The 144,179-nt window shown below is 40.4% G+C and overlaps 7 protein-coding genes and 2 long non-coding RNA genes across 13 annotated transcripts in view; 2 read left to right on the top strand and 7 right to left on the bottom strand.

The window, feature by feature from the left end:
* The window catches only part of mindy1 (MINDY lysine 48 deubiquitinase 1), a 16,169-nt gene extending 1,788 nt beyond the window's left edge, over positions 1 to 14,381 (top strand). For both annotated transcript variants that reach the window (XM_056400324.1, XM_056400323.1), the window contains exons 2-12: positions 1,235 to 2,003; positions 3,141 to 3,392; positions 5,282 to 5,502; positions 6,438 to 6,495; positions 7,223 to 7,287; positions 7,705 to 7,863; positions 8,788 to 8,890; positions 9,091 to 9,233; positions 9,413 to 9,601; positions 9,687 to 9,857; positions 10,712 to 14,381. In XM_056400324.1, the coding sequence (XP_056256299.1) occupies positions 1,667 to 2,003; positions 3,141 to 3,392; positions 5,282 to 5,502; positions 6,438 to 6,495; positions 7,223 to 7,287; positions 7,705 to 7,863; positions 8,788 to 8,890; positions 9,091 to 9,233; positions 9,413 to 9,601; positions 9,687 to 9,857; positions 10,712 to 10,777 (1,764 nt within the window). In that variant the 5' untranslated portion in view covers positions 1,235 to 1,666 and the 3' untranslated portion in view covers positions 10,778 to 14,381. The remainder of the gene's footprint in view (positions 1 to 1,234; positions 2,004 to 3,140; positions 3,393 to 5,281; positions 5,503 to 6,437; positions 6,496 to 7,222; positions 7,288 to 7,704; positions 7,864 to 8,787; positions 8,891 to 9,090; positions 9,234 to 9,412; positions 9,602 to 9,686; positions 9,858 to 10,711) is intronic.
* Positions 14,382 to 34,199: 19,818 nt separating this feature from the next.
* On the bottom strand, positions 34,200 to 59,669 carry LOC130184343 (phosphatidylinositol 4-kinase beta-like). 2 transcript variants are annotated; one of them, XM_056400302.1, is made up of 14 exons: positions 57,351 to 59,669; positions 50,797 to 51,296; positions 49,406 to 49,974; positions 48,229 to 48,660; positions 43,039 to 43,266; positions 42,428 to 42,676; positions 42,174 to 42,280; positions 41,649 to 41,753; positions 41,443 to 41,566; positions 41,232 to 41,345; positions 40,927 to 41,078; positions 40,596 to 40,728; positions 40,344 to 40,464; positions 34,200 to 40,036 (listed from the first exon to the last, which is right to left on the bottom strand). In XM_056400302.1, the coding sequence occupies exons 2-14, from the start codon at positions 51,278 to 51,280 to the stop codon at positions 39,855 to 39,857; spliced, it is 3,000 nt and encodes a 999-aa protein (XP_056256277.1). In that variant the 5' UTR covers positions 51,281 to 51,296; positions 57,351 to 59,669; the 3' UTR covers positions 34,200 to 39,854. The 2 variants fall into 2 exon arrangements, with proteins under 2 accessions (XP_056256277.1, XP_056256279.1); XM_056400304.1 differs by lacking the exon at positions 57,351 to 59,669 and adding an exon at positions 51,920 to 52,020.
* Positions 59,670 to 59,802: 133 nt separating this feature from the next.
* Positions 59,803 to 75,003, bottom strand: rfx5 (regulatory factor X, 5). The gene is made up of 11 exons (XM_056400310.1): positions 74,974 to 75,003; positions 72,041 to 72,195; positions 71,730 to 71,763; positions 71,530 to 71,612; positions 71,256 to 71,378; positions 71,053 to 71,169; positions 70,542 to 70,620; positions 70,030 to 70,228; positions 69,397 to 69,479; positions 69,185 to 69,313; positions 59,803 to 69,031 (listed from the first exon to the last, which is right to left on the bottom strand). Exons 2-11 carry the CDS (start codon positions 72,160 to 72,162, stop codon positions 67,874 to 67,876), a joined length of 2,127 nt encoding a protein of 708 aa, XP_056256285.1. The 5' UTR covers positions 72,163 to 72,195; positions 74,974 to 75,003; the 3' UTR covers positions 59,803 to 67,873.
* Positions 75,004 to 75,792: 789 nt separating this feature from the next.
* Positions 75,793 to 81,101, bottom strand: psmb4 (proteasome 20S subunit beta 4). Its single transcript, XM_056399247.1, has 9 exons — positions 81,012 to 81,101; positions 80,654 to 80,862; positions 78,587 to 78,713; positions 78,419 to 78,498; positions 78,084 to 78,230; positions 77,925 to 78,006; positions 77,672 to 77,788; positions 76,934 to 77,022; positions 75,793 to 75,956 (listed from the first exon to the last, which is right to left on the bottom strand). The coding sequence occupies exons 1-9, from the start codon at positions 81,084 to 81,086 to the stop codon at positions 75,944 to 75,946; spliced, it is 939 nt and encodes a 312-aa protein (XP_056255222.1). The 5' UTR covers positions 81,087 to 81,101; the 3' UTR covers positions 75,793 to 75,943.
* Positions 81,102 to 82,059: 958 nt separating this feature from the next.
* LOC130183961 (saxitoxin and tetrodotoxin-binding protein 1-like) lies at positions 82,060 to 95,512 on the bottom strand. The gene is made up of 12 exons (XM_056399667.1): positions 95,320 to 95,512; positions 94,965 to 95,110; positions 94,499 to 94,590; positions 88,842 to 88,967; positions 88,530 to 88,649; positions 88,357 to 88,399; positions 84,639 to 84,822; positions 84,284 to 84,429; positions 83,818 to 83,909; positions 82,683 to 82,814; positions 82,329 to 82,448; positions 82,060 to 82,194 (listed from the first exon to the last, which is right to left on the bottom strand). Exons 1-12 carry the CDS (start codon positions 95,443 to 95,445, stop codon positions 82,145 to 82,147), a joined length of 1,377 nt encoding a protein of 458 aa, XP_056255642.1. The 5' UTR covers positions 95,446 to 95,512; the 3' UTR covers positions 82,060 to 82,144.
* A 2,476-nt stretch (positions 95,513 to 97,988) lies between these two features.
* Positions 97,989 to 108,005, bottom strand: LOC130183648 (uncharacterized). Its single transcript, XM_056399249.1, has 6 exons — positions 107,816 to 108,005; positions 106,269 to 106,411; positions 99,168 to 99,232; positions 98,361 to 98,540; positions 98,176 to 98,280; positions 97,989 to 98,070 (listed from the first exon to the last, which is right to left on the bottom strand). Exons 1-6 carry the CDS (start codon positions 107,933 to 107,935, stop codon positions 98,036 to 98,038), a joined length of 648 nt encoding a protein of 215 aa, XP_056255224.1. The 5' UTR covers positions 107,936 to 108,005; the 3' UTR covers positions 97,989 to 98,035.
* A 133-nt stretch (positions 108,006 to 108,138) lies between these two features.
* LOC130183646 (toll-like receptor 13) lies at positions 108,139 to 118,024 on the bottom strand. Of its 2 annotated transcripts, XM_056399245.1 has the most exons (5): positions 117,970 to 118,024; positions 117,700 to 117,765; positions 114,178 to 116,726; positions 112,166 to 112,283; positions 108,139 to 111,573 (listed from the first exon to the last, which is right to left on the bottom strand). In XM_056399245.1, the coding sequence occupies exons 3-5, from the start codon at positions 116,651 to 116,653 to the stop codon at positions 111,327 to 111,329; spliced, it is 2,841 nt and encodes a 946-aa protein (XP_056255220.1). In that variant the 5' UTR covers positions 116,654 to 116,726; positions 117,700 to 117,765; positions 117,970 to 118,024; the 3' UTR covers positions 108,139 to 111,326. The 2 variants fall into 2 exon arrangements, with proteins under 2 accessions (XP_056255220.1, XP_056255221.1); XM_056399246.1 differs by lacking the exons at positions 114,178 to 116,726; positions 117,700 to 117,765; positions 117,970 to 118,024 and having other exon boundaries at positions 112,166 to 112,561.
* LOC130183650 (uncharacterized) lies at positions 111,329 to 130,631 on the top strand. The gene is made up of 3 exons (XR_008829869.1): positions 111,329 to 111,455; positions 112,128 to 112,206; positions 121,605 to 130,631. It is a non-coding gene; the product is annotated as an uncharacterized LOC130183650 (long non-coding RNA).
* Positions 125,590 to 137,899, bottom strand: LOC130183649 (uncharacterized). Of its 2 annotated transcripts, none has more exons than XR_008829868.1 (2): positions 135,778 to 137,899; positions 125,590 to 135,214 (listed from the first exon to the last, which is right to left on the bottom strand). It is a non-coding gene; the product is annotated as an uncharacterized LOC130183649 (long non-coding RNA). The 2 variants fall into 2 exon arrangements; XR_008829867.1 differs by having other exon boundaries at positions 125,590 to 135,211.
* Positions 137,900 to 144,179: the final 6,280 nt, after the last annotated feature.

Raw genomic sequence — 144,179 nt, 5'->3', positions numbered from 1 at the left:
AAGGTTTGGACCTGAGTATTGATCTGTACTGAAGTTTTATGACCTTCTGCATGAGATCAGTTAATGTGATGGGTTTTTACAGGTGAGTCACAGGGTTTTAGCCAAGGTGGCACAGACAGGTGTTAATCTGGGATCTGTTTAGTTGGTAGATGACAACTGGGTTTACTGTTGTAAACTCTGCCCTGTCTTCTCAGAGTGAAGGTTTTATTACATTAATGATGTTTTTGTTAGCAGAGGTGCTCCTTATCCTATGTGAAGTGAATGTGTAGGTACCACCATGAGGCTCTAACCTGTTTCACCTGTTTTGTCTGACTTGTTGTCAGTGTCAGAAGACATGACATTTCATTTTAACTGTAGCTATGTACAGTTGAACTGTCCGTTGAAATCATATTAATGTCCCAGTGGTGTCATCAGGCTTGGAGACAAACTTTGTAATATGAAGCTGTTCACCAGGCAGGTGATAATGAAAGACATTATTCCAGTGCATTATGGGAAATGTAGAATCAGTGTTTTCGAACTTAAAGTCAGGAGATCTCGGCCTCTGCTGCTCAGGTCTGTATCCCTCAGTTTTACTACTTACAGATAATAATGTTTTTCTCTCCTTCTGTGACAGTGATGGCTCCAACTGTTGGGAGACAGATGTGAGGAGGCTCCTCTCCTCAGAATGTGTTGATTTCAACATAAATTGACAAATTAAGGGTTTATTCTTTCAGTGGTTTGATTTCCTGTCGTTTATCTGAGTCCAGGCATGGGCAGACTGTGAGACAATGAGCCCCTGGGCACAGACAAGTAAAAGGTCCCCTTCACCTCCTATATAGGACCCCCAGACTGAAAGACATAAAAATCACTATAAATGATGCAATGTGGCAACACGATGCGATCTTTGTGTCTCTGTGGTTTTTGACTTTCAGACATGAAAATTTAACAGCCATTAACAGTTATATTACCAAGCTTTCTTGTTGTATCCAACTGGAAAATAAATTCTTGAACTACTTATTTTGTCTTATTGTTTGCTGTCCACAATTCTGTGACTGGTGTGATGGTTAAACAGGTATTTTATTCCATTACGATTAGTTGATTGCCATTTTAATAATCGATCAATAATTTCATTCATTTTTTGAAGCACAAATATCAAACACCGCTGCTCTACATCCTGTGTGGTGTCAGCTGGTGATGAGATTTACTGTCCAGCAGCATCTTTAATGTTTGATCCCTCTTGTCTCCTCCTCCCCAGGTGTGGCAGGACGTCTGGGACTGTTTCGACGACAAACGGAAATAATCCCCACACTTTATCTGACAGTCACGTTTACAGCCACAAACAGGCTCTTTCTCTTCATATTTTCTACCTTCAACATCTGTTTGTTCATAAGGATTTGACCTGTTTGTTTTGTGTAACTCTGAGCTGGTGGTCAGCACATAGGAGTCTCCCGAGGGCCATGTTAAAGCTTCAGCTGCTCACTGTCAGCTCCTCCGTCACACCTTCATCTTAAAACAGCGTCTGTGAAGCCTGTGAACTTGTGACCAGAACAAACGTCCTGACACTGAGGCTGTCTCTGATGAAGGTCTCAGCTCCTACACTTTGTCTTTGTGTACATGAGGACCTGGTGTTTTCTCTGTGAAGCGGCGGACCTTGTTTCTCCAGAGCTAACCAGTCGATCATCTGACGATGGCCGAGTCCAGCTCGGAACCGGCAGCTGCAGAACTGCTGATCGAACCCACTCTAGCCACAGAAACCGTCTCCAAGGAACTGATAGTAACCACGGTGACAGAGGGGTCGGGCCGAACGTTGGGGTCGGACACCAGAGCCAAGGTCCCGAGCAGCAACGGGGATGCCAACAGTCCTCTACCCAGCAAAGAGGAGGCCACGCCCACACCACAGGAGTCCTCATTGGTGTCGTCTGAAAACGGGACTGTAACCACGGTCACCACAGAAGAAGAATCTGTGTCCGCTCTGCTCAGACACATTGGGACTGAGGGAAGACAGAACAGAGCAGGAGACCCAGGTGAGGAGAGACCAGGTCCAGAGTAAACCTGTCTGTCTGACTGTAAACTTGCATGTTTCAGCAGTGGTGATGAGTAGACATACGTGTACATGCAGCTATCGCCCAGAATTCATAGCACCAGAGTTATGATGTAACTGTTGTTTTAATGTCTCACAGCTCAAACTGTCTTTTTATCAAACCTTTAGTTCTGTTTCCACAGATGAAGAAAAGATGTTAAAATGTGGCTGTTGATATGAATTAGTAAAATGGAAAAAAAAAATCTTTTTTTTTTTTTAAACTGGTTAATTCATCCATTCATCAACTTCCTGTTGACTGCTCACTCCAGGTTGAGATCAAGTTTAATGATCAGCTGATTATAATATGAAGAACATGTCTGGAAATACTGACAAAAATGTGAAGAAATGCTGGTTTTCTTCATATCTCTCACAGTTAAGGCAGTGTGATGGTGAATCAGATATTAAATGACATTTATGTGATGTTAAAGAGGTAACCTGGTGAACCTGCTGACACCAGCGATGGTAACAATGACCTCATAACCTGACCAGACTGCAAAACCTGACAGACTTATTTATGTCAGTGATTAAAAACAGCTAACATGACCAAAGTTTACAGGGACTCTGATACAGATGGCAGTTTCTCTTACAGGAGGACCCTGGTGTAGTCACATACTGTGAATCATCACCGGTCATTGAAATGTCTCAGACAATCTAAATTTTGATATGAAATAATTTTATAATCCGATCCATTCTTCAAAGGGAGGGAGGAAGGGGGAGGAATTGAACTGATGGTCTAACACAGTGACTGTACATACAGCTTAAAAAAGGTGTTGGTGTTCAGTTTCTGTTAGAGATGTTGGTTCAGAGGCTTTGCTGTGTCCCAGCTGGTTAACATTCAGGAAGTGGAGACTGGAGCAGGGAAACAGGAGACGCCTTCAATCAGCCTTTGTTGTTGTGGGATGTGATTGGCTGCAGGCCAGAGTGTGAGAGAAGGCAGAGACTCTGCTTATTAACACAGTGTTCAGATATGACCATTGACTGTGATCTTCACTAGTTCATCTGTCAATGAAAGGTTTTACTGGTGTCCTCAGGACATCAGGGAGCTCTGCTCTCTAATCTGTCCCTGGTCCTGTGTCTGTAGGTCTGGAGCTGGACCTGGAGGACAGCTCATCGGTAGCCACGGCAGGCGGTTCAGAGGACCAGCGGGAGTCCACAGACTCGGCGTCCTTCTCCATCCCCAGTCTGGAGCTGTCAGACGGGGTCACGGCCACAGGAAACTCCCTGGACGTGGATGACGGCCTGTCCTCGTCCTACTCTGCTCTGGGCGCTGAAGGCTGCTCTCTGTCCACCGAGGTCCCCAGTCTGAAGGGCGATGAGACGCAAGAAGCTGCAGGTGAGACGTCCACCAATGTTATTTTTAACCAGCTTTGATCTTGTAACGCAGCGTTGTTCATGCTGAGGTGTTGAAGAAGAAAAAAAATTATGACAGAGCTGGTGTCAGGTTTTTATTCCCACAAAAAAACAGCAGGTAAATCAGTAATGGAAACAACTATTTGGTAGATATATATACTTTATTTATCCCCTTGGAGAAATTCATGTGAACTGTTAGTTACACACACACACACACACACTCTGCTGGCTACACACACACACACACACACACACACACTCTGCTGGCTACACACACTCAGGATTTGTGTGTGTGATGCCGGTGTTTTATGTGTTGGTTCAGTTTGTCTTCAGGACGTTTGATGTAAAAGGAGGAAGCAGAACTATAGAGTGATGTGCTGACATGTTGACACACAGAAACACACACTCAGCAGTGATGTCAATGTTACTCACAGATTGTTCACTGCGGCTGCAGCAAAGATGGCCTCACTTGACAAACAAGACTTACTGTAATCTGAGTCCACTGTTACATGAAGTTCACGTACATGGACAGGTGGTTTTTGAGACATAAAGAGAATTTGTCAGTTTCTTTTTTTCATGGAAAAATGACTGAAGTAACAAACTGTTAAATTAATGTCATGTAGATGGTTTTTCTTGATTAACTGAATAGAAGTAACTTCTATTTCAATCTCTAATATCCATAAATATCCACTTCTGATCGTCTCACTGACACATCAGCCTTGTTGATGTTATGAAGAGAAATAAAACAGAAGTTTGTCATCCTCTGCGTAAGATGCATCTTACACATGAAAAACATGTTTGTTTTTTTTTCTTTTTTCAGGCTGAAATAAAATATGTCACTGTAGCGTTTTTTTACACAGAGATCCCAGTATGTTACTGTCAAGACCCTTCATTATGATGCCTTTACTTGTTTACACTGAACCAAACAAAGTCGATATGATGCCGCCCCAGTTTGTGAGTTTAGAGCATGTTGACGTTCAGAAGTCAGAGGTGTAACACAACAGCTGGCATCTGTCCCACAATGCCAGCTCTCACTTTTACACGGATGTTGTAAAAGTGAGAGTGACTTCCCCCCACCAGAACAACAATGGCCTTCTTATTCTGTGTTTGTCTGTTTTATACCAAACTCTGAGGCAGAGTAAAGCCACGACACTCTTCCCTATGTAACAGGAGTTTGTGTGTTGAGTAAAAATAACAGAGCGTCTCCAGCTCTGTCTGTAACTCCGCTGTGACTTGTCCTCATCAGCTCCAGTGACTCATTCCTCATTTACAGGCTTTAGTCTGATTTAGTTCAAGCAGAAAACAGTGACAGGGTGAACAGGGCGAGGTGAGCCTTCACAGAGGTGAATCACAGGAATAGAGTGGTTCAGTGAGATTAGAGGAAATTACAGGATGGAGAAACAGAAAACACTGTGCTGCTCGAGTCAGTGTTTGAAACAGTGAGAACTCATACGGAGGAAGATGAAAAGACTCTGGGCTGAAGAGTTTGTTTTGTTCTTGTTCTGTGGAGTAAATTGATTGCTGAAAAATGCATGTTACAGCAGCACAGAGGCAGGTGAAGAAAAAACAAAGAGCTCTTTTAATAAGAATCTAAAACAAGATAAAATCAAATAGAGTTGAGATTAAGAAATATATATTAATATGCAGGTGAGATTTGAATAATAATTCACATAAACACTGTAATATGAATATGTACAATATATTTAACAATGTACACACTGTACAGTATTATAGAAATATGATGTAAAAGTAAAGTAAAGTAGAAATCATAGTGAACAGGGATTTTAACCATCAACACATCAGAACCGGGAAAAACCAGCCGTGGAAACAGTTGAAGTCTGTGTGTGACTGTAGTCGTCATCTTGTCCACAGGGGGCGCTGTCGCTGCTGCAGCAGCAGTTCTTCCTGCTGCCGCTGCCGCTGCCTCGTCCTCCACAGCTGCTGCAGCTGTGGAGCCCAGGCCGTCCATGCCCGCGTACTACCTGGTGAAGTGGATCACCTGGAAGGAGAAAAAGACCCCCATCATCACTCAGAGCGAGAACGGACCCTGCCCCCTGCTGGCCATCATGAACACACTCTTCCTGCGCTGGAAGGTAAAACACACACACACACACACACACACACTCGTATCTAATCAGGTTTATTTCTCCACTCTCTAAGTATTTTAAGTTTGGCCTCAGATCTGGATGACTCACCAGGAGCTTCATCATCAACACTGAGTCTCTTTAATTACACTGTGATTATTGACTAAAGCCCCATACAGTCAGAATGAACATGAAAAGGAGGGGGTGGGCAGGGGTGGCGCGTGTCTTCACTGTAATTTAACTCATGGTTCTTGACATTTTAACCCTGGTGAAATAACAGGATCTGGTCTGTAACAGGCACAGACATCCAGCAGGACAAAGCCTAAAGCGTCTGCAGGGGGACACATCACCTGCTACCATGACACACAGTTAATATGTAGTTTATATGAGTCTTCATACTGGATCCGTGTCTTTGTGAGGGGGCAGAGACTCTGGTCTGAGTCTGAAGGACGAACTGCAATAGTCAGACCTGCAGAGCCTCTGATCCTCTGTTTACTGTCCACACCTGTGTTACACTGGGAGCTGTTTATGATTCAAAGAAAGAAAAAAAACCTGGTTAAATAAAGTTAATATATAAATAAAGGTAGAAAATCATTTGTATGTGGCTCCCTGTAAAAAACCCATGGTCCTGATCCAGCTCCAGATCCCAACTTTGTTGCTATGACAACAGCTCCAGATAAATGTTTAACCAGCTCTGAAGAACCAAACAGCCCTGCTCTGAGTCTGCAGGTAAACCAAGACTGTGTACACGTCAGTGTGGTCACATGACTGATGACTAATTTAAGTGAGCTGACCCTTTTAATCCTGTTCTTTATTTGTTAAACCTTAGCATCATTTGTACTCATTGTGTGTGTGTGTGTGTGTGCGTGTGTGTGTGTGTGCGTGTGTGTGTGCATGTGCGCGCGTGTGTGTGTGTGTGTGTGTGTGTGTGTGTGTTCGTTCAGGCAAAGCTTCCTGCTCAGACTGAAGTGGTCACCACCGAGGACCTGATGGCTCACCTGGGTAAGATCTCATGCACACAGAGGTGTCAGCCAATCAGCTGCTGAGTTTACCTGTCAGAGGGTTTTTAGGGTGGACTGCTCTGCTCTCAGTGAGTGTGAATAAAGGCTCAGTATTTAAAGCAAAACTCTCACCTGTCTGACTCGCCTCTAGTGACGTCATCATCAGTAATAGCATGATGCAACAAGCCTCTGATAAATTGATATACCAACGATGGTTCCCCCAACACCTGGAGTCAGAGCATCAGTGAGAAATCCTGACTCGGACAGGCCGACAAGCATTTGTAGCTCCATCTCTTTCCCTCTGCAGCTGGTTCAACACGTAGAAACCATGAAATTCAACAAAACGCAATGACATCACTCCTATCTTCACCTTCCTTCATTGACCACCTGTTAATTATAGGATTGTTTTTAACAAGCTCTTCCTCCAAAAAACATTTCTGAACTCTTCAGTTGTTGTTATGTGCCGGATCACAGGTTTTCTGTGTCCTCAGTGTCAACCCTCTCAAAAACACAAACGGACATTTTAATATCCACAGACTACAGTCTGGGCTACCTTTAGTGTCTGTTGCTGCATGTGTTGATTTTATGTTTTATTTATTATGAACTTTATTGTTGTAATTTACCTGCTCGGGTGTTGCTATGGAAAAGGAGCAGTCAGCTGTTACTGTCTGATGTTTATCACATGATAACAACAAAGTGATGCAGTGATGTGTGTGTTTGTTCTGTAGGAGAGTGTGTGTTGTCTGTCACACCCAGAGAGAAAGCTGATGGGATGGAGCTCAACTTCCAACAGGTACACGCACGCACGCACGCACGCACGCACGCACGCACGCACACACACACACACACACACACACACACACACACACACACACACATATCTGCTGAGACAAACGGCAACATGAAAATTTATCTTTGACCTTGTAAGTCGTAGTTTGACAGAATAATCCCTTAAGTCCTTAAGTCCCTTACCTGCTTTTTCCAGAGCTTTCGACTGCATCAGATAGTCTTCATCAGTGAAGTAACTCACTACAGAGGAGCTTGAGTTGAGATTAGTTTGTCGAACATGAACACTGACTGAACAAAAGACTAACTGTGGAGCTATGACTGACGTGTGTGTGTGTGTGTGTGTGTGTGTGTGTGTGTGTGTGTGTGTGTGTGTGTGTGTGTGTGTGTGTGTGTGTGTGTGTCTGTGTGTGTGTGTCTTCAGAACATGAGTGATGCCATGGCGGTCCTCCCTAAGCTCTCCACAGGTCTGGATGTTAACGTACGTTTCACTGGAGTCACAGACTTTGAATACACACCTGAGTGCATCGTGTTCGACCTGCTGGACATCCCACTGTACCACGGCTGGTTGGTCGACCCACAGGTAACACTCAGCTTGTGTGTGTGTTTCCCCTGTTTGTGTATGTATCTATGACGGAGCATGAGATGGAAATATCAAATCTCATGTTCAGACTCAATCCGACAATGTGTGAGTCCGTCTCTCAACACCTTCCCTCCTCTGTCTCTCAGCTCTGAGCTCATTGGTTCCTACTGAAGATGTAGATCTCAAGAAAACTCCTCACAAATATATAGTTTAGTGTACAGCTGCTAACTGTAGTTTTTATCAGACAAACAGGAGGAAACATATAAAGCATTTGTTGGGGACTGTTTTCAGTGGCGGATTAATCCATGTTTGGTGCTGTAGCGAGAATTTGTGGCAGCAGGACTGTGTGTGTGTGTGTGTGTGTGTGTGTGTGTGTGTGTGTGTGTGTGTGTGTGTGTGTGTGTGTGTGTGTGTGTGTGTGTGACTGAGTCAGAATAAACTACAGTGTGTGTGTTCATGGTGATGAGGGAACATGTCGCCCAGGGACACAGTGAGACTCACACAGTGTTTTAATCAGATCGGGTTCAGATATAACATTAACAGCACTTGTTAGTATGAGGCAGTCAGAGCTGTTTGGTTCAGCTCGTGAAGAAAAAGTCAGAATGTGAACAGAATTTGTGAATAACGAGCCTCCATCTGTCTGAAACTTGTTCTGTGGTTGTGTTTATGATTCTACAGCAGTGATCGGGTTGTGTAAGTGAACCTGTGTGAATATGAGAGTAACAGAACAAACACACTGATGTTTACTGTGACTGATGAACACGAACCAGTGAAACCAGTGGAGCTCTGTCAGTCTATAAACATGGATGGAAAATGTACTGTAGGTAATTAGTTGTTAATGATTCATTAGCAGAGATTGTGACCACATTATCCTTCGTGTGTGTGTGTTTGTTTGTGTTTGTTTGTGTGTGCGTGTGTGTGCAGAGTCCAGAGATGGTGGCTGCTGTGGGGAAACTGAGTTACAACCAGCTGGTGGAGAAAATCATCGACTACAAACACTCTGCTGACAGCAGTCGAGTCAGTGAAGGTAACACACACTTGAACACGAACGAACACACTCATAAAAACATGACCACGCACACAGCACACTCTGCAGACACTGACTGTGCACAGAGGTCTGATGAATCACCCTGTTTGTGAACCAACAGCTCTCACTGTGTGTGTACACATATCTGTGTGTATGTGTGTGTGTGGTGTCTCTACATGATGTGTGTGTGTTTTCTCCAGGTCTTGTAGCAGAGCAGTTTCTGGAGTCGACAGCGACTCAGTTGTCGTATCACGGTCTGTGTGAACTCAACACGACGGCCAAAGAGGGAGAGATCTCCGTGTTCTTCAGGAACAACCACTTCAGTACCATGATCAAACACAAGGTGGACACACACACACACACACACACACACACACACACACACACAGAAGGAGGCTAACTGTGGGTCAGGTGAACTGTGTTCCACCTGGTAGCTGAAGGCGTTTAGTGTGGACAGACACAAACTTACTGGCTGCTTGTAATAAATACCTGTTGTTAATAAAGTTTTCTCCTCTCTCTCAGGGTCACCTGTACCTGCTGGTGACAGATCAGGGTTTCCTGCAGGAGGAGGGTCTGGTCTGGGAGTCTCTTCATAACGTCGAGGGCGATGGGAACTTCTGTGACTCTGACTTCAGACTGTGTCATCAGAGAGCTCCGCCCACCTCCACCCTGCCCCCCACGGCCCAGGACCAGCAGAGACAGATTGACCAGGTGAGACAGACAGACGGACGGACCAGGTGGTGCTGTGACAGAGCTAGTTTAACCAGTCACTGACTGATCTTGTGTTTGGTGTTAGGACTACCTGGTGGCGGTGTCCCTGCAGCAGCAGCAGGGCGGGGCCCCGGGGCCCCTCAGTGACCTGGAGTTGGCCCGTCAGCTCCAGCAGGAGGAATACCAGCAACAGCAGCAACTCCAGCAACAACAGCAACAGCAGCAGCAGCAGGGATCAGTGCAGGCAGCACAGCAGGTAACAGAGACTCACAGCTGGAGTCTTGTTTCTTAGGCAGCATGGGCTTCCTGAATTAACCTGAAGTGTTGCCTTAAAACATCTTTACCTAATTTTTAATGCTTGTCGATCTGAATTCATAAAGCATGAAAATGAACTGTGTTCATGATGTAGCTTTTGTACTGTCACTGTCACTTCTTCAAAACATCAAGTTTGAATGAATTGGAAGTGAATCCAGTCACTGTATGAATAAACTGTTAAAGCCGTCGCTGTAACAGAACGGTTCCAGGGTTGAGGTTCGTTCAGATAGATTAACACGTGTGTTTTAAAGGAGACTCCACAGAGAGGAACTTGTTAGTTGAGGATGTGATCATCTGACCTTGCTTCATTATGTCACTGAAAATGTCCTGGAAAATGATCTAAGAGGCAGCAGAACTTCATTCAGAATCCTCCTGTTTCTAAGTTTTCTTCAGTATCGCAGTGATCCAGTGACAGCTGTCTGTACGTCCATGATACAGTGCAAACAGGAGCTGATCACAGCTGATTCAGCTGCTGTTAATGAGACAGTTTGACTACATGGAAACAGATACAGGCTCAGGTTATAGCCAGCAGCTCACTCAGTGACTCACCTCTTGTTTTCCTCCCCTGTTGCATAACTTCACATTCTGCAGTCTTTTTAAAACAATTATTTTATATCTTTTGCTTCTGCTTATGTTTGAAATCTGTGAACCCTGTAGTAAATGTAAACATCGCCATCTTTTAAACATATAATATCTAAAACTGAACAAACCTTGTAGACCTTGGTAACCACTGAGATAAATCAGCGGTCTGTTCCTTTAAACACATGGTGACTCATGTTGGCTTCCTGTTTGCAGGTCAGAGGTCAGGGGTCACAGCAAGCCAGGAGGAGAGACAAGGACTCAGACTGTATCCTCCTATAGACTCTTCATCATCTTCATCATCTGTAACACACACAGACACAGACACACACACACACACACACACACACACACACACACACACACACACACACACACACACACACACACACACACACACACACACACACACACACAGTCAGCTCGATGCCAAACCCCAGTGCTTTGTTCCACAGGTGACAGTTTGGGAACGTTTGTAAATTTGTAAGAAGTGAAGATGAAGTCTGGTAGAACACACAGGTACAACTGTAACAGTCTTTATAAAGGGTTTGTAACACATAACTAATGTCTTTATTAACAGTCAATAAAATCATTTACGGATGTTAAATTGATCAGTTATAAATCATATATAAGATACATTTATGGAGCGTGTGGAGCTGAAACAGTTCAACAAAAAGAAAATCTAAAATATTTTGCTTTTTTCGCAGTTGTTTTAGTGCTCATAGACAACAACATAATGAGATCAGCTCTGGTTTACTCATTTAATTAATTACAAAAATTAAACTTTCTAATTAGCCATCAGTAGAAGCGAACCAGTCATCTGCAGTTACAAAAGTTCAGTCATTAATTAAAGGTCTTTTTAAAAATCCAAGAGGTGTGTGGATTTAAATACCGATCAGTGGTTAAAAAACGGATTTTGTCTCCGATTATCTTTGGCTTTTTGCAGAAGGTCAGAGGTTAAATGATTCATTTGAACGTTTTACCTGAAGAAAAGATGCAGAAAAATTCTTGCTGGAGAACGAACAGCAGCCACAACTGACAACCCAAAGGTTTTTCTTATTGATGGTTTATAGCTGATCTATAAAGCTTAGATAAATGATTTATTAACCGTTAATGAAGTGATAAGTCACAATTGTTGACATTGACAATGGCGCCAAGCGATGATGAAGGAAAATTGGTGAAAACCTGTTTATTTGATCTGTAATCTCTTTTATTGACCAGAATGACATGAGCAGTTTTTTCTGATGAAACCAGTTTCACCAGCTGAAGCCACGTTTCTGCATTAATTTTTCCTGCTTGTTTTCACACCAGTGGAAAATAATAATGGATCAGAGTCATTTTACATGTTTTAGAAGAGTCGGACAGTCTTCTGTAATTCTTCTCTTTTATGAAAACTTGAATTTATGGAGCTTTTTAACCCTGAAAGTGCATTTACAAAAGTAAAAGAAAATCAGGTTTTCTCCAAATTCCACTTCTATATTTCATGATTTTGACTTAAATTTTTCCATCCTCTGTGAATGATCCACCACAATTAACATTAAAAAGTTCCTGTTGTTGTTATGTGACCCCCTCTGAGGAACTTGATAATTTCCCAGTAATCAGCTTCACTGCAGATGAAACTAAACTTTAAACCAGGACGTCAGCAGAGACCAACCATACAAAACTCCCTCCACTGATTTTGTTTCCATTGATGCAGAAAATAAGCTCTGAAGTTCAATAAAGTTTTTCATTTTGATAACTGTTGATATCTGGCTCCAGTTATAGAGGAAGCTCCTTTTTAAACCCATTATTCATTTATTACTGGAAACAGAATCTGTATATATTTCTGGAGTGAGACCGGGAACGTTTCAGCCCCTGTTCATGGTCAGACTCTTACACTTCAGATTTGTAACCGTGGTAACGGGACTGTAAGGCAGCAAATGGCTTTACCTTTATCCACAATTTTTCTAGAGACGGTGTCAAATCCAACATTTCTCAACAACTGATGAGCAGGCTGCAGTGGATCAGAAGGACAGTGTATCGTGTGAACACCTGAGTTTTTTTGTCAAAGCTCAGATGTTGTCACTTTTTTCCTTCTTTAGTTGTAGTTTGAATTTTAGATTTCTCTCCTGCTGACACTTAATTGGAACTTAAGGCTGAACTTTCGCTAAAATTAGAACCAAATTAAATCTTACTTCTTTGAAGTTGTTAATTAGTAATTTACCTGTGAAATAAAAAGTTACGTGAAAATAAATAAACCAAAATCTAATGTGACATTTTGTTGTTTTACTTAAACTGTGTTTCATTAAAACGTGTTTAATTACAGCAGGTAATCTTTTATGTTGGTGCCAACATGAACCTTTTTCATTCTGACATTAGAGCAACACTTTTTTCTAAACCTTGTATAAAAACATTTTTCTACAGAAACAACAATACAATCTAAAACTAAATGTCACAGCTGCTCAAAAACATTTCTAAAATAAAATACAGGGAAAAAAAGATTGAAATGACAAATTTGTGATCACAGCCCGAGTCAGGACAGAAATCTGATGATGTGTTCACTGCCTCCTGTCAGTGCTCGTCTGTTCTCACAGGTTTGACAGCTGGTCACATTTGTTGACTGCAGAGCTTATGACTGAGCAGAACTTTGATCTGTGTGGAAGCTCGAACCTGCCTGGAAAATAAACAGATAAAAGAAATGATACAAGAATAGTTCTTTTGAACTAAATATTTTTTAATAGAAATATAAGTAGAATTTCTATCCTGCTGTAATAACCGAGATTTTCTTATATCTGGACTTTCTGATTAAACATTTTGACTGTAGTTATGATTTAATTTCAGATAAAGTTTTCTCTTATTTCATCCTAATGAGCTCATTTAAATTAGATTTGTGACTTAATTCTTTATTGAAAACACATTTTTATTTATATATTTATGACTCAGAATCAGAGTGTAATTTTGTCTTAAGTCAAAATGTTGATGTATTAATGACTTAAAATTTTGAGTGTTCATCAAGATTTTTAATTTATCTATCTTATTATTCTTTAATACTTAGTCAGAATTTTAACATAATATTAATATATATGCTTAATATAATCTGCACTCAATATACAAGAATTATTTTTGATTTATCTGTATTTATATCTGAAAATTTCATCTTAAGTGAAAATGTTGATTTATTATCCTATATATAACTTATCTGATCATTTCTGACTTAATATCTCAGAATTATATTTATAAGTTAAACAGTTGGTTCATTATCTCATATTTATGACTCGGTGTCTCAAAATTTTGACCCAATAACTTAAAATTTAGATTTATAATATTTATTTCCATCCAAATATTTCATGTATTTTTGTCTTTTCCTGGCAGATTCAAGCCTCTGTACATTTAAATCTGTTGAGGAAACAAACTGGACGAGAAAAAAAAGTTTCTGGATCAACTCAAAAATACCACAGTCGTTACTGAAATAAAACTGTCTTTCGACTGAATCCATGTTAATTCTGCTGCTGATTCACAGTCCTGGTCTTAAGGCATTAACAAAAACCAGGGCCGGCTCTGGTCTCTGAAATGAACCAAAACCAGAACAAAAATTCAGAAACGCACTCGTCCTGATTTAAACAACTTCTTTAAGCCACGTTGAACGGTTAACATCTTAAACTGAGAAATAAAAGTGTTCTCTAATCAGATGTTGGTTTCAGAGAAGTGCATTTAGCACTTACAACTTTCCCATCATGCCTCTGTGAGTGTTTCGGGGCATCGTCGTTACTTTCTGTCTGTCATCTGGTATTTTTTTCTTTGGTGTGATTGTTGAGCTTCAGTCTGACTGTCTGACCGCTGCCATGCTCTGTTCAGCTTTGTATTTAATTTGTCATGATGTCAAATTGTCAATAAAAACAAAACCAAAGTTTGAGGTGTCTTTCACTGATTTGTTGAAAAATACAGATTTAACCCAAAAGAGTCTCAAGTCTTGTGACCCGTTTAACTTTTCAACCATTTTTCTACGTTGAAGTATGACGCAGCAGCTCCAAAGTTGGTTGTTTCGAAGACGTCTCCCCATTCATTCTCTATGGAAAAGTTTTCGCCTTTCATCACTATTTATGTTGCCATGGTTACTCAAATTGCTTAGAAAAGTAGAGAAGGTAAAGAAAAGCAAATCATTCCCGATTGAGCCACACGCATTGATAAATATGTATTTATTGTCTGGGTTTTCTCCACCTAGCATGCTAGTTAGTATGGCGCTGTCCTTGCATGTTTTAAACATGCCTTTGCTAAAAAATCACAACCTCCGTGCTAAATGTTTAAATAAGTATTGGTCAATGGTATCCTGAATACTAATGAGAACCTCAATCCATTTCAGCCTGACTTCACAGCCCTTCACAGGACATGACAAGGTTACAAGTTACTCTCTGTTGACTCTGGGAAAATGCCATCTTGGTTTTAATAGATCCTAGTTCTGCCTTCAACACTCTGGATCATGGCGTCCTTTAACTCATCTCAAACAGTGGGTTGGTATTAAGTCTACAGCACTAAACTGGTTTAAACTATATAAACGGGCATGCCGCTAGTATAAACATTAGTATACATTACTGTCTCTACATTATGTTATATTGTAGCTCATTTTCTTTAAGTCAGAAGCTCATACTCACCTTTTCTGTCCTCAGTAAACAGCAGCTCAAGTGTCAGAGTAGGAGGAGTAGGACAGAGAAAGAAATAATGGTTAGTAAGACAAATAGTCCTTGAACTGCTAAATAAGTGACATTATATTTAAATGAATAAACAGGCATTTAGCTAGTATACCTCTTACTCACCTCTTTCATTCACAGTTTACGGCAGCAGCTCAGGTGGTAAAAATGAAGAACAATAAATAATGGTTAGTGAGAGACAAATTAAATGTTAATGAATTATTACACTGATATTATACGTATAAACAGGTGTAGCACACGCTGTGTAGCTAATATTACTTCCTCTGTTTTTATATTAGTCTATTCTAGATCACTGTTTCCTTCCAGTCAGAAGCTCGTACTCACTTTTTCTGTCCACGGCAGCAGCTCAGGAGGAAGAGGAAAATATATAATGCTTAGTGAGGCTAATTATCAAGTAGATAATAACAATAACAACTAGAAAATTCCAGGGAAATTTTGAGTGCCACGGGGGCTACTGCCGGGATGAGTACATGATTTATTTCCAGTGTTCAAAAGTCAGATCAGATCAGATTCTGGTTTTGAGAAATGTCTTGATATAAAAGACTCTGATATAAAACAATGTCACATCCCTCCACCATGTATTATGTGGGAAATATCTCATATTCTGTGTTGTTTTTTTTAAATAAAACAAGAGGCAACATGTCTTCAAACTGGCATTTAAAGGGTTAAAATCCTGAAAACTAATAAACATTTGGTAGGTTTGAGCAGAACTGAAGTGGTTTAAGAGATTTATGCAAAAAAAGCAGAAAAAAATATTGATATATGAGGATTTTATAGCATTTTCTTTGTGTGTCCTTTTTTGGACGCGAGGAACCCCAGAGGGTACAAAATGTGTTACCAGTGTATAATAGACCTGTAACAGTAACTGACATTAGATTTTAAAAATATGTCAAAAAAAGACACTTTCTTGCAGAAATCCATACCTTCAGCTGTAACACAGCCAAAATGATCAGCAAATCAAAAAAGAAAAGTAAAGAAAATGTCCAAAAAAGGACAGAGGGACCCCTGAGGGTTAATAAATCCCATGAACCGCTATTTAAATTACCACTATTATGTTTTTTTCTGTGCTAAATTTAACATTACTGGGGAGGAGAGCAACGCGACTAGAATTGACAGCGAGAGAGGGCTAGTAGCTTCTCCTCTTCTCTGTCTCAGCGGAGACCGTCACAACTTCATTCACTCTTTTAACAAAACAAAAAAAAAGCAACGAAGGAAGCAGTAAATGGACTTACATATTTAAGACCTAACTAAATGTAATTTAAGACCTAACATGCGGCTAATGTAAAGCTAGCAGAGCTTGGAGAGTTGGTTATCTGGTTGCTAGGCGCACGCAGGCACGCACACAGGTCAGGAGCTGCCGTTGCCATGGCAATGTGAAAATCTGCCCAGAATTTGGCTTCTACATCCCAATGAATCCCAACAACTATGTCTACATTTTCAGAAAGAATTATTTGTCTCCTTTTTACGGTTTGGCCGCGAGCTCGAGTTAAAAATAAAAATAAAGGTTATTTTTTACTGCTTCACGCACTCTAGCCAACTGACGCTTTCACTCTAACTTTGAAGAAAAAGTGATTTGCACTCCTCCTTTGAGTGCTCACAGTTTGAAAAGTTTACATGTTATGTAAAAACAGTTCCTGTCTTTTTGAGAGAGCAGAAGTTTTCCTCCGTTTTATAGTTTGAATCACATTTCTACGTGCAGGTATGAGAGAGCTGGGTGACTCAGAAAAAAGGTGCAATTTTGTAGAAAAAAGGTGGGTTTCTAAAGAAAATTCCAATGCATTTCTAATGCATTATTTATTCCCAGTTTTTTGGGAATAACTTTGGGAAAAATTGGAATTTTAACACAAAAAGTCATAGCACCCCTTTCGGGATCAAGACGCACGTTTTGATGTATATATTACCGGGGTTTTCTCAAAGCTGCGGGACGAGTTACGCGCCGAAATTTGGCGGAAGAATAATAAACCCGAAACAGAATATTAATAGATGCCTCGGGGCTCTGCCCCAAGGCACTCCTCTCAGCTATTCTAGCTGTAGAGGAGTGCCTCGGAGCTGAGCACCCGTGGCACTAACTAGAAATAAAACTCAAGGCCCAAAGGGATATGTTTTGTTGTGGTTTGTGTTTCTAAGTGTTTAAGTCTCCATTATGTACTGGTATAGAATGAAAATGCAGCAAGAACAAGCTCATTGAGGCAGCAGCAGCACATAGGTACAGTATAGATGGTGAAGTGAAACAGCCTTGGTTCCAGATGAATGTCCTCTGCAATCAGGATCAACATAAATGCACAGAGTAGATAAAAAGTTTTCTCTATTCCATCTTTCCATCCACATTGTTTAGAGCTGTTTAGCTACAAGTTTCTTCATGTTTATCTGGCAATGAGAGAATCCTACACATCACTTGCTCTGATCCAAGGATGGCTGGAAAATGCGCTTACAGTGTTGACAAATGACGCTATTGAAAAACTGACATGAAGTCACCAGTTGACATCGTATATGAATCTGAATTTACACATCAGAGCCTTCTCTCCAGTGTCTGCTCTCGGTGGAGGCACAGCTACACAGTGTATGGAAACAGAACAAATCTGCATTAGCTGTACGGTTTTGTCTCCAAATGCACATTCATCAAAACATAAAGGCTTTTCCCCATGGTTTAAAAAAAAAGTCTTCAATTTGTCAATTTGGAGTAATAAAGATGCCAGGATCTCAGCAGTTACCAAATCTAGTTACAAATTTGCTAATATCCCATGAGAATTGGAGGCATCCAGAAGAAGTCATCAATTACAAATCAGCTAGAATTAAAGAAAAAAAAGGGAGAAATTTGGCAATACTGCGTTTTGACCATACATAACTGGTCAAATAAACTGGACAACAAAGAGAAGTATGTAGATTTTACAGCTTTCAGCATGTGTTGTGTTTGTTAATTTAATTTAGTCAATACAGCAAAAAAATCTTCTTTGAGTGATCTTTTCTTTTTTTCCCCATTGCTTAATTTACCAATTATGACACCACATGAGGAGTCAAACTTATTGAGAATTCAAGCAGGGGCTAATTATTTTCTGTAAAAATAAGTGGTATTGTACCTCTTAAAATTGGTAAAATTTGAAGGATGGAGGCACAAATGGCTCAACAAAAATGAACTTATTTGCCAACAGGTTGAAGCACATAGCAAGCAAGGAACCAATCAAGAGACAGGAAGCAGGAGAAGAAAAGAACAGACTACTGTCAGACACATACACAGAAATAATCAGAACGCTATTTTGTTGCCATGTCAATGTTTGAACAGGAAGGGTTTCAAAGGCCAAACGCATGGTGCCGGTGGATGGATGGGTAGTTGGACAATCACATGAGTGACATTACAGCAATTTCTACCTGATTCAATTAAATTAAAAAAATTAAAAAAATTAAAATAACACATGGATCTTCTCGCCACATTGCCAGATTATGTTTCTTCACAATAGAGAAAATATTGTGTTGAAGCCTGAATTTTAGAACTGGTGTTTTTGGCAATGTGCTCAGCTGTACATGAATGGCGCTCTGCGTTCTAAGTAGTTTGGCACATACTCAGCACCAAGGGTGTAGGTTTGCATATGGATGCACATGTCGCATATGGATGCACATGTCGCATATGGATGCACATGTCGCAATTTGGAGTGAAGTCATATTTGATCTTTCCAAATGTGTCCTCCAAGAGGCTACTACTCAATGACAACTTATTTAGGCATGCTAGCATTTGATTTACTGAAAGGGCGGGGGCTATCTTAAGGCTCACATCATGTGGGAATATCACAGTGGTACCTAACTTCACCAGAAAAATGTCAACTGATGTTATTTAACCAAGTTAGCTAACGTAAACTAGCAAGATGGCCTTGGCTTCTGTCTTCTATGGGCTAGCAGTCAAGTCAATTGTCAAAAGTAAACATAAAATGGTGGATATGTCAAACTATGAGTTGAATTTCTGTAGAGAAAAGCCATGAAAATGTCAACATGAATTCTATGACTGTTTTTATGTCTTACTATACTATGACATTTTTATGTCCTACTATACTATGACTTTTTATACCTTACTGTAATATAATGTTTTTATGCTTTATTATACTATGTCATTTTGATGCCATACTATGATATGATGTTTTTTGACGTTTTATGCCTTACTTTACTATGACGTTTTTTGATATTTTTTTCCATGATTCCATTATTACGTTTTTGACGTTTTTATGCCTTGCTATACCATGACGTTTTGTGCCTTACTATATACTATGATGTTTTCATGCTTTGCTATAGTAGGAGCTTGTGATGGGGCAGCATGGTGATACAATGGTTAGGACTGCTCCCCAAAACTGGGACGGTCTTCGGTTCAAACCCTGTTTTGGGGCTTTACTATCCTATTTCGTTTTTTGATATTTTTATGCCATACATTATTGTGCAATTTTTTTTGCATTTTTATGCCTTACTATACTATGATGTTTTCATGACATTTTATCATAAAAGGATGGTTCATAATACACTGCCTGGCCAAAAAAAAAGTCGCCACCTGGATTTAACTAAGCAAATAGGTACGAGCCTCCTATTGGATAATTACTGCATGGGCGATTATCTTTCAGCTGGCAACAAGTTATTTATCCCCAACTGGTGCAATGAGTTGCCTCTCATTGCTTAAACAACCATGTCGAAAGACACATCCCGTGGTCGTGGAAAAGATGTTAGTCTGTTTGAGAAGGGTCAAATCATTGGCATGCATCAAGCAGAGAAAACATCTAAGGAGATTGCAGAAACCACTAAAATTGGATTAAGAACTGTCCAACGCATTATTAAAAACTGGAAGGATAGTGGGGACCCATCGTCTACGAGGAATAAATGTGGCCGGAAAAAAATCCTGAATGATCGTGATCGGCGATCACTTAAACGTTTGGTGAAATCAAATCGAATAAAAACAACAGTAGAACTCAGGGCTATGTTTAATAGTGACAGTAAGAGCATTTCCACACGCACAATGCGAAGGGAACTCAAGGGATTGGGACTGAACAGCTGTGCAGCCTTAAGAAAACCATTAATCAGTGAGGCTAACCGGAAAAAAAGGCTTCAATTTGCTAGGGAGCATTAAGATTGGACTCTGGAGCAATGGAAGAAGGTCATGTGGTCAGATGAGTCCAGATTTACCCTGTTCCAGAGTGATGGGCGCATCAGGGTAAGAAGAGAGGCAGGTGAAGTGATGCACCCATCATGCCTAGTGCCTACTGTACAAGCCTGTGGGGGCAGGGCTATGATCTGGGGTTGCTGCAGTTGGTCAGGTCTAGGTTCAGCAACAGTATGTGCTCAAAGAATGAGGTCAGCTGACTACCTGAATATACTGAATGACCAGGTTATTCCATCAATGGATTTTTTCTTCCCTGATGGCACGGGCATATTCCAAGATGACAATGCCAGGATTCATCGGGCTCAAATTGTGAAAGAGTGGTTCAGGGAACATGAGACATCATTTTCACACATGGATTGGCCACCACAGAGTCCAGACTTTAACCCCATTGAGAATCTTTGGGATGTGCTGGAGAAGGTTCTCGCAGCGGTCAGACTCTACCATCATCAATGCAAGATCTTGGTGAAAAATTAATGCAACACTGGATGGAAATAAATCTTGTGACATTGCAGAAGCTTATCGAAACAATGCCACAGCGAATGCGTGCTGTAATCAAAGCTAAAGGCGGTCCAACGAAATATTAGAGTGTGTGAACTTTTTTTTTTGGTGGCGACTTTTTTTTTGGCCAGGCAGTGTATTTCACTGATAAATATACTATGATATATTTTATGCCTTGCTATACCATGAGTTTGTCATACGGCAGCATGCTCGTACAACGCTTAATACTATTGCCTCACGCTGAGAAGGTCAACGGTTCAAACCCTGGTTTTGGGCTTTACTATCCCGTGACATTTCTATGCCATACAATCTGATGACGTTTTTTTGGCATTTTCATACTTACTATAATATGATGTTTTATGCCTTACCATACGTTTTTATGAACTTCTATGCCTTTATATACTATGATGTTTTTATGAGATTTTATGCCATACTGTAGTATGACATTTTTATGCCTTACTATACTGTGACTTTTTTTTAAATTAAATGCCACTCTTCTCGCCATACTATATGTAGATTTTTTTTGGTATTTTTATGCCTTAGTATACTATGATGTTTTGTGCCTTACAATATTATGACGTCTTTTGACATTTTTATGCCTTGCTATACTGTGACGTTTTTTGAAATTTTCACTCCGTACTATAAGATGGAAATTTTTGGCATTTTTGTGCCTGACTATACCATGACGTTTTAACCCTTACTATACTATATTGACATTTTTGTACCTTAGTATACTATGAATATTTTTAGCATTTTTATGCCTTATTATAGTATGACGTTTTTTGAAATTTTATGCCATACTATACTATGATTTTTTTTACATTTTAACGCCATATTATACAATGAAGTTTTTTGGCATTTTAATGCCTTAATATACTATGACATTTTATTTCTTAATATACCATAATTCTTCTGATATTTTTTTGCCTTGCTATGCTATGGCGTTTTATACCTGACCATACTATGATGTTATTTGACATTTTTATATCTTAGTATGATATGACGTTTCTTTACATTTTCATGCCAGACTATATGATGAGGTTTTTATGAAATATTATGCCATCCTATACTATGAGGTTTCTGAGATTTTCATGCGATATTATACGATGAAGTTTTTTGGCATTTTTATGCCTTACTATACTATGACGTTTTTGGGGAATTTTCACGCAATACTATACAATGACGTTTTTTTGGCATTTTTATGCCTTATTATACTATGATGTTTTTTTGAAATTTTATGCTCTACTAGAATATGACTTTTTTTGGCATTTTTATGCCTTACTATACTGTGACGTTTTGTGCCTGACTATACTATGACGTTTTTGTTGCCATTTTTATGCCTTATTATACTATGACGTTTTTTGAAATTTTATGCCATACTATACTATGACGTTTTTTGCCATTTTTATGCTCTACTAGAATATGACTTTTTTTGGCATTTTTATGCCTTACTATACTGTGACGTTTTGTGCCTGACTATACTATGACGTTTTTTGCCATTTTTATGCTCTAGTATAATATGTATTTTTTTGGCATTTTTATGCTCTACTAGAATATGACTTTTTTTTGTCATTTTTATGCCTTACTATACTGTGACGTTTTGTGCCTGACTATACTATGACGTTTTTTTGTCATTTTTATGCCTTAGTATACTATGACGTTTTTTGAAATTTTATGCCATACAATACTATGACGTTTTTTGACATTTTTATGCTCTACTATACCATGACTTTTTTTGGCATTTTTTTGCCTTACTATACTGTGACGTTTTGTGCCTGACTATACTATGACGTTTTTTTGGCCTTTTTTATGCCTTACTATACTATGATGTGCTATGATATTTCAAGGAGTAGTATACTGATATTTCATATATCTTGCTATACAATGACTTTGCAATGGAGCAGCATCGGGGTGCGATGGTTAGGACTGTTCCCTCACACTGAGAAGGTCAAGGGTTCAAACCCTGGTTTCAGACTTTATAATCCTGTGATGTTTTTTGATAGTTTCACGCTACAGTACGCGATTAAGTTTTTTGGCATTTTTATATGCCTTACTATACTTTGACGTTTTATGCCTTACAATACTATGACGTTTTATGATATTTCACGGAGTAGTATACTGATATTTTATATATCTTGCTATACAATGAATTTGTGATCCAGCAGCATGGTGGTACGATGGTTAGTACTATAGCCTCACACTGAGAAGGGCAAGGGTTCAAACCCTGTTTTTAGGCTTTTATATGCTGTGACATTTTTGTGCCATCCTAAACTATGATGATTTTTGACATTTTTATGCCTTACTATACAATGATGTTTTCATGACATTCTATGCCTAATGGACAATAACCTTTTATGATATATCATGGATTAGTATGCTAAGATATTGTTAATATCTTGCTATACCATTAAATTGTGATGCAGCAGCATCGTGGTACAATGGTTAGGATTGTTGCTTCACAATGAGAAGGTCATGGGTTCAAACCCTGGTTTGGGGCTTTACTCTCTTATGATGCTTTTTGATATTTTCACACCACAGTATACGATGAATTGTTTTTCCATTTTTATGCCTTACTATACTATAATATTTTATGCCTCACAATATTATGATTTTTTATGATATGTCACGGAGTAGTATACTGATATTTTATATACCTTTCTATACAAGGCGTTCATAATGCAGCAGCATGGTGGTAGAATGGTTAGGACTATTCCCTCACACTGAGAAGGGCAAGGGTTCAAACCCTGGTTTCAGGCTTTTATATACTGTGACATTTTTGCGCCATCCTATACTATGATGATTTTTGATATTTATATGTCTTACTATACAATGATGTTTTCATGACATTTTATGCCTAATGGACAATCTTTTGTGATATATCATGGATTAGTATGCTAAAATATCCTTAATATCATGCTATACCATGAGCTTGTGATGCAGAAGTATTGTTGTACAATGGTCAGGACTGCTGCCTCACACTGGCAAGGTCATGGGTTCAATCCCTGCTTTGGGGCTTTACTGTCCTATGGTCCTTTTTGATATATTTTTTGCCTTACTATACTATGATGTTTTTTGCCATTTTTATACCTTATGATACTGTGATGTTTTTTAGCGTTTAATGCCTTACCATACTGTGACGTTTTTATGACCTTTCATGCCTTTATATACTGTTATGTTTTTGTGACATTTTATGCCATACAATACTATGACGTTTTTTGACATTTTTATGCTCTACTATAATATGACTTTTTTTGGCATTTTTTTGCCTTATTATACTGTGACGTTTTGTGCCTGACTATACTATGACGTTTTTTGCCATTTTTATGCCTTATTATACTATGACGTTTTTTGACATTTTTATGCTCTACTATAATATGACTTTTTTTGGCATTTTTATGCTCTACTATAATATGACTTTTTTTGGCATTTTTATGCCTTACTATACTGTGACGTTTTGTGCCTGACTATACTATGACGTTTTTTTGGCATTTTTATGCCTTAGTATACTATGACATTTTTTGAAATTTTATGCCATATTATACTATGACGTTTTTTGCCATTTTTATGCCTTATTATACTATGATGTTTTTTTGAAATTTTATGCCATACAATACTATGACGTTTTTTGCCATTTTTATGCCTTAGTATACTATGACATTTTTTGAAATTTTATGGCATACTATACTATGACGTTTTTTGGCATTTTCACGCAATAGTACACAATGAAGTTTTTTGGCATTTTTATGCCTTACTATACTGTGACGTTTTATGCCTGACTATACTATGATGTTTTTTGCCATTTTTATGACTTAATATACTATGACATTTTTTGAAATTTTATGCCATACTTTACTATGACGTTTTTTGAAATTTTATGCTATACTATACTATGACGTTTTTTGAAATTTTTATGCCTTATTATACTATGATGTTTTTTTGAAATTTTATGCCATACAATACTATGACGTTTTTTGCCATTTTTATGCTCTACTAGAATATGACTTTTTTTGGCATTTTTATGCCTTACTATACTGTGACGTTTTGTGCCTGACTATACTATGACGTTTTTTTGTCATTTTTATGCCTTAGTATACTATGACGTTTTTTGAAATTTTATGCCATACAATACTATGACGTTTTTTGACATTTTTATGCTCTACTATACCATGACTTTTTTTGGCATTTTTTTGCCTTACTATACTGTGACGTTTTGTGCCTGACTATACTATGACGTTTTTTTGGCATTTTTATGCCTTACTATACTATGATGTGCTATGATATTTCAAGGAGTAGTATACTGATATTTCATATATCTTGCTATACAATGACTTTGCAATGCAGCAGCATCGGGGTGCGATGGTTAGGACTGTTCCCTCACACTGAGAAGGTCAAGGGTTCAAACCCTGGTTTCAGACTTTATAATCCTGTGATGTTTTTTGATAGTTTCACGCTACAGTACGCGATTAAGTTTTTTGGCATTTTTATATGCCTTACTATACTTTGACGTTTTATGCCTTACAATACTATGACGTTTTATGATATTTCACGGAGTAGTATACTGATATTTTATATATCTTGCTATACAATGAGTTTGTGATCCAGCACCATGGTGGTACGATGGTTAGTACTATAGCCTCACACTGAAAAGGGCAAGGGTTCAAACCCTGTTTTTAGGCTTTTATATGCTGTGACATTTTTGCGCCATCCTAAACTATGATGATTTTTGACATTTTTATGCCTTACTATACAATGATGTTTTCATGACATTCTATGCCTAATGGACAATAACCTTTTATGATATATCATGGATTAGTATGCTAAGATATTGTTAATATCTTGCTATACCATTAAATTGTGATGCAGCAGCATCGTGGTACAATGGTTAGGATTGTTGCTTCACAATGAGAAGGTCATGGGTTCAAACCCTAGTTTGGGGCTTTACTCTCTTATGATGCTTTTTGATATTTTCACACCACAGTATACGATGAATTGTTTTTCCATTTTTATGCCTTACTATACTATAATATTTTATGCCTCACAATATTATGATTTTTTATGATATGTCACGGAGTAGTATACTGATATTTTATATACCTTTCTATACAAGGCGTTCATAATGCAGCAGCATGGTGGTAGAATGGTTAGGACTATTCCCTCACACTGAGAAGGGCAAGGGTTCAAACCCTGGTTTCAGGCTTTTATATACTGTGACATTTTTGCGCCATCCTATACTATGATGATTTTTGATATTTATATGTCTTACTATACAATGATGTTTTCATGACATTTTATGCCTAATGGACAATCTTTTGTGATATATCATGGATTAGTATGCTAAAATATCCTTAATATCATGCTATACCATGAGCTTGTGATGCAGAAGTATTGTTGTACAATGGTCAGGACTGCTGCCTCACACTGGCAAGGTCATGGGTTCAATCCCTGGTTTGCGGCTTTACTGTCCTATGGTCCTTTTTGATATATTTTTTGCCTTACCATACTATGATGTTTTTTGCCATTTTTATACCTTATGATACTGTGATGTTTTTTAGCGTTTAATGCCTTACCATACTGTGACGTTTTTATGACCTTTCATGCCTTTATATACTGTTATGTTTTTGTGACATTTTATGCCATACAATACTATGACGTTTTTTGACATTTTTATGCTCTACTATTATATGACTTTTTTTGGCATTTTTTTGCCTTATTATACTGTGACGTTTTGTGCCTGACTATACTATGACTTTTTTTGCCATTTTTATGCCTTATTATGCTATGACGTTTTTTGAAATTTTATGCCATACTATACTATGACGTTTTTTGACATTTTTATGCTCTACTATAATATGACTTTTTTTGGCATTTTTATGCCTTACTATACTGTGACGTTTTGTACCTGACTATACTATGACGTTTTTTTGGCATTTTTATGCCTTAGTATACTATGACATTTTTTGAAATTTTATGCCATATTATACTATGACGTTTTTTGAAATTTTATGCCATACTATACTATGACGTTTTTTGCCATTTTTATGCCTTATTATACTATGATGTTTTTTTGAAATTTTATGCCATACAATACTATGAAGTTTTTTGCCATTTTTATGCCTTAGTATACTATGACATTTTTTGGAATTTTATGGCATACTATACTATGACGTTTTTTGGCATTTTCACGCAATAGTACACAATGAAGTTTTTTGGCATTTTTATGCCTTACTATACTGTGACGTTTTATGCCTGACTATACTATGATGTTTTTTGCCATTTTTATGACTTAATATACTATGACATTTTTTGAAATTTTATGCCATACTATACTATGACGTTTTTTGAAATTTTTATGCCTTATTATACTATGATGTTTTTTTGAAATTTTATGCCATACAATACTATGACGTTTTTTGCCATTTTTATGCTCTACTAGAATATGACTTTTTTTGGCATTTTTATGCCTTACTATACTGTGACGTTTTGTGCCTGACTATATTATGACGTTTTTTGCCATTTTTATGCTCTACTAGAATATGACTTTTTTTGGCATTTTTATGCCTTACTACACTGTGACGTTTTGTGCCTGACTATACTATGACGTTTTTTGCCATTTTTATGCTCTAGTATAATATGTATTTTTTTGGCATTTTTATGCTCTACTAGAATATGACTTTTTTTTGTCATTTTTATGCCTTACTATACTGTGACGTTTTGTGCCTGACTATACTATGACGTTTTTTTGTCATTTTTATGCCTTAGTATACTATGACGTTTTTTGAAATTTTATGCCATACAATACTATGACGTTTTTTGACATTTTTATGCTCTACTATACCATGACTTTTTTTGGCATTTTTTTGCCTTACTATACTGTGACGTTTTGTGCCTGACTATACTATGACGTTTTTTTGGCATTTTTATGCCTTACTATACTATGATGTGCTATGATATTTCAAGGAGTAGTATACTGATATTTCATATATCTTGCTAGACAATGACTTTGCAATGCAGCAGCATCGGGGTGCGATGGTTAGGACTGTTCCCTCACACTGAGAAGGTCAAGGGTTCAAACCCTGGTTTCAGACTTTATAATCCTGTGATGTTTTTTGATAGTTTCACGCTACAGTACGCGATTAAGTTTTTTGGCATTTTTATATGCCTTACTATACTTTGACGTTTTATGCCTTACAATACTATGACGTTTTATGATATTTCACGGAGTAGTATACTGATATTTTATATATCTTGCTATACAATGAGTTTTTGATCCAGCAGCATGGTGGTACGATGGTTAGTACTATAGCCTCACACTGAGAAGGGCAAGGGTTCAAACCCTGTTTTTAGGCTTTTATATGCTGTGACATTTTTGCGCCATCCTAAACTATGATGATTTTTGATATTTATATGTCTTACTATACAATGATGTTTTCATGACATTCTATGCCTAATGGACAATAACCTTTTATGATATATCATGGATTAGTATGCTAAGATATTGTTAATATCTTGCTATACCATTAAATTGTGATGCAGCAGCATCGTGGTACAATGGTTAGGATTGTTGCTTCACAATGAGAAGGTCATGGGTTCAAACCCTAGTTTGGGGCTTTACTCTCTTATGATGCTTTTTGATATTTTCACACCACAGTATACGATGAATTGTTTTTCCATTTTTATGCCTTACTATACTATAATATTTTATGCCTCACAATATTATGATTTTTTATGATATGTCACGGAGTAGTATACTGATATTTTATATACCTTTCTATACAAGGCGTTCATAATGCAGCAGCATGGTGGTAGAATGGTTAGGACTGTTCCCTCACACTGAGAAGGGCAAGGGTTCAAACCCTGGTTTCAGGCTTTTATATACTGTGACATTTTTGCGCCATCCTATACTATGATGATTTTTGATATTTATATGTCTTACTATACAATGATGTTTTCATGACATTTTATGCCTAATGGACAATCTTTTGTGATATATCATGGATTAGTATGCTAAAATATCCTTAATATCATGCTATACCATGAGCTTGTGATGCAGAAGTATTGTTGTACAATGGTCAGGACTGCTGCCTCACACTGGCAAGGTCATGGGTTCAATCCCTGGTTTGGGGCTTTACTGTCCTATGGTCCTTTTTGATATATTTTTTGCCTTACTATACTATGATGTTTTTTGCCATTTTTATACCTTATGATACTGTGATGTTTTTTAGCGTTTAATGCCTTACCATACTGTGACGTTTTATGACCTTTCATGCCTTTATATACTATTATGTTTTTGTGACATTTTATGCCATACAATACTATGACGTTTTTTGACATTTTTATGCTCTACTATAATATGACTTTTTTTGGCATTTTTTTGCCTTATTATACTGTGACGTTTTGTGCCTGACTATACTATGACGTTTTTTGCCATTTTTATGCCTTATTATACTATGACGTTTTTTGAAATTTTATGCCATACTATACTATGACGTTTTTTGACATTTTTATGCTCTACTATAATATGACTTTTTTTGGCATTTTTATGCCTTACTATACTGTGACGTTTTGTGCCTGACTATACTATGACGTTTTTTTGGCATTTTTAAGCCTTAGTATACTATGACAGTTTTTGAAATTTTATGCCATATTATACTAAGACGTTTTTTGAAATTTTATGCCGTACTATACTATGACGTTTTTTGCCATTTTTATGCCTTATTATACTATGATGTTTTTTTGAAATTTTATGCCATACAATACTATGAAGTTTTTTGCCATTTTTATGCCTTAGTATACTATGACATTTTTTGGAATTTTATGGCATACTATACTATGACGTTTTTTGGCATTTTCACGCAATAGTACACAATGAAGTTTTTTGGCATTTTTATGCCTTACTATACTGTGACGTTTTATGCCTGACTATACTATGATGTTTTTTGCCATTTTTATGACTTAATATACTATGACATTTTTTGAAATTTTATGCCATACTATACTATGACGTTTTTTGAAATTTTTATGCCTTATTATACTATGATGTTTTTTTGAAATTTTATGCCATACAATACTATGACGTTTTTTGCCATTTTTATGCTCTACTAGAATATGACTTTTTTTGGCATTTTTATGCCTTACTATACTGTGACGTTTTGTGCCTGACTATACTATGACGTTTTTTTGGCATTTTTATGCCTTACTATACTATGATGTGCTATGATATTTCAAGGAGTAGTATACTGATATTTCATATATCTTGCTATACAATGACTTTGCAATGCAGCAGCATCGGGGTGCGATGGTTAGGACTGTTCCCTCACACTGAGAAGGTCAAGGGTTCAAACCCTGGTTTCAGACTTTATAATCCTGTGATGTTTTTTGATAGTTTCACGCTACAGTACGCGATTAAGTTTTTTGGCATTTTTATATGCCTTACTATACTTTGACGTTTTATGCCTTACAATACTATGACGTTTTATGATATTTCACGGAGTAGTATACTGATATTTTATATATCTTGCTATACAATGAGTTTGTGATCCAGCAGCATGGTGGTACGATGGTTAGTACTATAGCCTCACACTGAGAAGGGCAAGGGTTCAAACCCTGTTTTTAGGCTTTTATATGCTGTGACATTTTTGCGCCATCCTAAACTATGATGATTTTTGACATTTTTATGCCTTACTATACTGTGACGTTTTATGCCTGACTATACTATGACGTTTTTTGCCATTTTTATGCCTTAGTATACTATGACATTTTTTGAAATTTTATGGCATACTATACTATGACGTTTTTTGCCATTTTTATGCTCTACTAGAATATGACTTTTTTTGGCATTTTTATGCCTTACTATACTGTGACGTTTTATGCCTGACTATACTATGACGTTTTTTTGGCATTTTTATGCCTTAGTATACTATGACATTTTTTGAAATTTTATGCCATATTATACTATGACGTTTTTTGAAATTTTATGCCATACTATACTATGACGTTTTTTGCCATTTTTATGCCTTATTATACTATGATGTTTTTTTGAAATTTTATGCCATACAATACTATGACGTTTTTTGCCATTTTTATGCCTTAGTATACTATGACATTTTTTGAAATTTTATGGCATACTATACTATGACGTTTTTTGGCATTTTCACGCAATAGTACACAATGAAGTTTTTTGGCATTTTTATGCCTTACTATACTGTCACGTTTTATGCCTGACTATACTATGATGTTTTTTGCCATTTTTATGACTTAATATACTATGACATTTTTTGAAATTTTATGCCATACTATACTATGACGTTTTTTGCCATTTTTATGCTCTACTAGAATATGACTTTTTTTGGCATTTTTATGCCTTACTATACTGTGACGTTTTGTGCCTGACTATACTATGACGTTTTTTTGTCATTTTTATGCCTTAGTATACTATGACGTTTTTTGAAATTTTATGCCATACAATACTATGACGTTTTTTGACATTTTTATGCTCTACTATACCATGACTTTTTTTGGCATTTTTTTGCCTTACTATACTGTGACGTTTTGTGCCTGACTATACTATGACGTTTTTTTGGCATTTTTATGCCTTACTATACTATGATGTGCTATGATATTTCAAGGAGTAGTATACTGATATTTCATATATCTTGCTATACAATGACTTTGCAATGCAGCAGCATCGGGGTGCGATGGTTAGGACTGTTCCCTCACACTGAGAAGGTCAAGGGTTCAAACCCTGGTTTCAGACTTTATAATCCTGTGATGTTTTTTGATAGTTTCACGCTACAGTACGCGATTAAGTTTTTTGGCATTTTTATATGCCTTACTATACTTTGACGTTTTATGCCTTACAATACTATGACGTTTTATGATATTTCACGGAGTAGTATAGATATTTTATATATCTTGCTATACAAGTGATGCAGCAGCATGGTGGTACGATGGTTAGTACTATAACTATAACTATATATTTTACTCCGTGAAATATCATAAAACGTCATTGTGAATTGTTTTTACATTTTTATGCCTTACTATACTATAATATTTTATGCCTCACAATACTATGATTTTGTATGATATGTCACGGAGTAGTATACTGATATTTTATATACCTTTCTATACAAGGCGTTCATAATGCAGCAGCATGGTGGTAGAATGGTTAGGACTATTCCCTCACACTGAGAAGGGCAAGGGTTCAAACCCTGGTTTCAGGCTCTTATATACTGTGACATTTTTGCGCCATCCTATACTATGATGTTTTTTGATATTTATATGTCTTACTATACAATGATGTTTTCATGACATTTTATGCCTAATGGACAATCTTTTGTGATATATCATGGATTAGTATGCTAAAATATCCTTAATATCATGCTATACCATGAGCTTGTGATGCAGAAGTATTGTTTTAGCGTTTAATGCCTTACCATACTGTGACGTTTTTATGACCTTTCATGCCTTTATATACTATTATGTTTTTGTGACATTTTATGCCATACTATACTATGACGTTTTTTGACATTTTTATGCTCTACTATAATATGACTTTTTTTGGCATTTTTTTGCATTACTATACTTTGATTTTTTCATGACATTTTATGCGTAATGGACAATCTTTTGTGATATCTCATGGATTAGTATACTAAAATATCCTTAATACCTTGCTATACTATGAGCTTGTGATGTAGAAGTATTGTGGTACAATGGTCAGGACTACTGCCTAACGCTGACAAGGTCATGCGTTCAATCCCTGTTTTGGGGCTTTACTGTCCTATGATGCTTTTCGGCATTTTTATGCCTTACTATACTATGACGTTTTTTGAAATTTTATGGCATACTATACTATGACGTTTTTTGGCATTTTCACGCAATAGTACACAATGAAGTTTTTTGGCATTTTTATGCCTTACTATACTGTGACGTTTTGTGCCTGACTATACTATGACGTTTTTTTGCCATTTTTATGCCTTATTATACTATGACGTTTTTTGAAATTTTATGCCATTCTATATTATGACGTTTTTTGCCATTTTTATGCTCTACTAGAATATGACTTTTTTTGGCATTTTTATGCCTTACTATACTGTGACGTTTTGTGCCTGACTATACTATGACGTTTTTTTTGTCATTTTTATGCCTTAGTATACTATGATATTTTTTGAAATTTTATGCCATACTATACTATGACGTTTTTTGCCATTTTTATGCCTTATTATACTATGATGTTTTTTTGAAATTTTATGCCATACAATAGTATGACGTTTTTTGACATTTTTATGCTCTACTATAATATGACTTTTTTTGGCATTTTTATGCCTTATTATACTATGACGTTTTTTGAAATTTTATACTATACTATGACGTTTTTCCATCCATACCTTCAGCTGTAACACAGCCAAAATGATCAGCAAATCAAAAAAGAAAAGTAAAGAAAATGTCCAAAAAAGGACAGAGGGACCCCTGAGGGTTAATAAATCCCATGAACCGCTATTTAAATTACCACTATTATGTTTCTTTCTGTGCTAAATTTAACATTACTGGGAAGGAGAGCACGCGACTAGACTTTTTGAGAGAGCAGAAGTTTTCCTCCGTTTTATAGTTTGAATCACATTTCTACGTGCAGGTATGAGAGAGCTGGGTGACTTAGAAAAAAGGTGCAATTTTGTAGAAAAAAGGTGGGTTTCTAAAGAAAATTCCAATGCATTTCTAATGCATTATTTATTCCCAGTTTTTTGGGAATAACTTTGGGAAAAATTGGTTAAAAAAATTGGGAATTTTAACACCAAAAGTCATAGCACCCCTTGCGGGATCAAGACGCACGTTTTGATGTATATATTACCGGGGTTTTCTCAAAGCTGCGGGACGAGTTACGCGCCGAAATTTGGCGGAAGAATAATAAACCCGAAACAGAATATTAATAGATGCCTCGGAGCTGAGCACCCGTGGCACTAATAAATATGCGTAATATAAGGAGAAACAATAAACAGTCAAAAGCTGATACTCACCTTTTTTGCCCTCGGTCAGCTGGGATCGGGTGGAGCTGATCCCAGCTGACTTTGGGTTACACCCTGGACAGGCCGGCAGTCTATCACAGGGTGACGTATAGAGACAAACAACCACTCACACTCACACACACCTACACTTTAGAGGAAATCACCTATACATTTTAATTAAAAGTCATACTTTACGTTGAATCCAAACATTTTTGTTTCATTTGCCAACAATGTTCTGTTTATTCTGGTATTTATGATAAAGAAAATTATTTTTTCACATTTGAGAAACTAAAACTGAACGATAAATCTATTATCAAAATAGTTGCTGATTAATTTTGTGTAGATCAGCTAATTAACTGCTCCTGCTCCAAGAACACAAAACTCCACAGCGGTTAGGAAACAGGTTTCAGGTTTATTGAATGAGTCGCCATGCAGTTTAGTGAGGACACGTGACAAACTGTACGATGTGTGTGTTGGTTCTGTACATGATTGAAATTCAGGAGACACACAAACTGATCGATTTGATCGGCTGAGCTGTGAGCTGATCGATGCCTCTGATCGTCAGCTGCTGTGAAACAAACTGAGAGGATCCTAACGGACAAAATTAAGTGGACGCTTACAGGTTTACATTCTGAGTCTGTGTGAGGAGGAAGAGGAGGGTGGAGCTGAAGGAGAGGCTGTGCAGAGAAATTTAAATTTTGTGTTTCATCAAATGTGTTTCAGAAACTGTCTTGAGCTTCAATCTGAAGGTTTTTCTTTTTAAAGACCAACTCAACTGGAATTTAGAGGAATTTGTGGTATAATCGTAAATTTTAGTACAATTGTGTGTTTTTGTTGTTTTTTTTCTGAGCTGGATTTCAGAGAAATTCACAGAAACAAACTGCTTTCACCCAAGTGGGACAAAATTCAGACGTAATCGCTTCACTATGTATTTTACATTTACAAAATTTGTATCTCATAATGTCAAGGAGAGTTTTGTACTCTTTATCTTGTAATTATGAGAAAACGTCAGAATAAAAAGAATCTAATCTCATAAATACACAGAGAAATCTCAAACGAAAGAAATCCCTTTTGATCGCCTCATAATTCTGACAAAAGATCTCGTTAGTGAGAGATTTGTGTCTTTTGTTGAGATTGAGATCCACAAAAAATATCTATTAATTAAAGTCCTTTTTTCATAATTTTTTCTTCTGTATGAGCTCTTACAAAATTCATTACATACAAGATTCTTATCTCATTAATAAAAATATCTATTAATCATAAGATTAGCATCTCAATTACATGAAAATAACTCATTATTATGTAAATCTTTGTCAGAATTATGAGAAAATATCTCAGTTGACAACAAAAACCATTAGGCCCAACTACAAAATCCATATCTCATGATTACAAGATAAAGATCTAATAATTCTGAGTATTCTCATAGTTAACTTGTAATTTCGATTTTGTAATTACGACCAAAGAGCTTGTAATTATAAGCTTTGTATATGTCATAATTAAAAGAGATCTATTAAATGTTGTTGTGTAAATGTGTTGACTTTTTATTTTTTAAAACTGCACAATGCTTGCCCTAAGATACAGACCTGAGACCAGTAATGTCAGACCAGGTTGTAGAGTTTTTGGATTTCAACAACGTAAAGAAAGTTCCCTCTTTCAAAATAAGATTTCCTGCTGTAAAAGTTTCCATCAGTGATACATTACATTATGGTCAGCTCTGCCTCCTCATCCTCTGCCTCATTATGAGATGATGCTGTTTGTAAAAAGACAGAAAATACCTCTGAAATCGCACTGAAATCCAAAGTGTTTTCAACTTGGTTATTTTTCTTCACACAGTGAAAAATTAAGATTTCATTAAGCCGTCAGTTTGCCTCACACGACGTAAGCATCATTAACATTTCCCATTGAATTCAAGACAACTAAAAATCCCATGTTGTTCTGCTTGAGTTCAACAGAAACTCAATAGATGCCTCGATAGAATCAAACTAAATAATTTGTTTTTAATGGATTTAGTGCTGAATGTTTAGTACCAAACAAAATTAAAAACAACAAGGAATCTTTTACAAATGACAGAAGACTTTTTCATTCAGGATAAATGCACTTAAAGAGTTTTTCACATTGAAATTCTTGAATGTGTTCAGAGCTGATGGAAGGAAGAAAGAAGGCAATGAAAGGTTTATAGTAGCAGGGACGAGTTTCATCAGTCTGCAATGTCCTCCTCTCCGGACCCACCAGACTTCACCCAGAAAAACAAGTTTTAGCAGCTTTAATTTTAAGTTCACATTAAAAGGCATTTTTGCGTTTATTTGATAGTTAACAGTGGGAAACAAATAACAAGGATTACTTATTCAAATTTACACTTTACATTGCTTTAAATTTGAAAAGTGTCAATTCAGCTAAATGTTTCTGTTATCAAATTGTGACCAGAATAACTTGAAAATATCAATAAATTCTTTTTCCATCGTGACTGATGAAGGAGAGGAAGATATTGAGTGTTGAAACTAGTATCTGAAGTGGTCAAACGTCTGATAGAAAAGCACTTCTCAGGTTTGGGACCCGAACACCTTCGTCCCTCCTGTTGCATTGATAAGAGTTTGTACCTTCTGTACATCTCAAGGCATCTGTTTTTCTCACAGGAAAACGAACTCAGTTCATTTACATACATACATATTCACAAATGAATGAGAGAAATAACAAGAAAGAGTATTTGCTATTTAAGTTGCTTATCAGGTAAACTTTAGTCACAGCTGCATCTTTGTCAAGCGCGGTTGCGTATAAAGAAGCAGGCTAACAGTTAGCAGAAGGTAACATGATGCCGCTTTTACAAGAACAGATCTGTGCTTCCTCTTCAATAGTGGTCAAAACACAAAAAACCCGCAGAACAACTGTACAGATGTTAATTTTATGACAGTAACACACAACATTGGCTTTATTCCAGTGAAAGGCTTTTATAGTGTATTTACAGTTAAGCTAAAGTAGATTTCCACCTGGTTGCACACAGAAAAACAGCATGTTAATCCGATTGGTAACTCATTTTTCCTGTCGCAGTTCAGGACACGTTAACGCGCAGGAATAAAACATAAAACTTGAGATTAAATATAGAGAAAAAAGTAAAACTGATTTGTTATCTTATCTGCAAGATTACAAGCAATTTTCATCACTTTTAAACCCTTTATAGACAAATCAAACTGATTGATTGAGAAAATAATTGGCAGATTAATAGAAAATTAATCGTGGTTGTTTGTTAGTCATTAGCACGATAATGACCTTAAATGCTTATAAGTCGATCATCATGTTGTTTTATCTCTCAGCCATAACTTGACTTATACCTCCATCAGAAATACAACTTAGTTATGAATGTGGGCTATAAAAGCAGTGACTAGCTAACAGCTAGCTAGCAGCTAGCTAGCTGTTAGCTAGTCACTGCTTTTATAGCCTCACTTTTACACGTCTACCTCATGTTTGTACCTGCAGTTGTGTTTACAGCAGAGGAACATGCAGGGAGTTACACACCTGAACAAACTGTTAGCAAGCTAATTAGTCCGACAATAAATTCAGTAACACTAGCTAACACGGCTGCCTGCTGGATTTGCTAGCTTGTCTACTAAGATCAACTGAAATTTTTCTCTAGAGAGAAGAAATAATGTCACTGACTTCTCACAGGCAGAAAAGCAGTATTTCTACGTACAAACATTACACAGGTGTGAAACACTGGAATAAAGCCACTGTAACGTGTTACCAGCGATAGTAACATTATAATAAGCGTTACAGTAGAGACAAGAGGAGTTTGCTTGTCAATACTGAGAACGCGTCTGTTTCAGTTTTAGTGGACGGTTTAAAGAAAAAGAAAAAACATTCACATATCCAGGAAACTGATCCTTATTGATCTCCTCGGAAACACAGAACCAGAGTCCGTCGCTCTCGTTAGTCACAGGAATGTATCTTGTGTTGAGTGTTTGTTAAATATGCACACATATTGTTATCAGACATGTTAATTCAGTTCAGTTATACACAGATGGGCAGACTGTAGATGATGACGATGATGACGATGATGACGATGATGATGATGATGATGATGATGATGATGATGATGATGATGGCTCAGACTGGACAGGAAACCATCCAGGTCCTGGTCCAGTTCATCTGGAACCGTGTGTTCTGTTACACTGCTTCCATGTAAATGCTCCTTTTGAATTCAACACTGTTTTGTTTTCATTAGCATCATTAGCATGTTGTGTAGCGAGCGTCTTGACAGAAACTCAAAATGAAATTAGTCTTGGACCTTCCTAAACCTGGCTTAATCCTGCAGATTAAATAAATTGATGATCTGACACGATCTGTTTTAATTGGTTCTTTTTTTCACCAGATGTTTCTAGTTCCTCAAGTTTCATCATGTTCGTGAAAATTCATGAGTCTTAAAAGCTCTTAAAATGTAGGAAGGCAGCGATTAGCACTGCGCAATACATCTGATTAAAATAGTGACCTTACGTTAAATCTCAGCTTTACTAACACTGCTGATAAAACAATATTAGCTCTGGCAAAAATATTCTTCTTGTACCAAAAGTAGGGTTAAGAGAGTTTCTGAATCTCAACAACTGCACATCAAACAAGCTAATCAGCTGATCCAAACTCCTGCTGAGTTCAAAACCAGACAGTAAAACGATGTTCATGTTGGCTGACTGCAGACCAGAGATGGACTGTAGGCCAACAAGGATTCAGTCATTAGTTTAAACTTGTGGATGACATTTTCCCTTCCTCTGGGCCGTTGCCCATTCAAGTTTGTGAAAACTAAAACAAAAGTAGAATTAGTTTTAATGATTGTGATAAATATCTGGTGAAAACATGTAAAACTCAACATGTCAGGGAGTTCTGTCGGCAGACGGAGAGAACCTGGTCTCAGACTCCATGTCAAACAAAAACTGATCATTTCTAAACTGTTTAGTTTCATCCAGAGAACAAAGAAAACAGATGTAAACAACACAAAGTTCACGTTGTGCTTTCTCCATTCAGTGTTTTTCTCACCGTTCTGTTCTTTCAGAAAAAGCAGACCACAGAACCGACTATCACAGATGTTCACAGATGTTCTCCGTTCATCAGAAGGAGAATGTCCTGCTGGTGTTTGTGGTGCAGTAGAGTTGGAACCATGTTTTGGTTTCAGTCAGACGAAAGCAGGAGAGGATCAGCTGAAACAAGCTGCTGTCAAACTTTAATCTCAGTCAGTTTGAGTTTTACAGACTCAAATACTGTTCATTAGTGCCTACTACAATTCATTCACTGAAGTGAACAGAGTAAACATGGATCTCAAAATGGATCTCATAATTAAACAAGCTTTATCTGGTCTAACGAGACCAGACCTCGGATGTACAGGAGCTTAAAGATGAAAGTGACAAAGATGTTTTTTTTTTATAAATGTGATGAAAAGATCTTTGTTCATGAATCTGCAGGAAACTAGAACAAAGATGCAGAAAAGATCCTGTTCTTACAAGATGTAGTGTCCAATTAAAACAAGATGAAGACCTGGTAATTATGAGAAACTTAAACTGAAATGTTTTCATCTGATCATCAGAACACGTTAGGTCACGTTAAACGGTAACTGCATGATTTGTACTAATCTCTTTCATCATTTCAGCAACAGTTTACCTTGAGAACTGATCCAAACAGACAGACAGCTTCATGTTTCCCCTCCTGCTCCTCTGTGATCTGAACGTTGGTTGATGCTGGTTCAGAGTAAAATCCAGTAAAAGTCTGTTAGTGAATGAAATTTGTCTGAGGCAGCAACACCATAAACCAGGATCCTGAACTCTGCAGCCCACCTGATCCAGTCTGTTTAGTGCTGTAGTTTCCCAGCTGCACATGAACGTCACTGAAATCTTGTATTTGGGAAAAAAAAAAAAAAAAAATCAAAGAGTAACTCCAGAGATGGAGACAGACGAGAAAATCACATCCAGTGAATCTCCTCAGCTCCGCGTTCAGATTCTGCTTCCGTTTGCTTTGAAGTGTGTGAGGAGGTCTCTGTTGGATTCAGTCGGTGGTTCAAACGTCGTCTCCGGTCACATGATGCCGTTGGTGACGTACTGAAAGGAGTCGTAGAGTTTGGTGGTGATGGAGCGCATGGACCCGTCCACCAGCTGCTCCACCAGCAGCTGCAGCTGCTCCTCGGTCAGAGACATGTGGAAACGCTCCTTCAGGCCGCGGATGGTGCTGGAGCCGTGGAAGCAGGGAAGGTGGGAACCTGGAGAGAGAGAGGAGAGAGAGAGAGGGGGAACCATGAGCACGAGGAGCTGCAGCCTGAGACTCACCGCAACAGGACCACGCTTCCCACAGTCTCCTCAACCATCAACCTGTCTATGGAGCGAGACTGGATTTAGATTGTAAGAAAACCAGAGGACACTGGGGGCAGAGTGGAGCATGGAAATTCTCAGCACCACCCACTAAACATGTCGCCTGCGACGGCTGATCAATACTACAGACTACAACTGTGTGTGTGTGTGTGTGTGTGTGTGTGTGTGTGTGTGTGTGTGTGTGTGTGTGTGTCTCACCTTGTTGCATGATCTCCACTATCTGCAGCACCTTCTCCATGTGTTTCCTGGCAGCGATCAAACCCTGAAGCATCAGCATCTTATAATAGATGAACATGTCTCCGTCCAGGCCGCCCATCACCTGAAACACAAGCATCCATCAGCTGCGTCCTCACCACCACCTCACCATCCTCCGGCCCCAACTCCAGCAGAGCATTTAACTTCATTTCAAATGTGAAACTCAGGCGGAAACGGGAACAGCAGTTTACTCACATCGACGAACTCTGACGTGAGTTTGAAGGCGGATGTCTCGAAGCCCAGGTTTCGAGGAGAGCTGGAGAGGATGAAGCCAAAGTCGATGTGGATGATGTGGCCTTCAGAGTCCAGCAGGATGTTCCCGTTATGTCTGCACACAGAGGAGTGCAGGTACGTTAGCCTAGCTTAGCACAAAGACTGGAAGCGGGGGGGAAACTGTTAGGCTTCTCCTCTGTAATGTGGAGCTGATGAAAGAGCTCCATCCAGTCAGTGGCCAGAGCACTGGGTGTGTCTCACCTGTCTCTGACCTGCAGCAGGTAACAGACGAGGCTGTGTGGGTGTGTCTCACCTGTCTTTGACTTGCAGCAGGTAACAGATGAGGCTGTACCCGGCGCAGCTCTGGACGAAGTTCCTCTGAGCGGTGAGGAAGGCCTCGGTGGTGTAGCTGCCGTGTTCCTGCAGGAAGTAGTCGAGCAGAGACAGCTGACTCTGTTTACGCACCTGAAGGACGAGAAACACACATGACATGATTCAGGTTTCATTTCTTATTCAAATTTATTTTCTTGATTGAAAAGTAAATAAAAGGAAAAGAGAAGTATATAGTGTGGTCTCTATAGTAACAACTGCATCAGTTTCCCACAATCCCCTGCGTACCTGGTGCAGAGAGACGGCGTTGAGGACGGGTTCGATCATCCCGCTGTCTGATGACATCACCAGGATCTTGTAAGGTTTGATCCACAGGGGAACTCGCTCCTGCTGCCAGATCGACTAGAGACACACACACACACACACACACACACGTCACTGACGGACAGGTTTCCCTTGTTACTCATCACCACACATCAACAGATGGCGATGTCCTTACCTGCAGCTGTCGGAGGACCTGATAGGCCAGCAGCTCCTGTCTCAGGTCGTCTCCACACTTCACAATGACCGACAGTAACCTCCAGTTTGGTAAGTGACCGTATGGAGAGCCTTCTCTGATCCGCCTGTGGACAGAGACAGAAAACCGTGAGCATTGCCACGGCAGCTGCGAAAGGCTTCAGTGGTGTTCGTTGTTTATGACCTCACCTGACTTTCTCCTCCCAGGGTTCTTTGAGGGCCACAGCTGATGGGTCCTCGGGGTCTCTCCTGAATGAAGTTGGAGTGTGAGCGAGGTTCTCCGACAGACGACGTCTGAACAACCAAGACACACAAACACAACAGAGACAGGGACAATCACTACAACACCTGATCTAGGTGTTCTGGTTCTAACACAGTTCTCTTGTTGACACATACAGGATTATTATCTCTTGTTTGGATGTCGAACTGAATGGGTCTGAAGTTCTGGGATGACCGGCTCTTCTTTTGCTGGTTTTTCTACCTCGTACAGACCCCAGCAGTGTAACATGGAAGTGAGATGTAAAACCTGTCTACACTCAGTTGTCAATTTATTAGGAACACCAGCTGAGACTGAGTCAGTCTGATCAACAGTCCTGGATCCTCCTTTAGGAAGGTTCTGATGTTCAGACCCTGTCAGTCACTGTGAAACCCTCTGTTCTACTACGTGTGTGTGTGTGTGTGTGTGTGTGTGTGTGTGTGTGTGTGTGTACGTACCTGATGTCTCCGGCGGCGATGAACACCGGCTCTTTGCTCTCCAGACTTGTGATGCTGTCGACTGAAAACTGACTGATGTTATCACTGCTGCTGGTCTGAGCCTCCACCTGCAAAACACACACACACACACACACACACACACACACACACACACACACACACACACACACAAGTTGTGTCCATTGAAACACTGTTGGTTTTTCTCGTTGTGTCTCTCACGTTTGATGTGATGTCACACCCAGATCATGTCTCACCTCCACCTGCAGCTGTCCGATATCATCTGTGGCCCACGCCTCGTCGTCATTGTCGTAGTTTGGGACGGTGGAGAAACTTCCCGCCCTGTGCTCTGATGTCATCCCGTTAGTGTTAGTCGCGGCGCCGCCGCAGTCCAGGTTCTCCGCAGAACGAGCCGAGCGGATCCTGGTCTCTGGGATCCGGACAGGAACATGGGACGTCTCGAAGCTCTCACACTCCAAAACCTCCACATAGATGATGTACGGAGCCTAAGGAGGAGGAGGAGGAGGAGGAGGAGGAGGGTTACTATGATGGTGATAGGAGACTCTCGGAGAAACAGTAGCAGCTTGTAGACAGAACCCCTACTGTTGTCTCTTAACAGTGAAAGTTCAAATTTAAGACTTTATAAACCTGTTTTTGAGGGAACTGAATCTAGTTTTTCTTGTGATTTGTAAATCTGAAGCACGTGCATCTGAACACAGTTATATGTTGAACAGAAATCAATAAAAAAATAATCAGAAGATTTAACAAAGCTGCTTTAAAGACTGAGATGTCTCACTGCGTCCTGAGCGTCTCCTGCAGCTCAAGTCCAGTTACCCGTGTCTGGTCAGTCTGGTTAGTGCGGTGTTACCTTGTCTTTGGAGTTCAGGACCACGGCCTGGGTGTGCGGGATCCTGCAGACGTGGTGCTGGTGTTCGGCGGTGGGCAGCCACACTCGGGCCGGCAGCTTGTGGTTGAGCAGCAACAGCTCTGAGATCAGCCGCTGGGTCTTCTGCTCTTTGGTGGGCAGCGTTGCCAAACGTTTCCCGATGCACAGCAGAGACTTGACAAACTCCCGCTGAGGACGGAGACGCTCCGGCTGAGGAGCAACCAGAAAACACTTCACTTTAATTCAGGTTTCAGTTCCCATCATCCACTGCAGGCGGACAGTGGCAACATGCAGCACCGCACGCTTCAGCTCATCTTATGCAGATTTATTCTCTTTTTGTGTTTTCTGTCGCAGTAACTGAACATCTCTGGGTTTTGAACTAATCGACACGTTGTTGGTAAACAGTGACAAAGAGCTGATCACTGTTTCCCCAGACAATTTGATTCATTGAGAAACTATCGAAACGATCTGCTGTATGTTTATAAGACTGTAAAGGAGGAAACAAAAAACAGGAAACACAGAAGTGATCTGAGTTACAGCCTTAGAGCTGAACTGTAGTTCATCAGTCTGTCCACCAGAGGGCAGAGCGGCTCCACCTCCAATTCCATCACTAACTGCCATGTCCAGTTACCACGGAGACAGCAGGGTGGTGGGTTTAGAGTCAGAGGTGCTGCTGAGCAAGGCAGCAGAGTCTGACTCCAGCTTCAGTAACATGACGATGTGATATTGAATATAATAATTTAAAATCAATCTGCATCTATTCTGATAATTTATTAATCACTTAATAAACACAACATTCACTACTATTTAAATAAAACATCTGCAGATGAATCAATAAAGAACATAACCCTGTTCTGTCCCTTCAGTCTGATCCATCACTCCGTTGTTTCAATACAAAAACAAATATAAAACAGATTCCACACAAACAGAGGAAAAGTTACTGGGAACAGCAGTGAGTCTGTTGATAGATGATTGATTGATTATTGCATAACAGAACTTTTTGACTCCTGGTTTGATAAATACAGGCCACAAGTGCCACAATCACAAAACTTAATCCAAAAATCGAGCCGTTTAGGAGTCATGTGATCTGAGCCTGTTTGCAGCCTGTAATCTGTCATCGACTCTCCTGGTTCAGAGGAGAGAAACAGTCTAACCGCCCGTTTCACTGTTCGACTGTTTTAATCACATGAGCGCTCAGACCAGACTGACACGTTTAGTGTTTCACATGTTGAGTAAAGTCTCTTTATTGTATTGATTCCTCTGTCTTTTCTCTCTGACTTCTGGTTCTGCTGCAGCTCACAGAAACTATTTCTGTCACATGACTGAGCTGCTGCTCCACGGTCGTTTCAGCATCATGTGGTTTAAATCCTCCTCCAGAGGCCTCCCGCTCCCCCTCCCCTCCACTGTTCCCCCACCCATAACCAGGTCTGAGGGGGAGGGCGGGCGTCGGGTCCAGCTCTGCCGGCCAACACATGGAAATATTTCAGAGACGGGAGAGAAGGTTAAGATGTTTACATGACCCAGTTACTGCAGGACCAAATCCTCTGCAACACAGAAACCTCCGACAGACTGTAGAGTTCAGCCCCCCCCCTCAAACAGAGAGCTTAATAAAGCTAAAGGATGTCTGTAACCTGCTGCTTCCAGCTGCTGAAATGAGATTGGATGCTTCATAAACTGAATTTGTCTGTTTGTGGAAATTTTCTGACATTTTTCAGACAAAACAATCAACGGAGAAGATAATGTTCAGCTGCAGCTGAGGAACATAAACACAGCAGACTGGTTCAAGACCCGTCTACCTTCAAGACGAAATCCAAGAAATTAAAGACGAGACCAGAACCAAGAACTGTCTCCAGACTGGAACCGAGTATTGATCATCTGCACTTGTCTACATCATCTACATTTGACCTGAAATCTCACTTTATTTCCTTTGTTTCTGCATATTTGATTAGATTTGATCATTTCATGATTTTAATTTGCTGTCTTGTATGAAACAGTTTCAACACTTTCAAAGCAGCAGAGTGCCACTGATATGACACTGGCACAAATAAACGTTTTTATAATCAATAATCGATCAGTTTTTTCCATCTAACCTGAAAACATGTTAACAGCTGAATGAACTGACAGTCAGGTCTGTTACCGTTATTTAGATTTTAATTTATATGTATTTGAAATTGTCTCTGCCTCTGTGTTGTTGTGTAATTTCTGTGTTGCCCTCCCCCTCCCCCCTCTGTCCATCCTCCCCTCCGTCACCGCGGCAACCCCCCACCTCCACTAGGACGAGGAGGAGTCAGATATCAGTTCCTGTTTTGTCTCCGTGCCTCTCTTCTCTTTTTCTCAGAACGTCTCTTTGGTTTTAATAATGAAACCTCAGACCTGCGGCCTCCTCAGATTTTATGTCAATGGATCAGAGGAACTGATGAAAGCAGACAAACACAAACAGGAGTACCTGGGTTCTCAGGTTGTGCAGCATGAACTCATTGTTTTAAATGTAAGAATATAAGAATTATCCCATCCTCTGGGATCATGAATATCACAGTGACATGTTAGTCTGGACATGGATGATAACTCTGCCAACGTCAAGTATCAAACATCAATAACTGCTGTTTAATATTAAACAAAGGCGACAAAGGGCCAACAAAGGGCCGACAGAGAGCCGACAAAGGGCCGACAGAGGGCCGACAGAGAGCCGACAAAGGGCCGACAGAGAGCCGACAAAGGGCCGACAGAGGGCTTCCACTGTTTATTGAACACAAACAGTCAGAGTCTGATGTGTTTGTCTGGACTTCGCTGATTTCTGTCCGACAGGTTTATTCCCAAACACGGAAATATTTACTTCTCACTCAGCATCTTCATCACTGATGATGACTCTTCAGCCTGCGTCGACTAAACTGCTTGTGAAGTTAATGATGTTCAACATGTTACTCAGGGACAATGTTGAGGAGCTTTTACTCCAGTTGCGGCTGCTCTAAAGTCCTCCACATCCCAAAGGCAAATACTGTCATTTTTACTGCACAACATTTATCTGAAACAACAAAACATAGAAATCCACCTGTTAAATATGACGCATATCTCTCTTATCAAATATCTTTAGCTTGTCACTGGCTCACTAAAGTCTTATGTTCTCATACAGCAAAATTATTGTATCATTATTATTATTAAATTATTAGCCAGTTCAGTTAAAAATATTCCTGCCAGTTTTTTTTTTTTTAAATGTACATCAACTTTTTCTCCTGCAGCAACCTGTCGTATTAATTCCTGTTTCAACCTACAGACACTTATTTCTACAGTTTTAGATATTTCCTCCTGTTTTAAAAGCTTGTGTGGTTGTAGAGACTCAGACGAACTCGGACGGACTCGTCCTGATGCTGATGAAGCAGGACGTTAACTCTGGGGTGCTGCAGTTTCACTGTTTGTTGTATCTGTGGATTCAGTTCAGTTTCTGGACCTTTACCAGGCAGCTGTTAAAGTTTTCTGTGTCTTTTTTGGAAGACAGGAATGTCTTCAAACACTGTGGCTGAATGAAAACCTCTTATCTCACAGTATTTAAACCTTTCCTCAGCTTCATATTCACGGTTACCAGAACTGAGCTTCTTCTTTATTCTGCTGGAAACAATGAACCCAGCAGCTTTTCTTTTCTTTATCAGGAGGTCAGAAGTTGAGCAGCGTTAAATAAAGGTCAGCTCCAGTTTTACTCTCTGTCTCCTCTCAGTCTGTTCTCCTGTGTTCTAGTTTTTCCACTGGAGCTTCTCCCTCTCTCCTCTTAAAAATAAAAACAAGTGGAAAATATGATCAAACATCAGCCGAGTCCAAACGAACAGGAAGAGGAGGAAAGCAGAGGAGAGGTTTACACTCCTCTCTCCTTCATCTCTCCATCTCTCTAATTGTCTGTTTTTCTTTTTCAGGACGATGAAAGGAGAGAACAGATTCAGAGACTGATCCCGGCCAATGGAAAGCCTCGGTCTGCACGTGACCGAGCTGCCGGCCAGGAATGTGACGACGATTCAACAACAGCACAGACGTGAAAACACATTCTGTACCTCTTCTCTCCCTTCTTCACAAGTAGATCATTTTCCACTCATCCTACAGAGTCGCAAACTGGAAACCAGTTCGCTGTCATGTTACAGCTGCTGGGAGAAAAAATCTACACCAAACCAACTAGACAACAACTAACACAAAGATCACAGTGCTGCCACAGTTTACTGACAAACAGCCAATCAGAGCCTAGAACCTGCTGAGTCATCATAAAACTAGCTTTTTTAGTTTACATCTGTTCACATTGTGGAAGATGAAGCAGCTGAATCAGCTGTGAAAAGCTCCTGTCTGCAGTTTATCATCGGTGTACGGGCCACTACTGAAGAAAACTTTAAAACAGGAGGATTCTGAATAAAGTTCTGCAGCGATAAGGAGACGCTTTTGTCATTCCAGTTGTTTTTATTTACAACCAAACCTTCTGCAGGTATAAAACTTCCCACCGGAACAAACAACTATAACAACCTGCTCAAATCTATTCTGCCCACGTTTCACAGAAAACTGTTGAATGTGGCAACACTGAGTCCAAGCCCAGCTGACAGCTACAGAGTCTGGACCAACCACACATGGAGACTGTTTCCACCAGCTGTTACAGATGTTTTAGTCTTTGACAGTCAGGAAGGAGCAGAAACCTCAGGACTCGGTAAATCCACCACACAACAGACTGAACCACAGCTCAGTCCTGGACGAAGACGAGCCCACAAGCGGCTTCTGGTTCTGTGCAGAGTAGACCAATAAATACATTTTGATTACTGCGTCATACATACACGTATGTCCAGTCCACACGGGCCTGCAGGACTAGGGTTGGATATCATTCAGAAATGTTTGATATCGCACCGACCTTGACTTTGATAACAATTCTTAACGATACTTTTTCCGATACAAATTTGATCAAATCCATTTTAACAAAAAGAAAATTACAAATATTATTTTTGGGCTCGGTCTCTTTACTCACTCAAACGTGTTCATGTAAATGTTTCAGAGGTGGAATATCAGTGAACAGAAGCTGGGGACTGAAGTGTGCAGGGAGCTGTTGGTCTCTGTGGGTCAACAGTATCACCTGCCTCCATCTTAGAAACAAAACTCAGGACTCAGGGTTTGCAACTAACAGAATAAAAATCAAACGGTGAATCTGTTCCTCACCTCCTCGTGAACCGCCTCCACCTTTGGGTTACTGCCGGTCCGTCGGAGGCCGGTGCCGGGCCCACTGCTCGCCGTGGTGGCGTCTGACTTGGATCTCTGGTGGGTCCTCCTGGAGGGGGAAACAAAGACCTCCTCCTCCCTGGCTGCGGGGTTGTCCGGGGAGATGGACGCCTCCACGTTACTGCTGTTGTGCCTGCGGTGACAGCGACGGTGGGACGGCGACGACACCGGGCTTTCGGAGACAGAAGCCGACATTGGTCTGGGAGCGTCGGACGAAGGAGCAGAAGGTTTGAGTTCGTCGGACAGGATGAGCTTTCGGAGTTTGGTGCCCCTGGAGTGACGCTGGGTGGAGATGTGCATGTCGGAGGAGTATGCGCCCAACAGCCAGGCGGTCAGCAGAGAGAAGGTGATACTGCCTCTGCAGCGATGGATCTGAGAGAGAGGAAGGAAGACAGTTGAGTGTTGTCATTATACATACTGAGTAAGAGCATCGCATACAGCTGCGGGCTGTCAGTACTTCATGCTTTAAGTAACATCCAGTTAAATAATGCCGTTCAACACAGACAGATCATGTGCTCCTGCTGTTTGTGTTGGTTGACATCCGTCTGCATCTGCTAGCCAACCTTCAGGCAACTCCCGTGGCGTCACTTCTCTTAACCACAGATGACGCCTTGTCCAATTCAATTCTTCGAAGGTTTCCTCATGGCCTCCAAACCTGCCTCCTACAGAGAGCATGCCGGTCGGTTGCAGGAGTTGGTCTGAACATCCACCACTACCCTGACTAAAAGGTCAGCATGGACAAGGTCCTGCCGTCCCTTCCTGAGTCATGTGATTGGTCCAGAGATGTGACATTATATTCCCCATGTGCCACTTTTTGTAACAAGGGTCAGCGTGCCTCAAGTCTGCCACCTGAACCGTGGTGGCTTGATGTTGTCTATGAAGACCAGACCACCAGCAGCTAACCTCCCAGGTCTGACTCCAGACTGGGGGCCTAGTTTCTGGGCAAACTGTGACCTTCAAAGGTGTGATGGAAAGAAAATAAACAGATGTATTGTAGCTATGAACGTTAGCTTCTTTTAGTTATGTGCACTACTAATTAGTGGTGAAAAGATACAATGTTCAGCTGACCTATCTTCACAGGATTTAAATACATAGCCTCAGGTGTCTGAGGACTCACCAGGTACGGTCTGATGGCGTCTCCCACCTCCGTGTCCATGTGCACGTACATGTTGAGCAGCTGTGGCAGGTAGAAGTCCACCTCGCTGTCGGGGAAGCTGAAGAGTCGGTTCCCGATGTAAGCCTGCACGCCTGGCTCCTTGGACTTGTACAGGTAGGAGATCGCCATGGAAACATCAAACAGCTTGGACTCAAAGAGGCGCAGCAGCCACGACTGTTTAGATGACGATGCTGCTGCTGCTGCTGATGGCAGGAATGACGCCTCCGGCCGGGCAGAAGGAGGTGTGGTTTGCTGGGAGGTACAGACTTGTTTTTGTGCCTCTTTCTCAGAGCTACCCTCCTCCTCCTCCTCCTCATCTTCCTCTTTGATGGAGCTGGTGTCTGGGTTGATGTGCCACTGAGGACTGGTGCGCTCTGTTGAGTCTGTGTTGTGTTGGGGTTGTTGTTGTTGATCGTCCTGTTGTTGTTGTTTGTTGTCAAGCTGCTGCTGTTCAGGCACTTCTCTGTTCTGCAGCTTGACCTTGAGAAGAACTTCTTGACAAGCCTTCAGAGCGACTTCAGGGTCGATCACTGGAGGCAGAAAACAAGAGGAGTCAGAACGATCGTCACCAGACAGTCTGTAAAAGACCAACAACCACCCCACAGCTTGTACTACTCTGCTGTTGCCTTTCTGAGAACCTTTCTAATGATGGAGCCACAAGTTCATGGCAGCTGCCTCTTCAAAGTCATTTAGATATTTCCCATTTACAAGTGGAAAGATAAGGTCTGACCTGTTAAAAACAAAGGTCCCTACATTTGTAGCAGCTTTAGCAAAAGGTTTCCCTCTGCGAATCGTCACCTCATCGTGGCAGATGGGTTTTTGACCATGTGACCCTGGGAGCTGGGGTAACAGCTCTTGTTAGGGTTTCCAAAGACAAACTGGTCCCAGGTAAGAGGTCAAAGAAAAAGTACAGTCACATTACACTACAGTCCTACCTGACCTCCTGCCAACACTGACACATTTGAAGATCTGAGTTGACCTTTCTTAAACTTTGACTGAGTGGATGTACTCTGCCAGTAGAGCCAACAGAAACTGAAGAGCAGTTCAATCGCTTCTGCGAACCCAGAGATTAAGGAGGCCTGTGTAGATTAAGGATACTGAAGCAAAGACTGGGCATGAAGCTTCCTGGCGGCCAGGCTGACGCATGGAGCTTGGTAACATGGCACAGCGTAGACTGCGGTGGCGGCAACACTTGCAAGGGCGGGAATAGAGTTTGATTGCCCTGCCAATCACGCATCAGGCGGCAGTCTTACTGGGCCGCCAACCTAATTCTAGAAACTAAACTTCTAATTCTTTCAAACTAAACCTGTTTATTTCTTCCTACCACAGAGACCCTGCTCTCTCCTGGTTACCTTGGTCGACTCCCAGGTCCATCTCCATGGCGTCCTCTGAGATGACATCTAGCGGCGGACTCGGCCCTCGCGGGTCACAGCCGCTCGACATGCCGCTGCTGCCGATGCCCTCGCTGGCGCTACTGCTGCTGCCGAGGCTGCCGGAGCTGCCGATGCTTCCGCTGGGGCTGGAGCTGCGGGGGCTGGCGCTGGGAGAGGATGGCTGCTCGCTGTGGGAGGGCGGGGGCAGTTGCAGCTGAGGGCGGGGATGATGGTGATGGTGATGATGATGATGGTGGTGATGGTGGTTGGGGCAGTCGGAGGAGCTCTCAGAGCAGGAGGAAGAGGAGGAAGAAGAGGAAGAAGAGGAGGCACTAGAGGGGGAAGAGGGGCAGGAGAAGGTGGTGGGGGAGGAGGAAGGTGGTGGAGGGGGCGGGGCAGAGTGGGAGGGGCTAAGGTGGAGCGGCCTCAAGGCCGGGGACAGGGAGACCTCGGCGTCGGCCATTTTGGAAGAGCAGGACCTAAAAACAGGAGACAGAGAGGGCACATTTATTTTTAAAATCATCCATTTCCTGCTGCTGAACCTGAGCCAGTCACTGCGGTAACAGATTAACAAGATACTCCAGGCGTTTCCCCGGCAACGTCCCCCTGCACCATCCCCCAGATCCTCCTGGATGATCCCGAGGTGTTCCCAGGCCAGATGAGATATATACTCTCACCAGCATGCTCTGGGTCTACCCCGGGAACTCCTACCAGTCGGATGATCCTAGAAAACCTCCGGGCAGCCGCCCTACGGATCAAACTCGTCACGCCCGCTGTTCACTATATCATTCTTTCAGTCACTGCTCAAAGGTCAATACCACAGGTGAACGTAGCTCGACAGGTAAATCAAAAGCTTTACCTTCAGCTCCCTCTTCACCACGCCGCCCCCGTGCATCACCACCATTACTGCTGGCACCGCACCAGCCTGCCCGTCGATCTCACTGAACCTGAACAAGACCCCAGGACACTTAAAGTCCTTAAGGCAGCAACTGGCTCCCGACCCACAGGGAGAGAACCACGACCTCAGACTCAGAGGTCATGACCTCATCAAAACCTCCGAACATTCAACTGCAAACCACCACCAGATGTTTTAAGACGTCACCTTTATTTTATAGACGAAACAGTTAATCCAGAAAATAATCTGCGGATTAAATCGACAGTGAAGACGTGACAGACACAGCGATCAGCGGCTCCGTCAGGAAACAGCTCATCCTCCACACATACACAAGTGTTCAGTCTGTGCGTGTCTGAGCTGAGCCATGTTGTGTGTACATGTTCATGTGACTTTGTCTTACGCCCACGCCTCTCTGTGTGTGTGTTTGTGTGTATGTGTATGTGTGTGTGTGTGTGTGTGTGTGTGTGTGTGTGTGTCTGTTTGTGTGTGTGTGTGTTATATAACGCCCTCCTGCCTGCGATCACAGCTGAAAATCTGACGTCTCCGATCACGGACCTCCTCAACACTTCCTGTTGACATCTTTCACCATTTTCAACAAGGAATTCATCTGTTTGTTTTCATATTGAAATTTTTGTTTTTAATATATTTAACAATCTTAAAAATCCATTTGTATCAGAGTCTATGGTTGAAACATGTTAAACAGACAGAGATGCAATGCAGTTAAGAGGTTTCCCCACAGGTGAGAGAGAGTTGGGGGGGGGGGGGGGGGGTGAGAGGTGAGACATAGACACTGTGAGGTCAAAGGGACAGGTACATGCAGGTGTATGAACTACAGGAAGTGACGGTTTAGTGGAGAGTGGCCTGTCATCATGTTGAAGGAGGCTGCACAGTGTGGAGGAGTGACAGCTCTGAGGGATTCCTCAGAGGAAACCATGACAGCCCTGAGTGTTTGTGTGTGTGTGTGTGTGTGTGTGTGTGTGTGTGTGTGTGTGTGTTGTCAGTGTGACGCAGGTGATGTGCATCATCATCACCATCATCCTCCTCTCTGTGTGTGTGCAGCTTTTGGAGAAGGAGGAGGTTTCTATTTTGGTTTTGCTTAGCTCCATCGACCAGCCGCTGATCCGGTTTCTGTCAGACCTCCTGACACTCCGTCTCCGGGACGATGCTTTAAAGACAGGATTCGGTTTCTGTGACGATGGCTCCGCAGCGACTGAATATGCTGCCTCTGCACCCACACAGAGACAACAGCAGCTGCCTCCTGGCTACGCTAAGCTACGTCCTGGTCCAAAACACAGGAAACCGTAAGATCCAGCAGCAGAGAACAGTTCTAATGCAGTTTACAGAGGTGAACTGAAGAGTCAGTGATCACAGTCGTTATCAATAGAGTGATTGATTAATGCTGATCATTTCAGTCCTGGGTTATAATGACACCAACATGAACAGTGGGGTCCAACGAGTCTTGAACAAAATCCCCCTGATGACATCATCACGAGGACACACTGATCACACACAGCTGAGCATGATGTCATCACAGCAGAGCTGTGTGTCAGTTTGTGCGTGCGTGCGAGAGATGGTTTCCAGATGTGAAGCTTCTGGAGCATCGAGCCGTGGGTGGAGGTCAGCTGCACACACGCACACACACACACACACACACACACACACACACACACACACAAACACACACACACACACACAAACACACAAACATACAAACATACAAACACACAAACACACACCCTCTGCAAACAGTCTTTATAGCAGTCACTGTGTGTGTGTGTGTGCGTGTGAGTGTGTGTGTGTGTGTTGATGATGATGCACTTTGCGGCAGCACTGATGTTTGTGTTGAAACTGCAACAATTAGTCGACTAATTGATTAATCGATCAGTCCATCGAAAATAAATTAATAAGCAACTATTTTTGATAATCAATTAATTGTTTTTTAAAGCAAAAATACCAAATAAATAAAACTGTTATTTTATTCTGACTAATAAAATAATAAATAACATGTCACTTTGGGCAGAAAAAAACTGATTGTTGCAGCTAATGGTTATTATCACTTATCAATACATATATGAATATATATATATATATATATATATATATTGATGATTATTTTCTCCTTTTGTCTATAAAATGTCAGAGACAGTGAAAACTTTTTGTTTTGTTTTCCTAACCTTCACAGATTCTGTTCAATATCATGTCACGACTTCTGAGAAAGTGGAACTAGAGTGTCATTTCAAATGATTAATTGATTAACTGATTATCAAACTTATCCATCATCATTTCTCAAAAGTCAAGGTGACGTTTTCAAACGTCTCTTTTGTCCGACCTCCAGTCCAAAACCCAGAGATTCAGTTTCCTGTTGTTTAAACAAAGAAAACCAGTGAATCATGGAACCAGAGACATTTGGCGTTTCTGCTTAAAAAGTGATCGAAACAATTCAACGATGATGAAAATAGTTGTTTTTTTACAAAAAAATTTTCTTCAGCTCTCGAAAAACTTCTTTTCATGTCAGTATCTCAAACATGTTTCTGTTTGAGGAAAGTTAAAAAGACGATTTCCTGATGGGAGATCTTTTTAGATCTCGTTTTTAGATTCAGCAGTTTGAGTGTGAAGTAGTCTGAACGTGTGGAGGTTGAGTTCAGTGTGACGCCACGTCACTGTTTGACCTCTGACTTGCTCGACCTGTCGTCACTGGTGATCAATAGACACAGAGGAGAGAAAACAGACTGATGAGCAGAGGGTCCCTGGTCTGGAGTGAACCTTTAAATACTCAGAGAACCTCCTACCTGTGTGTGTGTGTGTGTGTGTGTGTGTGTGTGTGTGTGTGTGTGTGTGTGTGTGTGTGTGTTGTGTGTGTGTGTGTGTGTGTGTGTGTGTGTGTGTGTGTGTGTGTGTGTGTGTGTGTGTGTTAGGCTCCTGTTGGGGTTAGTTAGATTCAGGTAGTGCAGTATGTCAATGAGAATCCTCACAACTACAGTGTGTGTGTGATGAGTCAGTGTGGGGGATGATGAAGATGATGGTGATGAGGATATCACGCTTGGCTCGACTGTCGTTTGAACCAGAGCCCAGATAACACACACACGTGCACACAGCTATCTTTGAATCTTTGAGGGTACCAATTGACATAATGCGTTCCCTCGCCCCCTAACCCTGACCTAAACCAGACTCTAACCTGAACCCTAAAACCAGGACTGAACCCTCAAACAGACATGTCCTCACTCAGTAAGGTCTATAACTCAAACTGGTCCTCACAAAGATAAACACACACACACACACACACACACACACACACACACACACACACACACACACACACACACACACACACACACACACACACACACACACACACACACACAGTCAGTGTTATGAGACTCATGACTGACTGTGGGTTTTTAATAATCACAGCGAGGCCTGAAGTCCGCTCTGTTTTTGTTACTGACACCCTAAGGTTCACGTTTCAGGTCTGATAGAAAGTTTCCAGAAAGATGAGACTCTGCTCCTGGTCAGATTAAACCCGACGTCTGTGTCTTCATCACCTACATCATCATGTTTTAACTTTATTCGGTCGTCTCAAGACATTAAAATAGTCTTAAAGTCTGACTTTTTCAAACAGACCTTTGTATAAAATCCTCCACTGAGCACTGACACGAGTATCAGAGAGAAATGCTGGAAATAAGATACAACTAAACTCTGTCCATATGGCGACTGTAGCTGGTGCACTGGCAATGAATTGTGGGTAATGTAGTGACAGTGGAGGAACAGACTGATTTGACACTTTCTCTGCCTAAAATTGGTTTATTCAAAAGAACCAATTCTTCCTTTGAGTTACTATGAAAAGTTTTTCTAAATGTTAATAATATTCAAACATTATCCTCATTATCATTTAATCAGCTGATTGTTTTCTTGATTAATCTTCAGTCTATAAAATGTCAGAAAAGTAAAAGTTTTCTGTGACAAGGAAAAAATCAGATAAAAAACTGAAAAAAGCAGCAAATCCTCACATGTAATTATCTAAAATATGTGCCGATTATTTTCTGTTAATCAACTAATCAATTAAGTCACTAATCGCTGCAGCTGATGTGAAAACAGCAACAGTGAATCCAGACTCGAGAGAGTGACGTGTGCAGTTCAGGGCAAAGTGTGAAGCTTATAACAACACACACACACACACACACACACACACACACACACACACACACTGTAAACTCTATTCACACTGTAATAACCACCACAACATTATCTCTACACTGTTGTAAACAGTTGAAGTTGTGACGTTGTCTGTTTCAGTCTCTGTGTTAAACTTTGTCCTGTCATTAAATCTCTGGAGGTTGTTTCAGACTAAATCAATCTACACTGAGTTACAACTTTAATATTTACATGTGGATCTGGTCAAGCTTTTGTTTCTATCAGTCGATCGACAGAAAAATAATCAAAAACTATTGTGATACTGATCAACAGATTCATGCTTCAGCAGAAATTCACTATTGAACCCGTTTCCCCTGTGGTACTCTTTGGCCTTGGTAGACTTCAGGTGTGTGCTGGTCTGTAATGGACTCAATCTTCACACAACCTGGACTAATTCTACCCTGTGTGAAAGCTCCGAGTCTCTTGATTCTGTCTGTGCAAAGTATTTCAAGTAGAGGTGACACAGACCTGGTTCAGACTGGTCCTCTGAACTCCGCTGCAGTGTGGACGGCAGGAGTACATGTAGTATAAGAGATTCATTTTAAAACTGTGATGTAGTAGTGTGGATTTAGCCTGAGAACATAATGAGACCTTTAGAGCGGCAACAATTAGTCCACTAATAAATTACTAGATAGACAAAAAGTGAATTCTGATTTTAGTCATGTGATCAGCAGATGAGGAACAACTGCAAAAGCGACAACATGACCAAAACAAGACAAAAAACAACCGAAAAGAGGCGACGACACAGAACTGTCTGAGGACTCTCAGTGGTCCAGGTCCTGGTTGAATCAAAGGCAAGTGGACTTGGATGAGAGATGAAACACCTTCAATGTTTCACATCCAAGAGACTTCAAGAACTGAAGAAGTCCAGCTGTCCTCCATTCAAAATCAATCCAGGACTGCAGTGAAAAACCTTAACTAAAAAGACACTGAGGAAGAAGGGACAAGGGACAAAAATGACCACAGGGAGACAGAAACCGCTGGCATCATTTGCAGTCTGGGGTCCTGCAGAGGAGGGGTTGGGGGCCTTTTGCCTCTCTGTGCCCAGAGGACCATTTTCCCATGATCCGTCCATGACAGACCACAAGGAAGGAGGATAAAACAGTTGAATTAAGGGGAAACTGACGGTGAAACCACGGTGTGAGCGGGTGTGTCACAGAGACGTAACTAAAACGTTATAAAGACGTAATGAAGATGTTATAAAGATGTTACGGAGGTATCAAAGGCAGCGGCAGGGGGAGCAGAGCCGCTCCCTCCTGATGAAAACAAACCGGGGGAAGGAGGAGCAGAGCCGGGCTGCCGCAGGCCCACAGCCCCGGGATTCACCACCGGAACACCGGAACAACAGATGCGGCGAACGGCTGCTAAACCGGGTCACAACAAACTGAAACAGCGAAAAAAGGAGAAGTAGATGGAGGAAAACCAGCCGGATGATAGGGGCACCTACCCGGTTACTGAAGCGTCCTCACTCCGGTTTAAATGCTCCGAGGCTCGGGGTTTACTCCGGTTTTCGTCCCGGGAGTTTCCGTGTTGAATCCAGGTCTTTAATCCAGGTTTTATTCCGGTTTTCAGTCCTGGTTTTCAGTTTCTGAGGTGGTCCATCTGGTCTGCGGTTTGTGGCCTTGCTCTGCTCGGATCGGCTCGAGGCTGGTTGCTTTAAAGCAGCAGTGACGCAACATCCGTCAAGACAGCCGCAGTCCGAGCCGTCCCACACTTCCGCTAATCTTTCCAAAGAAAAAGCACAGAGGGATTTCAGAACAGTTGTTTCTTTAGACTGCAGGTTTCTCCAACTAAACTGATGTTTTTCATTGAAATCGTTCCTCATCTACATGAATACACTGAAAGCAAGTCACAGAAATAGTTTATTAATTTCATCTTTATTTTACATTATTTAATTCATAAATTGATTTACAGGACTAGCAGCAAACATTCACTGCCTGCAGCTTCTCTGGTGATTGATTTTGATTTATATTACAATGTATTAAATATCTTTGGATTTTGGACAATTGATCATATAGAACAAATATTCTGAAGGTGTCATTATTTCACTTTTATATAATTTCACAGAAAAAAGATGTATTATAAAATTAATCTTCAGATTTTTCAATAATGAAAACAATTAAAAGTTCCAGTCCCAAAGCTGTTCCTCTCTTTGTGGATGTTCTGTTTGCTATTTACTTAAAGTTTAATTAAAACAACCATGTAATGATAGACATAAATATATACAGGTCCCCTTGAAAACGATATTTGGAGAATAATTGCTTAACCTCACCAATGTAAATGTTTGTGTTATTATTGAATCAAAAAAATCTTGTTTATTTTGTTACTGACGAAAGGTGAAAAATATTCAGTTCCTTTTCATGTAATGAGTATCATTATTAGCAAAGTTAATTATCAGTTATCAGAGTTCAGAGAGTCAGTTCAGATGTATAACCTACATGTAACCTGCACAGCGTATTTTACAGTAAAGCATCAGACCATTGCAATTCAAATTCTTTTAGATTTTATTTTGAAGACAGAATTGCACCAGTTCCGGTTATCCTGACAGAGCTGCTGGTTTTGGTTCTGTTTCCGTTTGGAACAAAATATTCAGCCCCCACGTTTCCTGAAATAAACCATTTTCAGTGACGACTGTCGCTGGTTCATCTGGATTCTGTCATATTTACCTTTAAATGGATTAATTACTTCATCAGGTTTTGTTTTATTATATTTTCTTCTCTGTTTTTTATGACACTGATTGATTCTCTCCTTTCTTCTATAGTATTATCATTTTTATTGTCATTATTAATTATTGTTGTTGTTAGTGGTAACACATTTCATAACATATTATTTGACTATATGTCATTATATATAAACTATATGATACACTAATCATATTACTTCTTTCCATATCATGATACATGTTAGATTTTAATGTGTCATTGTAATATTGTGTGTATCGAGGTCCAAAAGTCTCAGACCGCTCATCTTATTCTATTTTACATTTGTTCTGAATGTAGAAAAAAATCTTTTCATTACAAATTAAAATAATATCAGATTTAACAAATTGAGTGAAAAGTTGAATCTTGAAAAATGAAAAAAAAAATGTTCATGAATTTCAGATTATGTTAGTATTTATCTCCAAATTTCTTTGATGACAGCATTAACTGGGGCTGACCCATGTTCTCCCATCTGACAGTGGTTCAGAGAAGACAAACTCCTGAATGTAATCTGATGTAGATGTGTATATTTATTATTACTTATACCTATATTTATATTATGTTTTGTACATACACTGTCGTTATGCATGTGTATGGCCTAAGGCATTTTTGTATATGACTGTTTTACTGCATATATTTTCATATATTTTTGTCTATCTTATTTATTATGCCCTACCTAAATATGATTAATATTTGCGGCCTTATTTATCATAAGGTATATTATGGATATAGCTTTTAAATTTCCGTTCAAACTCATGTTCTGTCACATTTGTTTCATTTTAATCGTTTTATTTAAACTGTCTCATGTGTAAACCCTTCCTGCAGCTCAACAAAATAGGTTTTCTGATATTTTCATTTTTAGAAACACAAAATTCAACCTGAAGCAGGAAATGAAGAAGAAAAGCTCCAAATGTTAGAGTACAGAGCCTCCTGGTGACCGACAGAGGGAACAACAGAGGAGAAGAAAGGAAAGGAAAGAGTAAGACAAAGAAAAAGAAGTAAAGGACACACACAAAAAAAATTAATAAGAGGGAGCAAATGAGGACAAAGAAACAAATAATAAGGAAAAGAAAAAAAGGATGTGAAACAAAAAGAGGAAAGGAAAGAATGCAAAAGGAAAGGAAGTGAAATGAGAGGCAAGCAAAACAGAAAAGTGGGGAAGGAAAGAGGAAAGAAAAAGGAATAGAGGCAGAAGCAGAATCAGTGTTTTCTGCCAGTGAACGTCACATCCTTTATTCCAGTCAGTCAGCGTAGGAAAATAGATTCACATTAATGTTCTGAGTCTGTCCTCTGTCACAACAAACAGCAGAAACACACAAACAAACAAAACAAACTCACATAGGTAAAGTAAAGGTGCATTTCACTGATTTGGTATCCAAACCAAAGGGCAGAGGAGGGACGGTTCATTTTCTTTTCACGGTTGGACCGATGTCGTCCTCCCACTTCAATGAAGAATTTCAGGAGTGAAGTGCAAAAAAGAAAAAAAAGAAAAGAAAAAAAAAGCCAGCAGGCAGCAGGTTACAGGGGAAGAAAAACTAACATTTCTCCAAACTGTTAAAGTGAATAATATACAAAAACAGACAGTCACAGGAAAACCATGCAGGAAGCCGCTGCGTCTCCCACAAAGCAAACATAGATTTAAAAAGTCTCAACAGCGACAGTAAGAATAATAATAATAAAATCTGCACATCAACAAGTTGTACAACTGTATGAAAGAGCAACAACAGACGGCAACAGGAAACAAAACAGATAAATTAACAAAAAGAAAACTCTTACTGGATTAATAACAACACTGACAGCAAAACAAGTTGATTGAAATAGTCTCAGAGTGAACAGAAAATCACAGCATGAAGCTCCAAGTGCTGCTGTTTGATGTCAGAGTCCCACTCAGGTTCACTGATGAGTCTGTGGACACAAAACTGGACCATAACCCCCAAACTGGTCTGGAGGACTGTACTACACTACCCAGAGTTCCTGAGCCTGCGAGGTAGCAGCGCCTGGAATGCTCAGGGAAAGAGAAAAAAAACAGTTCCCTTTATTGTCGACTCAAAAACATGAGCTGAAGAAGAAAAAACTGCTCCAGTGAATTCAATTATAAAACTCTGACTGGGTCTGTGACAGAAAACAGGACCACTTCCAGCTTAGACTGGGAGTTCACCACCACCATCACCACATTAACTGCAGTGTTTGACCAGGATCAGCTCATCGTACAAACGTCTCGTCATCTTGTCACTAAAACTGCTGACTCACCTTCAGTCCACTCATCAGACTTCATCTGCGTCACGTTTATATTTTTTTTGTTGCAGTGAGAATAAAAATAATAATAAAGTAAATTTAAAGTGAATTTAATTTAGTTTTACTTCCCTTTCACATTTAGTTTTGATAAAAAACAGTAAACTGAATTTCTTGTTTTATTTTTTGAAGACACTGCTTTCACCTCTCCTGGGTCATTCACACGTTGATGTCACTGCCGAGTCATTCGTGTAACGTCCAATTAATGAAGTTGTGAACTGGTTTGAAAGCACAACCTGATTAATTGGATTCTGACTAACTGATTAACTCTCACATGACTAGGTGACTTTAACGACACTCGGAGGATGATGACCCAGAAGATATTAAAGGACGAGGTAACTATTTTTCAAGTCTGTCCTAAAACAAGAGTCAGGTGTCAAATGAACATTACAACTTATACATTAGTGTAAGTGACGGGGGACAAAATCCACAGTCTTTCTGTTAAATGTGAATTCAAGTCTTTTTCTGGAGCTAATTTTAGGCTTCACGTTAGCTAATTAGTCAAATCAAGTGGTTATCTATCTTCCTTCCCTTAGAACTCAACAGGGAAACAAAAAGAGGGAATTTTATACTAAAAAGGTTGCAACTTTGGAAGCTATCTATGTGATTTGTCTCAAACTCAGACTGCTGAAGCCTCAGATAAACTCTGCTTAAACCTTTGAATAAATCTGTTCACAGAACCAGGACTGTAGATTTTGTCCTCCACCACTTTGAAAACACATTTGGATGGGATCTGTCCAAGACCGACTTGAAAAACTGTGAAGCTATCCCTGAGACTCCAAGGTGAGTTGATGTGTCTTAAAGATATAAAACAACAAATCTAGTTCCCTTTGACTTTGTAACTTTAGAGATCACTTGATCCACGTGTTGAGAATTGTCTTCTTCCTGTGAACCTGCATGAGGTTTTCAGGCTGAGAGAACCCGTTTTTAGGGAATAAAAACATCTTCACTAAACTGTTCCATTAAAAAAATCTTTGATGAGTCTGGTTTCGTGCTGGTTGAATCAAAAGTGAATGGACAACACTTAATGTCTCTCTGTGCGTCATTTTAACATCAATAAAACCTGGTGAATGTTGGAACATTTGTGAAATAATAATGACATGAGATCAGACGAAGTGACTACAAAATTAATTTAGCAAAAATGTGAAGTTAAAAATGATGTATCACAAACAGATCCAGTACAGGAAGTGACATCAGAGGACGTTGCGTCTTTGAGTCCGATCCTCTAAGGTCAATGCACTGCTACCCGAATCCCGATCCTTTTATCTTTGATTATCTGACCCGTGTCTGTTTTTGTTTTCTTGTTTTCTTTTTGAGCGACATGGCTCCACAGTGAAAGATTCCAACAAGCACCACCACCTTCAAACCGACGTTCCCAGTGCAGGGCCAAACTGAGCAAAAATTAAGTTTTCTTGTCTTCACTGACTTGTTGTGAAATATTTCTCAACTCCTTTAAGATCCTGACAGCCACAGCCACTCCGGAAAGTGACTTCCAGAGTGATGCCAGTCTTTCAGACACAGGTCCAAAGAGCCAAACTTGGGCTTATTGTTCTCATGGACTTCCTCTAAGCCATTTCTCAAACTTGAACTTGACTTTTACATTGCAGCTGATGCAGTTTTCCCCAGTCAGGCCAGTTAGGTGACCAAAGTCCTATCTCTGACTTTCCCTGAGCCATTTCTCTGATTTCTGTTAGGTCTTAAATTCCACAGTGCTGCTCATTTTTCATGCTCCTTCCAAACATTTACAATTATTAAAGGAAACTGTATATGTTCAGTAGCCTAGTTCACCCAGTTAAAGAACCAAAGTGGGCAAAACCAGGGTTTCATCCCATTTGACCTAAGCTGAACTAATTTTTGAACTGCTTTTAGATGCAGATTTCCACGGAGCTGCTGGACTTCAAGTCCATTTTCAAACATTCAACCAGTGTCCACAGGAAACACTGCATGTCCAGCTGGCTGTTAGTGGTCCAAACTGTTCCAAACTGAGACATCCTCCATCACTGACTTGCGCTGAACCCTTTCTTGAGCTCCTGACAAAACTTATTTCATATGTCCAGTTTGCCAAGTTTAGCCCAGTAGGTCCTGCAGAGGGAACACAGCTGGTGTGTCACCTCAGGTGTCACTCCGAACATTGACAGCAGATTCCCAACAAGACGTTCAAAGCAACATTTCACTGATGCTGGCTCTGGGATACATCTGATCTGCTTTCTGGATAAATATTGTTAGTCTTATACTTCAGTTGAATGAAATTGCAGACCTCTGATGGGGCTTTACGAAATCAGTTTGACAGTTTGAAATTATGAACCCAGTCATTAAGTGAAGACAGTAAAATTAGATCTCCAGCTAATGACAGCAACTTGTTGAACAGCCCAACAGGTAACTTTGTCCAATGAGTTGCGCTCATTTATTGGACACTACAGAATTGAAGACGAATCAAGGCCTCAGAATCTTTTAAAGGAAGTTATAATTGGATGTTCTTTCTGAAACTGACAATCACACATCAACAAGTGTAGATCAACAAGTCCCAGGTCAAGACCTACGAGTCCCAAGTCAACACTAACAAGTACCAAGTCAACAGTAGTAAATCAAGACCAACAAGTCCCAAGTCAAGAACAGTTCCGAGTAAAGTCCTGAGCCAAAACCAACAAGCCCAAAGTCAAAACTAACAAGCCCAAAGTCAAAAACAAGTACTAAATCAAGACCAAGTCCTAAGTCAAGTTCAAACACAGTTCTTGTCATATTATCCAAGAAGTTAAGAACAAGTCCCTTCCAACGTCCCAAGTCACAACCAACAAATCCCAACTAAAGAGCAACAGTACAAGTCAATTCCCAAGTCAACAACAACAACAAATCTCGAGTCTTCCCAAGTCAACATGAACTAGATATTAGTTTAGTCCAGAGTAAAGACCATTAAGTTGTTGAAAGTCAAGACCCCAAGTAAACTCCAAGTCCTAATCCTTGTGTGTCAAGTCCTAAACATCCTGTTATTTGCCTGCAGATCTGACAATTACACCTTTCGATCCTGCTTGTGCAATGTGATATTCAATGTCATTGACTGGTTGCACACCTACATTTAAATCTTTGGGGTTTTTTTTTGGAGGATATCAGGTCCAAGTGAAGTCATGAGTCAGATTTTGTCATCAGAATACATGTCATACAATTAAGTTCAATTCAAGCAACATCACTGATCAAGTGAAATGTTGCTTTAAACCATCTGTCTGGTTTTGCTCTCCATTTACTGCAACTTTAATATAACAGAATGTATTTCCCTCTTTATTCTACTAAACTCTCTACTGAACAGTTTAAAAGAGAAGCATTATTTTGACCAAATTCTTGCAATAAAAAATAAAGCCGACACTGCGTGGTCGGTCTCTAGCTGAGTGCAAGCATAAAGCAGAACATTACATCACTCATAAATACTCAATGTATTTTCTCAATGCATATAACAATAAATTCATAACATACAAGGACTTTCTTGTTTTAACTTTTTAACAGTGCAACTTTTCATTTGTTTCAGTTCTGTCTGAAAAGGGCTGGGGCTCACCTAAAGGGAGACCGAGACATTTTAGTCGAGGCATTTCTCCACCTTGTGGAAAAAAGTTTACATACTGGCACTTCACTTTAGTGATAGAAAATTACATATTACCATCATCAGTGCTCCTGTTAATTATAAATTATTGGGAGTGCTGTAGTAGCAAGCATCTAAGCTAGACTACACTCACTTCATGGCAAAGGACAAGTGTTGAAACTCACTTTCCCATCATGCAACAAGTATGATTTTAACAGTCAAAAGTTTTCGGCGTCCCTTTAACTGACCTGAAGCTCTCGTTGTCACAGGACGGAGAGGGAAACAAGGACACACACACAGCTGTATTCATACCTCGACAAAAAGGGTTTTTTTGTAAAAATTTGATGACAGAATGGAAAACTGCAAGGACAGACGGCAACACCAAGGCCTGCGGTTTGTAGCACCAACAATGAAGAAGATGCCCCCACGCAGAGTGAGAGGCAGTTTGGCAGAGGCGAAGAACAAACATCAGCAATATGACATAGTTTTAAGTTTGAACATGAAACAATTTCCAACATGTTCCTGGTCGTCACAAGATGTTAATATTCTTGCTTCTTCTTAAATTCTACTTAAATTAATGGTAGTTCGTCCAGAGCTAAAATGATCAGTCGACTGACAGAAAATTATTTGGATAATAGACTGTTTTAGTTCATTTTGCAGCAAAAATACCAAAAATGACCAAATATCAACTTTTCAATGGTGAGAATTACGTGATATTGTTGTTTTGGACTGTGAAGATGTCACCATTTTCTTACATTTTACAGTCAAATGGGATTTTCTGTTGTTTCACAGCTCGTGTCAATGACAGGAACCAGAAAGAACAGCAGGACCTCTGAATGGTCATGTCACATTGCTGATCCAGACAGTGATCAGGAAGTTAGTGCAAAGGGCGCATGGCAACGTACAACAATAGCTAAGCAGGCTAATTATGTAGGCTAAAACTTGAGTGCTACAGAAGCCCATTGTGAACACGTGGCAACTAACTTTGTGCTTTGCTCTCTGTGCCTGAGCTGAAGCCTTTGTCTTCAACAGGAAAGGACAAATTTCAAACTTCTGTTTCCGTTTACGGAGGCTGCAACGAGACGAGCACATTACACCAAACTGTTTATCCCAGCGCGCTCAGCTGGGGGGTGAATGAAGACGTGGGGGGCATTTTGTGGCAAATTAAGTGCTAACATCAGTCTTACATGTTTGGCGTCTCACTCTCAGGGTAAAAGAGTGATTAGACTTCAAACGAAAAAACACTGTCGAGTCCCGCTGTGGTCGTAAGGGCTGGGTATCACATCTCAGTACCTCTTTAGTACTTTCTCTAGTACACTCTTTAGAACTTCCTGTCAAAATGTATTATCTTGTTTTCTAGATTTACAGTAAATCAATTGAACTTAGACCAAATTTAACACTTGAAAACTCCAGCTTTCTTTACATGAAGGTCATGTGCGACAGTTATATTCTCCAGCACTGACGGACAACATATATTTAAATGTTTGTTTAATGCACATGGAAACTGAAATGTCAAAAGTTGTTTTACAGGAGATGTGTGTAAAGCTACAATGATGAGTCAATCATTAATCTGCAAATATTTTGAAAATCGATGAATGAGCAGATAAATTGATACTGAAAGTGATCATTGGTTGCAGCACTAGTGTGTGGGACTATTTCAAACAAACAAATAAAATACAACAGGTTCATCAGTGAACTTTAGAGGAGCTGGGAGGTGGATTTTGTGACCAGCTGGGCAATATGCTAAACTAAGCTAACCAGCTGTACAGACGTAAAGTGGTATCAGTCTGAACATCTAACTCTCACAGAGAATGAGACAAAGCCGCTGAATCTTCCTTGGCCTACAGTTAGTATCATCTGCTGCTTGTGATACTTGTCATTTAAATCAGTGAAAGATTCAAAACCACTGTCAATTGATCTGCTCATTATCTCTTTAATAACCGTTTGGTCTATTAAACATCAGAAAACTATTTTTAAAAAGTCATTAAATGTCTAGTTTTGTTCGACTTAAACCATTATATAATTTGTGCGTCTGGACCTGGATCCTTTAAATATTAGGAACTGATGCTTGAAAATGACTTAAACAATGAATCAACTCGTTACAGCTAATTTAAATAAAACCCAACCCTGACGATCACAGGCACGAAACGGAAAGCCTTCAACTCTACAACAAAAGTGGCCACCGCCCGCCACAGACCCGTCACCGACATGAGGTGTTTTTGTGCCTTTTTTAATTTATTAAAATAAAATCTTCTCATTAAAGTCATTTAAATTTTATGAAATTAATTTAAGACCAAATGATGTGATACCATTGTTGACCTGCAGGTGCTTCTGATAAATAACGTGAAATAATAAATTATTAAAAACTATCCCTAATTTCATATGTAATGGCTCATTTTACACCATTTTTGGGTGTTGGGTAATTATGAGACACACAGAGAGAGAGAGAGAGAGAGAGAGAGAGAGAGAGAGAGAGAGACAGACAGAGAGACAGAGAGAGATAGAGAGAGAGAGAGAGAGAGAGACAGAGAGACAGAGAGAGATAGAGAGAGAGAGAGAGATCTACTAAACCAACACTAATAACAACACAACTAACCCAAGCTGTTTAAAACAGAGGAGCTCTTTAAAAAGGAGAGCAGAGCTGAGCTTCGATTCACATTCAGTCAAAAAGTCACTCTTCAGCAGCTGCTTCACATCCTCAAATCTTTTTCCTCCAGTATTTCTATGAGCTGGACTGAAGGTGAACCGAGGACAAGCTCTGTTAAAGAGGTCATTTCTTTCATATTTAGCACAAAGAACCTTCTCAAGGCTCTGACCCGTAGTACCTACTGTATCTATCGACTTCAGGCTGAACTCCGTCTACACACCTCCTTCCCCTCTTACTCTTATCTTTCACCTTTCCTCCTTCCTTTACATCTTTTCTTTTATATGTCCTTTTTTTTTTCTACAAATCGATCGATCTGAAGCAGTGGAAGCAGACGACCAAACCCCAGCACAGAGAATGGGAGGAGAATGCGGAGGTAAGGAGGCAAGGAAGAAAGAAAGCCAGGTAAAAGAGGAAGGTATGATTTCAGGCTCTTCCACCTGAGCAGTGGTTGTCCTGGTTTCAGCCACAGTTGACAGACAGACAGACAGACAGACAGACAGACAGACATGCAGTTAAAGTATCACAGGTTTCTAACAGCATCCAGTCTGTTTACAAGTGCAATGGGAGTCAGTGGAAGGACAGCGTGTCGAGGTTTTGGCTTCATTTATCCTCCTTGATTGGCTCTCTGCTGTCACCAATCTGGGATTTCCACCAATTAGGAAGAGGAGAGGTAAGGGGGCGGGGCTGTGTTGCAGGTGAGGTAAAAGCTGAGTGAGGGTGGAGGGCTGATAAAAAAGACAAAGGAGGAAGAAGAGTGATGAGAGCTAGTGTCCCTCTCTCTTTGAGGAGGTGCTGCTGCCCTCTCCCCCATCCTCCTCCTCACTCATCACCACTGTGGTGGAGGAGGTGGAGGAGGAGGGGGCAGGAGCAGCAGAAGAAGAGGAAGAGATGGAGGTGGAAGGAGGCATCAGTGGGTTGATGTACAGCTCCATTGGCGTCAGCGTAATCTCCACCTCCCCCCGCTCCTCATGCACTGTGGGCAGGGGAACAGGAGGAGGAGGAGGGTGGAGGTGTGCTGCAGGTGGAGGGGTGGTGCTGCTGTTGTTATTGCTCGGTCTCGGAGCTTTCTGGATCACCTCCACCTTTGGGGTCCGACCTGACGCAGCCAGCTCCCAGCTGGGGTTCCCTGGACTCTGGAGCAGCAGCAGCGGCCGGCTGTGGCGGTCTGGTTCTGCTGCCCCGCTCGTCTGACACTGCACCACCACCCCGCGGTGCTCTGACACCGCCGGCAGCTGACTCAGAACCAGCCCAGACTGGTCCTGAATTACCAGCTCCAGTACTGGCTGCGAGGAAGAGGACGCGGAGGAAGAGGCTTTCTGGATGACACCGCCGGTCAGCGAGGTGATGATGGGAGGGTGTGAAGGAGGTGCAGGAGGTGGGGGCGGAGGAGGAAGAGCAGCAGCAGCAGGAGGTGGAGGAGCAGGCAAGGCGTCCTCCGGCCTAGGTTTTCTCGGTCGTCCACGTTTTCGTTTCACCGGAGGAGCATTGGCAGCTGAGCCACTGGACACACCTGATGCACCACCTGATGTCACCACCTCCAGGGGGCGCTTGTTGGCATTCCCTCGTACCTTCTGGACCACAGAGGTGGGGGCTGCTGGGGCGTGATGCTGCTGAGGAGGAGGAGGTGGTGGTGGAGGTGGCACCACTTTCTCCCTCTCGTAGGACAGGCAGCTCTGAGGCAGGATCATCAATGGGACTGGCCCGCCCTGCTGCTGGGGCAGCGTCGCCATGGCAATGACCTTCACCCCACCCCCGCTAGCGGCAGCGGCTGCAGCCGGACCTCCAGGTCCAGATGCCCCCCCGACACCTGAGGCGTCTTTGGGTGCCAGCGAGGGCGGAGAGGAGCGGACCGAGAGCTGGGTCTTATCAGGGATGGAGCTCCGAGGGAGGATTCTGGGTAACTGCTTCATGAAGGCCTCCACCTGCACCACATCAACAATCAGTTTTTATATCACTTATTGATATGTTTATTGATAACTGTGGAAAAAAACTAAACAAAGTGACTTCAATTGGTACAAGAAATAAACGGTGTTGGAGGTGGACACAGGTGCAGACATGCCGAGGTGTTGACTTACCGCAGGGCGCAGTGAGGAAGAGGAGGAAGAGGGAGGAGGAGTGTCCAGGGCGGAGGGTTTGGCTGCTGATGATTTGTCTCCAGATGACGGCTTCAGTGAAGACAAGGTGGACGAGTCTCCGAGCTCCTTCTGCAGACAGACAGGAAGCAGTGAGCACCAGAGACAGACAGACAGACTGTGGTCAGTGACTGAACACAAACACGAGTGAGCACCTTCTGATCTGCAGCTCCATCACCCTCAGCTTTAGAGATGACCGGCGTCTTCTTGATGACCTTGTGGGGTTTGGCTGGACCTCCTACACAGACAGACACAAACATGAGTCAATCATCTCTTGACAAACAGCAGCAGATGGTCCGTGTCACTGTCATGGACCACAGAGGGACATAATGTGACATCAGACAGGACTAACAACCTCGGTCGCTGCATTTGAGACCTTAACCTCCTAAGACCCGAGCTCTATTCTTTGCTATATAGGCTGATTGGGACCTGAGAAAAATGATGTCCACATACGAGGACATTAGTTTTAAATTTCGATTACTGAGTGGCAGTATAATATCCTCATATGTGGTCACCAGGCCCTTGTTGAGAAAAAGTTAGTATTGTGGGCTAGAGAACCCAAAATGTGAGGTCCACATATGTGGACGCCAGGTCCTAGGAGGTTAAATATGGAAGAAACCCATGATCCGTTTCTCCACATCCATGTTAGATTGTCTTAGTTGCAGGTTTTGAGCTAAAAACCACGCAGCTTGTACATCTAATACTCTTCAGAAGTATTTGATGTCGTAGCAGATGTGAACGCAACACAATTTTGTTTCATCAATCAAGACAGTTTGTGTGCGTCAGACCTGCGAGTGCTGCGGAGGTGACCAGCTCGGCCTGGCTGCAGCGAGGGTTGACAATATGCTCCTGGATCAGGTAACGAGCGATCTCCACCACCGTGTCGAAGGAACGCTTCAGGATCTTCTGTGCCCAATCACAGATCAGCTCGCACGCCGCCTCTGTCACTTCCTGTTTGTAGGTCTGGACCAGCTCGGTCAGCTCCGCCTGAGGACGACGAGGATGAAGAGGAGGGAATGTCAGCAGGACTCAGCTGAAACTTCTACAACAACTCCAGAGGATGTTCATGGACATTAAGGGTCTGATTTCCGTTAGAATTTTTGCATTACGTTTTTATTTCACATTTAAACCACAAATGGAATTAAAATAAATAAAAAGACACACTCCTTCAAACAACATATCATACATAACAAAACATATCACACCCAGGAACCACGGACAAAACAAGAAGCTTCTACTCAGACTGCAATTGTGGCATGTGTGTGTGAATGTGTGAATCTGTGAATGTGTGTGTGAGTACCGGGTCATTCTTCAGGTCCAGGTTGGGCAACAGAGGCATGTTGAGGACTGTCTTCCTCCTGATGCCGCTGTAACAGTACGTATCAGCCGGGCAGGTTAGGGAATTCAACCAGCAGCATTGACAGAGACTGACCTGTGCAGCCTGTGAGCACCAGGCCTCGGTATCAAACTACATCATCACAGCAAGAGTCAAGTCTTAATCAACCACCTGCAGAATCACACACTGCAGCTCCTGATCAGTGAAACCAGCCTGTATCATCTTTCACATGGACGCTGTGTGAGAACAGGTACAAAGTACCTTTTACATTTAGCCTTAAACACACCTGTAACCATGTGTAATACAACGAGGGCAACTCCTGCAGCTTCAAAATGCTTAGAAGATTTGAAAAGGAGGACAAAAAAACAAAGTTTCTTCAGTTTTTGTGAAGAAAAATCAACAAAACTCAAATCACTCAGAAAAGAAAGAACCAAAATCTAAAGTGTCAGTCGGGTGTGTCCGGGTCAAAGGATATTTGGACTGTCCTCTGCCTCCAAGCCGCCGGGCTTTGATGTTGGGGAAAATGTCTCTGATGATCTTCCCGAAGTTGGCGGCGCTCAGAGGACGATGCTGCAGGTTCTCGCAGTATCTCCTGGAGGACACAGAGTCATGAGAGATCACATGACCCGACAACAACTTTAGAAAACGTAAGTTGTGTGTCTGTGTGGGTTTTCTCACTTGTATGTCTCATAGACGTCCTGTTTGGGCAGGCAGGTGTCTGAGTGTTCTTCCAGGTGACTGCGGATCCAATTACAGGTGTGAAGCTGGTCGGCAGTGTTGAAGGAGCTGGAGTCACCACCACTACACACACAAACACACACACACACACACACACACACACACACACACACACACACACACACAGCTAAGTTCAGTGGCAAACACACTTCTGTATTCCTGTCAAATTACATGTGATTAAAACATTTCTTTGTCAAACAGCAGCAGCGCTGACCTCTTGTCTCCAGAGCTGGGTCCAGAGGGCAGCTGGAGGTACAGGTACAGCTTGTCATTGTCAGAGAAACGCTGAACGTCTTGCTGTTAAAGCAGAACAGAACAGGTCACACTTGAGCTATGAGGGGAGCTGCATACATTACTGATCTGCTGTGTGTCATTAACAGGTTTCACTAAACAGGACAACAGTGTTATTCTTACCAGGATCTGATCCACTTTGGTCTGAACACTCTTACTGCAAGACAGAGAGCACACCAATCAGAAACCTCTTCATGTTTAGTCAGAGATGAGCAGGATGTGGTGGAAACAGGTGTGTCCTGAAAACTGAGGTGGAAAATCTACAGACTGATCCTTTAATGAACTGAAGTGCCCATAAGCTAGACATTAATGTTCTGTTTAGTTCAGTCCAGGCTGTGTGTTTGGACCTAAATGGAAAAATTTGTTCTTTCAAAACATCCATTCAGTTTCAAAAACTTTCAAGGCCTTAAATCTTGACAGCAGAATCGACTTACGAGATGTTGTTCTTGAGTTTCTGTAGGAGCATGCTGGGCTCAGTGTCGCCCTCCCCTGCCTCCAGACTGCCCTCCCCCCGACGGGAGGCTTCAGCCCGTGGGTGCCGCTGGTCCTCCGACATCTGGACCAACTAACCAGTGCTGAGCACCACCATCTGAGGGGGGTCACAGCGACACAAACACAAACACATCCACGTGACTCATTTAGAAAGGTTGCGTCCACATTTATTTCCAGGATAAGTGAGATCTGCCCTCACTGATATGTGAGGAAACAGTGACTGAACTTTGAATTAAGATTTTCACAGAACATAAACTGACAACTGACATTTTTTCAATCAATCAGCAATAATTTTAATAATCTATTTATTGTTTCATGAGGAAGAATCATAAAAAAAACTCTGGTTCCCTGGGGCTGCTTTGAAGATGTCATCTTGGGTACTGAGTATTAGTGTTGGCCTTTTTTCACTATTTTCTTAACAATAAAAAACTAATAAAAAAAAATCTGAATCAGTATATAAATGGAAATAGCTGCTAGAATAAACTCATACTGTGCCAACAAATTCAGTTCAAACCAGCAGACCTTCATTCACAGTTGTAGTTGAGTCTCCACAGATAGCAAACTGTCAAGCTGAGTTTTGGGGAAACATCCTGACACATTGCCAGATAATTAAAAAGCATTTATGCCCCTTCACATGTTGTATACTTAATGCTGTATAGGTTCATATTGAAATTGATTGAATCACCCTACACACAATGATCCAAAATGACAAATTAAAATCATGTTTTCAGAATTTTGTCACAGTTAAGTGTGAATATATACTGTCCTAAATTTAATATACATGTCCACCTATGACCATATAGTATTAGATTTTTGTTCGGGGAAAATTATGCAGCTGTAAAAACATATAAGCTGTTAAAGCAGATAAAGATTACTTTAAAAATCTCTCAGCAACGTGAAGAAGAGTTTTTAGACACGTAGATAACTCAGTGCTGGAAACATGTCAGTCGTTGCATAACAAGAGTTTGTGAGCTAATTAACTTGTGATGTATAAAGTTTCAGGATACCAACGTGTATTTATTGAAGCTCGGTGCATCGAGGAGAAAAGAGATGTTAATTATTAAGTTAACACCCATTTCTGTAGCTCAACCTCCCTGCAAGGCGTATTAACACAACTCACTACAGGTCCAACAAGTATACTCTTCACTGGACCCCAGCACCTCTCCATACAGGTGTGAAGAGTCAACAGGGAACCAACTCCTAAACAACGAATCAGGGGCCCCTGTGTTATGACTGCTTACTCCCTCCATCAGCATGCTACATTTATCATATCTTTATGACCTTGGTTGTTATGGTAGCTGCTACTAGGTCGTGTGCCAGCTTGACTCTGTCAGTGTCTTCACATCCATCCCTGACACAATGAACTACTGTTTTCAGGGCTCACTTCTAGGTGACCTGTGGAGACACTGATAATATAACCTTCAAACTTAAAAGACTAACTCCTTCACAGCTGGATCATTTCTCTGAGCACGTTTCTGCAGTGTTCACAAAACTGAATTTAAGACTTTTAAAATCACATAGAAACAGTTCAATACCTGTTTCACAGTCACACCTGAAAACAAACATGAAAAAAAACACCTGTAATTATTTTACTAGTACATGAATTTATTTATATTAATATGACATTTCTGTCTGTACTGCCCAGCTGGATTTAACAATCATATGTGACCTGGACCTGTATAGATTATCGAACAGGCCCCTAGACCCCTCTTGTCTCTGGGCCAGAGCCTCTGTATGAGGTTGAATAATCAAAAAATAAATAATTAATTTGCCAATTTAACTTTATGCTGAAATCAACACATTCTGAGTGGAGGAGCTTCCTCACATCTGTCTCCTGACAGTCCAGCTGTTACTGTCACAGCAGGAGAGAAAAAAACATTTACTCTGAAAATAAAATTGCAGACTTTTAAAAACCCCGTGACCCTCTTTTGAGGACAGTGGATTCAATGCTTTTCAAAGATTTTTTTTTTATGCTAGCACGCACCCTGCGTAACACCCTGTCTGACAGTGCTGTCTGTTGACCGGAGACAGACAGCCGGGTAGCTCCCGTCTCTTTCCCGGTACTGCAGCACCTGCAGACGCGCCGGAGCTGCACACTGCATTTTAACATTACACCACATTGTTCAGCTCAGATTTCAGCCCGGTAACAACCGCTAAAAAAGGCCAGCTGGCTGCCGGGAAGAGACACATGCCGGCTGTCACGGTGCCGTTAAACGTTACTACTACTACCGGAGCGGGAGGCATGTTTCTGTGGCGCAAAACACAGCCCGCTGCCGGCCACACTCACTCCTCACACCCGCTAACGTTAGCCATAGATGCAAACGTGTCAGCGGCCAAAATGTGACCGCAGTGCTCCCGGTGTCATGCCTGACGGCCGTGTTTACAGCGGGCGTAGCGCCGGTAGTCATGTGCCTGACATTTACTATGAACACACACCGACCCAGCAACATGTTACTGCCCAGCTAGCAGGCTATCTGACCGCAGACACCCTCTGCATTAGCAGCCTGAGACAGCGACACCCCAACACGTCAGCTGTTTTTAATACAGGCAGACCAGACAAACGTTTTAGAAACGGAGAGAACCACGTCTAACGGAGGAGGACAGGATCGTTCAGCTAACGCTGATGTTTGCCGCGCTCCGACATGGCTAGCTACAAGCTCGCTACGAACCATAAGATGCTAGCTAACTAGCCTAGCTAGTTGCTATCTGATAGCATTAGCTACCAAGCACTGAAACACCCCTTAAATATATTTTAAGACGCTATTTTTAATTTCAAAATAATTCCCAATGACAGTTAATTTATTCTGTTATTAATGTATGATCTGTTCAGTGAGTCCTATTTGAGTAATTATTTTAAAAAAGAAAAAGAAAGTACCTGAGCCAAGATACAGCAAAAATCCCCTTTCAGATTTTTTTGTGATTGGACGACTTTGTTATGTCTGCCTGACTACAAAGCCGACGTCTATTCCGATTGGTGCGCTGTCACAAATCCACCCGGATACCAAAAGTGGGTGAAATTCCATTCGTCGAGCAGAATTATTTTTCTGACAGGGATTATTCTGATTGGACGCGTTTTCCTGGTCTGCCCAGTTACAAAGCAGATGAATTTATCTCGTGAAATCTGCATAGCAACAGCCGCCTGTTTAGACAATGAAAGCGAAAGTGCTTCAAATAAACATTTAATAATGTATTAAACGTGTCTCTTTGTTGAAATATTATACAATTCAGAGACAAACAGAGAAGGCACAAACATAAATAGGCTAGCTTTACATATGCAATCTATATTAACATAAGGCGAAATGCTTTTTATTTACTGTTGTATTGTTGATTATTTTATGGACCAAATTTACTATTTATCTAATGTCTCAGGGGAAATAAAACCATTTTATCAGGAAACTGAGAATTTTAGTATGAATTACAATGAAACAAATATTTTATATGTATGTATATTTAAAAAAGCCCAGTTCTGATGAGATATAAACTGGAAATGGTTCAAAATCTATGTACAAAACACTGATCAAATGCACCCAACACATTATAAATAGTTATTAAATAGTGCTGTCCAACTATAAGTAATATGAAATATAGTGTGATGCATAATTAATTGGGCAGAAATGTACATGTTTTTAATGTTACAGCTTTTGGGAGGTGACCAAATCTGAACACACAAGACAAGAAAAAACAGAAAACAAGCTTTTTTTGATTTATGACATTTATTTCCATTATACAAAAGAGACACTGAACATCAGAAAAAACCTAAACTGTAATAGATAAGATGCATGTGAGCGGTCATTGGTTGTGATGCAACAGAGAAAGAGCGAGGCCTCATCAGTCGCAGCTCGTCTTCATTCAAACCCGCTGCAGAGAAACAGAGACACGAGTCAATACTAAGTGACACCAGAATCAAGAGGAAACACTATCAGAAATACTTAAAAATTTGAATTATTAAGACTCTTTCATTACAAAACATCCGGACATGGTTTGTATCAACAGAGAAATATGGTGAATTCTATTGGTTATCTATTTCATTCAATCAATCATCTATTATATGTTACCAAGTGGTATATGTGCCTTTGATGAAGCTATGCTGTCTTGCTGAAGGGACAATAAGCTATCAATTCTCAATCCCTCCATCTGCTTCAAGGTAAAAACCCACAGATGCCACCTTTTTGATCAAAGCCACAACATTTTGAATGTGAAGTAGCTGCAGCACATGATGTATATGTTAGTCCTAAATGACAAGTAACTGCTAGACTACATCTGTATGTGGAAGGGGGATAGCACCTGTCGTTTAATTTAATCGAAGATTTCAGGGAGTGTCCTGCACCAGGTCGAGATGTGGGGTAAACAAATATTTTCATTTTAATTCACAGGTAAAAAATTAAATACATGCAGGTTAGCAGCAGGTGAACTACACTACACTTTTTTTTTTTTTTTTTTTTTAAAAAAAACATCTAAACCAGAACAATTTTTTGTGTGAATTCCCACGACTTCCTTTTATCATCAGTCCAGAACTGAGACAGCAGCTGACTGTCGGCAGCATTCAGTGATCACTGCATCATCAGTTGTCTTTGTGTCTCTGCATTAGATCAACAGGTGGGAGCTAACTGACACTTCTGCATGAGACAGGGCATCATGTAAACCTCGAGTAAAAACAACCTGGATGAGTTTAAAGTGTGTGACTGTGTGTTTTATTAACAGGGTGGTTCCGGGTTTGTAACATCGGACCCGTGCAGGACTGTGGCATCGTCTTAGTATTGAGGAAACCATGTATATAGCTGTTGGAGCACTTGTTTCTGTTTCTCAGGGTCCAGAGCTGTGACTTTAGACCCTACCTGACCATATGAGCGATGTCCCAGTTGGTTTCAGAAGACAGAGGACCAATGATCTCCACGCCCTCCTCTGTTACTATGGCAATCTCATGCTAAAATAGAAAACAATTGTCACATCAGTCATTCAGAGCAAATAAAACATCCACTTCAAACTGTCAAAATAACTTTCTGTGCAGTTCTGTGGTGTAAAAATGTCAAAGGTAACAGCACTGTGTTTTACTCTTCTTGTTCAGCTTTTTGGAAAAAATAAAACTTTGACATTTTGAATAAAAACAACTATTTAAATAAATAATTGTTTGCCAAATAAATAAATATCTATATATAAACAAGTAATTCACCCCTGACTTGCACAGTTTCATCAACAATTTCTTCATTTATGGTTTTGTTAAAGAATCGTTCTATATATTGTATGTTGTGGACTGTGCTTTATTACTTGAAGGATTCATACTATCAGTGTTGTTGCAAACTGAATCGCAGGCTGAAGCTGAAAACCAGGGTTTGTCTGTTTCATCTCTGACTGCATCCAGGAACACTGGTGTGTGTGGTTAGAGGTTTGTCAGAAATGCTCTCTGCACCTGTAACCACACCCAACAGTGATGTCACAGTGTCATGGAGTACACATGACATCACTGTAGCCAGGTGAGAGGTTCAAAGCAAAGATTTTCAGGGGTCTTTAAAGTCTGGTGTGACTTTAAAACAGCAGACCTGAGATCAGTTACTGGAGAGGTGAAGTGAACTCACCCTGTTGTAGGAACGAGCGTCTCTGTAGTAAAGCACTTTGAGGCAGCGCTCCACCAGGTCCCGAGCCTCCTGCTTAGTGATCTCCACCTTGTTCTCCAACACCTCCCTCATCAGAGGCTACACAAACACACACACACACCCCCATACACTAACTGCTTCTTTTTCAATCCATTAATTACATAACATAAGCTGCACTCAAACAGAAACACTGTCTCTAAATGTCACCAAAAGAAAGAGAAGCACAACTCTTTACCTGAGCCAAGTATGCTCCAAAGCCAGTGGCCACTGTGGGAGCCTCATAGGCCACACCCAGCTTGTCCACATAACCGAGGAAACTAGACAGAAGTTTGGTTGGTTAATTATCATGTAAAAACCACACAAGCAGACTGAAGGAACCATTCTGAGCTCTCACCTCTCTCCATTGTAGAAACCTCCAATCACCACGGTGTTCCACAGAGGATTCATCCTGCTGCGACGGTTGTACATCACTCTGGTCAGCCAAGAGTGGACCGCCTTCGGACTGTAGCTGTGACCATCACCCAGCAGCTCCTCATCGATCCTGAAAGAGAGAGAGAACAGTGGATCAGTTTTCCTTACAACTGTCTCCTGACATCTGAAAGTTAGACAGTTTAAAACAGAAGACCATAATACTTTGTAATAGGTATTTTGACACTCTGAACCACAGAGAAAAAAAATGTTAAGACACAGATGGGTCGCATTTGTGTTGGTATGAGATCAGCAACTTACACCATCTGTTCGATGACCTGTTTGAGATACTGGTAGTCGGCGTAGTCTCCTGAAGCTCCAAGGATGGTGTTGCTGTTCACCTGAAACAGAAATACCTCTTCAGTATTGCTCAGACAGATCACGTTCATTCACATCTACAGCTCACATTTTGTCAGCAGTGATCGTCACCTTCATGAGGCGGGAGATGTTCCTGAATCGAGCCAGAGAGCCGTACGATCCTAACATGTCTGCCGCGATGATGACGCCGCCGGTGAACTTCACACCGAGCACCGACGTCCCGGTGACCATTGGGTTACTGTAGAGAGAGATAGGAGGTTATTTTATCCTCAGCAACAGTCTGCTGTTTTAGTGCTGCACTGATGATTTAAATCAAATATCTGCTCTCATTCTGATCATTTCAGAAAGAAAACATTGAACCAACTCATTCTTCAAGCTCAAGTTGCAGTTCAATAACATGCTAATTATTTCCACAATTTAATAATTTTGTCAATAAAATGTAAGAAAATTGTGTAAAATAATGGATCCCACAGCCCAGTGTGATGTTTTCATATTGCTTGATTTACTTGATCAACACCTCAAAACCTAAATATATTCAGTTTATTGTCAGATACGACAAAGAAAAGTATCAAATGATTGCATTTGAGAAGTTGCAGCCAGGAAATGTTCGATTATCAAAAATAGTCGCAGATGAATTTTCTCTCGATCGAGTAATCAATAAATCTTTGCAGCTCTATTATTTTTCATAAAGATGTAATGAATACTTTCTGATATTGGCAGGGCCATGTGAGGCAGTCATCTCTGCTATTAACTTTGGGCACTTTGATTACAACATATATTAATATTGTGTAAATTAAATTAAATCAATTTAAAATTAAGACAAGATGAAACTAGAGACCTAGAGATGGGATTACACTGTCAATGTTGACAGACCACACCGATTTTCAAACTCAACCTTCATTTTGATCTCAATACAAAGCAGTTAAGTTTCATGACTGTATCTTACAGGTTGTGACACTATCACGGTGACAAAATCTGTTCATAGACAGGCACCTGCCAAAGTACTCAAGACCACCTCTGTGGAAGTTCCAAGTAACATTGAAAACATTACCATCCCCACTGTTATAGGTGGAAATAATTGGTATGTAAAAACATTGTCAGATCTCCAGATTTCATTCACAAGTGTATACAGATTTACACATACTATTCTGTGCTATGTCATAATTGGAACTGCAACAATTAATCAGATAATCAATTTGTAAAAAAAAAAATAAAAAATTACTCAGCAGCTACTTGATAATCAATTAATCATTCAAGTCATTTTCAAGCAAATATTCGAAACACCTGATGGTTTCAGGGTCTTAGATTTGTGATAATTTGCTACTTCTTTGGGCCTTATCTTATCGTGGAATATTATTTTTGGATTTTGGTGTTAGCCACACAAGATATCTAATCACCATACTGCAGTGGGCATTTTTCACAATTAATCAAAAAAAAAAAAAAAAAAAAAAAAAATTGGCAGATTTATCAATATTGATTATCATTTCAACACAAGTTCTGCTACACATATTAAATATCCAGTCACGGTTTACTGACTATTCAGTTTGTTTTAAAAAGGTGATTCAACCGTAGTTTCACTAAAGCAGCTTAAACTGTGCCAACTATTTTATTCTGAGGTGTTTGTGATGTTTAGTTCACCCAGTGGACAGATGTATTAGGATGATGTTCCTAATATTTACTAATTTTAGGAACATCATCCGAGTAAATAATAAATCTATCAACGTCACTCAGAGCTCCATTTAATCCGTTTCCTACGTGAGATAACAAGAAAAAATACAATAAATACAATTTAAAACACATTAATTTGACTTCCAGAAGAGTTAAGATTAGTTAGGTCCGAGTTTCAGGTCTGGAAAATATAATTAATATGAGGCAAGCTACCACAGCTAACAATTAGTCAGCAAAACGGAGACAAACAGAACAAACTGCGGTATTTACAGCTTTAAAATCGTCAATAGTAATTCTCACTTGTTCATTTAATGATTAAAAAGTCATCAAGTGTCTGTGCTGAGGAGCAATAACTGGAAGAACAAGTGTAAAGCGACTGTTAGCTTAGCATTAGTTAGCATCCTCCATGATGATACAGCACAGCGGCGGAGCGCAAACCGAAACCGACAGCGGAGCTCCGGCTTGAATTAACGGTAAACGGCTCCAATTTTGTTGGAGCGGATCACTCACAGTGTGTGTCTGACCGGCCCGCATGCTGTTCCCGGTCCACTGCTGCTGCTGCCACCGGGGAAAGAATAAAATTGCCCGGGCTTTGGTCCGTCTTCCCAGAAGTTGAGCTTCAGACCGCACTCCATGTTGAATATCTGGGGGAAGTTACGACACAGCGTCTTCTTGACGAGCTGGTTAGACGTCACGGGGTGGAGCTTTACTGCCACCTGCTGTTGGGAGGAACAACAACATGAGTTTTTCGCAAATTGACTGTGTATAAAGATAAATAAAAAAAGGTATACAGCAAATATATATAATGTGTACATATACAATATAAATATACAATATGTGTATATATATATATATATATATGTTATACCTCAAATGACGAAAATGACTCAGCAATGAAGGATGCACCAATTGATAGTTGAGGGACATGACATGTCAATAACATGTCACTGTGCTTTCACTGTCACCTTAATCTTCAATTATACTATCTTTATATATATATATATATATATATATAAATGAATATTCCCAGTTTTCAAATAAGATAACACAAAGTCTGTATTTTATACAGCAATATTCAACTCTTGAAATGAAACTAAAATGACTTAAAACCATTATGAGAATCCATTTAGCAGGTAACAAAACACAGAAAAGTAGATACTGGAAATTAAATGACAATGTATTAAATTATGACATATTTTATGATTTGTTGAAAACAACAGGAGAAATTATATTTGGTGATAATGAAATAATAAAAACAATATAACTAAATAAATTAGTGTTATGGATGAAATAAATACATTAATGGTTAGAATTGATCTTTCAGAGGAAGAAGAGACAACCTTGAAAAGACACAGATAACACATTGAAATGACTGAAGGAGATTTTTGGAAATAAGGGAAAGAAACTCCAGCTACTAAATAATATCACTGCCCCTAAAATCAACCATAACATCATTTAAAGTATTTCAACATTTCAAAATATAAGCTTAAAATATTTGTAAATGTTGTTACAAAATTGTGTAATCATGTAATTTTCATACAGGAGCTCTGCTGCCGGGAACTGGATCATAAACACATTTGTTCCCAATGAAATTCTACACTGGAGTAAGAAGATTGATCTATAAAGGAATAAACAGCTGTTTTAGAAAAATTGAAAAACTTGTTACTGCAGACAGTCACTTATTAATGAATTTCTGTCTGAAGTTAATTTCATCAGTCAACACAGCACTGGAGTTTCTGATCCAGGTGTTTATTCATGAAGGACATAAGAAATTATGGTATCTAGGAAACATCTGGATGTTAGTACATTTCCCCATATTACCAAAGAAAACCAGATAGAGACAACTGTGTGTGGTAACAAGTGTTAGATGATCTTATAATGTTCTGCAGCCTCTGGAAAGAAAAACACGTTCAGGCTTCAGTATCTGTTTTTATTTTATTTGTGAATGACTTTTCTCCCAGACATCGTCACTTCGTGGTTCAGCACGTTGATCATCTCCTCTCAGGACTCTTCCTGCTTGGCCTCTGGAGAAGACTTCTTATGACAAAAATCTGAGAGGAGAGGAGGGTCACTTCAGTGTGATTAAGTTGCACGGGCATTGTTTTCTATCCACCTGACTACACCTGTATCTTCACAGAATTCAGATTTCACAGAAACACGTCAGGGAGCTGGACGAGTCACTGACCTGCGGCGCCGTCGTAGCTGAACGCTTTGTCATGAGGGAATCCCAGACACTCGGCCTGTTTCCTGTTGTCACTGTGGGCGGCTTTCAACTGCTCCACATCCGAATGATGCCCCTCCCTCCCTGATACACACACAACATACACAGCACTGAGATCACACACACACACAACACGCTTGAGGCAAATGTCATCTGACTTTAATTGGCGTTATAACCACTGTGAGGAAACTGACAAAACATTTCAGTTTATTTTCCACAATGTTGAACTATCATAATGTATTGACTGTGAAATGTGTGTGAGTGTGTGTGTGTGTGTGTGTGTGTGTGTGTGTGTGTGTGTGTGTGTTGTGAGTTTACTGTAGCTCAGCAGGTATCGACTGTGGATGCCGATGCCCTTGCAGACGGCTGTCAGACAGTCTGGGCAGCTCTCATACACGTCCACTACACCTGAGTCGTTGTGCGGTTGAACGACTCCGTCCTTCTCCAACGCTAACACACACACACACACACACACACACACACACACACACACACACACACACACACACACACACACAAACACACAATGATGTCAGCATCAACAGTAAGACACTGATGAGAAACACATGTCTGATCTGCTTGCACGATATGAAGCATCCAGGGGGTTCATCTAGGACGGGTTTACTCAGTGTTCTCACAATCAGAGTCAAGCAAGGTCAAGAAGCTTTTAGTTTCTCTGCTCCTCACCTGTGGAACAAGCTTCCTGAACACCTGACACCTGCTGAGAGTGTCAGCTCATTTAAATCAGGGCTTAAACCATCACTGTCTAAATTACACATGTAACATGTTTTTAATCTTTGCATTTGTTTGTTTTTAATGTCTGTTATCACTGCAGAACTGCTTTTAAAATGGTGTCCTCAGTTACTGACCTTATATAATCTTGATATGACCTATTTGAATATTTTTATTTTGTTTCTATAGTTTTTAAATGCTATTTTAATGTCATCTTAATGTTCTATTTCTAATGCATTTCACTGCCTCTGTAAAGGGATTGCCTTATGTGTCTGAATTGTGCTTTATAAACTTCACTTTCCTCACTGCTACTACTATTAGCCTTCTACTACTGCCACTAAAGCTGCTAATACTTCCTCTACTACTAAACTATACATATAATATACTGTAAAATACACCATAATCAACTATTCTGTACTTCACTTGTACTCTACTTTATACTTATACCATCATCGAGACTTAGAACATACTATACTCTGCATCTAGTTTATTTCATACTAGTTTTATACTAAATTATACTCTTACTTTGGAACACTTCACACATACTGTACTATATTCTATTGACACTACAATATACTTTATTTATACTATACTTTATTTTACACATGTGCTGTACGATACTTTATTTACTCTATGCTGCACTTGCTTCCTATACAATACTACAGTATACTATACTATTCGTCTGTGTTTGTGTGTGCATGTGTGTGTAGATGCGACTCACTGGCAGCGATGACCTTCAGTTGGTGGTGCTCGTCAGAAGTGGGATCAGAGGGCATGGACATGTTGATGATGAAGTTGGTACATGACCCATCACTGGAAATAACACAACAGTCAGACAACACAACATAAAGGCACAGCAGCGTTTTGATGCAGACGTTTGGGATCTAAAGAGTCAGACAGTCTGACTGTAGTTAACTACTGAGCTTCAGGACAGTCTGAGGGACTGTGGTGACCTGGTCTGAAATCACTAGGTGACCACTGACTGTGCTACAGTGTGAGGGATCATTTACATGCACCAGGCTTTACTCTGAGCCTCTGATACATGTTTTTACTTTTGTTTTAATCTTTGATGGTTAATCACTCTAGCTGCACTCAGAGGGTCATCTGTGATAAACTCTGATAACCCCGAATCAGGATTATCACATCTCTACACCACTGTCTGAATGATCTGCAGGGGAATCACTCACATGAACATGTTCCTCTCGTTGAACATGATGGTTGTATTGTCGGGCAGGAGCCGGAGCTCCACGTGTGAGCTGGAAAGATTTTGCAACAGGTCCGAGCCTTGCTGATGGTCAGAGACAGACCAGACCAGAACCCAGTCTCCAAAAATCTGCAGGAGGAGGGAAACAGTTCAGAGTCAGACAGACAGCAGCCGAGAGGATCCTGAAATACTTTGCACAGAGAGAGTCAGGAGCTTTCAAACAATGCAGAATTAGTCCAGGCCAAAGCCAAGATGGTGGATTTTAAAAGGTTGGATTACTTGGTGACGAGAAGCTCTGTCCCTTGGTCTAAGGCATGTCCCTGAGCAGACAGACTCACCGTGTGCAGGTCCTTCGCTGGCAGAGTTTTATGCAGACCTTCACATTCGTCGGCGGCCGGCGCTGCATTGCAGCCGATCGCTGCCAGCAGCAGCAGCAGCACTGTCTGCTTCACAACACAACACATCCTGCTCTGAGACAAAATCAAACGCACCCTGCTCTGTGCTCTGTCAGTAAGGAGGAATCAGAGGGGGGAAGCTGGTCAGGTTTTAATGGCCCTGGGCCCACGCAGGCCCCGAGTCAGTACAAAGAATTTGTGTGTGCCCACTGTGTTATTGACCCTTAGATTCCACCCTCATACACTGACGACAGACAGACTTATGCCACCATTGTTGCATCACTTATAGTGCCTGGAAGAATCTGCTGTTTATTTTACTATTGATTGATTTGTTGTTTATTCTGTAAGAAAGGTAAACCAAGACTGACCGGATATTTAGTAATGACTGTCTGGGGTTTTTAACATTATTATTATTCTTATTATTCTTATTATTATAAAAATTAGTTTATTGTATTTGAGGAGGTATAAAAGAAGATCTGTTGTGTGGGAGGTGTTTTCTGCTGCTGAACTTTAGGCTTGTTTCTGAAGGAGACATGTGTGGAACTGCGAAAAACCCTTTAAATATCTTCATTCACTTATGTTGATCCACGTGAGGACATTACATAAGGTGAATGAGCTTTTCCTCTGCATTCAAAAGTGTCACAGATGGGGCCGCCCCAGTAGCTCACCTGGTAGAGCGCGTGCCATGTGCTAAGCCTGAGTCCTTACTATTCCGTCTCTCTCTCTCCAGACTTTCCTGTCTTTCTCTACCGTTGCTTTAAAGAATAAATTAAAAAAACTATTTTTAATTATCACATTCAAAAAGGTTTTGGGACCATGATTATTCATTCATTAGCCATACTGCTTATCCTTTTAGGGTTGTGGTGGGCTGGAGCCAATCCCAGCTGACATTGTGCGAGGACGGTGCAAACCTGGACAGGTTGCCAGTCTATCACAGGGCTAAAATATAGAAACAAACAACCACTCACACTTCATTTTTTTCTTTGATATATAAGACTTCAGTTAAGTGCTCCGTGCTTAGCGACTGTAACTTCACTGCAAAACATTTAAAACTGGTTCAAATTAAAAATGTGAGGGTTACTTAGGTAGCATCATTAACTCAAAATGTAAAACAAGTTGAGTAAACTTATATTACTTACATTATAATGAATTAACAGCTGGTCAGTGATGCTGAGAGATGTGATTTTTTTTCAGTTCTTCATCACAAGGCCGCTCACTATGACTTCATTAATAATTTAACTTTGTTAACATCCATTTGGTGTTTTTTAATATAATACAAAGACATATCATGAGTGACATAACTAGTCAACATTGTTTAGAAAGTTGACCTTTGGAAACAAAACAAAATGTTTGGGCATGTTGTATGGGAGTAAGCTTGAACACTGAGTCAGCAAACTCATTTCATCAGGTTACCACAGTGTGAATTTCATGTCTTATCAATGAATAAATTATTGGAGTTGAAATTATTTGCAACTATAAGTCACGGTAATTACCAATATAAGTAGCACCAAAACCCATTAGAATTGTGTTTGCAATTTAAAAAGTTCTGTATCCCACAACAATGCATTTAATTAAGTAATGGTAGAAGGTCCCCTAATGACTTTATGTTGGACTAGATAAAGAAATAGTGTAACTATTTCTAATATTCTCTATACAGACAGCTCTGGTAAGCTAACTTTATAAGGTGTCAGTGGTTTTACCATTAAATTGACCTTGTGATTATGAGATACAAATGTCATAAGGCCTCCCTTTTTCTTATTTGGTGAAAGCCATTCAGTTCTGCAAAATCATGGTCAATTAATCTGAATCTGGAAGTTTTCCACCAAGGCTGCAGGTTCTGTGCTCAGGAACTAGGTCACAGAGTTTAAATCCTAAAGGGCAAATGTTCCAAAGTCTGCCCACACAGACTGGTAGACTTTGATATGTTCTCCTGATAAACACACTGATCAAGGATTTTCAGCACAGAGCTTAAAGTTTAAAATTAAGTTCTTTATTGTTACAGTTGAATAAAGTTTGTTTTTAATTGATCAAGTTGAATAAAGTTTGTTTTTATTGATAAAGTTGAATAAAGTTTTTTTCATTCTTAAAGTTGAATAAAATTTGTTTATACAGCAATATTCAACTCTTGAAATGAAAGTAAAATGACTTAAAACCAATTATGAGAATCCATTTAGCAGGTAGCAAAACACAGAAAAGTAGATACTGGAAATTAAATGACAATGTATTCAATTATGACATATTTTGTGATTTGGTGAAAACAACAGGAGAAATTATATTAGGTGATAATGAAATAATAAAAACAATATAACTAAATAAATTAGTGTCATGGATGAAATAAATACATTAATGGTTAGAGTTGATCTTTCAGAGGAAGAAGAGACAACCTTGAGAAGACACAGATAACACACTGAAATGACTGAAGGAGATTTTTGGAAATAAGGGAAAGAAACTCCAGCTACTAAATAATATCACTGCCCCTAAAATCAACCATGACATCATTTAAACTATTTCAACATTTCAAAATATAAGCTTAAAATATTCGTAAATGTTGTTACAAAATTGTGTAATCATATAATTTTCATACAGGAGCTCTGCTGCCGGGAACTGGATCATAAACTCATTTTTTCCCAATGAAATTCTACACTGGAGTAAGTTTAAGGTAAACACAAGAAACTTGTGCTACAGAAAATGGACCAGACTCAGTGAATAGCTCCCTAAGCTTAATATCCTAAGTCCTATGATAACTATTAATTTAGCTATACAGACTAATGAGCAGTGATAACTAACATGTCTTTGGGGTCATCAGGTGGGAACCACCTTTCACCAGTGTATCGTTTAGTTGGTCCCACGACACCTCCAGGAGGCTAGACAGTGATCACTGGCGTCCCAGAGTCAATCCCCTAATGCCAGCCATCACTGCTCCTCACACCACGACTATTTTCTTTATCTTGCCTATGCTACCACAAACAACACCATCATCAACTAGGACAAAACACACTAGCAGATTCAGCAAACAAAAACCCCCTTAAACAGTTCTGTTGTGTGGGACTAGATTTTTTTTTTTTTTTTTTTTGGAAAGTGGCGGCCATTTTGAATGAGGGAGGTAGAGTCAGGGAAAGATGCCTTGTTGAGCTAAACTCTCCCCCGCCGGATTAGGCTGTGCTCTACCTCCCCCTACTCCCCCACTCACCGAGACAATAATACTCACCTAAAACAAACAAACTCACCTAAACAGTCAAAGAAGATTAATCTATAGAGGAATAAACAGCTGTTTTAGAAAAATTATGTGACATGATTTTGTAGTGGTGGAACAACTTGTTACTGCAGACAGTCACTTAATGAATTTCTGTCTGAAGTTAATTTCATCAGTCAACACAGCACTGGAGTTTCTGATCCAGGTGTTTATTCACGAAGGACATAAGAAATTATGGTATCTAGGAAACATCTGGATGTTAGGTCATTTCCTCATTTTACCAAAGAAAACCAGATAGAGACATCTGTGTGTGGTAACAAGTGTTAGATGATCTTATAATGTTCTGCAGCCTCTTCAAAGAAAAACACGTTCAGGCTTCAGTATCTGTTTTTATTTTATTTGTGAATGACTTTTCTCCCAGACATCGTCACTTCGTGGTTCAGCACGTTGATCATCTCCTCTCAGGACTCTTCCTGCTTGGCCTCTGGAGAAGACTTCTTATGACAAAAATCTGAGAGGAGAGGAGGGTCACTTCAGTGTGATTAAGTTGCACGGGCATTGTTTTCTATCCACCTGACTACACCTGTATCTTCACACAGAGATTTCACAGAAACACGTCAGTAGCTGGACGAGTCACTGACCTGCGGCGCCGTCGTAGCTGAACGCTTTGTCATGAGGGAATCCCAGACACTCGGCCTGTTTCCTGTGGTCACTGTGGGCGGCTTTCAACTGCTCCACATCCGAATGATGCCCCTCCCTCCCTGATACACACACAACATACACAGCACTGAGATCACACACACACACAACACGCCTGAGGCAAACGTCATATGACTTTAATTGGCATTATAACCACTGTGAGGAAACTGAAAACATTTCAGTTTATTTTCCACAATGTTGAACTATCATAATATACTGACTGTGAAATGTGGTTGTGTGTGTTGTGAGTTTACTGTAGCTCAGCAGGTATCGACCGTGGATGCTCTTGTAGACGGCTGTCAGACAGTCTGGGCAGCTCTCATACACGTCCACTACACCTGAGTCGTTGTACGGTTGAACGACTCCGTCCTTCTCCACCGCTAACACACACACACACACACACACACACACACACACACACACACACACACACACACACACACACACACACACACTGATGTCACTATCAATAGTAAGACACTGATGAGAAACAATAACAGGTAGAGACGATGCAGCTTTGGTCAATAACAAACATGAAGGATGAAGATTTTAAAATCCTATCACTACAAAGCACCAAATGGTCTGTGGTCTAAACACATGTCTGATCTGCTTGCACGATATGAAGCATCCAGGGGGTTCATCTGGGACGAGTTTACTCAGTGTTCTCACAATCAGAGTCAAGCAAGGTCAAGAAGCTTTTAGTTTCTCTGCTCCTCACCTGTGGAACAAGCTTCCTGAACACCTGAGACCTACTGAGAGTGTCAGCTCATTTAAATCAGGGCTTAAACCATCACTGTCTAAATTACACGTGTAACATCTTTTTAATCTTTGCATTTGTTTGTTTTTAATGTCTGTTATCACTGCAGAACTGCTTTTAAAATGGTGTCCTCAGTTACTGACCTTATACAATCTTGATATGACTTATTTGAATATTTTTATTTTGTTTCTATAGTTTTTAAATGCTATTTTAATGTCATCTTAATGTTCTATTTCTAATGCATTTCACTGCCTCTGTAAAGGGATTGCCTTATGTGTCTGAATTGTGCTGTATAAACTTCACTTTCCTCACTGCTACTACTATTAGCCTTCTACTACTGCCACTAAAGCTGCTAATACTTCCTCTACTACTAAACTATACATATAATATACTGTAAAATACACCATAATCAACTATTCTGTACTTCACTTGTACTCTACTTTATACTTATACCATCATCGACACTTAGAACATATTAGATTCTGCATCTAGTTTATTTCATACTAGTTTTATACTAAATTATACTCTTACTTTGGAACACTTCACACATACTGTACTATATTCTATTGACACTACAATATACTTTATTTATACTATACTTTATTTTACACATGTGCTGTACGATACTTTATTTACTCTATGCTGCACTTGCTTCCTATTTTAAGGTAAACACAAGAAACTTGTGCTACAGAAAATGGACCAGACTCAGTGAATAGCTCCCTAAGCTTAACATCCTAAGTCCTATGATAACTATTAATTTAGCTATACAGACTAATGAGCAGTGATGACTAACATGTCTTTGGGGTCATCAGGTGGGAACCTCCTTTCACCAGTGTTTCGCCTAGTTGGTCCCATGACACCTCCAGGAGGCTAAACAGTGATCACTGGCTTCCCAGAGTCACACCCCTAATGCCAGCCATCACTGCTCCTCACACCACAACTATTTCCTCCTTTATCTTGCATATGCTACCACAAACAACACTATCATCAACTAGGACAAAACACACTAGCAGATTCAGCAAACAAAAACTCCCATAAACAGTTCTGTTCTGTTGTGTAGGACAAGATTTTTCAGAAAGTGGCGGCCAATTTGAATGAGGGAGGTAGAGTCAGGGAGAGATGCCTTGTTGAGCTAAACTCTCCCCCGCTGGATTAGGCTGTGCTCTACCTCCCCCTACTCCCCCACTCTCCAAGACAATACAACTCACCTAAAACAAACAAACTCACCTAAACAGTCAAAGACACACTACAAACCAATTCAAAACAATACAAACAAACAATACATGCCAACTCACATGGACTAACCGCATGGTCTCAAAGAGGCTCACACAGGCCTCACCCCCCACTTAAAAACACTTCCTCTTCCTGGATTTCTTCCTTGCTTCTCCTAAGAGTCTGTCTATCCTAAGTGCTCCCCCTGCTGGGCCCCCAGCTACCATTACTTCTTCTCATCCAAATCCACTGACTGGATCTTGCTGCCTCATCTGACATGTCCTTTACTATTTTCCTCACACTCTGTCCACTTCCTCCTAACTCCCTTACCAAAGAGACAACAGACCTTGCTACAAATCCTCTACATCCTACTTCCACTGGACAAATCCTAACTTTCCATCCTCGCTGCTCTGCTTCTGCCCCTAACTCTACATACCTAAGCTTTTTCCTTTCATATGCTTCTACAACTAAGGCCTCCCACGGAACAGTCAGCTCTATGAAATATACTCTCATTCTACTCCTAGACCACAAGACTATGTCAGGCATTAGCTTTGTACTGGCTATTTCCTGGGGAACAACAAGCTTTCTTCCTAAATCTACCCGCATTTCCCAATCACAAGCATCCTCTAAGCTGCCTTGCCTCCTTGCTGTCTTACCAACTTTCTCTCCCTCTTGAACGAACTTGATTACAATTCTCTTTATTTTAGACCCTCCTAAATTTGCCTGCCTCCGTAACTCTTCAATTCCTGCAGCTAAGCTTTTTAAAACCTGGTTATGTCGCCACGTATACCGGCCTTGCGACAGACTAACCTTACAGCCTGACAAAATGTGCTTTAAAGTTGCAGTATATGAACACAATGAACAGAGCGGGTCTCCATTTACCCAGAGTTTTAGGTTCTGGGGAGTTGGCAATACATCATATGTTGCCCCTATCAAAAATCTAATACTACTTTCCTCCATACTCCACAGCTCTTTCCAGCTAAGCTTTTTCTAGTCTACACTTTCCCAATTCAACCACCGTCCCTGCTTAGCCTGGGCCACTGCCTTTGCACCCCTTAATATTTCCTCCTGTCTACGAACCTGCTCCACAATTAACTTTCTCTTCTCTTTGGGACCTGCTCTACTCCACACCGGTTTGCTTGGGCCAAGCCCCAAGCCTCCCCGGCCTATTTGGACATTACCCACAATCTCTGTATGCCTGAGTGTAGCTTCCGCCTCCTGCACTGCCATTCTTGGATTCCATTTTCTCCCCTTGATTAGGTTTGGAACCACTTTACTAACTACCACATCTTTACTCCCAGATAACAGGAGCTCTGTCCCAACCTTGGTACATTTAAACTCCTCCACTAGACTAGTTACTGGGAGCTGAAGTATGCCTTTCCCATACAGTGCCACCATGCTTAAACATCTAGGAACACCTAGCCACTTCCTAATGTAAAAGCTAACTAATCTTTCCATTTTCTCTGCAGCAGATAATGGAATCTCATATACAGACAGTGGCCACATCAGCCTGGGAAATAACCCGAACTGCAGACTCCACAACTTCAACTTTCCTGGAAGCCCTGATTTATCTATTCTATCCAGTCCCTCAGCAACATCTTTCCGAAACTGCACTACCTGTTCTCCGTCATTCAAGTCTGCCTTGTACCACCTACCTAGACTCTTTACAGATTTTTCCGTAATTATTGGAATTTCCTCTTCGTCTATTACAAACTTCCTATCACTTAACTTCCCTCTACTTATTGAGATACTTCTAGACTTACTAGGCTTGATTTTCATACTAGCCCACTTTAAGTTTTTATTAAGTCTCTCAAGTACTCTTTTCATACATGGCACCGTTGTAGTTATCAACGTCATGTCATCCATGTAGGCCCTAGTTGGTGTAAGGCGCATCCCATCCTGCCGCCTCTCTCCACTTATAACCTACTTAGAAGCTCTAATGATTACCTCCATCACCATTGTGAATGCCAATGGAGAAATCGTGCACCCTGCCATAATGCCTATTTCTAGCCTCTGCCACCCTGTTGTAAAGCCTGCTGTACTTAAGCATAGTCTAATATCTTGGAAATACAACCTTACTAAAGTACCCACTACTCCAGGCACTCTAAAATAATCAAATGCCTCCCAAATAAGGCTATGTGGCACTGAACCAAACGCATTTGCTAAATCCAAAAATATGACATGCAAGTCTCTTTTTTCTGTCTTGGCTGCCTGAATTTGATGCCAAATCATGCTAGTGTGCTCTAGACACCCTGCGAAACCTGGTATTCCTGCCTTCTGTACTGCAGTATCTATTAAGCTATTCCTTTCTAAATAACTAGCTAATCTCCGTGCGACTACGCTAAAGAAGATCTTCCCCTCTACATTTAGGAGAGAGATCATTTGAAACTGACTCAGGTCTGAGGATTCCTTCTCCTTTGGAATAAAAACACCTCCTGCCCTACGCCATGCTCTGGGAAAAACCTGCTTCCCCCAAACTATTCTTAATTGCCTCCACAAAAACTTTAGGATATCAGGTGCGCTTTTATAAACCCGGTACGGGACTCCATTTTGCCCTGGGGACGAAGAAGCCTTTGCACACCTGACTACCTCCTCAACCTCCTTCCACCTGGGTGGTCTAACATCCATCTCATGATCTATCTTTCCTAATGGTGGCATGTCAGGTGGAAGGCCTACTACTCTATTCTGCTCAAAATCTGAATACGTGTTTCTTAGATACTTTTCTACTTCTAACTTTGTTGCCTTAAGCTGCCCTCCCTTTTCCTGGTTAAACAATCCTTTAACAAACTTGAAAGGGTCCCTGTAAAACGCTGTCCTTACATACTCTTTCTTCTTTCTCTTTTTCCTAAGATATTCAGCCCTTCTAAGTACTGCTAGCCTGCCTCTCAAATCTTCTTGCAACACATTAATTCCCCCCCTCTCTTCCTCTGTTTCCCTTTTTCACTGCTTTCTTAATTGTGTTCTTTCCTTAACTAATTTCTCCATTTCCCTTTGCCGTCTAGACTTAACTAACTGTGCTCTTTCAACCCTCTTTCTGTCTTGCACCCCAAATCTTTCTGCACCATAGGAGTAAATTATATCTCCCATTTTCTCTAGTCTATCGCTTGCATTTCTTCCTAGTCTGCTTAAAATTACTGACAAATCTCTATTGACTGACTCCCATTCTTTCTTGCTATTTGCCCTTGGTCATTTAACTCTAGTTTTCTGCTCCATATTTCTCTCTCTGACTGGCCTGTTCAACTCAATATCAGCTGCATCCCCTCTTGTAGTCTCCTCTTCCCCCTCTGTAGCTGTGTCATTGATATCCTTCGAACTGTGGTTTTCTACCTGTCGCTGGACCTCATCCGACTTATTTGATTGACTTCATAAAAAGTATCGATTGATGCAGCCACACTGCCTTTCCTTTGCAACACATCTCTTTCTTCCCTGATGCATTCTCACTGACGTTACTTTCTGCCAGCCACAAGGACAAATCTGGAGCTTATTTCCCTCTAGCCTAACATTGTTATTCTCTCCAGGTATGCTCACGTCACCCTGAGAACTATTCTGCCCAGCTCTAGTTCTAGAGAATAGGTCCGAGCCCCTATCCTTCACTGAGTCGCATATCCAAGTCATAGTCATGTCCATTCCAGTGTCCGTTGCCATATAGTCTGCCTTTCCTTATGTTTGACGTAGCTTATGTTGGCTGTGACAAAGATGCTAGGCCTCGCCACTGCTACCATGGATTGCTAGCCCATGGCAGCACCCTTGGGGTCTTTGCCTCCTGTCAGCTGTCTATCCAGGCTGTCACATGGTCTTTCCCTTGTTGTCAGCTGCCCTATTCACAGCAGTCACTAGCTAGGCTAGTTTTGAATTTAAGGTTAACACAAGAAACTTGCGCTACAGAAAATATATACTATTCGTTTGTGTTTGTGTGTGCATGTGTGTGTAGATGCGACTCACTGGCAGCGATGGTGTTCAGTGGGTGGTGCTCGTCAGAAGTGGGATCAGAGGGCATGGACATGTTGATGATGAAGTTGGAACATGACCCATCACTAGAAATAACACAACAGTCAGACAACACAACATAAAGGCACAGCAGCGTTTTGATGCAGACGTTTGGGATCTAAAGAGTCAGACTGTCTGACTGTAGTTAACTACTGAGCTTCAGGACAGTCTGAGGGACTGTGGTGACCTGGTCTGAAATCACTAGGTGACCACTGACTGTGCTACAGTGTGAGGGATCATTTACATGCACCAGGCTTTACTCTGAGCCTCTGATATATGTTTTTACTTTTGTTTTAATCTTTGATGGTTAATCACTCTAGCTGCACTCAGAGGGTCATCTGTGATAAACTCTGATAACCCCGAATCAGGATGATCACATCTCTACACCACTGTCTGAATGATTTGCAGGGGAATCACTCACATGTACACGTTCCTCTCATTGAACATGATGGTTGTATTGTCGGGCAGGAGCCGGAGCTCCACGTGTGAGCTGGAAACATTTGGCAACAGGTCCCAGCCTTGCTGATGGTCACAGACGGACCAGACCAGAACCCAGTCCCCGAAAATCTGCAGGAGGAGGGAAACAGTTCAGAGTCAGACAGACAGCAGCCGAGAGGATCCTGAAATACTTTGCACAGAGAGAGTCAGGAGCTTTCAAACAATGCAGAATTAGTCCAGGCCAAAGCCAAGATGGTGGATTTTAAAAGGTTGGATTACTTGGTGACGAGAAGCTCTGTCCCTTGGTCTAAGGCATGTCCCTGAGCAGACAGACTCACCGTGTGCAGGTCCTTCGCTGGCAGAGTTTTATGCAGACCTTCACATTCGTCGGCGGCCGGCGCTGCATTGCAGCCGATTGCTGCCAGCAGCAGCAGCAGCACTGTCTGCTTCACAACACAACACATCCTGCTCTGAGACAAAATCAAACGCACCCTGCTCTGTGCTCTGTCAGTAAGGAGGAATCAGAGGGGGGAAGCTGGTCAGGTTTTAATGGCCCTGGGCCCACGCAGGCCCCGAGTCAGTACAAAGAATTTGTGTGTGCCCACTGTGTTATTGACCCTTAGATTCCACCCTCATACACTGACGACAGACAGACTTATGCCACCATTGTTGCATCACTTATAGTGCCTGGAAGAATCTGCTGATTTATTTTACTATTGATTGATTTGTTGTTTATTCTGTAAGAAAGGTAAACCAAGACTGACAGGATATTTAGTAATGACTGTCTGGGGTTTTTAACATTATTATTATTATTATTATTATTATAAACATGAGTTTATTGTATTTGAGGAGGTATAAAAGAAGATCTGTTGTGTGGGAGGTGTTTTCTGCTGCTGAACTTCAGGCTTGTTTCTGAAGGAGACATGTGTGGAACTGCGAAAAACCCTTTAAATATCTTCATTCACTTATGTTGATCCACGTGAGGACATTACATAAGGTGAATGAGCTTTTCCTCTGCATTCAAAAGTGTCACAGATGGGGCCGCCCCAGTAGCTCACCTGGTAGAGCGCGTGCCATGTGCTAAGCCTGAGTCCTTACTATTCCGTCTCTCTCTCTCCAGACTTTCCTGTCTCTCTCTACCGTTGCTTTAAAGAATAAATTAAAAAAACTATTTTTAATTATCACATTCAAAAAAGTTTTTGGGACCATTATTATTCATTCATTAGCCATACAGCTTATCCTTTTAGGGTTGTGGTGGGCTGGAGCCAATCCCAGCTGACATTGTGCGAGGACGGTGCAAACCTGGACAGGTTGCCAGTCTATCACAGGGCTAAAATATAGAAACAAACAACCACTCACACTTCATTTTTTTCTTCAGTTAAGTGCTCTGTGCTTATCGACTGTAACTTCACTGCAAAACATTTAAAACCGGTTCAAATTAAAAATGTGAGGGTTACTTAGGTAGCATCATTAACTCAAGTTGACAACAACAAGTTGAGTAAACTTATATTACTTACATTATAATGAATTAACAGCTGGTCAGTGATGCTGAGAGATGTGATTTTTTTTCAGTTCTTCATCACAAGGCCGCTCACTATGACTTCATTAATAATTTAACTTTGTTAACATCCATTTGGTGTTTTTTAATATAATACAAAGACATATCATGAGTGACATAACTAGTCAACATTGTTTAGAAAGTTGACCTTTGGAAACAAAACAAAATGTTTGGGCATGTTGTATGGGAGTAAGCTTGAACACTGAGTCAGCAAACTCATTTCATCAGGTTACCACAGTGTGAATTTCATGTCTTATCAATGAATAAATTATTGGAGTTGAAATTATTTGCAACTATAAGTCATGGTAATTACCAATATAGGTAGCACCAAAACCCATTAGAATTGTGTTTGCAATTTAAAAAGTTCTGTATCCCACAACAATGCATTTAATTAAGTAATGGTAGAAGGTCCCCTAATGACTTTATGTTGGACTATATAAAGAAATAGTGTAACTATTTCTAATATTCTCTATACAGACAGCTCTGGTAAGCTAACTTTATAAGGTGTCAGTGGTTTTACCATTAAATTGACCTTGTGATTATGAGATACAAATGTCATAAGGCCTCCCTTTTTCTTATTTGGTGAAAGCCATTCAGTTCTGCAAAATCATGGTCAATTAATCTGAATTTGGAAGTTTTCCACCAAGGCTGCAGGTTCTGTGCTCAGGAACTAGGTCACAGAGTTTAAATCCTAAAGGGCAAATGTTCCAAAGTCTGCCCACACAGACTGGTAGACTTTGATATGTTCTCCTGATAAACACACTGATCAAGGATTTTCAGCACAGAGCTTAAAGTTTAAAATTAAGTTCTTTATTGTTACAGTTGAATAAAGTTTGTTTTTTATTGATAAAGTTGAATAAAGTTTGTTTTTATTGATAAAGTTGAATAAAGTTTTTTTCATTCTTAAAGTTGAATAAAATTTGTTTGTTATTGTTACCGGTGAATAAAGTGTGTTTGTTAGTTTCTTCTTTAAGAAACACGTTATTCTATAAGATTTTCTCCCTGGTATTTATGTACCTGTTCATTTGCACTATTGTATGTTGTACATGCTGTATGTTTTTAATAGTGTGTTGTGTTATAGGAGTATGTATTTGGGAGTGTGTATTTTTACTCTACTTTGGAAGAAGCCAAAGACAAATTCTTACTGAGGTGGAAAATAACAACCAGTTCTCCAATCTCCAACCTGTTGCACTGACGACCTAGGGGCTTGGTTTTAAAGGACAATCTTGACTTTAATGTCAATCAATCAATCAATCAATCGATCGATCGATCGATCGATCGATCGATCGATCGATCGATCAATCAATCAATCAGCAAATGTTTTTTTTTATTTTCTATATTCTATTAACAGCAGCTGAATCAGCTGTTATCAGCTCCTGTTTGCATTGTATGTATGAGGACTGAGCCCCACCATGCCCCCCAAATAATAAAAAACACCGACCACGTGACTGATGTTTAATCACTTTACTTTCTCTGTTTCTGTTGAAACAGTTGAGTTAAATGTGGATGCCCTCGCCTTCAACACAGAAACCTGAGGAGAGACAGAAAAATTAAGAAATCACTTCCATCTGATATCACACAACTACAGTTCATCTTGATATCCCTGTATCAGCTGGAAGGTTTACAGATGACGCACCTTTCTTTGTGTCGTACACGAAGTCTGGTTCTCTGTCAAAGCCGAAACAGCTTGCCTGCTTCTTGAAATGCTCCATGTCTGAGTCCTTGATGGTTGACTCTTTGCCTGGAAGCAAAAAGACAGAATTAATAAAGGTTTTGGACTCAGAGTCTGTTATTTTCTCTATCTGGCTTGTTCTGTCTTACCCATCAGATAAAGTGAGTGAACTACGATCTCATCATTTGTAACAGTGCTGGTCATGTTCAACAATTTTAAGAAATGCTCCATGTTGCTGGCGGTGGTGTTTATGTTGAAGACCACACAGCCGTCACAGCTTGGCACCAAGTGGAACACACTGGTGATGTTTGCGATTGAGGGCAGATACGCTGCAGGAAAATGAAAACAGTGCAAGTTCAAGCAAAAACAACTATCAGACATCTTCATCATCACTCTGAGGATCCTCCTCTCCCCTACTATGAACTTACATGTTGTTTGGTATACATGACACTGCAAGGCAGAAATACAGTTGTAGATTGATGATGTGATGAGACTCAAGCTGGATTAACGCTTGACTCAGGAGGTGAAACTACAAAAATGGTGGAAATGAATAACTTCCTGTCCTAGCTTACAGCTTGGCTCTGTGCAACTTTTATTAGTGTTATTAGACAGAAAGTTACCAAGCATTCCTCTAGAGTGATGGATTAGCATTACACAGCTGTATTTACTGTATGTTTTATTTTATTTCCAAATTTGACTAAAATTAAGAGAAAGTTCAATCATTTTCCTCAAGAGTTTTATTCTTAATCAAATGAGGGATGTCGGTAAAGTGTCAAATGTTTGTTTCTTAGCAGTGTCCACAGCTGCATCTAAACGTTCAGTTAATTACAGGCATCTGGAGGCAACCGGATGACACGTGTGATGAATCTGAAGCTTATAATTTGATGCAAATTTGAAACTTAGTCTACCCTGCTGAATTTAAAAACGTTGGTGCTGTGTCAGATGATGTAACTCACCGTCTGTTGTTGCAGTGTTGCCATCGATCGTTATGTTGACCGATGAGCTAAAGCACTGTCCATTCCTAGAGAAAAGACAGAGGAAGATTGAATTTTCAGTTTCCATGAAAACCTAGCAAACTAATCAACCGATGAAGACTATGTAATAGCTATGTAAACACCAAGTAATTGGACCTTGAGTTGGGATCAATATGTTCAGATTTCCAAGGTCAAGAATGAGTTTTGATGGTTACCTAACAAGCTCTGTTTTCACCGCAAAGTTTAAAGAATAATTCCTATTGTTGGGACTCAGTCATTCAATAGACCAAATGTTTCTTTGCTCCACTGGACAAAGGAATTCACACCCCACAGTTCCTCACGGTTCACACCTGGGGATGACCCTTCCCCCCCATGGACCCCACTGGCCAGCCAGTGTGGGCCAGCGTGTGACATGTGATCCCCTAAGGTGTCACAAACAAAACCAGTCTTCTAGACCCCTTCTCTCTCTCTTCCCTTCTTGGCTTGCTCTGGAGAGCAGCTCCAGCCCTCTCCTCTCGGTTCTTCAAAGGGCAACAAGGCCCCAGCCCAGGTCAGCTCTGCTACCTGAGAAACTAGCTCTCTCGCCGGCCTGCAACCAGCAGCCTGCAAACACTCTTCTCCTCCACAACAGCGACCTGCTTCGGATTAACTGTGAGTGAACCAAATCCTCTTCAGAATCAGCGGCTACAACACAAGGCCAGCTGATTTTCCAAGCAACAGGAGTCGTAGCAGAGTTAGCATGGAACAGCTAACTCTGTGAGGGGAACAAAGGAGATACCAGCAAGCAACACAGCCAGACAGGACTTTATTCCACCAGGAAACCCCCCAAACTCACTGGACTTTACAAGACACTGGAAAGGACGTCTTTGCTTGTTCCAAGGATTGGGTAACGTTAACGGACTGGGCCTTACCTCTCCCAGCACAGCATAGCACCGCATAGCTAATCAGCAGAAGTCTTAACTTGTTAATGTACTTGTTGATTGATGTCTTGTGGTTGTAATGTTTGCTTAGGTTGTGGTCAGTCATACAGTTAATCGAGTACTCGTATGTCACACACATAGCAGTACGTCTCAGTCCTAGAACCTGCATGAAGCTAACCTTCCCCCTCTAACCTGGTACCTTTAGATTACATGAGCTAGGCTAACAAAGAAACTCACACCTCCCCTCTCACACACACTAGGTGGTCTCAGCGGCCATTTTAGTAGTTTCTTTGTTTACCGCCATCTTTGTAGTCTTCTTTGTTCAGGTCATGTGGTCACAGTGACCACTTTGAGTCGGCCATCTTGCCTTTGTCTGTGTCCCCACAGACACACACACACACACACACACACACACACACACAGACACACCCACACACACCTGTATATGCTAGATTAGACATTGTACTTTACTCTGCTCCATTGTAAATAAATGCCTTTTTAAGTATAACTACTGGTGTGTTTAATGTTGCATAAGCGTGAATATTGCCAACCTCTACTCGGTAGAATTCCAATCCTTCAACTGTAACTTACTATTGATTTGGTAATTTGGTTATAGTTAGTAAGCTAATGATTAATCAGAGTTCCAGAATAATTGTAATAAATTGAGACTAAAAGCATATTGGCTATTTTGCCTATTAGTTTAGGCTGGTGCCCCGTGAACTTTAATTCATTTTAAAGTTATTCTTTAATATTAATATTTTTAATATTAATATTTTCTTAATTTGTGATAGCCAATAAATTGATAAACAACCGAAATCTAACATATTTGGTGTCCAGCTCATGAGGTAGAGTACTGTTAACATAATGGTGCCGCCCGGGTGAGGCCGAGTACTAACGATGCCCCCGTGTGAGGCCGAGTAATAATGATTTCCAGTTACTAATAGAGCTCAGACCCAACATAATGGTGCCCCCGTGTGAGGCCGAGTAATATTGGCAAATATTCATAATTGTGCAATATTAAATTCATAATTTGGCCAAAACCGCAAAGGTTGAAAAATTTTTTTTAGTCCACCACAGGAGTAAACGTCCAGGTGTACTTACAAACAAGTGCACTGTGGTGAGAATTGGTTTACTAATTTTACCTTAAGTAATATTAGACGTCCTCCAGTTATTAATAGCTAACACTTAAGCCTTAGTATCAAGAGCCTGCTATTGTTGCTAACAATTCCAGTTGAGTTTAGTCTGTAGGAAATGTAAGAACCTCAGTTCAGCATCTGAATACCACGTGTTCAATGCTATCTAGTAAAGCTGTCAGAATTGCTGCTCCCTTTAACATTAAACACTGTGTGCCGACAGCCCTGTGTAACACAGAGAGCTTATACCTGGCTGTTACTGCCAAGCATTTCAGCCTGAGTAAGAAATAGAGCCTGAGATAGAGCCACAGCGTGCTACCAGCCCTGTGAAACCCAAGTTCTGCACCTAGCTGTTACTGCCTTGCATTACAGCCTGAGTCAACTTGAAGAGATAATCTTTGGACTGTTACTGCCTTGCATCTCAGTCATTGCTTTTGAAACATTTCTTAAGCAGACAGTAAACCTGCACTTGCCTTTACTGTCCCTAATCTTTATGCCCACTAGTGTAGCTACCCCTCCTCCACAGGAAGCTACCCCCCATAGTGTAGGCCACTGCATTGTTTAGTTAGGCTAGTGTACTGCCAAACTACACTACAAGGTGTCTGCCAGCGCAACACCGCAGCCAACTATATTGCCTTCTTGTTTTGTGAAAAACTTGTTTAACCTCCCTCTTTCCCAGACACAACAATGGAGAACTCCTGTGTAGAGCAGTTTATTTCTTCCCTAGCACAGAGCCTGAAGCCTGGCTACCTAGAATTTATCAGCAAGTTAAATTCCAGTGAGTGCAGTAAAGAAATAGACTTGCTACTCAGTGACAAAGGTGATGCTCAGACTGCATCCAAAGGCCCATTGTTAAGATGTGTACTGTTGAACTTCCACAGGCAAACCAGCATTTCACTTCAGAGCCAAGCAGCCCTAGAGGAGGAGGTAAAATCGCTTAGAGCTCAAAATGCTTTTCTCCTCCAGGAAGTTAAGGAAACTAACAAGAAAGCCATGCGCTACTTAGGAGACCTGCATGCAGCAGAGGTAGACCTCTGTTCACACAAGGAAGAATTGTTAAGGGTTAAATCAGAATGCTTTGCTCCACCACGATCGGTCAGTGCTTGTGATTCTGGTTTCTCTGCTTCACACTCTTCCCTTAATGACAGGTTAACTCCGCCTCCACTCAGAGGATGGGACAAACTCCCAACTGACCCTAAGTCCTGGGAAATGAAGTCAGCTCCTCAACCTCCACTGAGAGACAGAGGTTACACCCACCTGACTTCCCATCTTCCTGAAATTGACACTGAAGAGACAGGTAGTTTATCCGGTAGAGGATATTCATGTTCCCATCAGCCACTGATGCATAACACTTTCACCTGTGCTCACCCCTCCAACAGAAGGACCAAAACTTTCCCGGACTGTTCAGCCTCCTCTCTGCACCTCCATGAGAGTGATGACCGCTGTTCAGCTCCTTCCTCTAGTCCAGCTAGCATAGTCTCGCCTTCATCAGTAGGGACCTCACAGTGCCCCCGCCTCGAAGCGCTTGAGTTATTAGCAAAGGACATTGAACATTTTGATCCAGACAGCTCTGATCAACATATTGAAAACTACTTTAGGGAGTTAGATCACAACCTAATTGATTTGCCCCATGCAACCCAAAGGGAGAAAACTAAACTTGTGTGGAAGACCAGCTCAAAAGCAGTCCACAAGTTTATGCAATCACTGCCTCCCAGTGTCAGAGATGACTACAAAGAGCTCTGTCAAGCACTGACAGAAGAATTCTCTCCTGCTGCGGATGAGATAGAATCTTTGGTTGCAGCCTCACAAATCAAACACTCCCGCCATGAACATCCCAATGACTTTTACCAACGTTTGAGGCATGCATATTTTCAGGGTAGGAACACACCAGGCTTAGAGGAGAACTCCACCTTCAAGTCTTTGTTCCTACGAAACCTCCATCCCTGTGTACGCACTCATGTTACACTGATGACGCATCAAGGTAAGCCCACCATGCAGGAAATAAAGAAATTGACAAAAATGGCTTGGGAAACCATGGTTAATTCCAAGGCAAGGGGGAAAACAACTGAGCCTAGCAACTCAAACACCTTAGCGTCACACAGACATGTAACCTCAAAAGATCACCCTCAGAACAGATCGAAGGGGGGTGATAAAAGGCCACATATGGGTGCTGAGCGTAACCGCCACGCCCACCAAGTGAGTAGAGATAGGCACTCCCACAACAGGAGCAGGAGACGGCCTTACGCAGAAATTCTGGCTCAGACACAGGACCAGTCAACACATGGATCAGACAATGACCACGTCATCTCTGACCATGTTAATTCAGACAGTGACAATGCCTCTGAATGTTCTTCCTTCAGCTACTCAAAGTGCTACAGCTTTGTGCCACAAGTTAAGGAAAACTTAAAGCTCCGGCGCTCCAGAGTTCGCCGCACTGAGTACTGACAGTAAGTAGGCTCAGGGTACCCTACACTCTTCCAGATGGACACAATGGGTTTGTCAGCAGCAGCAGCAGCAAACTAAATTCTGAATCAAATCAGATACAAGTTTAGGACACTGCATATACATGGCACACTCACCCAGACACTCCAAATCTTGTCATTCTAGTTGCCACCCTCTATATCTCACCTTAACAAACTAACATCACTGACTTTCCTGTCCTCACTAACACCATGAGTAACTAGGAAACATGTTAGTTGTTTTACACTATTCGATCATTGTGGTTATTATCTGAACTCTGCTTTGTAACCTGATTGTTCTTGCTTAGCCAAGATAGATAGTGTTGACAAATGCCCGGATGTTACCCGTTGAATGAACTGACAAATGGACTATACATTGTGCTCTCAGGATGACACGTCAGGTGGCATCCTGACAACAAAGGGGGGACTGTTGGGACTCAGTCATTCAATAGACCAAATGTTTCTTTGCTCCACTGGACAAAGGAATTCACACCCCACAGTTCCTCACGGTTCACACCTGGGGATGACCCTTCCCCCCCATGGACCCCACTGGCCAGCCAGTGTGGGCCAGCGTGTGACATGTGATCCCCTAAGGTGTCACAAACAAAACCAGTCTTCTAGACCCCTTCTCTCTCTCTTCCCTTCTTGGCTTGCTCTGGAGAGCAGCTCCAGCCCTCTCCTCTCGGTTCTTCAAAGGGCAACAAGGCCCCAGCCCAGGTCAGCTCTGCTACCTGAGAAACTAGCTCTCTCGCCGGCCTGCAACCAGCAGCCTGCAAACACTCTTCTCCTCCACAACAGCGACCTGCTTCGGATTAACTGTGAGTGAACCAAATCCTCTTCAGAATCAGCGGCTACAACACAAGGCCAGCTGATTTTCCAAGCAACAGGAGTCGTAGCAGAGTTAGCATGGAACAGCTAACTCTGTGAGGGGAACAAAGGAGATACCAGCAAGCAACACAGCCAGACAGGACTTTATTCCACCAGGAAACCCCCCAAACTCACTGGACTTTACAAGACACTGGAAAGGACGTCTTTGCTTGTTCCAAGGATTGGGTAACGTTAACGGACTGGGCCTTACCTCTCCCAGCACAGCATAGCACCGCATAGCTAATCAGCAGAAGTCTTAACTTGTTAATGTACTTGTTGATTGATGTCTTGTGGTTGTAATGTTTGCTTAGGTTGTGGTCAGTCATACAGTTAATCGAGTACTCGTATGTCACACACATAGCAGTACGTCTCAGTCCTAGAACCTGCATGAAGCTAACCTTCCCCCTCTAACCTGGTACCTTTAGATTACATGAGCTAGGCTAACAAAGAAACTCACACCTCCCCTCTCACACACACTAGGTGGTCTCAGCGGCCATTTTAGTAGTTTCTTTGTTTACCGCCATCTTTGTAGTCTTCTTTGTTCAGGTCATGTGGTCACAGTGACCACTTTGAGTCGGCCATCTTGCCTTTGTCTGTGTCCCCACAGACACACACACACACACACACACACACACACACAGACACACCCACACACACCTGTATATGCTAGATTAGACATTGTACTTTACTCTGCTCCATTGTAAATAAATGCCTTTTTAAGTATAACTACTGGTGTGTTTAATGTTGCATAAGCGTGAATATTGCCAACCTCTACTCGGTAGAATTCCAATCCTTCAACTGTAACTTACTATTGATTTGGTAATTTGGTTATAGTTAGTAAGCTAATGATTAATCAGAGTTCCAGAATAATTGTAATAAATTGAGACTAAAAGCATATTGGCTATTTTGCCTATTAGTTTAGGCTGGTGCCCCGTGAACTTTAATTCATTTTAAAGTTATTCTTTAATATTAATATTTTTAATATTAATATTTTCTTAATTTGTGATAGCCAATAAATTGATAAACAACCGAAATCTAACATATTTGGTGTCCAGCTCATGAGGTAGAGTACTGTTAACATAATGGTGCCGCCCGGGTGAGGCCGAGTACTAACGATGCCCCCGTGTGAGGCCGAGTAATAATGATTTCCAGTTACTAATAGAGCTCAGACCCAACACTATTTATTACAACTTGAGTCTAAGTGATATCTAAGTTAACATCAGCAAGTCATGACAAAATTTGACTACGAGGCAAAACACACTGGTAAGCTCATATACTGGTTAAAACACCACCACCACGTATCTAACACACTACAAGAACAATTCAAACAAAGAAATACAGTGAAATAGAACACATGTCTCTACATGTGTTTTCCTTTTAGGAACACATTTGCTGTACTGTAATGAAATGAAAAGCCAACACTTTTGTATTTAGGACCTGACTGAACTGTGTTCCATAATGTGACATGAATTTTCCAAAATCTAAATTAAAATCAAATCACAACACAGAATTGGTTGATTAGGAGTTAACTGAGACAGGGACAGGATATTGACCAAAAAAAAAAAAGAAGAAAAACCCAAGAAAGCAAAGTGATCACCTCTATCAGTTTTTAATTGTCTTTTAGGGGGAGTCTCTCTTCAAATGATTTCTTCAATATGATAAAAAAGGCAAGAATTATTAGTATATTTTGGTGTTGCAACTCACATTTTGTTCTCCTCACTCATTACAATCTTATTTGGGCTGGATGTAGGGCTGATTTTTAACCAGGAGCTGTCGGTCACTTTAAGGATGCCATTAAATGCTTCATGGTCAGTGTATCCCACCAACACGTTTAACCTGCCATACATCTGCACGAAAGCATGGAATCAGTTAGTGACAACACACATAAACACCTTTCATTAATGAAAGCAGGGCTAAATATTGAAATACTGCACTTAACTTTTCTAGTCCTAAAGACCAATCAAAAGTGCTTTACAACACTTTCACTTTTTCACTTTCAACAATTCACACACACATCCATAAATTCAAGTCATCATGTTTTCATCAGGCAAACCTCTTGTACGGCTGCTTGAATGTAGACATTTAAAATTCGCAAACTTACTGAATGGAAGAAAGGTTTTTGCAAAATAACACATTTTTGTTCATAGTCAGATAGGTCGATCACATTTCAAACTTTAACTTCAGGAAAAGAGAATAAAAATGTTCAAATATAAACAGTTTGGTATTAACACATTTCACCTGGACATGTTTGATTGAGAATAACATAAAGACCAGTTTCTTATCTTTCCAACTCATATGTAGAACATGTATTTCATATTAATAAGATGTTTTACCAGTTACATGTGGTGCACCTCAAGGCTCCATCCTAGGTCCTCTTCTCTTCTTCTGTATTTTACTATTAGGTAACATTGCTATTTATTTTAATTTTTATGCTGATGATACATAGTTAAACATTCCAAGTCAACCCAGTGAATCTATCTTTACACCTACTGCATATTCTTTGATCAGCTAAACAAAAACATCTATTTAAAGATGTCTCTCTGTATCATGGAGATTGTCTAAAGTCAGAGCAAAACAGTTAAGTCTTTGTAGTTGTTCTCAAAACCTCTAGTTTCCTGTAAGCTGTGTCTATGCTGCAGGAACTTCCTACGCAACAAAGAGCTTTTGTGGAACTCAGTTTGTCTACCTGTGTTTCCACTTGAGGAACCATGTCCTAAATTAAATTCTGGGGAGATAATTTTACCTCCCCAGAGAGTCCCTGCTCACTGTAGGACCTGGACCTTTTGGGATGGCCTTGCAGCACTGAACATTGCTAATTGGTAAGTGTTCTAGTGCTTGTTAAACCATTTTTTAAAAACCTACACCTGCAAACATGTTCTCCTGCTTGTAATTTGTGCCAATAATAATCCGGATGGAGCAGCCAAAGAGATTTTGTGACAGACAAAACAACACAAATACCATAATTTGTTATCCATTTTCACTGAGGGTGATAATCAGAGGAAATTTGAGATATGGTATATTGATTATTGTCGAACGTACAAATGATGCGAAAGGTGACGGTCACTCTTTCGATACATCAATAAAATATTTTCTTAATGTTCAGTCCGGTCAGTTGCATGCAACACAAGTAAGCTGTAAATTGCAGGCTGTATTATAAAGTGTTACCATCGTTCAATACTGCTTTGGTGCCTCAATCCTAATGTCTAATGAACATGCTCAAAGTCTAAGGCAGGAATCAGAGGAGGGTTTACCGTGGAGGGGTCGGCCAGTGAGGAAGGCGTGACCAAGGTTTGGCATTCCTCAGGAGGCAGAGCTGTGCTACACAGAAACAACCCTGCAACCAGGGTCAGACTGCTGAACCACAGATTCATGATGCTCCAGCTGGTCAGCTTCGGAAAAACTGGAAAGATAAGACAAACCTTACGAAAGCAACAATGACTGAGCCTTGCGAAGCTGCTTAGCTTTTATACTTGCTGCTGGTGACAGATTCTGGGCATTTCCATTATTTACATTAGTTCCCAGTGTTCGTTTTTTTGCCCAGACTTAGGTAAGCAGTATTTCACTGCTAGGTTATCTCTCTGCCAGTTCAAAGTTCTAACACTGTTCAGTCTGTGTATCAATGAGTTACTGATTGTTGAATCACCCTTGGTCGCCGATGTCACGCAAATACGCTGAGTATACAGAACATCATGATTGCTTCAGTCCAGTTAAAGCCCAAATTGAAATACAATGTGACCTCTGACATTACTGCAATACCTAACACTTTATTTTGCACTGTCACTGCAGCTAAAATGCTGTTCAATTCATAATAAGTGAAACATAAAAGTACACGAATGATAAGAGGATGACATTAGGTTTGAACTGGCAACTATGGACTGAAATGCTTTTCATGTTTGGTGCCTGTTGTCAGGCAGCATCACCTTTACTGTCACTGGACAAAGCTTCAAATAATAATCACATACTGTAAAGTTAAGATTTTTCAGGTAAATAATGAGTCAAATATTCTTTGTTGATGTGAAAGAAATACTTAATTAGTTAAAAATAGAACCTGTTTACATTCCATAAAGCACTGTTCCAAAAAAACAAACAGATGAAACAGTTTGTAATAAATAATAATAAAAAATAGTAAAACTAAAATACAATAGTATAATGTTTTATTTCTGTGAATAATGTGTTTCTCAACTCTAAACGTACATAAATTGTTGAAATTAAAAACATATTTTTATGTATTTTTCAACTTCTTTTCACAACAAGTTATCATTAAGCTGGATATTCTATTTATCACAACTTATTAATGTTAAAATTATATCCTTCCTGCGTATCTATACCTAAACATTTTATTTTGTGTGGCTTTAATTTCACTTATAGAAGATTCCAGAAAACTGTTATCCTCCCATTCTGAGACAAAAGGAGGCTAAACAATCTAGCTGTTAACATGTGCTGGCTACATGGCCAACATAGCTAACATTATAGCTATCTATCAGTCCCTCTGTTAGCTATTAGTCAGCTATGTCTTAGAAAACAGCTAAGACACTTTAAATTTGCATTTATTCTGTGGTTACATGCAGTGTTATACACCATGTATAATAACCACCTCTCTGCTTGTGTGCAGTTACTAAAGTACAGTATAAATTTGTATAACTTCAGCTTCACTTGTGTACTCAAATTTTTTGGGGTAACAAATGATCTGCAGACAAAGGTGAATACTCTGTCCTTATCTTGTTAGATTTGTCTGCAGTCTCCCACGCAGTTGACAAGTTTACTGATCGATAGAGTCCAGTACTAGGTTGGTGTATCTGGCTCCACCTTGACTAGATACAACGTCAAAATGCTGCAAACACATGTTCATGCCTCAGTTAAAAAAGTTCGGTACTACAATCAGACAAGTATGATGCTGACAGGGCTCATGAGTAGCCTACTTTTACTTTTCATACTTTCAGTACATTTAGTTGATAACAGTTGTGTACTTTACTAAAATAACATTTGGAGTGCAATACTTTCACTTGAGATGGAATGATTTTACAGCTTTCTTATTCTACTTTATTGAGTAAAGGCCTAGTCACACAAACATTTAAAAGTACAAAATCAATTAATTTGAGTCGAAATGTTATGATCAGCTGAGCCTTTTGCAGCATCTGAGTTTCTGTGCCAACATAAGCCATTTGGCATATCTCTTGTGTCAGTTATACTTTCATGGTAAACAGCAAACTGACATTATACCATGCAGAATGAGGAAGCTTTTATGTGTTCTCAACTTGTAAAGGCAAATGTCATCACATTGTTTTTTACGTGGGTCCATTATTTTCTGAGAGTATATGAAAAAATGACTAATCAAGAAAATAATCAGTACTAGAGTAAGTAAGTAGTGGACAAATTTGGATGTAATCTGATGATGGTGCTATAAGAGTCAGAGTTATTACAACTCATCCTGATGGGAACATGAACATCTGAACCACATTTAACCACAGTCCACTGACAGACATCACCCTCCGCAGAGTAGTATAAGACTAAAACCTGCACTGTGGTTTGTTCCAGGGACGGACAAGACTACAGACTCACATCAGCTCAGCATCTGTGTCACTGCAGGCCAGAGACGACGAGGGAATACCCCAGCTTCACTTTGTGTATGCGTTGTGTGTTAATGAACACTAGAGGGAGCCAAAGGTCAAATTAAAGTAAACCAGATCAGACCCAGATCAAAATTTCATAACACTGCTTCACTCCAGTTTGCAGTCTCTGGTCCTTCACTCAGTTTATTTTTACATCTAAAGTGAAGTCTACCTTTAATTTTACAGAGCAGTCTGCACTGCAGAGCCTCAGAGCCATAATGAAGTAAATAAACTACCAATGGAGTAGTGCGAAGTAACATTTACTCAAGTACTGCAGCCAAGCACAACTGTAATTGATATTATATTGTAAATTTTTAATTGCATATGGGGGCTTTATTTACCTCAGCGACAGAGGGAACCAGGCATTTGTTGAGGCTAATATTAGAGAAAGGCCTTTACTTCTATTATTCCCAGCAGAATCAGCTTTTCATTCACATGTTTCACTGTTGTCTTGATAAAGTCAGTGTGATTTCAAAAACAATAATTCATCAGTACATCAAGACTCATCACAGATGTTCACTCCCCCCAAAGATGTCAGCTAATAAAGCTTCACACTTCATTCAGAATTTTTACATTAAAAGCCTTGAGCAGGCTTTTAATGTGAAAAATATCAGGAAGTTGAGTCTTGTTGCTGCAGGTAACTCCCTAAATGTTTTTTGTTAGTGACTGCTGTTTATTTGTTCCTGCTGGCCTCAGACATGACATTATTTTATAAGATTTTCTCTCTGGTATTTATGTAACTTGGCTGCTGCTACCTGTTCATTTGCATTATTGTATGTTGTACATGTTGTATGTCTTTAATAGTGTTTATTATTATTTTTTTCCTGCTGTCCACGTCCTGGTTATTATTATGTCAGTACCAGCTGTGACCATGTGAACTGATGTTGGTAGTTAATGAAACCCAGCAGGAGTCACTGTCATCAAATGAAACTTGATACTGTGACAATGGAAACATCAGAGAAACTGACAGAGGTCAGCAGTGGCCCCGTGCAGGCAGATAGCTCCATCTTTACTGGTTGGCCATGGTTGGTCCTTTTTTGGCATACCACTCTGAATGTGAACACAAGGATTATTGGGATTTATGAAAGTGAAATAGATATGATGCAGCAGGGATTGTAGAGGAACAGCATTGACTGTTGCATTTCTGGTCCAGTTAAATATCCAGTCCTGCAAGTCCAGTCAGTGGGTCTGTGGTCTCGGTGGGAGCGTCTCCTGTCTCCAGAGCTCTCTGTACATTCTGCCAGAAGACCCCCGTGTACTGGCCGGCCTGAGGCCAGTTCAGGTAGGTGCGTTTCTTCACCATCTTCCTCATGCGGTAGTAGGGAGACAGCTGCCAAGCTGCGATCTCCTCCAGGAACAGCAGGATCAACACGTCCTTCTGCTCGTCAAACAGACGGAAACTGCAACAACACACACAGGACAGATCAGACCACACCAGGACAGATCAGGACAGACCAGGACAGACCAGGACAGACCAGGACAGACCAGCACAGACCAGCACAGACCTGCATAGACCAGCAATGATCAGCACAGAGCAGGACAGAACAGGACAAAATGGGACAGACCGGGACAGCCCAGCACAGACCAGCACAGAACAAGACAGAACAGAACAATTTTATTTTGTAGTAAAATTTAATTTCTACATATTTTTATTACTGTAATATTATTTTGGGGGAGGGGGACAGAGGGGCTACTAACCCATCCTACCTTAACAAGATACTTTTAATTCAGAAGAAGTTGATGAAGGTGGTAACAGATTCAGAAAGCTGATGTACGAGCCGTCTGCCCCCCTGATTAGGGAATGTATTTTATTAACTATTCATACTGTTAATATTTTTATGTGTCAGTGTTTTGTTTTTAGCTAAGGACGGGACTTTTACCTCACAGTTGCACTTCACTATATCAATCAGTTACTGATCTCTATCATTATATGTCTTTTACTATGATATTGTAGACACATGAACAAACTACATGAAGAATAGGTGCCCCCACCTGGCCATCTGGATCTCTCTGGAGCACCACTCGCTCTGCAGGTAGCGCCGGCTGATCACACAGATGGTCTTCCTGCTGCTGTAGATTGCGTCTGTAATGTTCTCTATGATGGGCTTACCTACGGAGTCATAGAAGAGTCAGTTACTCCCGCAAAAGTCTGGTACATTTTCTAGTTGCAAATGTTAGGTGATGTGAAAGTCTCCTGGTTAAATCGTCAACACAAAATAAGAACAATCTGGTTCATTAAAGGCACAAGCCTGCAGATACAAAAATAAATAAAGAATTCTAATGTTGATCTTCAATTTGCTCGTCAGGTTTTCCACATGTTCTTAAAAGTGAGTGTGACATCTGCTGAGATTCCTGTATATTTGTAGCAGTCAACAATTTTAATCTGAGAAACCTGGATATAGGCAGTACACAGGAATCTCTTCATACATACAATATACAACTATTGGATGGGAGAAATGAGATGTGTCAAGAGGAGAGGCGCACAGAAGAGGCAAACCAGGCAAATGTTTGGGACCCCAAGGGGAAAAGGGGCCCCTGGTTGCCCCTCATATTGGTACATTTTGCAATGACAACTATAAGTGGCCTTTTAACTCCCATAAAGACACAAAACAGTCCACTGCTGTTGCCATAAACACCCCCTAAATGAGGCCCCTGATGATGTGTGCTGTACCTAGCGTCTACCGATTGCCTGCATGTGATGTGTTCAGGTAACATCTGTAAATTGTTGCGACTACCAATAGTCTGTATGCATGGGTGTGCAAAGTGGGGGTTGGGTAATCTTTAATGGGCCTCTCTGCCTGAAGGTTAAAAAGTTTGGGAATCACTGATATAGTGAATCAAAGTGGACCAAGACTAGATCCTTGTGGGATACCTTTAACAAACCACTAGAAACCACTGCTTCAGTTCTACCAGACTGTTATTCATAAAACCATTAGCTTTCATCTAATATAAAGAGGATTAAATTTAATGATCTAATTTATTTATTTAATGAGTGTTGATGACTGTCCAATGTGTTTACAATGCAATTCATTAAAAGTACTGAAGCTGTTATGGTGCTGTCACATGGTCTAATCCCTGAACACTAGTATCTAGTACTTATGTTGAGAAGCTTGTACAGTATGGTCACATTATGCCGGGACTCCTGTGAGTCTGTGTTTAAAAATGGAGAACACAAAAGAATAAATGCTAAACTAAACTAAAAAAAACTTCTATAAAGAGACACAAATTCTCAATCTCTCAACATGTGGAGGTGTCTGACTGTGACTGACCCAACAAGCTACATGTGAACAGTGTGAACCAAGCATCTGCTGTAGACTACAATATATTGGACAAAGGAAAAGGGATGTGAAACTGTCACACACCTCTTTAGAAACAGAAAAGCAACCCTTTAATATAGATCAGACAGTAAATGACAAGAGGGGGAAGTGAGAAACAGAGGTAGAGAAAAATAGAAACAGACAAACAGAAGTCTGGGCACGATCTGAAGAATGTCTGCATTGGTGATGTGACTGGGTCTTTTATAACTCACTCACCATTAAAATGTGAAGACCTCTGTCAGACTGAGGAGCTTCTTTTAATGTTAATATTCTCTGTGAATTACTCTCATATCATAAAATGATTAAAGTTCAGACAGTTGACTATTGCTAATGCTGTTCTACTACTACTACTGTTCCTTGTTCTTAGTATTTTCTGCTTAGTTGCAAAAAATACTACAAACGAGGAACAGTAGTGGTGAAAAGTAAGATCAGAGATTTTTTGACTGGACCAACGACTAGGTGGAACTGTTATTGAAAGTACATCAGTATAAGGAGGTCATGGTGGCTGAAGACATAGATTGTCATTTTCATTCAGAAAAGGTGATGTGAGTCTGACAAATCAGGGAAGGATATGTCATAAGACACAATCGGAAAAACAGTGGATTTATGTGGATGCCAGGTGTAAATGCAGCAAAAGTGATGTGTTTTAAAACTAAAACGTATTAGTGTGAATGTAGCTGAGTTTACCTGGTTGGAAGTCTCTGTGGTGCAGACAGAGTCTCCAGCCCTGCTCTCCTTCCAGCACTGGGAGCATTTCTCTATAAACCCAGTCCTCATTGTGAATGTTGTAGGAGATGAAGGCATCGTAGCGATGAGGAGTGCCCTTCCTCCTCTTCCTGCTATCATAGAAGAAGGCCAGAAAGAGGTGGTAGGCGTAGGCTAGCTGCCACCGCAGAAAGTGGTAGATGAAGGATGAGAGCAGAGTTAAAACAACCAGACAAGTACTGGTAATGAAGCAGAGGAAGCTATAGTCCATCCAACAGGACTGTATGTCAAAGTCCAGCAATTTAGTACCCAGTTTACTCAGAGGAAAGGAGCAGTCAAACTGGTAGGCATTAACGACCTGTGTTTGGTTGTTGCTCTTCACCCATTGGATGAAGCCAGTGTTAGAGCAGTCACAAGTGAAAGGGTTACCAAACAGGTCCAGATACCTCAGTGCAGGGAGCGACTGGAAGATTGTCTCATTGATCACTGTCAACTCATTCCCTCTGAGTGTCAACCAGCTAAGTGCAGGCAGGTCAGCCTGGGCAAGAAAATCCAAAGACCTGAGCTTATTTTTGGACAAATCCAGAGCCTGCAGGTTTGGGATTGGCTGGAACAATTCAGGTTTCAGCTCTGACAAATTACTTTGAGTTATCTGTAGGTTCTTCAGGTGAGGACTGTATGTAAATGTATCAGGGTGTGGTGACTCAATGAAGAACCTCTCAGCTGCAAAGTGCTCCAAAGATTTAAGACCTCTAAGCAGATTCTGTGAAATTTCACATGAATATGTGTTATAATTTTTGATCTCGAGCCTCTTTAATGAAGGCAAACTAGAGAAAGATGGCTCAAAATTTTTGTTAGAAACACCACTGTCCCGGTCAAAACTTTGGTGTAGTGTGAGACTTTCTAAGAGCTGCAGTCCTGTGAAAAGTCCCTCCATGTAAGACAACAGTGAAACACTTAGATTTTGGAGATCATACAGTCCTTCAAAAGCTCCAGCCTGGGCAACAGAGTAAATCTTTGATTCTAAAGCCAAAGACCGGAGGGAGGACAGATTCTGAAAGTGACCGTCACTGAGCTTGTTGAAATTATTACTGTACAAATTCAAAACTTGTAGGTTCTGCAGAGTGAATTTGAAGGTACCATCAAATTCAGAAATCAGGTTGTGTTTAGCATTCAATATTTTCAAATCATTCATTTCTTGAAAAACACATCTTTTGAGTATTGAAATGCGATTGTGGCTCAGATTCAGTTCTGTTAATTTCGTCAGATTGTGGAAGTCAGAGCAGCCTAACTCAGCGATGAAATTGTGACTTAATTGTAGGATCTGCAGTGTGGAGAGGCCTCTGATGGCAAGTGGCACACTGGTCAGATGATTTTTGTCTAAGTCCAGATGTTTTAGTCGTTTCATTGCTCTGAGTGAAAACTGTGACAATTCAGTCAGATCGTTAGCTGCTAAATTCAACTCAGTGAGTTTAGAGCAAGGCTGCAGCAGTGTATCATTTATGCTTCCGGGAAAGTTATAACTCAATTTCAGTCTTTTCAGCGCAGGCAGTCGGCAGGCAATGTCTACCAGACCTTCATGAAGCCACTGCTTCATAAAGCCCAGAGATAAATATTCCACTGAGTCTGCACTCTGCAGCATCAATGTGTACGTCTCAAAACTTTTGTATGTTTCACTTAAATATAAAGTACTGAGGCTCCTCAGAAAAGTCTTGTTGGGTACATTCCACTCAAAGTCACTGCTGCACCCAGAGAAATAAATAGATTCGAGATGAGGGAAGAGGTCTCTTGTAAGGCTGAACTTTCTCAGACAATTTGAATTTAGCTGCAGTGTCCTGAGGTTTGAGATGTTAACAGGGAGATCGTCTGACTGAAAAGAGCTGATGTTGTTTTGTGCAAGGTCCAGCTCATAAAAGTTAGGTAGCTGTAAAACTGGCACAATAGCAATAATTTGATGTAGGTTGTTAAATCTCAGAATTAGTCTCTGTAAACTGGCGAGATGCTGAAAGGCCAGTGGGGAGATGTGTGTGATTTGGTTGAAGTATAGAGACAGATAAACTAATTTGGACAGTCCCTGAAACATGTTATCTGTCACATTTGTGAGGTTATTTAAGTCAATGGTGAGGTTGGTTAACTGCACCAGGTCAGAAAAAGCTCCATCTTTTATGTGTGAGATGCTGTTTTTGTTCAGGTTCAAATATTTGAGCTTTGATAAACCGATCAGATCTGTTCTGTTGATCTTTAAAATCTGATTGGAGCTGAGATCTAGCGATGTTGCATTTTGGGGAATCTCATCAGGAACGGCAGTGAGGTAACGATGAATACATTGAACTCGAACTTCAGTCGCACTATAAGAATATGCAACAGTGCAGTTTTTCAGTGAGTAAGCCAGTGAGAGGTTAAAATGAAGCAGGACAGACAAGGAGAAGAAGAAGAGAAATGGAGACCAACTTCCCATTGCTGCCACGTTGATCTTCAGGACAAAAGCTGCCACGTCCACTCTGGTGTGTTTACTGTTTATAGGTGTACATCTAAGGTGGGGTTAGTAATAAAATGAGCATTAGACTAACAGTCTATCGCTAACAGCTTCTACATCTATATGCCTTAAATCCCTGAACTTATTATGGAAGTATGAGCTTGGTTCAACAGTTGATGTTGATAGAAGTTGATAGAACATTTTTTATTATGCCAATAATCATGTTAAAATTTGCAGCTAGGCTTTTGAGTGGTCTGTATCTCTTGGATATGAAATATAGCCTAAATGAGGTGTACCTCAACGCTTGATTCTGAGCCTGATTAGTATCTGCTTCTCCAATTAACAAATACAATATATTGTTTCACTCTATGCAGATGATACACATTTATATGTTTTTATCAATGTACTAGTTCTTGTACAGTTTGGTTTTCCTAAAAGACATCTTTGATGAAATTATGTGCTTTAAGTCTTGTAACATTCTACAGCTTATCAAAGATAAGGTTTAGATAATTATTTTTGTCTCTTCCAGCTTGACAATTGAAATTACTAGAAAACTTGATGCCAACCAATACAGAAATTTCATAAAGTTTCACAAACCACTCAGTCATGTTCAACTACTCCAAAATGCATCTGGCTTTTAGCATTTTTTCCAATACTTTTTGTATTAATTGCTTACTCACATTTGTATAATAAATGTAACATTTAAGTGCATTTATTTTCCAGATTCTTTCCCTATTCACAAATAAAACACTGAGTATGAAAGCAGAACAGCCAGACTGCATCTTCACTGTGCTCCTAAATAATTTGACTTATTGTTCTGGACATTGTTTAACCCTGGTAAAATGACAGAATCTGGTCTGTAGCAGATGTGAGATGAGAGGTAATCAGCACACCTCCCCTACAGACAGAAATCCATTCCGGATGGGGCTTTTACTTCCACCAAAAAATTTTGGTCTAACAAAACAGGTAAAACAAAGATCAGTCTTTTACCAATGCCCATTCCTCACATACAAACTTTATGGTCTTACCTGTTATTCTGCAGCAGTTTGCATCATCACAGACTTTTCAAGATGCGAACTTCTGCTGGACACTAACTGAAAAAATATATGATTCCATTTTTGTACTGACTGCTTTCACTGTATACTACATCTCTGAACATCAAATCTGCCACAGAACATTTCCTATGTAAAATCATTCTTTTTAATTGAATTGAGATGATTTTAATTTCTTTGATTTAATATATTTCTTGATACTTGGTTATCTGATTTCTAATAATAATAGTACAAAAATCTACTCACGCTTCATCTTATGTCTCTCAGCCACAGAGTCTCAGCACTGATCATACAGCTTTTGTTTTACCCTTCATTTGTCAAATCCTTTTATATGACAGTGACTGAGGTTGGATCTTCACAGGAAATGAACTGAGAGCAGTCACAGCTCACAAATACTTCCTCTTTCTCTGCTCACATCATTTCCAGGCCAAGCCATGTGCATGTCTCAGTGTCTGTGGTGCACTCTAAGTATATTGAGGTTAAGTGATAACAGATGGAAGGTTTTGATAGGAATTTCCAGAACTCAATCATCAAACATGTGAAATTAAATATGTGTGGTTCTCACTGAGCAGATTTATATGTGTTATTGGTTACACTGATAACCTGAGCACTAAGATCTGTGGCTGGAGCTAAGCTGTATCTGTAATTTAATACTAACACATTCATTTAGAACTGCAAACACCTAACCACACACATACACACACATCACCTGGGTTGAAACTTGGTTCTTCAGCACACTCTCATGCACACCCCAAATGACAGGCAGAGAGAGAGAGAGAGAGAGACAGAGAGAGAGAGAGAGAGAGAGAGAGACAGACAGACAGACAGAGAGTAATCATTGGTAATAATAATTGGTGATAATGTCACATCATCTTGATTTTAAACTGATTTCAGGAGTGGAACCAATGACAGTACAAACAGGCCCTTATGAGCCATGCCCCCCTCTCACTCCACCACAGACTCAAAGATATTGCTGATCCGTATGAATGAATGAATGGAAACACAGATTACACACTGTTCAGTAATGAGACAGCAAAATCTGAATTCACCTGGATGTTCTGTGTAACAGAGTAAACACAGTAACTGTTCGTAATATAAAGCACCACACATACTGATGATACATGAAGCATGTTAGCCGTTACAGTCGACAAAATAATATTTTGTACAAGCTTTAATTGTTTTATAATAATAGTTTGAGGCATTATGACAAAAGTTTAGTTTTTATCAGGTGTCATTTGTCTTGTAGTTTGGATATTTTGGAGCTTTAGATGTCATTGAACTGAATGAAAACAAGACATCAGAAAAAAATTAATTGAACCAGTGCAGGGAGAGAAATAAAGTTTTATATCATGATTTTATGTTTATTATTTTTATATTAAATACAGCGACAACATTCAGCACATGACTGATAAAACAGTCAGGAAAATAAACCCCCTCCTATTTCCCTCCATTCAGTCCTGTCTCCTCCAAATCCTAATTAAAGCAATCGAGTGTGAAAGAGTTAAAGCTTTAAATCCTCATGCGGAAAAACACAGCACCCGAGTAATAAAGGACAAAAAATAATCATCTTCTTCCAGAAAAAATTAAATCAAAATATAAACTGTGTTACAGGATGGAGGAGTGTTGGTTATTATTGTTATTATCATCATTAACAAAAGCCTGTAACTGGAAGCTGCTGCCTGCTGCGCTGATGAGGAATTAAAATGAACTGAATGGAATTTAATTAAAGGGTGAATACACCTTCACAGTCTGTCCCAGCAGATTTCAACATGCTGGGTGGAAGAGAACGTTTTCTACTATCAGAGCAGATCACACCTGCAAAGGTTTGACAGTGTCCCAGAGGGAGAGAGGTGAGGCAAAGACAGTTTGTGAGGGGACAGGAAGTTACATTATCTCTGCCAAACGATGACTGCAAAAGAGACAAAACAATTACAAAGACACAAAATGACCACTGAGAAAAAACAGCATTATGACTAGCTAGTGCACAGACGGGGGGAACTGTTACAAAACCCACATATCTAAAGTTTAATTTAGTTTAGTTTTATTTCTCTCTTTAACTGCAGATTTTTTACAAAAGGGAACAAATGTGATTGACAGAGCAGATGTGTAATGTTGCAGAAGAAAACAATGCAAAAAAAAGTGATTTTACGGAAAAGGGAAGATTTACAGTTTTCAGTCCAGATGAGTCTCATCAAAGTGAGACGCAGTAAAAAGGTAACGACAAGATTACAAGCAGAGGGTTTTTATTTGACCACAGATTTGACAGTGACACAAGATTCATTTCCATTAATCTGTTTAATGCACAATTTGAAATAATAATAGAAATGTGACGATCTGAAAAACTCTCAAATATTAGAACAGACTATTCAGACTATTTGACGAAGCAATATTTAGTAAATTTGAAAAGGAAACACTTTTTGCATTCAAGCCATGGTGCAAACTGCTTGAAATCTGTCACCATGTGAAAACCCAGTTTTATTCACACGATATCATTCAATGGAAACACAGACTTTTGTCGACTTTTCTAAAAAATCTTTTCCATGTTGCACATAACTGGAATGGAAACCTTGCTACTGTCTCTCTCTGTTCTGTGTTATGTAGAGTGACTAGTGTTAGAGGTCAGGGTGAAGACAAAATTACTCTCACAGAGGAAAACACACTTGTGCTTTACCTGAGCGTCCTCCTGTTGCTCTGGTTTCCTGCTCTGTAGCTCCAAAAATAACTTAACATAAAATAAAAAGGTTGAAACCTGAAAAAGATTAAATCCTGTTACAACCAGAAACTGGGCAGATTTTTTTGTGGCAGCAAAATTAATAATTATAAAATAATAAAGTCAGTTTGATGATTTCAATGCACTTCATCATGAATGGACTACTGAACAGGCCTACTGGGCACAGGCCCAGTGTGCCTGAGGGACCGGAGTGGTCAGGGGGCCCCTGGTCCAGTGCCTCTGTTTGAAGTGAGTGTTAATATTTCTCTCCTTTTACTCTTCTACAAAGAGACAATAAAACAACTACAGAGACACAAAGTGAACCAACTGCAAACAATGTTTTGTGTCTCTTGAAGTCAGGGGGGTCTTGCTTTCATGTAGGAGCAGGGTGGGGGTTGTGAATCTAATGTTAATCATCAGATGAAGCAAATGTTAATCATAGTGATGAACATTAGTGAGGAAAGGAGAATCAGGTGTAAAAAATTCAGTTGGAACTGACAGAAGCTGAACTGTTGTAGATAACAGACAGACTGAGGACGACCAACTGTTCAAATACAGAAAAATCATCTAATTTCTGAGTGCGATGATGGTTTGACAGCAAGGTCCTGTACCGGTAAGGTGTGTGTGTGTTTGTTTTCACTGGTCAGGGTGAATTAATACAGAGGTCAGTTTCTTGTGTGTGTAAACCATAATTCTACTTCTTCTTCTTTTAAAAACCTTCTGAAGGTCTGTGCTCACTCCCCTGCCTTTACCTTGATTAAAGTGTGTGTGTGTGTGTGTGTGTGTGTGTGTGTGTCAGTCTTACCTTATCTAACACCTGTGTAAATGCATGAGGCCTGTGAAGCGATGCAGCCGCCCGAGGGCAAAGCATTTTAATGAAGGAGATGAAACCCTGAGAGGACCTGAGCAGGTTTCTGATCAGGACAACAGAGAAAAAGAGAGAGAGGGATGGACAGACAGAGAGAGAGAGAGAGAGAGAGAGAGAGAGAGACAGACAGGCGGACAGAGAGAGAGAGAGACAGACAGGCGGACAGAGAGAGAGAGACAGACAGGCGGACAGAGAGAGAGAGCGAGAGAGAGAGAGACAGAGAGTGTTACTAGTGACATTTACTTTTGACTACTTCTGAACAGTTTTAAATTCCAGTTCTCCATTGTTTTTGTCTCTTTACAGAACATGTTAAAAAATGAATATATAAAACATCTGGTCCAGATTGAAGAGGAGCTGAAGAAATAGTCCAGTTGACAGGAAATGAATTGGCCGCTATTTTGACTACTGAATAATTGTTTTAGCAATTTAAATAAAAATGCTGTTGAAAAAACTGTTGCATTGTTTTGTGTCTTTGTTGCTGTTTTGTGTATTTTTGTTGCTTTGCGTCTCTGATAATGGTCATAAAGCAAACAAACAAAATCAATTGTAGCTGTGAATATTTCATCTGTTAACTTGGTCTCTGATGAATTGTGATAATCTTTACTGTAAAACTGGGCTCCATAAATCATTCATTTATTGTAAATGAATAATGAACTAATTGACTAATAAATAGATAATGAAAATAATCGTTAGTAGCAAACTGGAATAATCAGACTTGAATCAGTTGAATCAGTTTGATGAAACATGTAATTCTATATTATTAAGGATTTATACTACTACTACTAATAATAATGATGATAATAAAATAAATAGATTCACTGATTGTAACTGATTCCCCTCCCACAGCTGAGAGTGAGATGAGATGAGACAGTGTGGAGGATCAGAGGAGGATCTTTGTCTCTAACTAAGTCACTGTTTCATCGCTCGGCCCGAAGCTGTTTTCATTTATTGATGAGTCTGCTGATCAATACATCGTGTAGCAACAAATGACAGCTACAACTGAGTGGAAGTGTTCACTCATTCATAATAGATGATGCTCTGCAGGGACCTCAGCCCCACAGCTGCTGATGAACCGATCAAATATCTGTGATCAATGGAGCCTGCCCCCTCAGGTATCACTGAAAAAAGCACATTCAGGTTAAAGCTGATTTACATTATCGACAGTTGTCCGTGGCCTCTTCATTAATATAACAGACTCTCCTCATCTCATCTCCTCATCCTGAAACACACAGGCAAGAAATGAGCTGAATTTATGTATAAATTTGATTTAAAATGTAATCAGATCTTCATATAAGTTACAATCTATTTTAACTAATAACACAAATCATTGTGTTGTTCTTGTTCAAACAGTGTAGCTGGAAACAGTCAGTGAACCCCTCGACTATGACAGGAACAGAAGCTAACTCGAGTCAGGCGTTATCAGACCTGAAGTCCATTCAGTGAAACCTGATTGGAGGTGTGGGTTACACTTTTATAAAAAACACACAGACATTTAGAGAAACATCAGCTGATATGAACCAAAGATTCAACAAAGATCTCAAAAAACTGAGGATGAAGAAGAGTTGATGAGCATGAAGCTGAGAGGGTCACAGAGTCATCTCAAAGACTTTAGATCTTCATCAGTCCACTGTCAGACAAACTGACTATGAATGGATATGATTCAGTTCTGTGGCTAAAACACTGTTGTGGACCAGGACCAGGGATGTGCTGGAACCACTTTGCAGCTATAAGATGTGAGGATCTGCTGCTAACATGTTTCCAGAAACCACAGGGACCTTCAGAAGAAGAGTAAATGTATTGATACTCAGTTTCTGTCTCTGTGGTCATGGTGACAAACTACAACTTATGGAGGTGTTTGAAGTTTTTACGGATTTAACAACAAATTTAACACAGTGCTTCTTCCTGAGCATCTAACGGCCCCACCTCGTCACTCTCTGTAAGATAAAACCTTCTGTCAGGGTTAAAAACCAAAGCTCCCATGAGGCAGTGAACAAACAGAACTGAGGGTGGAGGGTGGGACTAAGAGTTTCCAGCGCCGCACTGACCTGTGTAACTTCAGCCAACGACTGGAGCTGCTCAGACTGTGAGGCTAGAGATGTTTTGTGTCTTTGTGGTGGTTCCATTTAATTTTCCTAACATGTTGCTGTGAATTAAAAGATTGAACATTTTTTTGTCATAAAAAGAAGATCTCAGTTATTTACACTGTTTTATAAAAATAGAATTAAAAATGAAGTGGCGAACACACCAGCTGCTCATTAAACCCACAGCTGATGTTTCTTTATTTGTTCTTAATTCTCACAAATTGTTTTTACTACAATAATAACATTGTTTCTGCTCATTATGTCACCACCTGTTTTTGTATGTATTTACCTTCAACAACCTTTCACCTTATTTTACAGTATGTTGTGTGTTTGTGTGTGTGTCACTGCCAATGGGAGATGTTAGCACCCTCACTACTATTTCCAGATCTGGTTGCCATGGGAACAGCTGGATTGGCATGAAAGACACTGGGTTGTGGTGATTGTGTGTCTGTTTGTGTGAACTCGCTAGCAAGAGTCCACAGCTAAACAGACACACACGCACACCTTGTCCACGGTTTTCTGTGTGTTAATGACACAAAAGTAAAGAACAACTTTACAGTTGACGTCTTCAAGGGTTCACTTGGCTCTGAGGAACTGTTACATTCGGTAACAGGAACCAAGACCCAACCCAGGACCCCAGTCGGAGCAGGACCTGAGCCAGACCAGGACCTGAGTTGGACCAAGAAATCTGATTGTGTTGGATCTCAGTTGGATCTGATTGGACTTGAATAGTATCAGGTGTTTGGAGGTGAGAGGGAGAATAGCAGCAGGGAATTATTGATCATCAGCTGCTGCCGGTGTTTGTGTTTTGGAGTCTAATTACCCTCAGATCCATTCGGGTTGAGTCTGGCTCCGCCCTGGTGCTCCTTGGAACGGGTCTTAACTAATTTATGCATGTTGGGTTTGGGTAGGTTTCCCACACGTCTATTTTGGATTGAAGCAAAATTCTGGATGTGTGTAGACGTAAAACTTTACAACAAATGAGCAGAGTCTAAACTGAAACAATGAGGGCACAGGCCTTCTTCCTCTTCAAGAGCAGAACCACAGGATGGAGGACTCGTCATAGATCTGGAGTGAACCTGTAGCTGAGGCATATGTCCACTTTGACAGGTCAGTAATCCAGTCTTGGGTTCAGGGCTCTGGATTCAAGGACACAAACTGCCTGTGACCTTTTTTTTTTTTTTATTTAGTAAAAGCATGTTGTGTTTTGTCACTCTGCCCGTCGACCATCTGTCCACCTTCATGTATGATGACTCACACACGCATGCAGATTATGGAAATACAGGCTAATATTAGATTTCCATATGACTGTCCACAGAGTGAGGAGACAGCGTGGAGCGGCTTAACACATCAACGTCTTCACATCTTCCTCGTCTTACTCCTCCTTCTGCTGTTTGAATTTCACACAGGTTTGACACTGGTTTAAAAATCAAACTCAAATGAACTCAAATGAGATTTGGAAATTTAGTAAAACACGTGTGTGGCAACCTTATAAATTACAGGCTGTGAATTCACTAAAATGAAATAGCCATCAGTAAAGGAAAAAAAAAAAGTAGCTGACGAGAGCTAAAACAAGAATCTCTAAATTAACACTTAAATTAAAATATATAACCAATAAACAGTGTATTTTATAATTATAATATAAAAATGTAATATATTCTGAATCTAAAAAAAAAGTTGTTAATCTATAGATAATCGTAGGTTGGTCCAAAACTTTTTTCCAGACCTTTTCATCTAGCACCATCATCAGGTCACATTTGAATTTGTCATGTATCTTCAGAACTAAAGACATTCCCATCAGCCTCAGCAGAACACTGTGTTTAGAGCTACTTAGGTAATGTTAGCATGCTAACACGCTAAACTGAGGTAGTGAACATGGTAAACATTGTGATAGTGAGCATGTTAGCATGCTGAATGACTGTCTTGTTAGCGACTGAGAGGCAGCTGTCAACAAAGAGAAAATGAGAAGGAAAAAAGAAAGATCCTGGACTAGACTGAAGGCCCTTTCATCTCCGTTGGAACAAACAAACAAACAAACCAGACAAAAAAAGAAAATAAACAAACAACAACAAGCAAATGAACTGCAAGAGAAGAAAACTAAACAAAACAGCAAAATAGGACAAACAGACAAACAAAAAAAGAACACACACACACACACACACACACACACACACACACACACACACACACACACACACACACACAAATTCAGTTTTGGTCCAACAGGAAGTTTTATTTCTTTACAAAACAAGAGCGTGGACTCATAAAGGAGCTCAACAGAAGGCAGGAAGATAAATCTACATGACAACTTTCAACCACTTAGAAAATATAGAGGAGCTCTGTTCACACACTGATACATACAATCTGCACGTCATTTATACTGTAAAAAAGAAAAACAGAGAACCAGAAAATCTGCACGTCACCTACACTGTAAAAAAAAAAAAAGAGCAAGAAAAACAGCTGGTTGTGTTGTTTGAAACAAGCCAGCAATTTTGTAAAGCCAGTGAGTGGACGATATAAACCACTGAATTAATGACATGTGATTTCAAACTTCAATTTCCATGTTTTGGATTTCTAAATACTTAGATTCAACAATTAAATATTTTACTTTGAAAATCATGTAGCCTACACTAAAATCACCAATGCAAATAATCAAACTTTATAGATTTCTGCTTGTTTTAAAGGTGACCTTTTGCAATAAAAAAAAAAATTGCTATTCAAAAAAAAAAAGAAAAAAAAAGAGAGGGACAAAGTTACACACTATTTTATTAATAAAACAGAAAAACTAAGCTGGACCTGACCATTTCTTTCCTGATTCTCATTGACAATAAAGTGTAAGTTTGAAATCTGATTTTTATTTTAATGTTCATTTTCAAAATTAATAATACATAATATTTTTAATACATTTTTGTGACTTCAAGTTCAAAAGTTAAAAGAATCTAAAAATGCAGAGAGAAATTCAACATGATTTTCAAATTAAAAGATTTCAGTTTTATGATTTCAGTGGTTAAATTTGACTTTGATTTGCTGTTTCATACGACCAGTTGTTTTCCTGTTTCGTTTGTTTTTGAGTGCAGAGCAGAGCCGAAAAATAAAATCAAAGAAAGAAAAAAAGCTCACGTGTCCATGAAGCGCGTACTTAAATTCTTTATCAAAACTAAAAACTTTGCATTGATAAAATACAACGTTAAAGGTATAATACAGTGTCATGACTTAGAAAACATCACAGATTCTGTTTTCCTGTCGTCACCAGATAATGAAACACTGCAGAGAGAAGGACACGTGATTCGTACGAAACCCTGAAAACGCTGCACTGAAATTTACAGGAGTGATCGTTTGTTTCTGTGACACAACTTTTTCAAAGCCACAACACTGAAAAGACCAAAACAGTTTGTCATTTATTTGTTAAAAAAATCAATTTAAAACGAGAGACTTCACAGTTTCAGGAGAGACGCACATCCAACAGCAAGCACTTAAAGGGAAAGTCCACCCAAAAATCCTTCCACATATGATGCAGTTAGAACTCTTAGTTACATAACTCTCTAGTTATGGAATGACAAAAGCTTCTTTATTCTTTATTGTCTCTTTGTTGCCGTTCCTTTGACTCTTTGTGGTCATTTTACTTCACTTTGTAGTTGTGTTGTGTTTCCTAAGCGTCTCTTTGAGGTCAGTTTATGTCTCTAGTCTTTTTTTTTGTCTCTCTGGTCATTTTGTTGATTTTTTGTCCATCTGTTGTTCTTCTTCCTCATTCTGTCACTGTTTTACAACACTTAATGGTTGTAATTGTGTCTAACACTAAATGGTCGTATTTGGTTTCTGTGATCATTTTACAACACTTTGGAGATGTTTTGTGTCTCCTTGTAGTTGCTTTCTGTCTCTTTAGAATCTTTTCAGGTCATTATATGTCTCTAGTCATTTTTCACCTCTTTGTTGTTCTTCTACATCACTTTATAGTTATTTTTTGTGTCTTTGCAGTCGTTTGCTTGACATTCCAGCACAAAACATTAACAGTCACTTCAAACAGCAAATCTGGACCAGGGGTCATCTGACCCTTTGGGCTCCTGGTCATTGATCCATGACTCAGGTGGATTTTCCCTTCAAGTACAGCGAGGGAGGAAAAACAAACAGTTTGGGTAAACCAGCAGTTCGAGGGCAAAGTTCAGCTCAGAAGCAGCGGCAGCCCCCGAAATTTAACAAGAACAAACACAGAGAAACACTCACAGAAAGAAGAAAACCAGTCCCGACTCCCTTAAAGGGTAAAAAACAGCAGCGATGCAGCTGCTGGAGATTCTAATCCTATGTAAACAGGCTTAGTGTAAGGCAAGGAGGAAGAGGAGGAGGAGGAAGGAGTTAGAGACAGAGGCTCAAGTGAACTTTAAGACGAGACAGACTAGGAGGGATGACGGTGTGGGAGGAAGACAGGATGATGAAGAGGATGAGTAAGCGGTGGGCGGCGGACAGGCGAGGAGGAGGAGGAGGAAGAGCAAGATGCAGATGGCTGAAAGGCAGACAGCAGAATTAAAGGGATCAGGCTCAGACACAAACTTCTCCTGAACACTTGACTCAGAAAGCAGCCGACAGTGAACGCCTCGCTCAACAACAAGCTGCTCCATCTTTACCAATGTCTTTAAACCAGCTGTCGACTGTGAGTCCGTCAGTTTGTTTTCTTAAACATAATAAACTGCAAATGTAATGTCTCTGCATTAAAAAGGCTGTGATCAAAAAAAGTACAGAGGGTCACAAAGAACATGATATTCTTCAATTTTCTTTCTTCTGAGCAACAAGAAACCTGTTTTACAATGTTAAAATAAGAATTGTTATTGACATCACAAAACATATTTAATAAAAATGAGAAAAGTTTGTAAGAAAAATCTTTCTTTCTGGGATAAATATTTCAAAAAGTAGTTTAAAATGTTCCTCAGTTCTCCCAAATATCAATAATTGAATTTGTGATATTTTAACAATTACATTTTTGTTTTTCACACTTTATTTAATATCAAACACACACCCTTAATTCAGTCAGTTATATCAATAATTGTATTCTTAACATTAAAATGCGTGAATGAAGACTTGTCATTGCAATTTACTTAAAACTTATTCCTAGATCTTGAAATAAATGATCATAAGAAAAAATCTAGAATTTTTTAGAATGTATAGGCTACATTTTTAATTTATCATGATAAAACATCATCAACATCAGGTGTTTTTTAAACCTATTCTAGATGTCAGTTTTTAATATTATAATTCATTTCTTAACATGTAATTGGACTAATTAACAAACTATTTATTTTTGGACGAAAATGAATCTAAAAAAAAAAATACCCTGGAACACCCAGTGTGTATTTTTTTTTTAGATTCATTTTCGTCCAAAAATGAGAAGTGTTCTAGGGTATTTAAGTCCTCCCTGCTAAATAACCTCTCTGCAGGTACACCACATTTTGGTTTGGTTATAGTGCCTTAGTTTAATCCTCACTCATGCCCACCACACACTGGTAATGTTTCTGATTTCTACACCGCATACTCGGAGGATTTAATTTGATATCTTAATGTGGTTCAATAAAATGATGAGACTTTGGAAAAGGATGGAAATCTGATAAACATAATACACTTCTTGTAATCATTGGACTAAGACTAACAAACTGCTGAGCTGGATCAATGCTCCACCTGTTCTAACATCTCTTTGTTTTCTTTGTGTGATTCTTACAAAATAGAAGCCTCCATCACATAACGCGGCTCTGATCTAGCCTCATGTTTCTTCTTCTCTGGTCGTTGGGTGTGTGGTCAGATTTGTCTCACTCTCCTCCCATGTGTGCTCATGATTACTCAGGCACAGCTGTGTTTTTTTCCTCTTGAGTTTGGCTGGATAAATGAAGCTTCTTTCCTCTTTAGATGTTTCTGCTGGATGTGGCTCGGCCTTCTGTGTTTAACCACAGAGGCTTAATTGATGTCTTGCTTTCTCTTTTCTTTTTGCCTCTTGCTGGTCTCATGTTTATCTTGATGGATTTAGCTGAATTTTCTTGATTCTGTCTCTCAATGATTTAAAAAGAAAAAGAGACAGAAAGGAGGAGAAGAGGGAGACTTAGCCGACATTTTTTTTCCCTTCACTTTCTGGTGAGTGAACGGTGCTCGTCTCTCTCCATCTTGTTTCCATCTGTCCCTGTGCACTCTTAAAACAGTTGATAATTAAAGTCATCACTGTCGTCCTGGGGAAACAGGCTCCATTAACAAACAGCAGAGTCATTTAGATGTGTCTCTAATGGAGCTGTTAAAGCTCAGACTAAATGATCTCCACCTGTTGATGAAGAGCAATTTGTACTGGCTAAGCCCTCTAATATTTATAGCTAAGATGCCTAAATTTAAATGCCTCACTGATGTGTTAGCTGTAGTCATGTCTATCCATGCAGATAGTGGTTTTATTTGTCCAGGCTTTAAAATATCTGCCTCTACTCTAATGTAGGGGGATGAATGGAATTTAGTTTTAAAGAAGCGGCATATTAAATTTTAAACACGTCTTACCAGAAACACTGAGGTTCCCACAGGAATCACTAATTCGAACACATTTGTTCTTCGGTGCACAAATGAGTGATTTAAAACAGCTTCAGTTATGTCTTGATCACAACACAAACTTAATTCATTAGACGTTCAGGCAGAACAAGTCATGTACAAAATGTCTGCCTTTCTCAAAACAGATGAAAACCACTTTGCTTCAGTAAAACATCAACTTCATCAACTTCAAGTGATATGAACATATTACTCCAATACTTACAAATTTACACTGGCTGCCTGTTACATACATTACATTCTACTCATCACCTTCAAAGCATTAAATGGCCTCACTCCAAATTTTATCATTATTAAACCAATATGTGCCTAGGCGTCTACTTGGATCGGAGGGAGCTCTGCTGGTTATTCCAGGGTCTCGGCTGCTGACTAAAGGTGACCTTTGCTGTCAGAGCCCCCAAACTGTGGAACAGTCTACCCACTGAGATCAGACTGGCTACGTCTTTAGTGTCTTTTAAAACTATTCTAAAAACATTCTTTTATCAGAAAGCTTTTATGAATGTTTGATATGTTGTTGTGTTTTATTTAGTTGCGTTTTATTTTTCCATGATACAGACATCTATATCTATCATGTTTGTTTTTCTCATGGTTGTAATCGCTGTTTTAAATTCCCCTTTTTCTTTCTGTAAAGCACTTTGTCAGTTTGTTAAGAAAAGTTCAAAATAAATAAAGTTTATTATTATTATTATTATTGTTATTCATGTCGACCTGTTCACTATTCAAACTGCAGGGTTTCTCTCTATTGTAGAGCTTTGACCTTACTGAGTAGAGATCCTTGAAACAATGTATGTTGTGGTTTTGTGCTAGCTATATAAATACAACTCAACTGAATTGAATTTTTAAGTTCGCACAAAAAACACTTATTTTGTTATATTTTCATCTGCTCTCCAATTACTTGACTTGACACTTGGGCGAATAAAACTCACCCACAAATAGAGCAAAACAAAAGTGCTTTATAGTGTAGGTGGTATGTGATATTATGCATTAGGACCAAGTATTACATGGCAGGCGATTGTTATATACAGGGACTGCCTTCATAGTGAGACAAGATGCATCAAGGTCTGTGCAGCACTTGATTGATTAATTGATCACAGAGTCTGTGCACTTCACAGTAATTAATCAGACAGTTGGGACTTCACAATACTGGTAAGAGAGGGAAACTCTGTTCTTTCAAGAGGAGGAAAGTAGAGACAAACAACCCAATCAGTAAACACCAGGTCGAAATGCTAATGACAAAAAGTTGAAATCAGTGCAGTGAAAAATAAGATGAGGATTTGTTACTCTGAATCATCCACTGAAAACATGTTGCAAAATAAATCGTCTCTACAGTGTCAACATTAGCGTGAACATTTTTACTTTACTTAAGACATGTCTAAATCTACTTAGCGGAGTGCCATGAAATTAACTGAGCACCTTCATGCATCCTCTACATTTTATTACCCACATGAACTTCTCTCTAGCACCACCTAGTGCTCACTACTGGTAAAGGCTCTAAGAACAGATAAAAGTGAATTTTAAATTTAAAGAAAAAGCTTAAACTGCATTATCTGTCCCAACTGGGAGGTGAGTCCCCACAACACGGTGCAGAAACAGGTCCCCACGATGTAGGTGCATGAGCTGTGTCCCCACAATGTCACGCCACTGCAGATTTAAAACAGGGAGATTTTACTCACTGCATGAGCTTTTCTCTGGTGCCACTCCACTTGCTACTGGAAGGCTCAAGAAAATCTTAAACTGCCTCACTTGGTATGTCCCCACAATGTAGGTGTATAAACTTCTGTGTGTCCCCGCAGTTTAACACTAAATATACACACCTGTCCACAGCCTTGAAGCACAAGCTGCACCTTAAATAACAGCCTCCACACAGATTTCTTCTGCCTCCTGCAGCAGCTGACAGCAGAGTAATGAGAGTTTTAGCTCTTGCAGGGAGAGACGAGCAAGAGAAGAACTGAAGAGATAACACAGAGTGTGACGACTTACTCTCAGAGAGCTCCTCTTTATTGTTCCCTCCACATTTATCTACTATTTTCCTTCTTCGTGTAAAAACAAATGTATTTCACCTGCCAAGCCTGTGGAGCTAAATTAAATTTAAAAAGCATAGAGATGGTGGAGAGGGAAGTCTGAGAGATAAAATGAGTATGAAAGCCAAATGGGGGAGGGGGAGACATCGAGGGAGAGGTGGACTGGGGGAGGACAGGAGGATGGGATGGAGTCGGGTGTAGGGTGTAGTTAGGCAGTGAGCTGCTGGGAGTGTTCGACAGCAGTGTGTGTGCAGACATACAGGGAGTGTATCCACCGCATCGCTATGTGTCATTTTCACCAAGCAGTGTGTGTGTGTGCGCTTACAAGACGTGCATATGAATACAAAGGCAGTAGATGTGGTTACACTGTTATACTGTATATTACCGTGTGTGTGTGTGTGTGTGTCCTCGCTGAGGTCGAGAATAAACAGGAATGTTTGTACTTCTGTCATTGTGAGGATGAAGAGTTTTACACTGAGAGCAGATAAAACTTACACCCTAATTTCAAAGAAAAACCTTCATCTGTCTGATTTGTCGCAGACGGGAGGTGAGTCCCCACCAGCTCCAAACAGGTAATGTGAAAAAACAGAACATGTGGAAAACAAGGACATTTTTAGAAAGTGAGGAGAACAACAAGTGAAGACTTGTCAGAAGGTGAGGACATTTTTCACAAATAAAGCTGTCACTTGACTTGACAATGACATTTTTGAAAGTTTTGGAAAAAGGAAGAAATTTGAAAAATTTTTGGTGAATTGAGGACTTTCTGTAAAGAGAGGACATTTTTCTAAGTGAATGATTTGGAAAATGACATGTCCGGAAACTAAGGACATTTTTGAGGATTTTTTGAAGGTTAAAAGGTCAAAAAACAACATTTTTATTTCCTTAATGTGTTTGTGATGACCCCTGGGGTTTGGGATCCTTTTACTAATCGGTGTCTCTTTGTCTGCAGGTAGGTGACTGGTATATCTGGTATGGTATACAAGGTATATAAGGTATTTAAGTCCTGCTAAATAACCTCTCTGCAGGTACACCACATTTTGGTTTGGTTATAGTGTCTTAGTTTAATCCTCACTCACCTACCTCACTCATGCCCACCACACACTGGTGATGTTTCTGATTTCTACACCGCATACTCGGAGGATTTAATTTGATATCTTAATGTGGTTAAATAAAAATATTCTTTATTAACCCAAGCCATGGGTGTGGCCACAAGAGCCAGCTCATAACAGCTGTTTAGGGGTTAATATTAGGAAATGGATTATGAACCTCACAAGTACAGAATTACATACGTGTGTGTGTGTGTGTGTGTGTGTGTGTGTGTGAGTGTGTGTCAGAGTAGACTTTACATTCTCAGTATACGATCAGAGGATCTTTCTATCAGACGCTTCACTTCACACTGATCAGTGAGGACGACTGAAGAGCAGGAAAACCTGAACCCACTGACACACGCCGGGTGTCTCAGCCCGTCACACACAGGCTGCTGCCTGCCAGGCCATTTTCAGCTCCATCCATTTCATCCACATTTACACAAAAGTGGCAGCGCCTCAGTGGAGCTGAAGTGGAGCAGTAAAAAGCTGCTTTTATTTTTGGCAATTTAGATTTCCAGATTAAACAAAGGAGAGACAGAATTTGACTATAATTCATCAACTGTAAGAAAAATGTGTACATATATGTAAAAATGCATATCACTTTGAATATAGTCTCAGTGGGAAAATAGTTTTGGGGCAAATTTTTTGCGTGGTTGTTAAAATCCAGATTTAACATAAGAGATAACTTTTGTCCAGATGTGGAGTAAACAACTGCTTTATTTGAAAATCAGTTTGAGGATCAGGATTTTTTAAAACTCTAAATCAATTTTTTTTTTTTACCAAAATATGGACGCAACTTGAAGGTATTTTGTTTTTTTTAAATCAAAGCTTTTCAGGACAGTTTTTTTAAATTATTAAATTTTTTAATTCAACTTTAGACAAAAGGGTGTTAGTGGAGCTCAGGACCAGGAAGCAGCTGCTTCTTGGGGCCAATGTTTAGTAAAAAGTTTGAAAAAAGGGGCAGAAATTTTAGATTTTTTTTTTCCTTTTATCTAAAGTTTGTACATAAAGTTGAGTTTGTGTTTTAATTTGAAAAGAGGCTCTACCCAGGCTCTCTGGATGTCAGTGGATGTTAAACCAAACTCCTTTTTGTTTTTATAAAAACAAAACCGTGACTCCATTAGATCTCCACTGTTCAGACTGATAAAACATCTGAATCATGTGGAGGATAAAAGATCTGTCCACGGAAACTCATATTCAATGTGAACGTTTAAATGAGGGAATATCCCAGCGTTCACAGAAATCATGACACTTCCTGAATCCCAGCAGGTGACTCAACACTGACAAAAACTCTATTAAGAAACGACAAAAAAACTATAAAAAAACCCTCAATAACTGTAATTAGAGACCCAGAACTGGAGAGAACGCAGACAGGCTGGATGTCTCATTATGGAAATTAAGCTCTTCAGTGATCCTCACTCGTGTGCTGAATGAGTCCTCCTGGGCTAAAAACCAAAACTGCTTTTCATTTTCACTGTGATGTCTGGGAGGTCCCCGCCCGAGCCCGGAGGGAGCCCCACATCTTTTATAAGTTCCCAAAAAAACTTTAACAAAGAAAAAAAAAATCCATATAAAGTTGCATTCATGAGATTCCAGATCCACCTCCCAGTTGATGCTGCTGCGCTCCATCAGCAGAGGCTTCACTTGGGGGGGGGGGGCCCTACTTCAGGAAGAAAAAAAAAATCATCTTTCTTTTGTTTCTGTTGATGTTTTTTCCTTCAGGCAGAGGTTCGGTCACCCTCCCTGCAGAGAGGACCCCTCCGGAGAGCCTGGAAAACTTTTAGATTCACTGAGCAGAAGATTCAGAGGAGGGAGGAGGAGTGGGGGTGGGTGGGGGGTGTTCTGCCTCTCTGCAGGGAGAGGGGCTTGACGGTGGGCTTCACACTAACGTGAGGAGCATAGGAGAATATGACTTATCATTTGGTTTAACAGCCCCCCCCCGCCCCCGCCCCCCTTTCTGTTTTAGCAGTCAAACCTGCCTGCAGCAGAAAGCCCAGAGGAAAAAGAGATTTCATTTCAAACCATCTCTCTGCTTGGGGGGGGTTTTCAGCTCGACGGTTCAGATTCCTGTGAGGAAGGTTGACAGGAGACCTCCAACCATGAGGAAGCCCATTACAGCAGAGTTTCTGCAGGTCGCCTGAGGAGCTCTGCTGCTGCTGCTGCTGGAGGAGAAAATAACACAGACATGTCACTGCAGTTCTGCTTTGTTTTACTCATTCAAATGTCATACAAAAGCAAATGAAGCAAAAGAGAAAAGATCTGTGATTTTAGACTGAACCGTTCATCAGTGATGACACAGTTACCAAATTACCACCACGGACATGTGGGGATTTTCTCTGACCAATCAGAACGTGTGTTTACAAACAGTTGTCTGAACAGTTGATGTGCAGCCAAACCAGAATTAGGAGACAGTAATTAGTCAATTAATTAATCAATTCATGATCAATTGATTGTTTTCTGGTTCCAGCTTTTCCTCTGCCGTATACTGAAACATCTTTATTAAAACAAAACTTTTTTTTGTGTATTTCTGTTCTTTTACACAAATGTGACTGTTTACATGTTTCTGTTCTACATTTGAACCTTTAACTTGATTTTCTTGTTTTTAAAGTTGAACCATTTCATCAGATGAATCTTCTCAATCTTCTGAAAGGTGCTTGTAAACTCTGGGATTTCTCCTGAGTTAAAATCATGTTATGTGGCTTTAGTTACTGAACAGCAGACCCACCTGTGGATCTGGCAGGTTTGACCATCCAGCTCTGGTTTTAGTTTTTTTTTGAGAGATGATTCTCTCCTCTTTTCCCTCAGAGCTGCGACAGAGCTGAGTGCTGATCGGCTGCGTGGTAAGACGCCTGGCATTTCAGACATCAGCTGGTGCTGAAAGGACCAGTTACTAAGCAACGGCTGGGTCGGCAGGACGACAGAGAGTTGCTGGAAACCGACTTGTCTTGTCTCTGCAGTCAAACCGATTCAACACAGCCTCGTTCGTTCCTCTGTGCTCCTGCTTTCAACTCTCCTGGGCCTCCTCCTCCTCCTCCTCCTCCTCCTCCTCTTCCTCCTCATCATCATCTCTCAGAAACAACACTGCATTGTTCACCTGTTTCCTCAGTGAATGAACAACTCAATAAAAGTTAACAAAAAGTTGAAAGGACAAAAGAAAATCTTCTCCCGTGAGAGACAGCGACCCTAACATGCTGCTGGGCAGCAGGGCAGGCAGAGATCAGAGACATCCCTCCTCACCTTTCACTCTCCGACATTCACTTCATGTTCTCGCTGCATTGCTGCTGAATCCTGCAGTGCTGCTGTCAGAGAACTGCAGGGCGGAGGGATCTCTACAACCTTCACTGCTGTAAGATCTGGGCAAAAATCACAGCTGCAGACGGGAGAGTAACCTCCATGTCTGCAGTTAGAGGATTTAAACATTTCAAATAGCACTGGTTTGATATTTATGTTTTGTTTGTCTGTTCATCTTATGATTTTAACTCAGCAACATGAGATTATTTCCTCTCCTGTCAAATCTGACACTAATCAAATCAAACTCCACACTAGTGCGTGTCAGATTCACTGTAGGAGTGGCCACATGCTGTTATCAGAACGTCTTTGACTGATTCATTATTTTTTGCCAGTAATTGATATTAAATTAATTTTACACTTTTTCAATGATACAGATTGTGTTGATGTATTTTATGTTTTTTGCCCAGATGTGCTGCCTGCCAGGCAAACTGAGGCGACAAGAGACCGAAGGCAGTAAAAACACAAGGCGCACTTTTCCCACACTATTACTTCCCAGCACAGCACTGGCTCTTTTTCCCATGTTGTCTCACTGTAATAACGCATTCAGATTTCAGTGATGCGAACAGTGTGTAGCTGTAACAGAATCAGATTTTAGTATTAAAACACTGTTTTTCTTTTAAATTCAAATTTAAGTTCAACCTCAGACGGGTGCGTGTTTTCCAAACTGGGCAGTCAGATATACAAACCTAGCATTTATCACTTCGCTTCAGAGTTGGGACGATGTTACTGAATGCAAGTGACAAATAAGTCTCAAGTCCTAGTTGTTATGTTCTGAGTCGAGTCCTAAACGTTGTGTTTGGAGTCTTCAACAAGTCATCATGGAAGTAGGACCAACAGCTCCTTTGACTGTTACCATGCTGATCATGTTGAGGGTTTATCAGTATCGTGCTAGCAAATTTAACTGCTTAATTCTAGCTCTGAGCTAATGTTATCTAGGAATAATAACTCTATAACCTTAACCTGTTGACCAAATCTGGGTGGCTGTGGCTCAGGAGGTAGAGCGGGTCGTCCACTAATCATTAGGTCAGTGGTTCGATATCCAGCTCCTCCAGTCAGCAGATATCACATAAGATATCTTGTATGCAAATATCATGTCGAAGTGTCTTTGGGCAAGATCCTGAACCCTAAATTGCCTCTGATGGCTGTTCCATCAGTGTGTGAATGTGGCTTGTATAGTAAAGTGCTTTGAGTGGTCCTATGTAAGTGCAGTCCATTTAATGTTTGGGAGGAAATCAGGTCATTCACAGACAAATGATAAAGTCAAGTGACAAGTCATTGGTGGAAAAGGTGAGATGTAAGTCTTGTTTGAGCCTGAAGGCTGAAGTGTTTCATTACTGTTACTGGGCCAGAACAGCTGGAGAAGTTACCAACCACAAACTTTAGTTGTTATTAGCAGATCATCGGTCGATACTCAGGTAGACAAACTTTCCTCCCTGCTGTCTGTTGGTCTGGTTTCTCACCTCCAGAGGGGAAACATGCGCTTGTGTTTCTGCTCTACTCTCTCAGTGTGATTATCGCCTCAGTTCTACCTACTTCTTGTCAGGGTTGCTGCCTCTCAGGCTGCCTGTCAGGAAATTCGGTAGTCGAAGGTGTCCTTCTCCATGTAGTCCGTCCAGGTAGAGGAGGGCATGCTCCGATACGGGTCCAGGAGGATCCGGAAGCAGCGGACGATCAGCAGGCCCAGGAAAATGAAGAGGATGAGGACGAAGACAAAGGCCGCCCTCTGCTCAAGTGTGAGGAAGGAGGCCGACGGCGAGGACGAAGAGGAGGAGGAGAAGTCTGACTCGGAGGCGGAGAAGGTGCTGCTGTAGATGTCGTCTGCCATGTCAGCATGGAGAGTGATTGGTTGGTTCAGATTGTCCTCTTCTTCTGTCCAAACAAAGACGGTCTACAGGAAAACATCATGTTTGCAGCAGAAAGTTGGAGTCGGAGCGGAGAGGTCTGAAGAAAACAGACAGAATAAAAACATGACTTCTTCTGTCACAGTATTATTGCACAGGCAGGTTTCAAAAGGCAGGTAGCTGATATAGAGGAGAACACAAGGGAACATAAACAGACAAGCTGACAAGGACCTGGTGGCAGGTTTAAATACTGGATTGGGTGATGAGGAACCTAGGGACAGGTGTGTGAAGGGAAAGGGAAGTTCGGGTGACTTCATATAGGAAACAGGTATTCAGGTGTGTATGAAGACAAGAAGAAAGTCTGGGGACATCTGGTGGAACATTATGGGACAAATGTGGTGTGGGAGAAGTGAATGAGGGCTGGAGATGGGGGTAGGGGGTACCAGGTACCTGAGGGCTGTAAGATGAGGTTGAAAGCTCAAAATAAAGCCAGTAAGTGGACTTTGAGTGAGGGTTATTTTTTAAATTTTTAACTTCTGTTCTTGAGGTCAACAAAACACCTTTAAGGGTTTAGAATCTGTTAGAACCTTAAAGTTAAAATGCAGGAAAGATCAGAATGTCATTCAGATCTCCAGGGTTCATCCGCTGGGGGACAGGAATGAAATCAGGACACTTGGTTTGTACAGTTTGAAGTGTCTTGTTTGTAGTGTGGATCTGGCTTTGTGCTGTTGCTGGAGTCACAGAGATCTGTCCAATTGTCTTTGCAGTATTTACTGAGACGTGTTTGTCCACACGACTCTGTCCTCACAAAGCTGTTTCATAACTAAATGTCCTCAGACTCTGTCTACCTCCATTGTTCTCTCTCTTCCTCTGTTGTTCTCATGCCAGCGGTCTGTGGGCGGGACTGTGGGAGTCGTCTCTTTTAAACCCATCGTTCTGGATGAAGCTCTTCATTTGCTTCCCACATGCAGATTGAAGCCAAACTCAATTGGCTTCAAATGCTGACAGGTTTTTTTCAGTCGTGTCTGTGAGAAGTTAAACTTGGTGAAATCTGCCTTCACTTTGGTTTGATATGAAACTTTTCGTGTGTTGTCCTCATGCAGATGAACAAGGCCAGATCAGGTTTTACTCAATGATATATCTACATCCAGCAGTTACAGATCAACAGGATCATTTGTGTGGAGTGGTGCTCGTGTCACCTGATGAATCTCTTTTTTAATTCAGTTTTCTCTCTATATGCAGCTGAAGAAACAAAACATAGAGTTAATAAAGTTATGTATCTAGACTTGTTTGATTCATAGACTGTAAATAAAGATTGAAGGAACGTAGCCCCTGTGACGTCACCCACAGGTTTCTGAAGAGCAGTTTTGAAGCTCAGAGTGAGCTGCTCCGCCGTCGCCATCTTGGCAGTGCCTGACTCTGGGCAAAGAGGTGGGGCATGTGTGGAGCAGAGACTTCAGCGCATGCCAGTTTTTGGCAAGCATCTGCTCACCCACCTATCACTCAAAGAGTGAAGGGTGACACCTTCAATTATGTATGACTTTAAGCCTCGATAAAATGTAAACAGGTGAGTTATATAAACAGCTGTCATGAAGGACGAAATTAGCAATAGAGACCAAAACTGTTTTTTGTACCAAGATGTAAACAAGTTTATTTCCGCTGTAAATTTGGACATTTTAACATGGAAGTCTAAGGGGATTGACTGTTGTAGCCTCCATTAAACTGGTGTCTGGTTCTGTTCAGACTCCTGGTTCAGGTTAAAGATCCTGGTCTGGTTTAATACATAAGCAGTTCACAACCTCTTCATTTACATTTAACCTAAACCCCCAGCTTTCAATAACCTGAACCAAAGAGCTGCTGTTGTCTAAACCACAAATGGGACTCTGTGTGACTCTGATGTGAACCATTAATGAAAATAGCTTTTCATTCATTCAAAATAAATAAGTTTCCATTTTGTGCTGAATGTCAAGAAGATATGAACATAGACAGTTCATATCCAGGTAAATGAAATCAATGAATTAAATTCTCATACCTGGACATGAACTGACATCACACTGCCCTGTGCAGTGATGAAACAAAATTAAGTGAAGTGAGTTTATGCAGCACTTCTCCAGATCAAACAAAGTCCTTCATAATAAAAGACAGAAGAGTTCCAGCCCACAACAGATGGATTATCTGAGCATTTATAAGTCTGGAGATGATTCCTTGTTGATTCACCAACAAATTAAAATTTCTCGTTTCTGTTGTCCATATGGTACAGTGTCTAACTTCCTGTTAGGTTTTCAACCGGCCTGAGCTTGGTATTTATAAATCACTTTGATCAGCTTCCTACTATGAACGGGAAACACTTTGTTAATATAAAATCAATTAATAAAATTAATTATTTTACTGTCACACAGAATGATGTCACCAAGGCTAGACCTAGGCCCAGTCTGGTCTGTATGAATCTGGTTTTACACAGTGTCTATACTGTCTCCATTTGGACTCCTACCTGAACACACAACGTTCTACTCAGACAAAGAGTTCTTATGCCTCCGCGCTGGCGACAGCCAGAGCCAGAGGCGTATTGTTTTTGATTTGTTCATCCATCCGTCCGTACGTTTGTATGATGGACTGATTAGATTTTGGTGGCTAAAGGTAAAAGGTCAAAGGTCAAGGTCAAAGTGACCTCGTAAGGCATGATTTTGGCTTTCTGAACACAATATCTCAAGAGCTCCTCGAGTGAATCCCTTCAAATTTGTCAGAAACATCCACTTGGACTCTGTACAGTCCATGTGTTTATTATTGTAACCATGACAACCAAGGTCCAGTACATCTGCCGCAGTAGTGGCAGCGTTTTGGGAGACACTCCAATGGGTTGTATCAGAGGGCTGAAAAAAACGACCTGTGTGGTTGTTCAGGTTGGAGGACTGTTTGATTTTTATGCACATTTACCACATACAGAAAATTCTGATTATCAGAAAAAATAATAATGCACAAAGGTTTTTACGCTTGTCTGAGGCGTAACAGCAGCTGTGTGTGTAAACCCTGATGTACATGAAAACATCAGCTGCATGTGGAGCGATGATGAGGAGGGCTGGAGCCTGCCTCACATGTCAGAACTCCATCATGTTTTCCATTGTCTAAGCTTTGACTGGATCTTTTAACCGCCTCATCTTCTTCTTCTGCAGTGGTTTAATAGCAACGACTGGAGAATCAGCTCCACCTGCTGTTATTTCTTCTACAGAGATTAAATATTGGTGCCACACTGTTTGTCACAGATTTTGCTGTCTTTGTGTGTTTTGCATCATCTGTATTGCTTCCTCTGTCCACAGCTGCAGGAATGTTATAAAACCTGGTGAACTGTCCTGATCAGCTGTAAGGAGCCGACCGCAGGATGTCCGTGGAGGATCTGCTGAGTCTGCACAGTTAAACTCTCTCCTCCCTCCCTCTTTAATATTTCACTGCCGGTCTGCTTCTACATTTTTATTCAGTTCAGCTTCAGTGTCTTCAGTCCTGGCGCAGAAAACCTTCCTGCAGAGTTTAACATGCAGCTTGTACTTTTCCGTCTGGCCTGGAGAGACATTAATCCCTTAAAGCTGCTGTTTATCACCAGTTATTATTTACAGATTAATTGGAAGCCATTTTGAGCTGATTCACCATTGGAAGAAGGGAAAACACACACACATACACCTGTGCACACACATCCACACACTCAGCAGTGTGTTCTCCTTTATAATGCAAGAAATAAAGTCTCAGGGTCCCTCCAGGCTGCGGCAGCTGCCTCTGAAAATGCGTGAACGTCTAAAAAAAGTAATTAGATTTGATGCAAAGTATGAAGCTGACCTCGGAGGTGTAATTCTCACTGTGAGAAGTCATCACAGCCAACGGACCAAAGCCTTTGAAGAGACATCTCCGGAAAATCAAAGAAATGTGAAAAGTTGTGGGATAAGTTTGAAATTTGGCCGAGGTCAGAATTTCATCTCTGAACTCACTCGTCATAGTCGTTGTCTTCATCGTCTTCACTGTTTCACTTTGTCAATGAAAGAGGCGAAGAGTTTCTGCCACAGTCTGACCATGTCAGTGGCTGTGACAGTGATATTAAAGAGTCACTCCACTGATTTCACACACAAACATCAGTTTACAGGCTGTGGTTGTTTATCTGCGGCTCTGCTCAGTTAAACCAGCACAGTCACTGTGAGTCTGACTGGTTTTGTGGCCTCGCTGGCGTCAGTCCACTGGTTAAGGCGGTTGCTTGGACTTTAGACTGGAAGAGATGTGTGTTATTCCAGTTTCAAGTGTAACAAGACTAAGAGTCTCCAGCTGTGCTGTAGCTGTGTGAGGCTGATGCTGCAGGTGTTTGATCATGTTTAGAGCTCTCACTGGTTTTGGACCAGCTCACACTGCAGGCTCTCTGTTGTTTTATAATCCTTCACAAGCTCTTACATTCTCTTCTCCAGCTTTTAAATACACAATTTTACTTTAACAGGCAGCAAAGCTTTTTTTTTTTTTTTATAACTATGCTCCAAAACTACTGAACACCCTGCCAGACGATATGGGCTGGAAACCTATCTATTTAATTTGGCTTTTCTCATATTTTACTGTTCTTACTGGTTCCTGTTCCCATTTACATATTTTATCATCTACTGTCTTTTTATTGTCTGATTTCATTGTCCTTCTATTTGCCTTTGTTTTATTTTACAATTGAATTTTTTTAAAGCACTTTGGGCTACGTCTCTTGTATGAAAAAAAGTATTATTATTATTAGGTAGTGCATTGTTTTCATTGTTTTTTTTTTGGTTTACTCATTTTTAATAAATAGTTTGTGTAATTAAATGAAAATAAGGTGGTCATCAATAAATACACACTCATACACACAATCATCTGATGTATTTCCTGTTTCAACCTGTTGCTGCTTGTCTGAGAAAAACAACTGTCACTGCTGCAGATCATCCTCTCTCTCTCCCTCTCTCTCTCTCTCTCTCTGTGTTGATATTAATATTCACTGAAAATGAACTGAAGTCATTCACTTTATAATGTGGTTGAAGAGCAGTCTGTTTTTAGTCTTTAGGTCCTTAATGAACTGATGAAAGTCACTGAAATGTCATAAATGTATTGTGTGTGTGTGTGTGTGTGTGTGTGTGGAGACCACAGTGACCACGGTGCGTGCTGAGGTTTCCATGGTTACTGAGGTCTTCCTCTCTCTCTCTCTCTCTCTCAGCCTGAGGACTGATTAGACTATGGAAGTTAGCAGCCGTCACCATGGCGACGCAGCACCTGATGTAATTGCACCATTTATCAAACCCAAAGAGGGTTTCCATCACAACGGTCCGGTTTCCATCACACATGGACTGCACCAAGTCGGTTCCATCACAACCTGTTGGTCAGAGTGGAGATTTAAATAATATACTTTCATTAAGAGGACTTAAATACCGATGTGCTCTACTCTGTCATACCTGAGGGAACGAGTCACATTTACTCTTGTTACTGTAACAAAGTCGTTTTCTTTGTAATTTTAAAAGTCAGTAATTTCACTCTGAGGAGGGCTGAAACCTGGAAGACTGACACAGTTTCTTAATGAATTTTCTCGGGACTGTAAATGCTGTGAAATGACAATGTTTTATATTTGTTTTAAATGAGAATATCAGACTGTTTATCCTGTTAACGTAGATACAAGAACTTCTTTAGATAAACTCAAGTTTATTCTTAGGGATGTCTCCCTGTCTGCAGATCTCAGTGTTGTTTAGATGATCAACACGATGGACAATACAAATAAAACACATATGTGAGATATGGACAACTTTCTCTCATTCCTAGTCACGAGAGGATAAATCCTTAAGACGGAGGGGTTTGTTCACATTTATAGTGAACAAATTAAAAGCAGCTGAATCACCTGGGATCAGCTCCTGTCTCCAGTGAATCATGGATGTACAGACAACCATCAATGAATTCCTGTGATACTGAAGAAAAGAGTTTTGCACCTGTCCCTTATACTCAAACGACTTGTTGCTGCCTG

This window comes from Seriola aureovittata, chromosome 16, assembly GCF_021018895.1.
Source record: "Seriola aureovittata isolate HTS-2021-v1 ecotype China chromosome 16, ASM2101889v1, whole genome shotgun sequence".
Lineage (NCBI taxonomy): Eukaryota > Metazoa > Chordata > Actinopteri > Carangiformes > Carangidae > Seriola > Seriola aureovittata.
Note: the sequence above shows the minus strand (reverse complement) of the source record. Positions and strands in the feature narration are given on the sequence as shown.

Bases quoted from the DNA above. Each gene is read 5' to 3' on its own strand.
- rfx5 (XM_056400310.1), bottom strand. From the start codon at position 72,162: ATGTCGGAGGACCAGCGGCACCCACGGGCTGAAGCCTCCCGTCGGGGG. The intron at 71,379-71,529 runs GTCAGCGCTGCT...TTGTGTGTGTAG, and splicing joins CCCAGCTCTGGAGACAAGAG to TGGTGGTGACTCCAGCTCCT. The intron at 70,229-70,541 runs GTACTCACACAC...CGTCGTCCTCAG, and splicing joins TGGACCTGAAGAATGACCCG to GCGGAGCTGACCGAGCTGGT.
- LOC130183648 (XM_056399249.1), bottom strand. From the start codon at position 107,935: ATGAATCTGTGGTTCAGCAGTCTGACCCTGGTTGCAGGGTTGTTTCTG. The intron at 98,281-98,360 runs GTAAGACAGAAC...TTTTGCTTCCAG, and splicing joins TCACTCACTTTATCTGATGG to GCAAAGAGTCAACCATCAAG. The intron at 98,071-98,175 runs GTGCGTCATCTG...GTCTCTCCTCAG, and splicing joins CGTGTACGACACAAAGAAAG to GTTTCTGTGTTGAAGGCGAG.
- LOC130183961 (XM_056399667.1), bottom strand. From the start codon at position 95,445: ATGTGTTGTGTTGTGAAGCAGACAGTGCTGCTGCTGCTGCTGGCAGCA. The intron at 95,111-95,319 runs GTGAGTCTGTCT...CTCCTCCTGCAG, and splicing joins CAGCGAAGGACCTGCACACG to ATTTTCGGGGACTGGGTTCT. The intron at 82,449-82,682 runs GTAAACTCACAA...TGTGTGTATCAG, and splicing joins TCGATACCTGCTGAGCTACA to GGAGGGAGGGGCATCATTCG.
- LOC130184343 (XM_056400302.1), bottom strand. From the start codon at position 51,280: ATGGCCGACGCCGAGGTCTCCCTGTCCCCGGCCTTGAGGCCGCTCCAC. The intron at 41,754-42,173 runs GTACGTACACAC...TTGGTTGTTCAG, and splicing joins ATCGCCGCCGGAGACATCAG to ACGTCGTCTGTCGGAGAACC. The intron at 41,346-41,442 runs GTAAGGACATCG...GTGTGTCTCTAG, and splicing joins AGGTCCTCCGACAGCTGCAG to TCGATCTGGCAGCAGGAGCG.
- psmb4 (XM_056399247.1), bottom strand. From the start codon at position 81,086: ATGTTATTGACATGTCATGTCCCTCAACTATCAATTGGTGCATCCTTC. The intron at 78,231-78,418 runs GTAAGTTGCTGA...TCTCTCTTTCAG, and splicing joins CAGGTCATCGAACAGATGGT to GATCGATGAGGAGCTGCTGG. The intron at 77,023-77,671 runs GTGAGTTCACTT...TTTCTATTTTAG, and splicing joins ACGCTCGTTCCTACAACAGG to CATGAGATTGCCATAGTAAC.
- LOC130183646 (XM_056399245.1), bottom strand. From the start codon at position 116,653: ATGGGAAGTTGGTCTCCATTTCTCTTCTTCTTCTCCTTGTCTGTCCTG. The intron at 112,284-114,177 runs GTAAACTCAGCT...ATGACTCCGTAG, and splicing joins CCACAGAGACTTCCAACCAG to GTAAGCCCATCATAGAGAAC. The intron at 111,574-112,165 runs GTGGGGGCACCT...GTGTTGTTGCAG, and splicing joins AGAGAGATCCAGATGGCCAG to TTTCCGTCTGTTTGACGAGC.